The 144,179-nt window shown below is 40.0% G+C and overlaps 1 protein-coding gene across 1 annotated transcript; it reads left to right on the plus strand.

Moving 5' to 3' along the window:
• Nucleotides 1-37,088: 37,088 nt before the first annotated feature.
• On the plus strand, nt 37,089-94,890 carry ACTR3 (actin related protein 3). Its single transcript, XM_082659059.1, has 12 exons — nt 37,089-37,434; nt 58,543-58,598; nt 62,060-62,184; nt 67,136-67,246; nt 70,850-70,945; nt 72,396-72,503; nt 75,504-75,647; nt 77,898-78,071; nt 87,826-87,918; nt 88,125-88,250; nt 91,693-91,776; nt 93,660-94,890. The coding sequence occupies exons 1-12, from the start codon at nt 37,391-37,393 to the stop codon at nt 93,753-93,755; spliced, it is 1,257 nt and encodes a 418-aa protein (XP_082515185.1). The 5' UTR covers nt 37,089-37,390; the 3' UTR covers nt 93,756-94,890.
• The last annotated feature ends 49,289 nt before the right edge of the window (nt 94,891-144,179 follow it).

The following is a 144,179-nucleotide window of genomic DNA, read 5'->3' on the forward strand; positions in this document are numbered from 1 at the left end:
GGGACGTCCCCAGTTCAGTCATTTTAGTAAATTCCCAAAGATGTGCAACTATCACCACTCTCTAGGTCTAAAATGCTTTCATCACCCCCCAAAAATCCCATTAGCATCTACTCTATTCCCTATCTCTCCAGCCCCCTGGCTCTACCTTCTATTTCTATATCCTTACAAAAGGCATGTTTTAAGTCAGTTGAATTTTCCTCCTTGTTTCACTGAATAGTCCATCAGAAACAAACTTTCCATAAATGGAAAGTAGCTTTCAAATTTCTGTATAGAGAAATTATTTCTCAAATGTTTGCAGAGGGTAAAAATTAAAAGAAGGAAAAGAAACAGAGAAAGAAAAACAAAGAATAATTCTAGGATAACAACTGAAAATTGAGGAGGAAAACAATTTATTTGCAAGCAGACAACATAGCTTAAGATGTGAATAGTAACTTGATCAGGTTATTGAAGAGGGGGATATTTCCTTGGGTCTGATGGTCTTACTATTGTGTTAATCTTTTTTTTCTCCCCTAATATTTATTTATTTGGCTGTGTTGGGTCTTAGCTGTGGCACGCGAATCTTCTTTTTTTTGCGGTACGCGGGCCTCTCACTGCTGTGGCCTCTCCCGTTGCGGAGCACAGGCTCCGGACGCACAGGCTCAGCGGCCATGGCTCATGGGCCCAGCTGCTCCGCGGCATGTGGGATCCTCCCGGACCGGGGCACGAACCCGTGTCCCCCACATCGGCAGGCGGACTCTCAACCACTGCGCCACCAGGGAAGCCCACACGCGAATCCTCATTGCAGCATGTGGAATCTTTTTAGTTGCGGCATGCAAACTCTTAGTGTGCGGCATGTGGGATGTAGTTCCCTGACCAGGGATCAAACCCAGGCCCCTTGCATTGGGAGCGTGGAGTCTTAGCCACTGGCCCACCAGGGAAGTCCCTATTGTGTTAATCTTTAAAACTTTTTTTTTTAAATCAAAGCAGTATGTGTGCACATTTATATATTAAAAAAAAAATCAATGGTGCTGAAGAGCTTATTGCAAAAGGTAAGGATGCCCCGCTGCGACATCCCAGCCCTACCCCACCCTTTGCCTTCCACCCAACTTGGGAAGCAACCAAGTTTAACTTTTCAACAGCTACAGTTCTTTAATTCTTTTGGGTGGTTACTTCCCTACCCCTCAAATAATACAGTCATATTGCCACTTCTTTGTTTATCAGACAGACTTTCTGTGGACTTCCTTCCCATTCTGATACATGAGTACTTAGTTCACTTAGACCCTCCCCCCTCTCAGTATGAATGTCTCACTATTTTTAAGTCCTCTATTGTAATTTTAGGTAATGCACTTTAGTTCCTCTTTGTAATTTTCTTACTATATGCCCTTTTGTTTCTTGTTCCATTAACTATGACCTGTATCTCTCAACTCCCCACTTTGTATAGGGTCCCCTCCCCTTCCACTTCCAAAATGCTCTCACTGCTGTCTTCTGTAAGATTTCAATGCAAAGGTACCAGCACAACGGAATAAGGAGTTCAGCAGTAACTTCCCTGGTGGTCCAGTGGTTAAGACTTGGTGACTTCACTGCCATGTGCCCAGGTTCAATCCCCTGGTTGGGGAACTAAGATCCCACAAGCCGAGTGGCCAAAAAAAAAAAAAAGAAGAAGTTCAAACAACATAAAAAAAATTGTGAAATAGTTTGTGCACACAGACAATAATAGAGACTAGTATAGGAACACATATACATCCACCACTTGGTTTTATCAAATCTTAACATTATAACATATTTGCTCCCCTTAAAAAAAAGCATTGCCAATCCATTAAGGGCCTGTATACTAAGGACTGACTCTATTTCTCTTTGTTAGTGTTTATCATTACAACAAAACATCTCTCCTTAATTCAGTGTTTACCATTCTAATACATGATTTTATATTTTTGATGCATACATTGGCATCCCTATACATATAATATAAACATATTTACATATATTCATATATATTATATATCCATGTATTATATATCAGTGATGACATTTTTAAAGCAAAAAAACTGCTGGGGGGGCTTCCCTGGTGGTGCAGTGGTTAAGAAACCACCTTCCAGTGCAGGGGACACAGGTTCGATCCCTGGTCCGGGAAGATCCCACATGCCGCGGAGCAACTAAGCCCATGCAGCACAACTACTGAGCCTGCGCTCTAGAGCCCGAGCCACAACTACTGAGCCCATGCGCCACAACTACTGAAGCCCACGCACCTAGAGCCCGTGCTCTGCAACAAGAGAAGCCACCGCAATGAGACACCTGTGCACCACAAAGAGTAGCCCCCGCTAGCCGCAACTAGAGAAAGCCCGCACAGCAACGAAGACCCAACACAGCCAAAAATAAATAAATAAAATAAACTAAAAACAAAAAACTGCTGGGAACTGGGAAACACTAGCATTTTGAAATTCTCAGATTTGGGGGTAACTCGTACTGCAAAGCAAGCAAAATGTTCCAGGAGCATGACTCACAAGGCACACAGTATACCATAAAAGGGTAAAAAATAATAGCTTGGCGGCTTAAGAGGAACGACGGGATACACCAAAGCGAGAATCAGGAAGGTGATTTTTAATTTTGCACCAAGACTGGGCCATCCATGCAAAGAAATGAAGCGCTAAAGTTCAAGAGGACGTTTCCTGGCAGGTCTCCTCACTACACTCCCAGGGCTGTAGGAAGGAGAGTAACAGGGAATGTGAGGCAAGGCTGATTCTTAAGGTGCTTAACAGTACAGCTCACACTTCACAGAAATGAAAATTAAGGAGGAAGGAATGGGGATCTGCACATTGACCCATTTTCAGCCTCTATGGAAAAAAATCACCATTTATAGCTAGAATGTACTATAACAGAAGGAGCGTAAATAACACTTAAACACTTGAACACATGCCAGAAAAGCAGAAGCAAGAGTCACAAAAGAAAGTACAAGGCTCAATGGCATGAAGACATGAATGGAAGGACATTCATTTTTCTTTATAGCTAATAGACTTTAAATTTTTACAAGCAATTTTTTAAAGTCACCCATAATTTCCCTACTGTATGGTAATTTTTGTTTCTTCATATTCCTTCCCAATTTTATCCCCCCCATACATGCACAGTATATATACAATGCTTAACTCATTTTAATCGTTGTATAATACACAATTCAAAATGCCACTTTCAAAATTTAGCATGGGGGCTCCCCTGGTGGCGCAGTGGTTGAGAATCTGCCTGCCAATGCAGGGCACACGGGTTCGAGTCCTGGTCTGGGAAGATCCCACATGCTGCGTAGCAACTAGGCCCGTGAGCCATGGCCGCTGAGCCTGCGCGTCTGGAGCCTGTGCTCCGCAACAAGAAAGGCCGCGAAAGTGAGACGCCCCGCGCACCGCGATGAAGAGTGGCCTCCGCTCGCCGCAGCTAGAGAAAGCCCTCGCACAGAAACGAAGACCCAACACAGCCAAAAATCAATCAATAAATAAATTAATTAAAAAAATTAACATGTTTTCATCAACACACCATCAGTCATTAGACTTGTGTCTGCATCTGCTTCCTATTGTTTCCAGTTGCCTACTATTATAAATATGCTCTGACAAGCACAGTGGGTATTCTCAGCATAAACAGGGAGGGGATGCTGAGAAAAACTAGAAAATGAACATTTTTTTAAAGAAAAAAGGTAAATGTGGAAGATTTAGAAGTTACCTTTAGGAGCCAGTCGATTCAGCAGAATTGGGTTCCTGTTCTTGTACATTAATTACGTATGTTTTAGCAGGTATACAGTTCTGCTCAGGGAGGATTTTTAATTTTTTAAATTTACAAATGCAGAAAAAACCATAGATGATACTAAAAATATATAGGTACCCAGAATTAATCAATGTTCATTATATATATTTTAATTACAGGGATATTCCTAAAAAGTTGAAGTCTCTTTTGGACTCTTGTGCTGTCACACGGGTAGCCTCTTGACTGCAAGGAACAGTAAAGCAACTTAGTCCCAAAGCAGTTCACGTAAACGGTGATGAAGGACGGAGAGATGGGTGTGATCTATGCAGACAGACTACTCTTTAACGGGTGGCTGTTTCTAGCATAATTACAATAAGACTCCATGTTTGTATAATGCATTATAGTTTGTAAAGTGCTTTTGTGGCCTACATAATAGAGGGATGTGAGGTGAGCTTCAACCAAGGCTGCCCTACTCCCCAAGAATGGACATAAAATGATGAAGTAGCAGTAGCTAGGGAGGACGCTTACAGGAACTGCACAGTAAGTAGAGTTTTGGGTTCAGTTAAGGAATCTTTACTAGGTTACATTACTTCAAGCTCTCTTCCTATGAAAACGTGAGCGGGAACAATCCCTTCTCCTCGGATCAGTGTGACTCAGCGACAGCTCAAGGACAGGCAGCTGTAGACAGGTTGAAACGGAAAACTCCAGCAAATAGTCTATTAACAGAAAATGCTCTTAAGGGCAATCAAGAGAGGAGTGCAGGGCATAGAGCGTCTCCTCACAATCAAGACGGCAACAAGCTCCAAAGTACAAACCTGTTGGGAAGTTGCAGACCCGCATGGAGCTTTGAAAGGAACAACCAGGGCTGCATAATAAGACCACACAATACTGGGCCTCTCCAGGTATTTCTTGTAAGGGATCCTGGAGCACGTTGCTGGGTTACAGGCTGCAGGATGCTGGCAAACTATATGACAAGCATGGTGAAGAAACTATGGAGCAGAAATAAAGATGGAAGCCTTCAAAAGGAAAAAAGGAAGGTATTGGGGGGATTAATGTCACAAGAGGTATGTATATAATGCATACTGAACCCAGTTTCAGCTTATTTAGAAGAAATCATCTATGTAGAAGAAGCACAGCTTCAAGCATATTTTAATGCTTGAAATTCGCAAGAGAGGCAGGACCGAGAGTCACAAAAGAAAGCACAGTATTTATAATATATTCATGTACATACATATATACACAGACATGCACGCACGTATGCGTATATGCACATACACATTTGTGAAATAGAAATTTATGAATAAATTGAAAAGATTGTTAAGAAAAAAAAAGAATTAGTACGGACCAGAAATGTCAATAACCTCCATAATTTATTTCATTTTCACAAAATAACGGCTGGCTAGAACCAACATGGCGATTCTAATTAGCATCAGTATTACTCCTTGTGTGAAGCCTTCTCTTAGCTCCCTTTCCTCCCATTAGAGCTGATGACTTCCCCTCTATGACTCAGAGCACTTTTCATTTTGAGCCTTTTTTAGCATCAGTCACAATCATGACAGGTTGTATCATAGGTTTCATTTATTCTTCAAGTAGGCTTTGAAGGCCAGGATAAGGACCGTTTTCTACTCACCTTTATATCCTGGCATCCAGTGCAGTGTTTGGCCAATGTATGTACTCTATGCATGCTTGTTGAAACTGAGCCACTGTGTCACAGAGAGATCATTTGTCTTGTGGAAGCAAATTCTTCTGACCTTCCAGTCCAGTTCTCCCAGCTTGGTTCTCTCCTTGAGGCAAAGAAACAGCATCTATCAAGTTAAGTTCGTGGAGAGCTTCTGTTTGCTTTCTTCCAAAGGGGGATAAAGACCAAGACTTTTCCCCAGAGGCTAAGACACTAGTTCTTCGTATATGCTGTTAAAGGAAAAACGAAACAAAACAAAACAAAACAAAACTGTTGGAGACTTAAGACTGCGTGCTGAGCGGTAAAGCAGGGAACTTGACCCAGACAGAAGAACAGGTCTAGGAGCTCCTCAGGGATGAGGTTTAGGAAAAGAGAAAGGAAGTAGATCTTTTAAAGCAAAATCACTCAAACTGTTTCTGCCCCATATTAGGAAAGCAAAATGTCTTGAGAGATGCTGGTTGGCTGGTGATATCTGCGTCTGCTGTTGTGTAATTACGGGGTTGGCTGGCCTAGTCTTCTTTGGGAATACGGTATGCATTGGGGCCATTTTGGGATTATGGTGTGTAGATACCTCATGACCTGCCTGATGGGGACTATGGCATCCACTGGGGTGTCAGCAGATGCCCTGGTTTCAGCAGGCTTGGTGGACTGGTCAGAGTTTAGCAATGCACAAAATTACCCTGGGGATTGAGGGTGGCCTTCCCATCCCTACTTCTGTCAAGAAGATCAAACCCCAGTCCTTGTCACGTAAACTGTGGGTGACTCCACTTTTCAACAGTCTTCCTTCTCTGAAGTAAGGAGTAGAATGAACATTCATTCAATGCCTACTGTATGGCAGGAACTCTACTGTACTTAGAAACTTTACAAATGACATGAAGTGGATATCACCACTTTAAAGAGGATGCCACACAGCTATTAAGTGGTAAACCCAGAGTTCAAAGCCTGGTCTAGTCTGGCTCTAAAACTTTGGTCGATAGCCTCTGATGTCCTTCAACAGCATTAACAGGACACAGTGACTCTCACACTACCAGTGAATGACCTGGGCAGCTGGCTATGACACAGAGCCCCAGAGATCCACCCCAACCTGGACTTTAGTTTCTAGGTCTTAGAGGCCTTGTGTTACTTTGCTAAGTGAAAGACTAGAAATTTGGACCGTCGAGAGAACTGACCACAGCATAAAATGCTCTCTAGTTAGAAGGAAAGAGAAAACAAAAACTAAATGAAAACAGTGAAAGGCTGAGTATTTAGGGTATAAGAATCTAATTAACCATGTCTAATGTTTCATTGGTTTTTTTTTTTGCGGTACGTGGGCCTCTCACTGCTGTGGCCTCCCCCGTTGTGGAGCACAGGCTCCGGACACACAGGCTCAGCAGCCATGGCTCACGGGCCCAGCTGCTCCGTGGCATGTGGGATCCTCCAGGACCGGGGCACGAACCCGTGTCACCCACATCGGCAGGCGGACTCCCAACCACTGCACCACCAGGGAAGCCCTTTTATTGGTTTTGACGGTGGAAAAAGCAGTATGTAAAAACACATGATATAGAAAATGCCCTTTATGATACAATTCACTAAAATTCAAAAGAGACAATGCATCTGAAAGTGCTTTAAAAGCATAAAGTGCTATACAACTGTGAGGGATTACTTGTCCAAGAAAGCTTTTACAGGAGAAACTTGCAACATTGGTGTTTTTGCCTCTCCTCTAAGAACCAGAGCAGTTTTGAGAGTTGCTCTTCATTGAAGAAACAACTCATGCTTATTTCCCCAGCTTGGCAGGATCAGGTAGAGATCAATATTAGCCTTCAGGAGGGGAAACTCTCTAAGTCTATATAAGGCTCCACAATTGTACTCTGAACTGTGGCCAAGAAGATTGGTTAGCACTTTGTAAAGCATTTTTAGAAAAAAAATACATAGTGTGATAAAGCAGTATAATCTACAATAAACATTAATGGCATGCCTAGAGACTCTGTACAGTGAAATAATTTTACTAAAAAAAATCAATTTTTATTTGATGCCTTGTAAATATTCAACCTTTCATTTTAGTCCTTTCTGCCCTGTCAACCCCGCCCTCGACCCCTGCCCCTCAATCTCTTGTTCTTTCTTCTCTAGCCTTACATCTCTCATTGTACTTTGGAGAAATGGGATTTTACTACTCCTTTCTCCCAGAACTGTGCCTTCAGATTCTTCGAAGTGTCTGATCAAACACTTTCTCTCCGAGTTTGAGAGCACATGGCGCCTTCTTCCTTTAATTCTTCCTTTCTCCTTGTTCCCTATCCCTCTCCCCACTACCTTAGAACTTCAAGTTCCCACTACGATTTCAAATATAGAATATTTTGCTGTTCCTCCTACGAGGGAGCTTAAAATGCCTCTAATTACACCATTTCCCCTGTCTCTCTTCTCCTTTGCAATTTAGATGCAGCACAGCAGAACAGGCTGCCTGACTCCTCTCTGATCTGTCAGGTCATTTTGAAGGATTTCTGTCTTATGTGAGTCTTGCCTCAATAAGGGCCCAGCACCCCAGCTGTGTCTAAAAGAACTGCTTCACAGGCAAAGCCATAGGGCCACAGAGCTGCAGTCTCAAGAGGCTTTGCTGTTCAGCCAGTGCCAGGTTGCTCTTCAACTCTTGGTTGAAAAATAAATTTCAGTCTTATTTACCTAAAAAATTTCCTTCTATTTATAAGATTGCAAGTTCCTATTTCAATCTGGATGTGCCCACAGGTGAAAAGTAATATAATGGCTTAATTGCTTCCATTGGTCCAAAGTAGTCTTCTTTGAAGAGAATGGGGTCTGTGCAACTCTACTGGATAGTTCTTGGACATGCTCGAGTTTTTTTTTTTTTTTTTTTTTTAACATCTTTATTGGAGTATAATTGCTTCATCCTCAAGTTTGAGAACTACCTGAGAAGCTGTGGTAAGGAAAGAACAACAAATATATGTGGGAGGACAGTATTTTGAACATTAACTGATGTTCCCCTCTTTCCTATCTGTTCTTTCCTGTTATCTCTACCCCTCCCTGCACCCTCAACCTTCAGGCTACTAATTATTTTGCCTTTATTGCCTTAAGAAAAGAATGAAAGGAAACAGAGAGCTGATTCCTGATATTTTTGCATTTCAAAATAGACTTCAAAATCATAAGTAGGGAAGAGTTTAAGAGTCTATTGAAAGCAAAAATTAAGCTTTTGAAATATCAAAGCCAATGCCTTGAAAGGATTCGAGACTTTGTGTACAGTGTGTCAGAGTCAGACTTTTCTGTTTCTTGAGACTAGCAAGGGTCTGGATCCAGGGGAGCCAGTGAGGAAGCTAGTGGTGAGTAGACTTAGGGGTTTCAGAGAAAGTGGTCTGTGAGGTATACATCCTGCCAGAGAGCAGAGAGGGGCATGAGCCCCACAAGCTGAGGTAAAAGCAGTGAGATTCCAGAGTTCCCATCCCGTGCCAGCAAGGAAGGAATGACTGGGGAGAACCGGGGCAGCTGGGCCTGAGGCACCTCCCAGGCACAATTCTAGGGAAGTGGCGAGAAAAGAAAATCTTCCTTCTCTGTGTGTGTGTGTGTGTGTGTGTGTATGTGTGTGTGTGTGCGCGCCTGGTCTCTGTATCCTGATTTCCCCTTTTATTATTTTTTTTATTTAGTTTATTTTAATTAATTTATTTTTTTTGATGTACGCGGGCCTCTCACTGTTGTGGCCTCTCCCGTTGCGGAGCACAGGCTCCGGACGCGCAGGCTCAGCGGCCATGGCTCACGGGCCCATCCGCTCCGTGGCATGTGGGATCTTCCCGGACCGGGGCACGAACCCGTGTCCCCTGCATCGGCAGGCGGACTCTCAACCACTGCGCCACCAGGGAAACCCTCTATTTTTATTTTTTTAAAAATATTTATTTATTTAGCTACACCATGTCTTAGCTGCAGCATGCAGGATCTTCGTTGTGGCCTGCGGGATGTTCATTGCCACGTGCAGGATCTTTAGTTGTGATATGTGGGATCTTTTAGTTGTAGCATGTGGGATCTTGAGCTGTGGCATGCGGGGTCTTTAGTTGTGGCATGTGGGGTCTTTTAGTTGCAGCATGCAGGATCTTTAGCTGCGGCATGTGGGATCTAGTTCCCTGACTAGGGATTGAACCTGGGCCCCCTGCATTGGGAGTGCAGAGTTTTAGCCACTGGGCCACCAGGCAAGTCCCCAGACTTCCCCTTTTAATAAGAACACCAGTCATATTGGATTAGTGCCCATCCTGATGGTCTCATTTTAGTTTAATTACCTTTGTAAAGACCTTATCTCCAAATACAGTCACATTCTGAGGTACTGGGGGGTTAGGATGCTAACGTATCTTTTTGCAAAGGACATAATTCAACCCATAACAGGCCACTTACACAGATTAGCTCACTATCTCTTGCTGAACTCTTTTTTCCACTCCCACCGACCCATTTCTCTCCACCAAAGCCTTCTGGAAGAATCTGTAGTCAGGAAAACATCTGGTAATCTCATTTATACTGAGGCATGACTGGCCAAAATTGTCTTTGTCTATAAAGTACAATGGTCCAAAATGATATAAAGCAACAAAAAGAAATCGATAAAGTTTAGTATGTTGTCCCTCCTGGAAATATCTACATTTTAACAAATCACAAGGAATTATACTCATTCCTCTATAACAAAACATATAACATATATGTTATATACTGGAACATAAATCGTAGCAGTGCTTGGGATAATGAGTAAAAACTTGCTAAACAATACTTGGTTTTTATTATAATTCACATAAAAACTGCATTTTCTATTAATGGCAAAATAAGGTTGAATGCCATGCTGTTGATACAATGACACCCACTCATAATTGCCAAGTGAAGATTATTGTAGATTTCTTCTTTAATGCTAATAAGAAATATAAACACTCCTAAAGGAACTGCAAACTTGGTAGCTACTGCTATTTCATAAGTGGTTCAAAGGCTATGAAATTAGCAAGATATTTGAACCGCTCAAACCAACAATGGCTTTAAGTCCATCCCTTCCAAAATTGCACTTAGGAGCCATTTTTGCAGCCAATAAAAGCTTTAATTTTTTTTAACTCAAGAATGTGGGCTATGATAGCACAGCTATCATATTTAAAAAGCACTTAAACCAAACTGACACTAGGAACTAAAAAGATAGGAAAACTTGACTTTATATGTTGTACTCTAAAATACAGTCGATTCTCATTATTCGCAGTAGTTAAATTCTATAAAGTTGCTGTGAACACTGAATTAGCAAATACTGAATCACTGTTCCTATGGGGAATACAGGGTGAGGTTCCTGTGAGCCTCTGGTCACAACGTTTTTGTCAACTGAACCCATATCTTGTTCCATGTGTGTTTCTGTTTAAAGACACATTATTCAATGTATATTGTTGATTAACATTGAACTCACGGCCAACAACACTATAATTCGTGCCTGAAAGAAGCTTATCTAACACTTTATTTTCTCCGTAAGGCACATCATAGCCGTCTTATGCTTAGGAGTGGGAGACAGCACTGCAGCACTCTCCTTGGGGGCCATTTTAAATACCAAAATCTCCACAAAAAGCACAAAAATGTGAAAAACATAGCATCAGATAGACCACAAAGAGGACACTTGTTTATAGTATGAGACCTGAAACAAGAAGGCCAAGTGGCACCTTGTCTGACCTCACCTGGGAATGTGTATAATCAGCAACTCAAATTTTTGGCCCCTCTGCTCATCTCTGGGAATGACGATGAAAATGCCATGGATATTGATTTTGGGGCTGTAGGTAAGTTTTTAGCAGGTAGGAGAATTCACAAGTACAAAGCCATGAATAATGAGGTACTCTGACCTGGCTTCCATTGCCCATAAACCAAATAAATAAATAAGGTCCTATTTGCCTAACAAAATAGGTTATTTACATTTAAAGTTGATATTTGTAATGTGAGGCCTCGTAGAGTGCTGGCTAAGTGTAATTAATGTCGGAGCCTTTCTACTGATTGTGAGAGTGGCCTGGGGCATGCTGGATTTCTGTGGGCCTCAGCTTCTTGTTCACAAACTGATAGTCTTGGACTACAGATATATATACGTATATATAGATACGTATATATATACGTATATATATTTGTATTCATAGAAATACAGATATTTTAAAGCTATTTTTAGAACTCACACAGAAGAACACATATTTAAATGTGCTTAACATCAGGAAGATGTATAAAAAATAGTGTTCTGGACAGATGGAGGACAGGGATGTTATAGATGTTTTCTTTTTATGCCTTTTGGTTTTTGAACCATGAAAACATACTAGCTATTTAAAACATTAAGCAATAAAATTGAAGACGAAGAAAGAGAATAAGAATTAAACTTTAAGAAGAAAGAAGGAGGAGAAAAGAAAGAAGGAAGGAGGGATGTAGGGAGAAAAGAGAACTCCTGATAGGCATTTCATGTTCTGTATGGCAAGGGGTAGATATTACAAGCTCAGATTATACTATGACCATTAGGCCACAGGGTTTTATTTACATATCTTTTAATAAATCATGTGCTTATTAGGCATTTACTGAACACCAGGGACAGTGCTAGAATATTATTCTATTTAATTTTTTCCTTATGTCTGTGAAGTAGGTATTAAGTTGAATCATATGAAATTGTCAATACTCAATGATTTTTGACTTACAAAAATGTCAGTTTCATATGTTCAACCTAATGTTAACATCCCCATTTTAATGATGAGTAACCCAAGGTTCACAAACACTGAGTAACTGTCCAGTGGCACACACAGCTTGCAGAGAGACTCCTGATCTGAACCCAGATCTCCTGTTCCCACCGAGTAGCAGGTATACATTTCAGGCCACAAAAGTAAATGTACAAGAAATGTTTAACTTTCTTTATATATGTGTGACCTTAAATGCCACCAAATGGTAGAGATTTGACTGTAAAAACAAAAACAGAGATCGGATGATGCTTCTGCCAGCCCAAGAACACTGAAGATTGCCAGCAAGTCACCAGAAACTAGGAGAGAGGGCTGGAATGGATCCTTCCCTCAGAGTCCTCAGAAGGAAGCAACCTTGCCAACACCTTGATCTCAGACTTCTGGTCACCAGAACTGTGAGACATTTCTGTTGTTTAAGCCCCCTAGTTTGTGGTCCTTTGTTACAGCGGTGCCAGGAAGCTAACATACAGCCCATCACTGTTTGAAGAATAAAACTAGCCCTCCCCCCACCCCCTGTAGCTTCTAGTTCTGCTCCATTTCAACAAAACCAGAAAAGAATTTACTTAGAAGTGAGACACAATGAACTGAATCCTACCCAAGGTCATGAAACCACAGCTTCCACCTTTCCCAAAGCACAAAACTCTGATTTTGAAACCTGCCTTGAAGGATGGGTCACTCCAAGGCCATTTGGGCCACTGACAACTGTCCTGGACTCTTTCTTCCACACAAGTGTGACTGCTTTTGTGTCATGGAAAGATTAAATTAATGAGAGAGAGTTTCTGCGGGGAGAGCAGCAGAAGTCTCCATTGCCATTTGCCATTAACAGTGCTGAATGTATTTTGTTACCTATACTGGGTGCTGATTACATCTTGCTTTCTTTTGTGCAGGCAAATTTGCTTGGAATTAGTTTGGAGTCAGTGTGGGCATGGTCCTTCGTTCACTCTGTTCCATTCCCCATGGTTACTTTATTGATGGGAGATTATTAATGAAGATAAGAACGAAATGAATGTTCCTTTAAAAAAAATTAAATGACCTTGTTTCCATTTATATATTTCCAACAGCATGTTCATTAGCTATTTTGTATCTCTGCTGTGCATTTTGGGATGTGAGCCTCAAAATACCTGAGTTCTTCTGTGATGATGACCATCATTTGGTTCTTGGCCTAACAATTCCCCAAGTATTGTCTCTGGAGACCAGGCAGAAACCAGAGCCCAAGTGAGGTAGTTTGGTTGAGGGAACTTAATACGAGGAGCTGGTTACAAAGGTGTTGGACGGGCCAGAAAGCCAAACTGGGGAAGGAAGGGAACCTCAGTGAGAAGCAATAGCAGGAAGCCTCTGCCCTCCATCCCTAGGGTTGGAGAGACCAACAGACTGGCTGGATTAACAGAGGCCTAGAGCCACCGTCCCCGGATGGACCTAGAATGAGAATCACAGAGAGGCAGTCACTGTGGGAGAAGCCCCCTGAATCAGAAAAGGAGGAAAATAACCTTGGCTTCTCTTCTTCTTCTGCAAGTGTTCCTAATTTATCTTATCTTTCATTGTCCTAATTCCTTTTTGGCATGGTCAAGTGAGTCTAGGAAATGCAGTTGGCAGGAATCAGCTTCCTTCCAAACAGACAGAATAAGAGAATGGCAAGGAATGAATGGATTTGAGAGCAAGTAGGCAAATGAGCAGCACATTAAGCCCCTAGTGCAGTATGTTATGTTGGGCTTTGGGCAGCAAATGGTCAAAGCAGGTCAGAGAAGCCCAAACCAGAGATTGGGCAAAGCTAGTGAGGTATGACTGATATTGCATACAGAATACAGGGTCATAAAGAGGAGTTGCGCCAACAGAGGGGGACTATAGCACAATACATCATAAACTATCAGTAGAGACGTATAAAATAATCTCCTGGAGATCAGAGGAAACACAGTCATAGATTTTCATGATAATTAGGCCATATTATGGGGATAGAACATCAGCACACACAGGGTAGTAACAAGGGGTCAAACAGGCTTAGAGAGTTGCAGTTCATTATCTATATGTAGGAATCCATTCCAAATAACCAGTCTGAAAGGCAGATACTAGAATTCCAAATGGACTTTTCTTTTTGTCAATATCTTTGTCATTTTATATTTTCTGGTTGTCTGAAGTTAATTCCTACATCTGCTTGGAAACTGCACTTTGAAATCATTGATATTAGCTTGACTACTTGCCATTGCTTTCTCATGAGAGCAAATTATAAAGAAAAGTTGCACCTATTTGAGTTTTCTGTTGATTTCAAACTCTATAAGTAGGATGTTCCTGTTAGGCACTCAGAAGGCACTTATCTGCAGTGAGGAAGGCCAAGATAATGGGGGCTAAACAAAAAAGGAATCATCCAATCAATGAACAGAATGAAAGCTTAAACATAAAGAGTAATGTAACCAACAAGTTAAGTCTTGCATTTTCTGTCCCTGTATTATTTATCTTTCATGGGCTTGAGTAAAGCTTTTCTTATTTATGGTACCATACGAGAAAAAGATAAATAGATACTTTAAAGTGATCATACTACTCTACTTAAAAATAATCTCTCTGGATCCACAAATGCTTATTTGGATAACTGAAATGAAAATTGTTCCTTGTCTTTAATTAATTAGATTGAAAGTTTTAAAAATATTTTTTTTATTAACCAAGCTCTTTTTGGTGGAATCTAAATTAATATCCATAGGCGATGCCTGGTTCACTGATTACACAGGCACCTTGCAATAATTAATATCTGGAAGAAAGCAGTGTATTTTGCATACTCTTATTCATCAAAAAATGTGCATTTTGGAAAACAATAAAGGAAGCATGTACAATTTTAGAAATACTAGTTTATATGATCACACACACACACACACACACACGTGAGGCCCAAAGTCTATACAATGAGTCTGTTGTAGCTGTAATCTAGATAATTAATAAAATTCATTCACCCAGAAATGGAGGCATCAAACGTGTGCAGGCACAAGGCTAGGCTCTGAGAACATGTAGATACACATAATTCCTAGCTTCAGAAAGTTTATAAGCTAGAGAGAAAGTCTAAGAGGCTGCTATAGAAGCTATGAGAGGTGACTCTTGCCGGGGACCACAGGTGGCACAAAGCAGGGAGGTGTCCTTAGGCGAGGAGTCATCCACCAGTTTTCAACTTCAAGGTTTGCAAAGCTGAGGCTCTGGATCTTGGATAGCCCAGTCCCAAGCCTTGGCCTCCTGCCCATGGCAAGCTCCAGCCTGGCCTCCACCTTGAGCTAACATCACACTGCTGTACACACAGCCACGCCTCCTGCCTACCTCTCGCTCCCAAGGGCACCCTTTACAAACTTAATGCCCCCTCCCCCTCCCCCTCCCCCTCACTTCACGTCCCACATCAAACAGACTGTCTAGTGCTGCCCATTACGTTGTGCAGGTACCTGCCATTTCTTAATTCGTTCTTTCACAATGGTCTCCCATCGGGTCTCTCCATCTCCTGTTTTGATCTGCTCTACTGCAACTTTCCACTGGCAAAGAGCTATCTTTCTAAAACATGCTATTTTCTTTGCCAGTACCTCCTGATAGATCCCTGCTGTCCACACACAGTGGCTCTCAGACTTGGATGTGCCCCATTATCACGTTAGGGAACTTTTTTTCCAACAGATTCCTCTTGAACCAAAATTTCCGGAAGTGCAGCCTGGGCAATCTGTATTTTTAACAAGTTTTTCAGATGGCTCTTTACTGTCAGCCTGGTTCTAGTCGGGGGACCAGGGTTTTGGAACTGCAAGATGAAGTCCAAACCTAGCACACAAAGTCATTCACATTGACTCTTCCCCGGTACACACCCCATACCACGGCCACAGCTGTAATCCACTTCTGAAACTCTCAGGGTTCTCCTAAGCCTCTGTCACTGCACATGCTGTTCTCTCCAGAATTGCTTTTCACTCCTTTTCTACCCTGGAAAGCATTCCGTAAGCCTTCTTCTTTAAAGCTTTCCCTGATCTCTCAGCTGAGTGAGCTAAGGGTCCTCCTCTGCTTTTAAAAGCCCTGTGCAAATCACTGCTCATGGTGTACTTTATTGTTTTTTTAAATAAACATTTATTTATTTTTGGCTGCGTTGGGTCTTCGTTGCTGTGCGTGGGCTTTCTCTAGTTGTGGCGAGTGGGGGCTACTCTTCGTTGCACTGTGCACTTGCTTCTCACTGCGGTGGCTTCTCTTGTTGCACAGCATGGGCTCTAGGTGCGTGGGCTTCAGTAGTTGTGGCATGTGGGCTCAGTAGTTGTGGCTCGTGGGCTCTAGAGCACAGGTTCAGTAGTCGTGCCGCACAGGCTTAGTTGCTCCATGGCATGTGGGATCTTCCCCGACCAGGGATTGAACCTGTGTCCCCTGCATTGGCAGGTGGATTCTTAACCACTTTGCCACCAGGGAAGTCCTCATTGTGTACTTTAATTTTCACTTGTCTGTTTCCCTTCCTGTACTTGGACTTCTTCAAGGGGTGGGGCTGCAAATTACTCATCTCTTTAATCTTAGTGTCCAGCCTTGCTCCTGATTCATAACTGGCACATAACATAAATAAATGAATGGATGGATAAATGAATGAACAGAGTTCTAGTCACACTATGGTAGAAACTGGCTGTGTATAAACCATTATTCTTTATGAACTAAATAATTATATATCTTCCAAGAGAATACTGTTAAGTGAAGCTAGCAGAAGTTCTTCAGCATTTGAGATGAAATGGAAACCAAAATAAATGCTACTGCAAAAATATAATTGCTTTCCCAGTGCAGGATTGAGGGAATCATTAAACATTTAGATTAATGTATTGTTTGGCAGATGGCCAATGTTTTTATTTTTCATTTGCCTTTGTGTTCATTTATGGGCTGGCAAGATACACACACACATGCATCTTTTTTTTTTGCAAAGTGAAAAATATTTTTCAGTGTATTTCTATTTATTCTTTTAGTGTTGGTAGTATTTTTGTTTCAATGAATGTATCATAAACACCCAACCACTAAGCAAGAAATTAACATAGTTGTATCAGTTTATAATTTAATGTAAATAGAATTTTTAATGGACTTGGTTTGTTTTTGCTTAGGTTCATTACCTCTCTTTGGGTACTATACACTTATTTTTCCCTTTGTGACTCCTCCACTTTCTGTCCATGTGGTTCTTTTCGGTGGGACTGCTCAGGGGAGGGAGGCATGTGACCCAGGCTTGCCCAACTGGAGTCACGGTGAAGTGCTCAGGGAAGACACCTAATCCAAGGCAGCCAATGAGAGTTCGTGCCAGTTCCTTTGTCGGAACCACAGGGGAAGATGTACTCTCTGCACTGGGATTGATAAAGTATTAGAACATCAGCCATTTTTGCCGTGGAGTGAGTAAAGCTGCCCAAGAATGAAGCCAACACAGTGAGAAGCAAAGCCAAAAGAGAAAGAGAGGCAATTTCTGATGATATTTTGAGCCTTTGCTCAAAAGGACTGTAGACAGTTTACCCCTTGGGATTTATACTTATTTGAGCTCCACTCACTCTAAAGAAAAAAATTCCTTTTTATTCTTAAGCTGATTTGAGTTTGCGTTCTCTCATTTACTACCATAAGTGTCTTGACCATAAGACATTATGTCTAATTTTATAGCATCACTGAATTTGTTGTATTACAGAAGAATTGTGTGAATTTTCAATAAAGCTCTTCTCTTTTATGAATCTCTAGAGATATACTTAAGTAGAAGTAATTTACTAGTTTGTTGTGACATCTTAAATAAGTCACTTAATTCTCTGTACCCCAGTTTCCTCATTTGCTAAACTGGGGAGTTAATACTAAGTCCCCTCTTCAGAATTATTATTCTGTGGAAAAAACACTGACACTTTAGAGCAACTGACTGCTATTTAAGGATCATAATTCCCCAACCATAAATGCTGTTATGGCATATAGTAAGTGTCAGGGGCTGGGGGTAGGGGGTAGGGTGGAAAAGCAGGAGGAGAAAGTTTGATAAACTTCATTTTGGATAAACCCCAAACAGCCAAATAATTTATTGGGTTGGCCTACTCATTATTATTTATCATATTATCATTATTGGCTTCTTCTGTAATTGGGAGATGAGTTCCAGAAATGTGAGAACTGTCACAGGTTGTCAGATTTACCAAAGGATGAAAATAGATGTGTCAGAAAAAAAAATGTATTCATAATTCAGTTTCTTCTCATCAAATTGGAACCAAATGCACAGTTTTAGATGGAGAGGAGAAGCCTAAACATTCGTCAGATATGTGGTTTAAAGAGATGGCAATGCCTGAGACAGAAGTAGGAAAAAGTAATGACTATTTAAAAATCTGGGGCTTCCCTGGTGGCACAGTGGTTGAGAGTCCGCCTGCCGATGCAAGGGACACGGGTTCGTGCCCCGGTCCGGGAAGATCCCACATGCCGCGGAGCGGCTGGGCCCGTGAGCTATGGCCGCTGAGCGTGCGCGTCCGGAGCCTGTGCTCCGCAACGGGAGAGGCCACAACAGTGAGAGGCCAGCGTACCGCAAAAAAAAAAAAAAAAAAAAAAAAAAAAAAAATCTGGGCTGCTTTAAAACCAAAACCAGTTTTAATAAAAACCAACATGATATGTTAAACTAAATGTAATTACACACTGGGACACACTGTAACTTCAAAGAACTCAGAATGCATTTCTTTTTATCTTTCACTTAAAAAATAATCATGGTTCCATTTCCTGAAACACTTTTTTCTCCAACTGACGCATATGTTTGTTTACATGACTTCCTGTTCATTGACACCTAACAAAAGTCACTGCTACCTACAATGTGTTTGTGTTTTCTCTCTCAAATTTGTATTTTCTAATTTTAGGTGTTAATACTTAATGACCTGCTCCTAAGACACACTGAATTTGCTCAGACTGAATCATCCTAAAAGTTTTCTATGACTATGTTGTGACATTTGCATTGGATTTCCAATCTGGGTAACTTCTCAGCAATTTTCCTCCTACCTTATTGGATTTTTTTTTTAATTACAAAATTAATGTATATTCATTGTAATAAGACAGAAAATACAGAGTTATAACAAAAGTTATAATGAAAAAATTAATCTCTTTCCTTCAGTCTCATCTCTCTTAGGTCTCCATTGCTTCATGTGCAACCTTCCATGTAGCTTCTATGTTTATACCACATAGAAACATATATGTATATAGGGCCCACCCTTCCATCCTTTCCACCTCCCTTACTACTCCTTTTTTTCCCATAGTTTTCCAAATATTAGATCACACTACAAATCAAAGGTCACACAAATCGACGGCCCACAGTTGGGGAAAACATTTTGTTGGCAAAACGTTAAGGAAATTTAACATGAATGACCTGGACTCACATACCTACACAGTAAGAATATTATTGATGTTGCACAGGGCTTCCAATTTAACATGGTCCTTTCCATTCCCTATTATTCATACCTCCACTAATCTACCTTTTGATATTACTGGCCTAACATCTATAAGCATTTGAGTTTATATCCTCCTGATATTACTTAGCAACTTTTTGCATTTAACATTATGTCATGGTATTATCAATTAGAATTAACTTCAGCTGCATATAACCGAAAATGCCAAATTACAGTGGCTTAAACCCTAAGGGTTTCTTTTTCTCACACGTAAAATAAGTCTGGAAGTGTGTGGTCCACAGCTTACATGGTACTTCGGAGTCACAAGGGACCTGAGCTCCCCCTATTTTTCTCCTCCACCTTCCTTGGGACGTGGATTCTAGTTTCAAGGTCAGTTAATCATCCCTAATGGCTAAGGAGCTCTAGTCACTTGATCTGTGTTTCAGGCAGTAAAAAAAGTAGAGGGCAAAAACAAAATGGTCAGCCTCTCCTAAGTCAGCCCTTCTTTAAAGATATTTCCCAGAATTCCCACTCAGATACTGCCACTTAGATCTCATTGGCCATAACTTTGTCATACAGCCACACCTAGCTTCACATGAGGTGGAGAAATGTAGCCTTTTGGCTGGGCACACAGGCACCAGAGTAAAATCCAGGTACTGTTATTAAGGAGAAGATACAAATATCAGTCTTTGCTCCACGTTCCTGCAGGTTAAGACGGACACATGGAAGAGACCGTGAAGGCCCTCAATATCCAGGCTCTTCTTCTGACTTAAAAGAAACCTCAGATTTAACCTGGTCGCAGAGGCACCTGAACTGAAGGCTATGTTTCTAAATCTTCACATTTTAGAATATTTCTTCACGATCATAATCTTCTCTCCCTCCAACATCGGTACTTTTATTTTTTTAGGATTCACCAAATGGGATTCCTAGGACTAATGTCAACAAATTTTAAGCTTTAATAGATGCTGATGGTTAACTTTGTAGGAGGCTGTGACAATTCATTCTCAGGAACAGCGTTTAGTTGCATATCCATTTTCCTATACACTTCTCAGCGCTGGATATTTTTTTCTCCTTTTAAATGTTATGAATCATGGGTGAAAAATGATATCTGTCATTGTTTAATTTGTGGTTCCCTTACTACCAGGAATGAAAAGCCTCTTTTCCTATGTTAATTGCCCACTTAAATTTCTTCTGTAGGGAGTTTGTGTTAATACCCTTTGCCAATGTTTCTGTTGGACTGTTTGCCTTTTTCTTATCATTTTAACTAGGAGAGATGTTAATCTCTGTCATATGTGATGTAACCATTTTCTTCTAATCTCTAAATTCTAAAAAAATCTCTAGCCATTGGAAATTTGTTTATGTAACCAAATCTTTCCATGAATGGCGATGGGTTTCTACTTTTACTTAAGTCTCTCCCACCTTGAGCTAATACAAATATTTTCCTGAATTTTTTTCTTATTTTCTAATATACTTATAGTTTTTTTAAAAAAATAAATTTATTTATTTTGGCTGTGTTGGGTTTTTTTTAAACATTTTTATTGGAGTTTAATTGCTTTACAATGCTGTGTTAGTTCCTGCTTTATAACAAAGTTACACATATACAAATATCCTCATATCTCTTCCCTCTAGTGTCTCCCTCCCTCCCACCCTCTCTATCCCACCCTTCTATCTGGTCACCAAGCACTGAGCTGATCTCCGGCTGCTTGCCACTAGCTATCTATTTTACATGTGGTAGTGTTTATATGTCCGTATATACACTACCACTCTCTTACTTTGTCCCAGCTTACTCTTCCCCCTCCCCGTGTCCTCAAGTCCATTCTGTAGTAGGTCTGCATCTTATTCCCATCTTGCCCCTAGGTTCTTCATGACCATTTTTTGTTTTAGAGTCCACATATATGTGTTAGCATACGGTATTTGTTTTTCTCTTTCTGACTTACTTCACTCTGTATGACAGACTCTAGGTCCATCCACCTCACTACAAATAACTCAATTTCGTTTCTTTTTATGGCTGAGTAATATTCCATTGTATATATGTGCCACATCTTTTTTTTCTGTCATCTAATTATTCCCTTTATTTTATTTTATTTTTTTACATCTTTATTGGAATATAATTGCTTTACAATGGTGTGTTAGTTTTTGCTTTATAACAAAGTGAATCAGTTATACATATACATATGTTCCCATATCTCTTGCGTCTCCCTCTCTCCCACCCCTTTAGGTGGTCACAAAGCACGGAGCTGATCTCCCTGTGTTATGCGCTGCTTCCCACTAGCTATCTATTTTACGTTTGGTAGTGTATATATGTCCATGTCACTCTCACTTTGTCACAGCTTACCCTTCCCCCTCCCCATATCCCCAAGTCCATTCTCTAGTAGGTCTGTGTCTTTATTCCTGTCTTACCCCTAGGTTCTTCATGACCATTTTTTGTTTTAGAGTCCATATATACATGTTAGCATACGGTATTTGTCTTTCTCTTTCTGACTTACTTCACTCTGTATGACAGACTCTAGGTCCATCCACCTCATTACAAATAGCTCAATTTTGTTTCTTTTTCTGCTGAGTAATATTCCATTGTATATATGTGCCACAACTTCTTTATCCATTCAGCCGATGATGGACACTTAGGTTGTTTCCATCTCCGGGCTATTGTAAATAGAGCTGCAATGAACATTTTGGTACATGACTCTTTTTGAATTATGGTTTTCTCAGGGTATATGCCCAGTAGTGGGATTGCTGGGTCGTATGGTAGTTCTATTTTTAGCTTTTTAAGGAACCCCCATACTGTTCTCCATAGTGGCTGTATCAACTTACATTCCCACCAACAGTGTATGAGGGTTCCCCTTTCTCCACACCCTCTCCAGCATTTATTGTTTGTTATAGTTTTGTTTTTATTATTCGACTCATTCAGTCAACTATTTGTTGACCACTTATTATGTGCCAGGTCTTCTTCAAATTCTAGTGGGGATGCTTTCCAGTTAGGAAAGACAGACAATAATACAATGAACCAATAAAAAAGCGAGGCATTTCACCAGAGAATTAAAACATGGTGACACGGTAGAGTGAGGTGGGCTATTTCAGAATGAGTGGTCAGGAAAAGCTTCTCTGAGGAGATGGGATTCAAACTGACTCAGGAATAACTATTGCTCTGGGGAGAAGTCCAGGGAGAAGAGGCAGGTGGGAATGGCCTTGGGATGTGTGAAGGGCAGGACGGCTGATGTGGCTCATGCCTCAGGTTGAGGAGACATGCTGGAGAGGGAGGCAGGTACTGGCAGGCTTGGCAGGCCAACGAGGAGTTTGCATTTTATTCTACACTGAGGACTTGTAGTCCATCTGGACTTTGTTTTTATATGTAATAGGGTATGTGTGTGGGGAGTCTAACTTTTATTTTCTTTCACACTGAGAGTTATATTTTAAATAAACTATTCATCATTTTCAGGTGGTGGGGGGGGGACTAGGGTGATATCCCACAGACCCTCACCTCATTTCAAACACTGTACGAATATCATCATTATATGAAATATACATTCAATTGAAATTAAACACATAATGAATCTAATTTTTTTTGTTTTTGTTTTGTTCTGGCCACGCAGCAAGGCATGTGGGGTCCTAGTTCCCTGACCAGGGATCCAACCCATGCCCCCTGCAGTGGAAGCACAGAGTCTTAACCACTGGACCACCAGGGAAGTCCCCATGAGTATAATATTTTTATCCCAGGGATGTGACCATTCAATAAAATCCTTCTAGAACTACTTTTTAGAAACATGGTCAGGAAGTCATCTCAAAACCCAGTTTTAATACTTTATAGTCACACAAAACTTTTGATCAAAAACCATAGCCCTGGGCTTCCCTGGTGGCGCAGTGGTTAAGAATCCACCTGCCGAGGAGGGGGAAGATGGCAGAAGAGTAAGACGCGGAGATCACCTTCCTCCCCACAGATACACCAGAAATACATCTACACGTGGAACAACTCCTACAGAGCACCTACTGAACGCTGGCAGAAGACCTCAGACCTCCCAAAAGGCAAGAACCCCCCTCACCACCACCACCACCACCACCACGTACCTGGGTAGGGCAAAAGAAAAAAGAATAAACAAAGACAAAAGAATAGGGACGGGACCTGCACCAGTGGGAGGGAGCTGTGAAGGAGGAAAGGTTTCCACACACTAGGAGCCCCTTCGCGGGCGGAGACTGCGGGTGGCGGAGGTGGGGAGCTTCGGAGCCGCAGAGGAAGGCACAGCAACAGGGGTGCGGAGGGCAAAGCGGAGAGATTCCCGCACAGAGGATCAGGGCCAACCGGCACTCACCAGCCCGAGAGGCTAGTCTGCTCACCCGCCGGGGCAGGCGGGGCTGGGAGCTGAGGCTCGGGCTTTGGTCAGAGCGCCGGGAGAGGACTGGGGTTGGCGGCGTGAACACAGCCTGCAGGGGGTTAGTGCACCACGACTAGCGGGGAGGGAGTCCGGGAAAAGGACTGGAGCTGCCGAAGACACAAGAGACTTTTTCTTCCCTCTTTTGTTTCCTGGTGCACGAGGAGAGGGCATTAAGAGCGCTGCTTAAAGGAGCTCCAGAGACGGGCGCGAGCCCCGGCTAAAAGCACGGATCCCAGAGACGGGCATGAGACGCTAAGGCTGCTGCTGCCGCCACCAAGAAGCCTGTGTGCGAGCACAGGTCACTCTCCACATACCCCTTCTGGGGAGCCTGGGCAGCCCGCCACTGCCAGGGTTCCGGGATCCAGGGACAACTTCCCCCGGAGAATGCACGGCGCGCCTCAGGCTGGTGCAACGTCCCGCCGGCCTCTGCCGCCGCAGGCTCCCCCTGCTTCCGCACCCCTCCCTCCCCCGGGCCTGAGTGAGCCGGAGCCCCCGAGACAGCTGCTCCTTCAACCCCGTCCTGTCTGAGCGAAGAACAGACGCCCTCCGGCGACCTACACGCAGAGGCGGGGCCAAATCCAAAGCTGAGCCCCTGGGAGCTGTGAGAACAAAGAAGAGAAAGGGAAATCTCTCCCAGCAGCCTCAGGAGCAGCGGATTAAAGCTCCACAATCAACTTGATGTACCCTGCATCTGTGGAATACCTGAATAGACAATGAATTATCCCAAATTGAGGAGGCAGACTTTGAGAGCAAGATTTATGATTTTTTCCCCCTTTTCCTCTTTTTTGTGAGTGTGTATGTGTATGCTTCTGTGTGAGATCTTGTCTGTATAGCTTTGCTTTCACCATGTGTCCTAGGGTTCTATCTGTCCGGTTTTTTTTTCTTCCTTAAAAACATTCTTTTTCTTAATAATTATTTTTTATTTAATAACTTTATTTTACTTTATTTCATTTTATCCCCTTTCTTTCTTCCTTTCTTTCTTCCTTCTTTTCTTTCGTTCTTTCTTTCTTTTTCTTTCTCTCTCTCTCCCTCTCTGTCTCTCTGTCTCTCTGTCTCTGTCTCTCTCTCTCTCTCTCCCCTTCCCTCCCTCCCTCCCTCTCTCTCTCTCTCTCTCTTTCTTTCTACTTTTCCTCCCTTTTATTCTGAGCCGTGTGGATGAAAGGCTCTTGGTGCTCCAGCCAGGAGTCAGTGCTGTCCCCTTGAGGTGGGAGAGCCAACTTCAGGACACTGGTCCACAAGAGACCTCCCAACTGCACATAATATCAAACGGCGAAAATCACCCAGAGATCTCCATCTCAACACCAGTACGCAACTTCACTCAACGACTAGCAAGCTATAGTGCTGAACACCCTATGCCAAACAACTAGCAAGTCAGGAACACAGCCCCATCCATTAGCAGAGAGGCTGCCTAAAATCATAATAAGTCCACAGACACCCCAAAACACACCACCAGACATGGACCTGCCCACCAGAAAGACAAGATCCAGCCTCATCCACCAGAACACAGGCACTAGTCCCCTTCACCAGGAAGCCTACACAACCCACTGAACCAACTTTAGCCACTGGGGACAGACACCAAAAACAACGGGAACTACGAACCAGCAGCCTGCAAAAAGGAGACCTCAAACACAGTACGATAAGCAAAATGAGAAGACAGAAAACCACACAGCAGATGAAGGAGCAAGATAAAAACCCACCAGACGTGACAAATGAAGAAGAAATAGGCAGTCTGCCTGAAAAAGGATTCAGAATAATGATAGTAAAGATGATCCAAAATCTTAGAAATAGAATAGACAAAATGCAAGAAACATTTAAAAAGGACCTAGAAGAACTAAAGATGAAACAAGCAACGATGAACAACACAATAAGTGAAATGAAAAATACTCTAGATGGGATCAATAGCAGAATAACTGAGGCAGAAGAACGGAAAAGTGACCTGGAAGATAAAATAGTGGAAATAACTACTGCAGAGCAGAATAAAGAAAAAAGAATGAAAAGAACTGAGGACAGTGTCAGATACCTCTGGGACAACATTAAATGCACCAACACTCAAATTATAGGGGTTCCAGAAGAAGAAGAGAAAAAGAAAGGGACTGAGAAAATATTTGAAGAGATTATAGTTGAAAACTTTCCTAACATGGGAAAGGAAATAGTTAACCAAGTCCGGGAAGCACAGAGACTCCCATACAGGATAAATCCAAGGAGAAACACATTAATCAAACTATCAAAAATTAAATACAAAGAAAACATATTAAAAGCAGCAAGGGAAAAACAACAAATAACACACAAGGGAATCCCCATAAAGTTAACAGCTGATCTTTCAGCAGAAATTCTGCAAGCCAGAAGGGAGTGGCAGGACGTATTTAACGTGATGAAGGAGAAAAACCTGCAACCAAGATTACTCTACCCAGCAAGGATCTCATTCAGATTTGATGGAGAAATTAAAACCTTTAAAGAAAAGCAAAAGCTGAGAGAGTTCAGCACCACCAAACCAGCTTAACAACAAATGCTAAAGGAACTTCTCTAGGCAAAAAACACAAGAGAAGGAAAAGACCTACAATAACGAACCCAAAACAATTAAGAAAATGGGAATAGAAAACATACATATCAATAATTACCTTAAATGTAAATGGACTAAATGCTCCCACCAAAAGACACAGATTGGCTGAATGGATACAAAAATAAGACCCATATATATGCTGTCTACAAGAGACCCACACAGACTGAAAGTAAGGGGATGGAAAAAGATATTCCATGCAAATGGAAACCAAAAGAAAGCTGGAGTAGCAATTCTCATATCAGACAAAATAGACTTTAAAATAAAGACTATTAGAAGAGACAAAGAAGGACACTACATAATGATCAAGGGATCGATCCAAGAAGAAGATATAACAATTGTAAATATTTATGCATCCAACATAGGAGCACCTCAGTACATCAGGCAAATACTAACAGCCATAAAAATGGGAAATCGACAGTAACACATTCATAGTAGGGGACTTTAACACCCCACTTTCACCAATGGACAGATCATCCAAAATGAAAGTAAATAAGAAAACATAGCTTTAAATGATACATTCAACAAGATGGACTTAATTGATATTTATAGGACAGTCCATCGAAAAACAACAAAATACACATTTTTCTCAAGTGCTCATGGAACATTCTCCAGGATAGATCATATCTTGGGTCACAAATCAAGCCTTGGTAAATTTAAGAAAATTGAAATCGTATCAAGTATCTTTTCCGACCACAACACTATGAGACTAGATATCAATTACAAGGAAAGATCTGTAAAAAATACAAACACATGGAGGCTAAACAATACACTACTCAATAACGAAGTGATCACGGAAGAAATCAAAGAGGAAATAAAAAAATACCTAGAAACAAATGACAATGGAGACACGACGACCCAAAACCTATGGGATGCAGGAAAAGCAGTTCTGAGAGGGAAGTTTATAGCAATACAATCCTACCTTAAGAAACAGGAAACATCTCGAATAAACAACCTAACCTTGCACCTAAAGCAATTAGAGAAAGAAGAACAAAAAAACCTCAAAGATAGCAGAAGGAAAGAAATCATAAAAATCAGATCAGAAATAAATGAAAAAGAAATGAAGGAAACGACAGCAAAGATCAATAAAACCAAAAGCTGGTTCTTTGAGAAGATAAACAAAATTGATAAACCATTAGCCAGACTCATCAAGAAAAAAAGGGAGAAGACTCAAATCAACAGAATTAGAAATTAAAAAGGAGAAGTAACAATTGACAGTGCAGAAATACATAAGATCATGAGAGATGACTACAAGCAACTCTATGCCAATAAAATGGACAACCTGGAAGAAATGGACAAATTCTTAGAAATGCACAACCTGCCAAGATTGAATCAGGAAGAAATAGAAAATATGAACAGACCAATCACAAGCACTGAAATTGAAACTGTGATTAAAAATCTTCCAACAAACAAAAGCCCAGGACCAGATGGCTTCACAGGCGAATTCTATCAAACATTTAGAGAAGAGCTAACACCTATCCTTCTCAAACTGTTCCAAAATATAGCAGAGGGAGGAACACTCCCAAACTCATTCTATGAGGCCACCAACACCGTGATATCAAAACCAGACAAGGATGTCACAAAGAAAGAAAACTACAGGCCAATATCACTGATGAACATAGATGCAAAAATCCTCAACAAAATAGTAGCAAACAGAATCCAACAGCGCATTAAAAGGATCATGCAGCATGATCAAGTGGGGTTTATTCCAGGAATGCAGATTCTTCAATATACGCAAATCAATCCATGTGATAAACCACATTAACAAATTGAAGGAGAAAAACCATATGATCATCTCAATAGAAGTAAATGCTCCCACCAAAAGACACAGACTGGCTGAATGGATACAAAAACAATACCCATATATATGCTGTCTACAAGAGACCCACTTCAGACCTCGAGACACATACAGACTGAAAGTAAGGGGATGGAAAAGGATATTCCATGCAAATGGAAACCAAAAGAAAGCTGGAGTAGCAATTCTCATATCAGACAAAACAGACTTTAAAATAAAGACTATTAGAAGAGACAAAGAAGGACAGAACATAATGATCAAGGGATCGATCCAAGAAGATGATATAACAATTGTAAATATTTATGCACCCAACGTAGGAGCACCTCAATACATCAGGCAAATACTAACAGCCATAAAATGGGAAATAGACAGTAACACATTCATAGTTGGGGACTTTAACACCCCACTTTCACCAATGGACAGATCATCCAAAATGAAAATAAATAAGGAAACACAAGCTTTAAATGATACATTCAACAAGATGGGCTTAATTGATATTTATAGGACAGTCCATCGAAAAACAACAAAATACACATTTTTCTCAAGTGCTCATGGAACATTCTCCAGGATAGATCATATCTTGGGTCACAAATCAAGCCTTGGTAAATTTAAGAAAATTGAAATCGTATCAAGTATCTTTTCCGACCACAACGCTATGAGACTAGATATCAATTACAAGAAAGATCTGTAAAAAATACAAATACATGGAGGCTAAACAATACACTACTTAATAACGAAGTGATCACGGAAGAAATCAAAGAGGAAATAAAAAAATACCTAGAAACAAATGACAATGGAGACATGACAACCCTAAGCCTATGGGATGCAGCAAAAGCAGTTCTAAGAGGGAAGTTTATAGCAATACAATCCTACCTTAAGAAACAGGAAACATCTCGAATAAACAACCTAACCTTGCACCTAAAGCAATTAGAGAAAGAAGAACAAAAAAACCCCAAAGATAGCAGAAGGAAAGAAATCATAAAAATCAGATCAGAAATAAATGAAAAAGAAATGAAGGAAACGATAGCAAAGATCAATAAAACCAAAAGCTGGTTCTTTGAGAAGATAAACAAAATTGATAAACCATTAGCCAGACTCATCGAGAAAAAAAGGGAGAAGACTCAAATCAATAGAATTAGAAATGAAAAAGGAGAAGTAACAACTGACAGTGCAGAAATACAAAGGATCATGAGAGATGACTACAAGCACCTGTATGCCGATAAAATGGACAACCTGGAAGAAATGGACAAATTCTTAGAACTGCACAACGTGCCAAGACTGAATCAGGAAGAAATAGAAAATATGAACAGACCAATCAAAAGCACTGAAATTGAAACTGTGATTAAAAATCTTCCAACAAACAAAAGCCCAGGACCAGATGGCTTCACAGGTGAATTCTATCAAACATTTAGAGAAGAGCTAACGCCTATCCTTCTCAAACTCTTCCGAAGTATAGCAGAGGGAGGAACACGCTGAAACTCATTCTACGAGGACACCATCACCCTGATACCAAAACGAGACAAGGATGTCACAAAGAAAGAAAACTACAGGCCAATGTCACTGATGAATATAGATGCAAAAATCCTCAACAAAATAGTACAAAACAGAATCCAACAGCACATTAAAAGGATCATACACCATGATCAAGTAGGGTTTATTCCTGGAATGCAAGGATTCTTCAATATACACAAATCAATCAATGTGATACACCATATTAAGAAATTGAAGGAGGAAAACCATATGATCATCTCAATAGATGCAGAGAAAGCTTTCGACAAAACTCAACACCCATTTATGATAAAAACCTTGCAGAAAGTAGGCACAGAGGGAACTTTCCTCAACATAATAAAGGCCATATATGACAAACCCACAGGCAACATCATCCTCAATGGTGAAAAACTGAAAGCATTTCCACTAAGATCAGGAACAAGACAAGGTTGCCCACTCTCACCACTCTTATTCAACATAGTTTTGGAAGTTTTAGCCACAGCAATCAGAGAAGGAAAGGAAATAAAAAGAATCCAAATTGGAAAAGAAGTAAAGCTGTCACTGTTTGCAGATGACATGATACTATACATAGAGAATCCTAAAGATGCTACCAGAAAACTACTAGAGCTAATCAATGAATTTGGTAAAGTAGCAGGAGACAAAATTAATGCACAGAAATCTCTGGCATTCCTATACACTAATGATGAAAAACCTGAAAGTGAAATCAAGAAAACACTCCCATTTACCACTGCAACAAAAAGAATAAAACACCTAGGAATAAACCTACCTAAGGAGACAAAAGACCTGTATGCAGAAAATTATAAGACATTGATGAAAGGAATTAAAGATGATACAAATAGATGGAGAGATATACCATGTTCTTGGATTGGGAGAATCAACATTGTGAAAATGACTCTACTACCCAAAGCAATCTACAGATCCAATGCAATCCCTATCAAACTACCACTGGCATTTTTCACAGAACTAGAACAAAAAATTGCACAATTTGTATGGAAACACGAAAGACCCCGAATAGCCAAAGCAATCTTGAGAAAGAAAACCGGAGCTGGAGGAATCAGGCTCCCTGACTTCAGACTATACTACAAAGCTACAGTAATCCAGACAGTATGATACTGGCACAAAAACAGAAATATAGATCAATGGAACAGGATAGAAAGCCCAGAGACAATCCATGCACATATGGTCACCTTATCTTTGTTAAAGGAGGCAGGAATGTACAGTGGAGAAAAGACAGCCTCTTCAATAAGTGGTGCTGAGAAAACTGGACAGGTACATGTAAAAGTATGAGATTAGAACACTCCTTAACACCATACACAAAAATAAGCTAAAAATGGATTAAAGACCTAAATGTAAGGCCAGAAACTATCAAACTCTTAGAGGAAAACATAGGCAGGACACTCTATGACATAAATCACAGCAAGATCCTTTTTGACCCACCTCCTAGAGAAATGGAAATAAAAACAAAAATAAACAAATGGGACTTAATGAAACTTCAAAGCTTTTGCACAGCAAAGGAAACCATAAACAAGACGGAAAGACAACCCTCAGAATGGGAGAAAATATTTGCAAATGAAGCAACTGACAAAGGATTAATCTCCAAAATTTATAAGCAGCTCATGCAGCTCAATAACAAAAAATCAAACAACCCAATCCAAAAATGGGCAGAAGACCTAAATAGACATTTCTCCAAAGAAGATATACAGATTTCCAATAAACACATGAAAGAATGCTCAACATCATTAATCATTAGAGAAATGCAAATCAAAACTACAATGAGATATCATCTCACACCAGTCAGAATGGCCATCATCAAAAAATCTAGAAACAATAAATGCTGCAGAGGGGGTGGAGAAAAGGAACACTCTTGCACTGCTGGTGGGAATGTGAATTGGTACAGCCAATATGGAGAACAGTATGGAGGTTCCTTAAAAAACTACAAATAGAACTACCATATGACCCAGCAATCCCACTACTGGGCATATACCCTGAGAAAACCATAATTCAAAAGGACACATGTACCACAGTGTTCATTGCAGCACTATTTACAATAGCCAGGTCATGGAAGCAACCTAAGTGTCCATCATCGGATGAATGGATAAAGAAGACGTGGCACATATACACAATGGAATATTACTCAGCCAGGAAAAGAAATGAAATTGAGTTATTTGTAGTGTGGTGGATGGACCTCGAGTCTGTCATACAGAGTGAAGTAAGTCAGAAAGAGAAAGACAAATACCGTATGCTAACACATATATATGGAACATAAGAAAAAAAAATGTCATTAAGAACCTAGGGGTAAGACGGGAATAAAGACACAGACCTACTAGAGAATGGATTTGAGGACATGGGGAGGGGAAAGATAAGCTGTGACAAAGTGAGAGAGTGTCATGGACATATATACACTACCAAACGTAAAACAGATAGCTAGTGGGAAGCAGCCGTATTGCACAGGGAGATCAGCTTGGTGCTTTGTGATCACCTGGATGGCTGGGATAGGGAGGGTGGGAGTGAGGGAGACGCAAGAGGGAAGAGATATGGGAACATATGTATATGTACAACTGATATACTTTGTTATAAAGCAGAAACTAACACACCATTGTAAAGCAATTATACTCCAATAAAGATGTTAAAAAAAAAAAAAAAAAGAATCCACCTGCCAATGCAGGGGACACGGGTTCAGTCCCTGGTCTGGGAAGTTCCCACATGCCGTGGAGCAACTGAGCCCGTGCACCACAACTACTGAGCCTGCGCTCTAGAGCCCGCGAGCCACTACTACTGAAGCCCATGGACCTGGAGCCCGTGCTCCAGAACAAGAGAAGCCACCGCAATAAGAAGCCCGCACACCGCAACGAAGCGTAGCCCTCGCTCGCCGCAACTAGAGAAAGCCAGTGCGCAGCAACGAAGACCCAATGCAGCCAAAAATAAAAACAAATAAACAAATCAATTAATTTAAAAAGCAACCCACCATAGCCCTAGTTGATTGGCCATTTCATGCATTAGACTTGGCTCTGAAAAAATAATTTTGAGCCAATTGTAAAAATAAAACCTACCCACAAAGGGCCAAGATTTGTTACCAATGAAGATATTTAAAGGAATGTGCACCAGGCTCTGAAGGCAAGTTCAAAGGAAACCTTCCAAAAATATTTTGCATGATGATAGCGTTAAAAGAGTAAGCACACAGGCCCCAAGATAAATTTTGTGAAAAGGAGGACCAACTTTTGGATGTTTAGATCTGTATAAGTAATAAGTAAAAGAGTCATTACTTTATAATTCAACCATATTCCTCTTGATCTGTTCATAAAATCATTTTATAATTTGTAATATGCTTTTTTAAAAATTTAAGCTTTACAACAACCCTGTGGGTTAGGTATTCCTGCCATTTTTATAGATGAAGAAACAGATTAATTTAAAAAGCTCATACTCAAGTTTCTTGATTCCAAGTTCAGTGATCTCTCAACATACGAAGTTATCTAAGATTACACAACATGAGAAAGGAGAATCCACAGTTCACAGCCATCATTCCCTCTGACCACTAGGCTGCATGGACATCTTGACCATTTATCTATCTTGACCATTTATCTATCTGCTTTAATCAATGCTCTCTGTAGATTTGACTGGTCTGCCAACCTGCAAACAGTCACCCGTGCAGCAAGTACCTAAGCTGAGATAATAATGTTTAAAAACATAATAATGTTTAAAAAAATAATAATGTTTCCCACTTTAAAATAATGGAGATTGAGTGACATGTGAATTTCTTGGACATTTTAAGATTCAGAGACATGTGCTAAACTGGCCTTAAGACACAGGAATGACCTAGGAAATCTCATGGTAACTGGTAACCAGTGTATCAGTCAAAATTAAACAATGCTTGTGGCATTATAACTAAAGCGCCCTGAAAAGGGGTCAGAACTGGGTTTTGGTCTGGACTCCGTTCCCTAGTTTGCCTAAGATAATGGGAAAATCACTTAAACTTTCTGGTCTTCTGTATCACTTAGGGTTCTTAAATTTGATGCAAGTAATGGGAACTGATTGCTGCTAACTTAGGCAGAAGGGGATTTATTGGAAGGATACTGTAAGACACACAAATGCTTGAAAGGCTGGGAACTGGGCTTGGAAACTAACAAGAAGAAAGCACCTGGTTGACCTGAACTAAAAGGGAAATTAGGGTGCTACCAGGGAGTAATGGATTTAGGGCAGTGAAACAAACCCCACCCATCCACCACTGCTTTCCTTTCCACATCTTACAAGATCATCTCCAAGAGGGCTTCTAGTTCAGACATATTCTGCTTCTCTGTATTTGGAGAAGGATGGGCAGGAAGCAGGGGGTGCATATGCAAACACAGTGGTCAGAAATGCTTTGGACAGATGTGCCTCCAAAGTACAGACGCTGACAACGTGGCACGTAGGAAGGAGGAAGTAGAAGGGGTGTTGAGCAAGCAAAGCGCTGGGGCAGACGTTATGAGGAACCTCCACAAATGACACTTCTCATAAGTGCTGCAAGCTTCCAAACGCTTCTAACAGTCACAGCCTTATAGACGAAGGACAGTCCTGACTACGTGAAAGAAACTGTGGCAGGGTTCCTCACGCCTACGAAATGAGATACAGCACCTAGCACTGACATGAACTTCGTATTGGAATGTAATACACAAGTAAACATTAAACAGCCTCTCAAATCAAACGTTGAAAACTGACAGACTACAGGTCAGATACAGCCTTCAAAGAATTAGTTACCAACAGATACAAATACAGATTTCTGACTTTTCTTGAATAAAGGGAGGCTTTGGCAACACCAGGCCTACATTCCTGCATAGCAACAGTTTTCTACTGTCTTCTGTGGGCTCTCCGCGTTGCCATACCCTCCTCATAGCCCTCTTCACTTATAATGTTGCCTGCCTGGGCTGTGGGAGCATTCTAGTCTCTGAACACTGATGTAACTACTTCCATGACAACCCACCCAAGGCCAGCATTTGGACAGCCCTTGTGAGGATCTACCACTATGGGTTTCCCTGAGCGTGAGAACTTCCCTGAGTTCAAGTTCCTAACCTCTGTCCTCGGGACCCCTTAGGTAAGATCCCTTTAGTCCTGACTGACCATCTGTGATGCTGGAAACAACCATTTGCTCTACTGCAACCAAGCCACATCTCCCTCCTCTGTCAGAGCCAATCTTTAGGCATCTGGTCTCCCAAATGACCTTAAACACCTGATGGTGGAAAAGGCAGCAATGAATCCCCATATAGCATCTTCTACATGTAGGGAAAAACAAAACAACGCATCTGAACGAAGAATCACCTCTGTCTGTCTTCTTGTAAGACAATCTCTGAGGAAAGCCTCCCCTGAGGATTATTTGTTTATTTTCTGTGAGTAGCTGGGGATGTGCTGGGCACCAGTTGATGGTAATGATGATGACGCCCCTTAGTAAGTCTCCTTTGCACGTATCCAATCGCATCTGGATGCTACTCCTCACACGTTTCTATCCCTGAATGCCAGCATCACATATGATATATGACCATTCACTTCACTCTTTACTCTGTGGGATCCATTCCCTGCAAAGCAGCCAGAACACTTCCTTGCTTAAGTCTCTTTGATGGCTTTCAAATAGCTTTCAGGCTAAATTTTAAGACACTTAGATAAGTCCACAAATCCTTGCATCATTTGATTCTTCCTTCTCTCTCAGGTTTCATCTCCCATTCTGTCTTCCCTGGCTCACTTCACTTTGATCACTTGCGTCTTCTTTCAGTTTGTGGAAGAAGCCAAGCTCTTTCTCACCTCAGGGCCTTGACTCCTGCTGTTCCCACTTCGTGGAGGGCTCCCCTTCTTCCTCACCCTCTCCTCTATTTCCTACTATCCTCCAGGGCTCAGCTTTTAAATGCCACTTTGTCAGAGAAGCCTCCCCTACCTGCTACCTCCCTCCCATTCTCCCACTCCCCTCCATTTCTCAGAGCCCCCTGCTTTCTGACTTCTATTGCTCTTAACACAATTTGTATGTTTCCCCACTAAACCGTAAGCTCTACAGCACAGAGACCTTATCTATTTTATGCCTACGGAATATTTAGGGTCAGCAGAGTCCCTGTCATAATCGAGTGGGTGAGCAATCCTCATCTGCCAGATGAATGAAAAACCTATACCCCATCCCCCAGGCTGGTCTAAATCTTCTGGAGTAATTAGACATCCTTTCTGAGGAAAAATATTTCTATTTCAGTCACATATAAGCACATCCACATGGTTTATCAGAAGGTAAGCCTGGTGGAGAAAAAATCTATTCACTTTATAGTTTTCCCAGGTTGGGGGGCGGGCGGGTCCCAGACCATCCCCTGGGAACTCGGTAGAAATGCACATTACCAGGGCCCCCTCCACACCAAATCATCAAGAGAATTCACGGCCCAGCATTCTGTGCTTTAACAAGCCTTCCACGTAATTCTCATGCACACTTTGAGAAGTCTGAAAACCACTGTTCCAGGCTTTCCAGTTTTTAGCTTTTTTTTTTTAATTAAAATTTTTGGTCCTTAACCTTTGGTTTCATCCTGCAAAAGTAGAACAGTAGAATCTTAAACTACTCCAGAGGGAAATCTTTGTCATCGTCCAAAGCCGTCAAAGGTGTATTTGTGGGGCTTCCCTGGTGGCGCAGTGGTTGAGAGTCCGCCTGCCGATGCAGGGGACATGGGTTCGTGCCCCGGTCCGGGAGGATCCCACATGCCGCGGAGCGGCTAGGCCCGTGAGCCAGGGCTGCTGAGCCTGCGCGTCCGGAGGCTGTGCTCCGCAGCGGGAGAGGCCACAATAGTGAGAGGCCCGCGTACCGCAAAACAAACAAACAAACAAACAAAAAGGTGTATTTGTGTAGAGTATGTTACGTAGACCATATTCTCGGGAGGTGTGCCTTCCTCGTGGGCACAGACCTGCCCTCCGGAGGGCCTGCAATCTAAACAGTGTTGTAACGCTTGCAACACGCGAGGCTTTAACAACGCACAAGTGTAACCGAAAAAAAAAAAAGAACGCACAAAGGCAGAGGAGCCACGGTGCAAGCCTTTGTTCAACCCTCCACCGACTGCTCACCCTCGGTCTGATATCGCTCTTTTCCACGCGGAAAAGCAGCCCCTCAAGTTAGAAAAAAAGGATGTGTACCGCTGACAACGTTTTCCATTAGGCCGTTTTCCCCGGGGCACCGGAAAAGATATTCGCGGCTGCGATAGGCGGTCCCATCCCTCCCTCAACCAAGCACAGAAGTAACTGAAACTATCAGCCCCTTCCAGCTTCAGAAGGAGACTTGGAGGCGCGGGCCGACTTCCCCGCCCCTACCTGGACGAACACCCGAACTGGACTTCCTCACCGTCGGGACCGGAGCGGCGGCCGGAGGCGCACCTCACTGCGCATGCTCTCTCGCCCCGCCCGCCCGGAGCCAGAACGGGGAGCGCTCGCGGCCTGGGCCTGGCCTGGCCGGGGCGTCGGCACCGGCAGCCATCTTGGCTTCCCGGGGAAAGGCGGCGCGAGGGGAAGAAGTTGTAGGGTGGGGGCAGGAGCGAGAAGGAGGGGAGAGAGAGGGGGAGGAGGCCGCGGCGGGGCAGGGCGGGGACTGCCTGCCCGCCCGGGTTGCGGAAGTGGTAGCCGCTGACCGAACCTGCTGCTCTCTCGCTACTGCTTTGGCTTCCCGGCTACCCCGCGGACGGAGAGGGCGGCCTGGCCGTGGATGGTCAGATAGCCTCTACCTCTCGCCGCCCATCCCTGGCCCCAACCGGCACGGAGCAGACGGCGGCAGCGGCAGCAGCAGGCGAGGAGGAAGATGGCGGGACGGTTGCCGGCCTGTGTGGTGGACTGTGGCACGGGGTAAGGGGGCTGATGGGCGGGGGTGGGGAAACTGAGGCGGAGGGAGGAAAATGGCGGGGCCGGCAGGAGGCCGGGAGATGAACGGTGCCGCGAGTTGCCGCTGCCGGCTGTGTCCACCCCGGCTCCGCCGGCTGGCGAGGGGTGGGGCCCGGAGCTACGGCCTCCCTCGTCCCTCGCGCTTCACCCTCTGGGAGCCGGGCGGGTGCGAGGGGCCGAGAAGCCCCCGGGGAGCGGCCTCCTCCGCCCGACCCCTCCCAGCCCTTCCCCCATCGCGGTGGGCAGCGCCGCCCGCGGAGCTGCGGGGATGGTCGCCTTCCCGGGGCCCGCGGTCACGTTGGGGTGGTCGCGGAGCCCGGCGCGCCCGGCCCTCCTTTCCCCGCGTGCCGCCTCCTGCCCGTGGGTTTGGGCACCGCGGGGCATCGAGCGCGGGGACTGGCCTGGCAGAGGAGCGAGGAAGGAGAAGCGCTCCTGGTAGGTTTTGCAAGATAGCTGTGACAACACTCTGCCCGGGGTGTGGGTGGGGAAAGGGAAGAGTCGGACTCGGAAAATGGGAACCTAGAGCGGGTCTTTCATTTGACCACCCGCCTCCTCTTGCTTTTCGACCCCCGGTCTTTTCCATCTCCCACGACGTTCTTACCGGTCAACCAAGTCACAGTTTAATTTGAGAGAAAGATGTCATGTGTTACTTCTCTTGCCTCAAAAAAGTCCCCCAGTGAGCAAGCGCGCTGCAACTTCCTTAGTTTTGTCAAAGCCGCTTCCTGCTTTCAGTCTTTTATACCCTTATAAGGTAGTTTTTCGTTTCGAACCTGAACACATCTTATTAGAATTTTCAAAATTAAACAGTTTTCACATAGGCTGAGTTACTGGTGCTGGGTGTCAGTTTATGGGAACCTAAAAAAATGTATTTGTGTTCCACGGAGAGGGAGGAAGGGAAGCACCCAGGAGGCTTAATTTAAGTTGTATACGTTCATTCTGTGACGGTATCTTAAGGCGCGAGGAAGGTGATAGAGTTGTCAAGGGATGTGCTTGCTTTGCAAGGAGTTGTTTATCATAGATCTGCAGTGTAATTTACTCCAATACAGGATGGCGTGAAAGTGGTCGTTCCTTTTGTGTTAATAGGCATTTTAGAGAGTTGCAGCACATTTTATACTTACGTAGAAAATACTGCCAGTATTTTAATGTAGAGTGACTGCTTTACGTTGCAGTATCGGAAGTGTTTTCTTTTGTCCGTGTGTATAGCTTGCTGATATATTATTACTTCTCTCATTTCCCAAATACTCCACATTTTTTGTTTGGGGGGTTGTTGTGAGAAGTGGACTGCCAGCCTTTTCCCCCCGTTTTTACTATTCAGCAAACTATTGTTACTTAAAGGATGGTCTGCTCCTCGCTATTTGCTCTCTGTTAACATTTCTCTGTAATCTTCATGCTCATACCTTTATGCAAGTGTGGCAGTTTCCAAAATCCCAGCCGTGCATAGGGAAACAACCGATTTATTAATATGTTAATATAATAGTAATATAGGAAACACGAGCCTCGTTTAGCCTTGAAACTTCCATGTAGTTTTTTGATGGACAGCTAATTAAAGTTTTTTTCTTAATCCAATTTCATTTCCCTGAACCAGTATTTTTTTTTCCCCCTCCCTTCTTAGTCCAGCTGGTGAGTAGTTTTATGTGTAGGTTGAGTTTTAAAATTAGATTTGGCAGCCTGACTAACAAAGATTTTCAAGTATGTTTTGTTAAAGTGAAAAATATTGCTACATAATTAATATTCTATGCTTTAGTAATCATTGCCTTGTCAGTAAAATTAGTGTAGATAATTGTTGCCCTAATAAAGAACATGGTAACATCTTAAGTAGGGTGTTAACTCTTTCTCACTTTATTTTTTCCCTTTGGCAATAGTTTTGGTTATTTTTGAATTAGTGTGCTGGGTATTTCATTGAGGTTAACTATCCTTAAGTGACCTCTTTCTGATAGGGCAGCCTTGAATTTAAAACACAGACTGAGTGAGCAGGAGGTGTGGGGGACAGGGGTTCAGTCTATGCTTAGGATATTTTTGTTTTAATATAGCGGTTACTCTTACATTATTACATTAGTTTTATCTCACCGGCAGAGGTTGTTAGCTGGACACTCATGATTTAAATGGAACTGATTAGGATACTTCTCACTTCCTTTTACCATCTGTCAGTCTCTGAAATTCCACCTTTAGAGATCCGTTTATTTTGGTTTTCAGAAGGCATTTTGGTCTTTCCTGTTGCCCATTATGCAATCCTGGAAAGTTACACCTTCAACTTTATTAGCACTTAAAGGATAGCTCATTGAAATTGGGCCTGTGATAAGCATCTCTAAATAAGGCCTTAATAGAGAGTTTCATGTTCCAGAATACTGTACGAGCCGAGATGCAAATTGTGCACCTACAATTTGTGTGTTCCTTTGTGCTTTAGAGAATGCATTCATCAATCACAGTTAGCCACTTAATATAAGTGAAAAATTATAACTGGAATCAAGTTGCTCATTCCATTTCATAATGTAAGTTAGGCAAACGGTGACTGGAAAAAGTGGCCATCTATGAAATTTGGTGGTCTTAGGTAAGAAAAGCTGTAAGAGTTTCGATACATGAAGCTTAATCCCTAAATTTAAAATAGAGATCCTCCAGCAAAAGTCTTTTATTTCAACGTAAGATAAAGAATCACCGGCCCAGATCATAAAAGAGAGAACTCCTTTGAAAAGAATTTAGAAAAAAATACTTCTTTCATATTGATAACATGTCTACATACTTTTTTGGTGGGTGATCTGTATTGGAATAGTAATGTAGAATAAAATTTTGGGACAGAGAGTCTTATTGATAGAGCTGGTTGCTTAAGAACTAAGGTACAGACTCAAACGGGCTACCAGTGGTGAGGAAAATTTTTTTTTAAAGCAGTTTTTGAAACGTTGTAATACTTGTAAAGTTAAGATTATCCTAAATTATCTTGTGCATGTTTTCCCTCAGAATTCTTCAACATTCAAGCCATATAAAGGAACTCCTTATTTACTTTTATTATGTTGTAGCTTGTTTACAGAGCTTTGCATTGTGAAATTTCTTTTCCCTTTTACGTCTTTCCTCTTTTTTTCCCTAATAAATACTGTGCTGGTAAATTATTTTCATTGATTATAATAGCAGAGTTATTATAGGCTTATTGTAGAGCTCTTGGATATGTTCAGATCTACAATGAGTTAAGGAATTTCTCTGAGTTAAACTTCTTAGCAATCTTAAAATGTAAGGATAAATATTTTGTTGGAGTCAGCAGATGAGGAGCTTATATTATTCATCCTGTCGTCACATTCTAGCTGTTAGTACAGGTAGGATGATCTTGTTTGAGAGCAGTGGGGAAGAGCTGAGTGGGTGGGAGAAAATATAAGTGGGAAGTTAATGTTTCTTATGTGAATTTTGTGCATAATATGTAAAATACTATTTCTCCAGTTGTCTGCAAGGGCAGAAACATTCACAGTATCTATTTGTTACCAAAAAACATTCATTAAATGGGTCTTGTTTTTTTTTGCATGCTGTTTGCAGTAAGTATAGCACACTTGCTCCTGTTGAGAAGTTAGCTTCTTAGTCTTGCCTAAAATATCTTTCTCCTTTCCTTTCCTGCCAATCTCTTCCTGCCTGCCAATTTTGTGTTGGATATTGACTTTGGATTGGGTGTATATTGAATCTAATGAACTTTTAAGCCTTATTGTAAAAAAGTTCAGAAATTTTACTTTTAAGCACAGAAGGGAAAGATCCACTAGAGGAGGACCTGCTGGTCAGGCTTTTTATTTAACTTATTTAATCTTGTGACAGCTATTTTTACCTCATATTACAAGTGAGAAAATAGAATCAGAGAATTTAAATTACTCTTTTAAAGTCATGTAGGTGGGTTGTGAGAGTTGCTATTTGTATTTAAGGTTTTTTTTTTTTTTTTTTGTATTTAAGCCCTGTGTTCTTTCTGTTACACCATGGGCACTTCTTTTCAGACCTATGCACGTTGCTTTCTTTGTATTAGTGAGGGTAACTCTTTATTCTTTTTTTAAAAAAATTTATTTATTTTTGGCTGCGTTGGGTCTTTGTTGCTGCGCGTGGGCTTTCTCTAGTTGTGGCGAGCGGGGGGCTGCTCTTCGTTGCGGTGCGTGGGCTTCTCATTGCGGTGGCTTCTCTTGTTGTGGAGCACGGGCTCTAGGCGCGCGGGCTTCAGTAGTTGTGGCTCGCGGGCTCTAGGGCTCAGGCTCAGTAGTTGCGGTGCACAGGCTTAGTTGATCCGCGGCATGTGGGATCCTCCCGGACCAGAGCACGAACCCCTGTCCTCTGCATTGGCAGGCGGATTCCTTTTTCTTAAATTTATTTTATTTACTTATTATTTTTGGCTGCTTTGGGTCTTCGTTGCTGCGCGTGGGCCCTCCCTAGCTGCGGCGAGCTGGGGGCCGCTCCTCGCCGGGGTGCAAGGGCCTCTCATTGTGGCGGCCTCTCCCCTTGTGGAGCACCGGCTCCAGGCGTGCTGGCCTCAGCAGCCGTGGCACGCAGGCTCAGCAGTTGTGGCTCGCGGGCTCAGCAGCTGTGGTGCACTGGCCCAGCTGCCCTGCAGCATGTGGGATCCCCCAGGACCAGGGCTCGAACCCGCGTCCCCCGCGTTGGCAGGCGTACTCCCAGCCCCTGCGCCACCAGGGAAGCTGTGCCAGGCAGATTCTTAACCACTGCGCCACCAGGGAGGTCCTTCTTAGATGATTTTTAAGCAGTCCTCTCAGCACCTGTTATGCAGAAATTCTGAAATAGGGTGTTGGCAGTGGGAATGGAGCAGAAGAGATAAATTTGGGAAAGATTGCTTCTTTTGTTTGTACCTTTCTTCTGGCAGTTATATTGTTTTGTACGGTTTATTTAAGGTTAGCAAGGGCTTTGTAGTCAGCTGTTTTTGAGTTCAAGCTCTACCATTTACTAGCTGTATGACCTTGTACACTGCAAACTCTACAGGTCTTAATTTTGTAATTTGGAGATCATAGTATCTATCTTACGGGGGTTTTGTTTTTTGTTTTTTTGAGATAATGCATGAAGATGGTTCAGCACAGTGCTTGGTACATAGTAAGAGCTCAGTACAATGTAATTATTACTGTTATCAGTTAGCTCCCTTTTTTATTGAATTGAAAAGTCCTTAAGGAAAGGAACACATTGTCTTACGCTTATTTTCTTATTTCCTGTGGGCTTTGTCTTTGCTCAGTCAAAATGTTTTTGCTGATTTGAGAGATAGAGGTATAGCTAGGACTTGGCAGTTGTTTCTAGTATATCGTAAATAGCAATCAATGAAGATTTCCGATTCTGAGTTTGAGTGGGACAATAAGGAGTTGGTTTTAAGAATCTGAGTAAGATTGGAATTTGGATTGATCCATAATTGGAAATATTCTAAGGGGAAGTTAAAAATACAGGAGCTTCAGAAGTGAAGGTGGGGATTTGACAATAATTATTACCATTTTTAAATTGAAGCTAATAAAATGACAATTTAAAGAGAGAACAAAAAGACTGAACATTAATCTTCCTTAAAAAATCTTGGTTATGTGATCTGGCTTCTTGAGCATCACAAAGAGAAGAATGAGTGAGCACTGTGGCTTGAAGTGGTGAGTGATCTCATCCCACTTTTTAGGAGGCAAGTCCTTGGGAGAGTTTAGCTCACGGTAGGGCTGAATTTTCCTCCCAGTGTTCCTCCTTGTGCAGAATGCTCCCCCTCCAGCACGTGGAGACAGCTAAACGCTCCGACTAGGAGCAGAAGTCTGGGAGGGTTCAAATGTACCTTTAGGCAGTATGTTTTCTGAAATGAAATTCCCCTGTAATAAAAGCATTTCAATGCTCACCTGCAATTCTTTTGGAACTTGCAGCCTCTTTTATGACACTATGGATCTGTGATAGCCACTAGCATAAAGAGGTAAGAGCAAAATAATAACACTACATTAACAGGCTTTACAGCTTACCAAGCACTTATAAATTCATGAATTATTAAGTAATGGTGCAAGATAAGGTGATGTTATTGGATAAATATTTTAAATTTGGTTCTTCAAAATAGGATACTGATTAATACTGTTTTTTGTGTTGCTTGTTTTATATCTTTATGTGGGCCTTTATATCATAAAATGTATAAAAGGTACCTGCATAACTGATTAATACCAGAGCAGAAAGACAAATAGTATCTTAATTTTTCCAAAGGACTACTTTGTGGAATTTGAATAATTTTCTTTCAAAATTTTTTTCAAAACCCTTCCAAACTGTTCATTTAAACACAAGTCATTCTTGCATCCTCCTTGCAACCAGGAAGGGACCAGTCTTGAATTTGTGTGTCGCGTACGTTCTTTCCCTCCTTCTCCTCTTCCTCCCTACCCCTAACCCGTACCTCAGAGACCATTTTCTTCATCTGTTCTGGTGCTGAGCATTCCATCTATAAACATTGTCCTTGAAGGCTTCTTGCCCTTTGTGAAAATGCCATACTCTTGCGAAGGATGTCTTTAACACTTTTTCAGTTACAGGGTTTAGTGTGAATGAGGGGTTGCTACAAGGAGGGTGGAAGTCTTAAAAGGGGGAACTAGGATGCAAAATACCTTACAGTTTAGGGTTGGTTTGGAAACTGTAAAAATATAAACTATGTTTTTAGTATTGGTCTATGATAAAACCCAAGTGTTTGCTTAAAGTTTTAGAGTTTAGTATAATTAAAATACAGTGTGCTTTTCTGCTTATAAGCATTTAAAAGATTCGGTTACTTTGAGGCTATTAAAAATAGCGTTTAATGTGTATTTGTGACACACTTTAGAGAAGTGCCTAATTACTCACACAGAATTAATGGAACTCAAAAAGAATTTGAGAAATAATTTAATCCACTCTATTTACAAATTAAACAGAGGTCCAGGGTTGAGAAATGTCTTTCAGGAGTGTTTTTTAGGTGTCAGTTGACAGCATTCTTGAATTCTTTTATGTTTTCTTAGGAGTTCATGTTTATGAGTTATAGTAATTGAAATTTCTTCTTAATAGTCGAAGTAACATGTATGTTTTTTGTAGTTAAAGTAGTCTTGTTTGAGATGTGGTGCAACGCATGCATCAGAATTCTTTAGTGTTTCTGTTGTAATAAAAATGCGCAGTATAAGGCACAGATGAAAACCTGTGATTTTATGTTCCCCAACATAACGTTTGAGACCGTTTTCATAAAATTGATGATCTTTTCACAGAAATGTGCTTTTTTAATTGTTTTAGGCATTTAAATCTTAGATACATTTATTTTAGGTTTTGGATTTCAGTTATTTAAAGACTTATTACATGGAATGTTTACAAATCAGCCATTTCAAGGCCTTTTAAGAGTTTAACAGTTTCAGAAACCCTGCGAAGTGGGTTTGTACTGTTGTATAATTACCATTTTAAAGGTGAGGAAAGTGAGGTATGGTGAGCGTAAGTAACTTGCTTATGTAAATAGTTAAGTAGTAGATACAGAAATTGAGCCCTGAGGTAGTCTGACTCCAGGGCCCACTACTAGACTACTCCAACTTGGAATATTATTCAATAAGGGTGGTTAAATTGTTAAATCCAGTTTTTGAAGAGTGTTCAAATTTTAAGCTACATACTTAGAAAAATAAATTTCTACTTTTAGAACTGTTAATTTTTAACAAATATGAACTATATAGGGAGGTCTTTGTGACCAGTTCTTTGATTTTATTAACCTGAAACACATGTAAGTTAAATGACATAGAATTATTTATTTAGTCCTTTGAATATTATAAAGACATATTGTGTCTAGCATGGTAAAACTGACAATTGCTGGTTAATTCAGGACAGCTCAATTAAGGAAATGATGTTTAATTACACATAACTTTAAAATGAAGGTGTACATATTCATTAAGCTACAATTTGAACATAAATAATCGATGCATTAAAAAAGTCATTCCTCACTAATGATTGCATAAAATGTAGAGATGAAACAGTTGAACCTAAGAATAAAAATAACTTAAGAATATAGGACTATAAAAATAATTTTTATGTTAGACACAGAGGACTTAGTACACATTTGACATTTGACTCTGCAAATAATGAATATATAGATTAAAGGAAACACATGGTTATTAGAAAGTAGATTTTTTTTTTCTAAACGAGAATGAACAGAATTGTTATTTCTGGAGTATATGATGAAGTAGGATGCATTTTATTGAAAAAGCACACGTAAGAGCTTGTATGTTTCCTGTTTGAAGGTATTTCTTTTAAAACTTTGTTTCATAATGGTCAAAAAAGGTAGAGGTAACAGCAAAAGAGACTTTGGGGGGGCTTTTTTTCCTACCTTTTCTTGATGAATTTGTTATTTGTATAAAAGACTAGTTGAGAATTTTATTGCTTCCATAATGCCTTTCAAAGGGATGTTCCTTGCTTATTTAAGTTGCCTTACTGTCAGGGAAGTTATTTTAGAAATGAAACTTTGATTTTTTTAATAAAATGAAACTATTTAAAATTGAGAGCAAACTCTTGAGAAGTAGAAATGAGAGATGTAACTTGTGGTTATATGTGAGAAATTAGCTGCAAACAACAAAATAACTTTAGCTAACATAAGCAAAAAAAGGGATTGTTGAAGGGATATGATGTAGATCACAAAATTGATGAGAAGGCTGAAGAACCAGGTCCAGAAAAGCAGAGAAAAAGGAAGGTCAGGTATCAAGAGTCTGCTGCCAGTCATGCGGCAGAATGCTGCAACTAGACACTAGCAATACGAAGTCTAAACCATTTCATCATCTTTTGGTTATTCAGTCAAGATTGAAAGTTCTGACCGAGGCTCAGATTGGCTAGGCATAGATCATGTGATATATAGAAGCTGACAGGAGTGGGATGGGTCAGCGTCAGTTCCCTCCTTCTATTAAGTGATGTGAGGTTTTGCCTCCTGTGGGTCCCTCAGGATAGGAATGGTGATTCAATTCTGGCAGAAAAAATAGTGTTCACTGTAGGGGAAAAGATGAGTATGGAGAAGTCAGTTGCTCATTTTTCTTTATGTTGCCTTAAATTCCTTATTATTTCATTTTGATAACTGCATGATCCATTACTGACTAGCAATTTGAATTAAAACTTTTTCCAAAAAATTCAGCCTAAACGTGTTGAAAGAGCAGTTTTTCTTTTTTTTTATTTTAAGAATAATGGATGATGGTTTGAGTAGTATGGGATTTTTCATTAGAACAGAGGTATAATATTCTAGCAATTTGGCATTATGGAGTATTTTGGCAAACAGGACCTATTTGATAATGACAGGCTATTTTTTTAATTTTTTTTTTTTAAATTGTAACCCAGGAGTATAATTTAAAGAATTTGAGCTACACTTTTTTTTCCCAAGAGATAATGGGATGTGTATATATGTGTGTGTGTGTGTGTGTGTGTGTGTGCGTATAAGTATATATATACACACACACACATATATATAACTTGGAAGGGAGGAAATAGTTTATGCATTTCATTTGTTTATAGTTGGAGAAATTAGTCTTCAGTGAATAGTAAGCGTCATCTATGCAAGTGAATAAATACTTTTACAGGACTTTTGTTGTGGGGAACATAAAGATGAATAGGAAATGCTGCTTGCCTTTAGGAAGCTCACATGTACACAAGTGGTTATGACAGTATGGCAAATGCTCTGGTAGGTATAAAATGAAATTTTTTGGAATCATAGGTGAAGGAAAATTTACATTTTCTAGGGAGCATGAAAAAAAGATTTCCTGATAGAGTTAATAATTGAAGTAGGCCTTTAAGGATAAGTAAAATATTGGTAGGCAGAAATAAGACTAGTGTACCAGGTGAGAGAACAGTGGGAGGAAATAATGAGGTGGGAAGTGTAAAGGTAGAATTTGGGTGTGTTAGGTTTGATATAGTACAAGGAAGTAGTAATGTTTGAGATGGTACAGAGAAGTAGTGAAATGTTTGATATGATACGGGGAAATAGTGAAAGAGTCTGATATATGGAAGGTGCTCAGTAAGTGCTTCTTGGGTTGAATTAAAGTAGAAAGATGTTGGAGCTGGATTATGGAAGCCTGGAAGGCCTTGAATTCTATACTAACTTCGTTCATGTTGTAGGTAGTATGAAGCCACAATCTGTTATAAACCAGGTTTATGAGAATAGGAAGTATATTTGATGACTTCGTTACGGTGATTTATGATGATAAAAAAATAATAGCCGACAGTCATGTAGTGCATACTATGTGCCATACACTGTTCGTTTGGTTGCATTACATATATTAATTCATTTTATACCTAACCCTATGAGATAGTTACTGTTATTCTCTTTTACAGATGAAACTGTGACACAGAGTGTAAATTACTTGCCAGAGATCACATAGGTAGCATGATAAACTATACTGTTAGTTCTTTCTCTGATTTTATTGTGTATGTAATCGCTCATGCTTTAGGGAGACAGTACAAACCAGCATTGACTGGAGGCTGATAGATACTTAAGTTCAAATCTAGCTTTGCTATTTCTCCGAAGTGGTTTCTTCTCTGAGTTGCAGTTTCCCAATATGTAAAAAGAGATAGAACATCCAGGGTAATGATAAATATTAGAGATAATGTAAAGTGCATAGCAAAATAATTGGCATACAGTAAATAATGGTGGCTCTAGTTATTAAGGGTGTTGAAAATAATTAATTACTTATTTCACTATTACAGTGTTTTCAGTTCTGTGCTGAACACTGGTATGTGCAGAAAGTGATGGCATGGTTTTATACTTGAAGCTTACAGTTAAGTTACAGAGATGAAACTAATGTATGTGAAATAATTAAGGATGGCATTTATTTTATTTATTAAAATATCTTACAATTTTATTTGTCAGTAAAGCTGGGGAGAAAAGTCAATGGATAATTATAATAACCTAATTGAGGCAGAACATCTAATGGTCAAAGCATTCAAGAATGAATGTTGAGTCATCTCTTCAGGCAAAGAACCATGAAGAGCTGAGTGTTGGGTGAGGACAAGGGTGTTGAAAGAAGGTGATTATAAATACCAGCAATGTGACCTGCTGCACAAACCAGGACTGAAATAGTATTTTTTTTTTTCTGGTTATGTAGGCATTGCCAACATTTTTTTAAAATGAATTTTTATTGGTGTATAGTTGCTTTACAATGTTGTGTTAGTTTCTACTGTACAGCAAAATGAATTGGCTATACATATATCCTCTCTTTTTTGGATTTCCATCCCATTTAGGTCACCACAGAGCATTGAGTAGAGTTCCCTGTGCTAAAAGAGTAGGTTCTCATTAGTAAGGATGACATTTTAGTATTTAGTTGTTTGGGGAGATTAATAAGGGCTGTAGTAGGTGGAGGTTGGTTTATGAATTTGATCAAATCCTTGGAAAAGTATAAATAGGATATGATAGATGGAAGGGTAGGAAGACTTTGTCAGGGTAAGATGTGTAAGCTAAGTTGAAAGCTTTATGATGGCAGGCTGTCTTTTGTTCAGTCTCCAAGTTATGGCCTCATGCATAGTATTTAATAATGCCCAGCAAATATTTTATTGATGAAGGGAAGTCAGGAAGGAGTCTCAAAATATTTGAGGGAGGGATCAGTTAGGAGATTGCCCTACCGGGAATTGAGGTATTCCTATTGGGAGCTTTGGGACAGCAAGTATTTTATTTATTTATTATCCTGCCTTATTTCAGAAGGAGTTTAAATGGGGCACAGTTGTTTGGAATGATTTGATGGGCAGTTGATTTTGTAGATCATTAAGCAGAAGACTGATAAAAGTTAAATTTATGCAGTATTAGTCTGAGTCTAGTGTTTTATTTTATTTTGTTTTTAACAGCTCTATTGAAATATAATTCACATACTGTAAAATTTACCCTTTTAAAGTGTATAATTGAGTGATTTATAGTATATCACCAGGTTGTGCAACCATCTCCACAGTCAATTTTAGAACATTTTTATCACACCAAAAAGAAACTTCATACCCATTTGCAGAAACTCTCCATTCTCGTCACCGTCAACCCTTGGCAACCACTAATTTACTTTCTATCCTTGTGGATTTGCCTATTTGGCTATTTCATATAAATGGAGTTATACAACTTGTGGCCATTTGTGACTGGCTTCTGTCGTGGGACAAGTATTGACTGCTGAGGTCTACATGTTTCGTGGTGGACGCTTGGACTGGTTAGTAGCAAAGAGGTTGGGAAAACATCGCCAAGAGTCTTTGAAAGAATAATTATGGGAGTGGATAGAAGGAAAAAAAGGACTCTGGATAAAGGAAAATGATCTGGGGAAGGAAATGTTTACTGAATACTTAGTGAGTGCCATCCACTGTTATCTTAATTGTCGTGACTGCCTTGCAAATTTGGTTTTATTCCTTAGGAATAAAGTCTATAATCACAAGACAGTAAATGGTGGAACAAACATTTCACTCATGATTTTCTGATTCTGTGGTCCATGTTCTTTCCTCCCTAAGAGTGAAAAGGAATTATTAGATTTTAAGTTTTAGATCTGGAAGAACTGGGAGAATATTTCTGTTGACATTTAGGAATCCAGGTTCTTCCACTCAACAGTCTTGTCAGTCTTTTTGTGTTAAATAGTGACTTTCATGTAATGAGAAGAACATTGGAGGGAACTGGAAATGGAAATGCTTTTTAAAAAATTGCCAGTTATCTTTATAGCTAATTCCCTGTGAATTAGCCATTACATTCTTGTGCTAAAAGTTCCTCACACTACAAGTAGGAAGAAAACTATATAGCTAAGCTGAGAATTGAGATATCATGAAAGTTGGCATTGGGATTCATTTGTAGACCTCCGTTTTCACTTAAAATTTGAAAATTATATGCTTGTTATGTAAAAATCTCTATGTGTACTTTACTTTGTTTTTATAGTATGTTAGGGTGGAAGCTGGTCATTCATATTGAGATAAAATTCTTTCAACTTTAAATTAGTGGTTCTCAATACCAAGAAATTTTGGAAAATGGATTGTACTATTATTAAGGTTCTATCCACCCTAAAGTTCTAGGGTCTTATATTCATTTTGTTGTAAGGTTTAAAATTGTTGAAACATTGAAAGTTAAAACTCTACTGCTGTTTCTCCCTTAGGTAGTCTACAGAGTCACACACCATATTTAGCGTAATAGCTTTGGTACATATTTGTTCTTTTCTGGAATGATTTTTGTCCTAGCTTTTTATTCCAGTTCATTTTTGAAATGTAATTTTTATTTTTTAAAGATTCTGTTCTCATTTAGTGGTTCAATATCCGTAATGTATTGGGATCTTCAAGTAGTTTTTTGCTTGATAAGGTTTTTCAAAGCAAAAAGAAAAGTGAACCATTGTATTAAATAAAAAAGTATTCTGTCAAATCAACTACATGCTTTCAATAAATAAACATGAATTTGCAGAATTAAAAATAATATCCAACATGAGGGATGCTACTGCTTTTAACTGGTTTTACTACTTAAAAATATTCTTTCCAAAAATAATTTTCTTCCTTTTAGAAAGGTATACTGAATAATATAACATATACCCCTGTTTATCAGAATAATTACCTGGTAATGATTCATTTCTTTTTGTTTTTTAAGAATGAAACAACATTATAAACGGCTCTCCTCAAATCCACTTTCCCCCCTGCCCAGAGGCAGTTAGGACCACAATAAAGTAACCATTTCTTGTATAAAATTCTTTTTTTTTTTTTTTGCTGTTCATTTCTATCAATCCGAGCTTTCCCTCTCTCCTAACTTTATTACATTTCCACTGCTGTTCTTCTAATCACTTTGATAACTTCAAAAATGCTTTTGAATTCTCTCCTTTACTGTATTCCTTTCTCAAAGCAATTTCTAACTTTGCTGACCAAAACCAGCATTGTAGATCTTTTCTCATTGCTACCACAGTCCAGGGAGATTTTCTGTATATTTAACTTGCTTCCCTGGGCCACAAAGAAAAAATTTGGTTTAGTTTTTCAAAGTATTATATTGCCCTTATGAATTTCATAAACTTAGGATAGCTTTGCCTTTTTCATTTTATGGTCTCTTTTTAAAGACCACTTAGAAAATGACACTTTCTTATTTAAGTATAGGAAAGCATAAAGAAGTGAAGTAGATTAATGATTTCACTACCCGGATAACCCAATGACATGTTTTAAATTAAAGTAACATACATGCCTCTCTATGCATGAATTATCTCTGGAATACATAAGTGATTGCCTCTTGGGTTAGCAGTGGGGTGGCTAGGAGATAGGCCTGGTAGGGAAAATTACTTTAGTACTTTTTATGTGGTAGGGAAACTTACTTTAGTACTGCTTCTTGTTTTATTTGTTAAAATTTTTATCATGGGCTAATGTTACCTATTCAAAAATTCTTTTAAAAAATTGAGGTATTTACCTATTTACCTATTTACTTATAGGTAATTCTTCCTTCCTATCCCATCCTTCCTATCTCACCCCTCTAGGTCATCGCAAAAAAATTGAGGTATTTACCTATTTACCTATTACCTATTTACCTATACAAAAATTCTTTAAAAAATAATTTAGTGCATGGTTAGACCATTTAAGACAAGTGTTAATTTGAAAAACAAAATTCTCCCATCCTGCTGTCTGTAGATAATCAGAATTTACTATTTCTTGTTTAGACTTCCAGAAGACAAAGTGTATGTATATGCTAGCATTATATAATAGAATTATTCCTATGTAGTTTTATTTTTTCTCTACATATATATGTAAATTTTTGTTTACAATTGACATAAAAATATTTGATACGAAAGTATCAAGGTATTCACAAAATGTATTTTCCCTGTTTAGGACTAGATGTGAAAGTATTCTCGAGATATATCAAAGTAATAAAGTGTAGTGTAATTAATATTAAAAATAGACACACGTGTACATAGGCAGGAAAACACATACACACACACCATTTATTAAGGAACAGCAAGTTGGAAAGTATTAGGACTGTACTAATTTTGCCTGGGAATCATACTGTGGAAATCAGATGTGTTCCCAAAGGACTGATGAAAATGGAAGATTTGAAAAGGGCCTTTGAGGAAAAAAAGGATTAGGATAAAATAAAACAAGAGCAACAATGAAAAGAAGGATGGAGCATTTATATTTTGTAAGAGCTAGGATTTATGTTTTTTGTTCCTAAATATAATTATCAAGGCTTTATAAAAGTGATTCTTTCTACTTCAGACATAACAGAGTATATTGCAGGGGTTGAGGATTATGAAAGTGAATTGTGGGTACTTAGATGAGTCTGGGAAGGGAAATAGGGTAGTATTCCAACCAGTGAAATTCATTGAGGTGTTCTAAAAAGTAGAGCCTTGATTTTTGTACTATTAAACCATGCTTGACGTTAAACTGTTAATAGGCACATGTACGTTTAAGATTGTTATGTCTTCTTGATGAATTTATCCTTTTATTATTATAAAATTTCTCTTTATCTCTGGTGTTAACTCTTTTTCTTCAAGAAGTTTCATCTGATATCAATACAGCCACTTCAGAGTTACGTTTACTATTTGCCTTCCATCCATCTCTCTTCATTCTCCGTCTCTAAAGTGCATATCATGCAGACAATATATAGTTGGGGCTTTCTTCCTTTCTCTTTCTTCTGTCTCCCTTCCTTCCTCCCTTTTAATTGGAGACTGTAGTGTGTTACATTTAACGTAAAAATTGGTACAGTTGAATTTTGGTATACCGTCTTTTTTTTTTTTTTACTTAGAGTTAATAATTTAAAACTTTATGCAAAGTAGAAACCATGCATCTCTGTAGATCTGTTAACTCTCTTGACACTCCCTCTACCCTGCTGTCCTTGTATGCTATAGTATCATAGGTATTATATCTGCATATGTTATAACCCCACAAGGTAATTTGATTTTTGCTTTAAATAGTCAAAAGTGTGTTAAAAAATTAAGCAGAAAAAAGTCTCATTTACCTAGCTGTTTCCCATTTCTGATGTTCTTCATTAATACCACAGTTTCCCTCTGGTATCGTTTCCCCTCAGCCTGAAGAACTTTTTTTAGCTCAGGTTTGATGGCAGTGAGTTTTCTTTTCTTTTTTCCTTTTTTTTTTAATAGATCTTTATTGGAGTATAATTGCTTCACAATACCGTGTTAGATTCTGTTGCACAACAAAGCGAATCAGCCATATGCATACACGTGTCCCCATATCTCCTCCCTCTTGAGTCTCCCTCCCATCCTTCCTATCTCACCCCTCTAGGTCATCGCAAAGCACCAAGCTGATCTCTCTGTGCTGTGCTGCTGCTTTCCCGCCAGCCAACTGTTTTACATTTGGTAGTGTATATATGTCGATGCTACTCTCACTTCACCCTCCCGCCCCATGTCATCGAGTCCATTCTCTATGTCTACCTCTTTATTCCTGCCCTGCAACTAGGTTCATCAGTACCATTTATTTATTTTTAGATTCCATGTATGTAATCCTTTGTATTTCTGCAATGTCAGTTGTGATTTCTCCTTTTTCATTTCTAATTTTATTGATTTGCGTCCTCTCCCTTTTTTTCTTGATGAGTCTGGTTGAGGGTTTATCAATTTTGTTTATATTCTCAAAGAACCAGCTTTTAGTTTTATTGATCTTTGCTTTCTTCATTTCTATTTCATTTATTTCTGCTCTGACCTTTATGATTTCTTTTCTTCTACTGACTTTGGGTTTTCTTTGTTCTTCTTTCTCTAGTTGTTTTAAGTGTATGGTTAGATTGTTTATTTGAGATTTTTCTTGTTTCTTGAGGTGAGATTGAATTTCTATAAACTTCCGTCTTAGAACTGCTTTTGCTGCGTCCCATAGGTTTTGGGTCATCGTGTTTTCATTGTTATTTGTTTCTATGTAGTTTTTTATTTCTTCTTTGATTTTTTCAGTGATCTCTTGGTTATTTAGTAGTGCACTGTTTAGCCTCCATGTATTTGTGTTTTTTACAGTTTTTTTCCTGTAATTGATTTCCAGTCTCATAGCATTGTGGCCAGAAAAGATGCTTGATAGGATTTCAGTTTTCTTAAATTTTCCAAGGCTTGATTTGTGACCCAAGATGTGATCTATCCTGGAGAATGAGTTTTCTTTTATTTGAAAAATGTCTTTATTGCACTTTCATTTTTGAAGGATATTTTTGCTTTTAAAAGATTTCTGGGCTGACTATATTTGCACCTCCTTCAGACTTAAAAAATGTTATTCCACTGTCTTTTGGCCTCCATAGTTTCTCATAAGAAGGTGCTAGTAATTTGAATTTTTGTTTCCTGTTAATGAGCCATTTTTCTCCGGCTGCTTTCAAGATTTTTCTTTATCTTTGATTTTCAGTAGTTTGATTATGATGTGCCTAGGTATAGTTTTCTTTGGATTTATTCTGCATCTCTCTCTCTCCCTTCCTTCTGGAACCTATGTCACCTTTCAGATATTGTTCCCCAAGTCTCTGAGGGTCTATTCTTTTCACTTTGTGTCTCTCTTTTTAATTTTTTCCCCCCTCTTCTCAGACTGAATGAGTTTTACTGATCTGCCTTCAAGTTCACTGATTATTTCCTCTGTTCTGCTGTTTAGCTCATCCAGAGAATTTTTTATACCTGACATTGCATTTTTCAGTTCTGTAATTTTCATTTGTTCTTTTTAATAGTTTTAGAGTTTCTATGATATTTACTATTAGTCATTACTATTTCATTGTGATAGTCACAGCTGCTTTCAAGTCTTTATCTGATAATTCCAACACTGTGTCATTTCGTCTTCTGTTGAGTATCTTTTCCTTAGAGAATGGGTTACGTTTTCATGATTCTTCATAGATGGAATAATTTTGGTTTGTATGAATATGTCAAGCCTTGCTTATCTGTTTTCTTGATGAATATACACTGTGCTTCCAGTTTTCGGCCATTATGAATAATGCTCTTGTGAACAAATGTTTACACTTCTTTGTGGGGACATATTTTCTTTGGTATATACCTAGAATTAGAATTGCTGGGTCATATGGTAAGTGAATGTTTAAGTGTTTTCCAAAGTGGCTGTTTAATTTACAAGTGATTTTGATTATTTTCTATCATTCCAACTAGGAATGTATGAAATTTACCGCAGTGTACTTTTTTTTTTTTTTTGGTGGTATGCGGGCCTCTCACTGTTGTGGCCTCTCCCGTTGCGGAGCACAGGCTCCGGACACGCAGGCTCAGCAGCCATGGCTCACGGGCCTAGCTGCTCCGCGGCATGTAGGATCTTCCCAGACCGGGGCACACACCCGTGTCCCCTGCATTGGCAGGCGGACTCTCAACCACTGCGCCACCAGGGAAGCCCTCCTCAGTGTACTTTTAATTTGCTATGTTTTTCTTTTTTTACCCCACAGAGTTGAGCATCTTTTCATTTATAGCCATTTATATTTCTTTTTCTTTGAATGGTTATTGTCTTTTACCTTTCACTTACTTCTCTCCTTATTTCCCTCCCTTGTTGACATCACCTCCTAGATATCCTTTATATATTAAGGTGATTAACTCTGTCTCTGAGTGCAGCTAATTTTTCTCTTTTGGTCATTTTTCTTTTGGCTACTTTTGGTATGTTTTTGTGAAGAACTTTTAAATTTTCACGTAATTGGAGTATCAGTCTTTTTTTAATGTCTGGATTTTGAATTATAGTTACTAAGACTCCCCTGTTCCAGGGTTATAAAGAAGTTATCCTGCATTACCTTTTAAAGTTTTTGGTTTATTTCCCTACCCTGTTTTAATATTTCATCCATTTAGATTTATTTTGTTTTAACATGTACGATATGTACAGAATTTAATTATTTTCCCCAGTAGCTGTCAAGTTTACATAGCTGTTTAAGAAAATTGTTGTAAAATATACGCAACATAAAATTGACAGTTTTAACCATTTTTAAGTGTACAGTTTAGTGGCATTAAGTACATTCACAACTATAACCACCATTCTTCTTCAGAACTTTTTCATTTTCCCAAACTGAAACTCTGTACCCATAGAACAGTAACAACCATACCCCACCTCCATCCCTGGCAGCCACCATCCAGCTTCTGTCTCTGTGAATTTGACTATTTTGGGTACCTCATTTAAGTGGAATCATATAGTATTTGACCTTTTGTGATTGGCTTATTTCACTTAGGATGATGTCCTCAAGGTTCATTCATATTGTATGTAGTAGCATGTGTCAGAATTTCCTTCCTTTTGAAGGCTAACTAATATTCCATTGTATGTATATACCACATTTGTTTATCCATTCATTTGTCAGTGGACCTTTGCATTGCTTCCACCTTTTTGTCTATTATGCATAATGTTGCTGTGAACATTGGTGTACAAAAATCTGTTGAAGCCCCTGCTTTCTTTTTTTTTTTTTTTTGGTATATACCCAGAAATGGCATTGCTGGATTTTGTGGTAATTCTGTGATTAATTTTTTGAGGAATTGCCATATTGTTTTTTGTAGCAGCTGCACCATTTTACATTCCTATCAGCAGTGTGCAAGAGTTTCTCCGTATCCTCACTGATATTTTTGTTTGTTTTTGATGTTTTGGTAATAGCCATCCTAATGGATGTGAAGTGGTATCTCATTTTGGTTTTGATTTGAATTTTCTTAATTATTAATAATGTTGAGCATCTTTTCATGTGCTTGTTGGCCTTTTGTATATCTCCTTTGGAGAGATGTCTATTCAAGTCCTTTGCCTGTTTTAAAAACTGGGCTGTTTATTTTGTTGAGTTGTAGGAGTTCTTTATATATTCTGGATATTAACTCCTTATCAGATATATGATTTGTAACTGTTTTCTTCCATTTTGTGGGTTGCCTTTGCACACTATTGATAGTGTCCTTTGGTACCCAAAAGTTATTAATTTTGATGATGTTCAATTTATTGTTTATGGTTGTTGTTGCCTCCTTGTGTCATGTCCAAGAAATCCTTGCCAAATTTAATGTCATAAAGCTTTGTCCCCTATATTTTCCTCAAAGAGTTTTATAGTTTTAGATCTTATATGTAGGTCTTGATCCATTTTGAGTTAAATTTTGTATGTGGTATAAGATAAAAGTCCATGTTCATTAAATAATGGATATCCAGTTTTCCCAGCACCCTTTCTCGAAAAGACTATCCTTTCCCTGTTTGAATGGTTATGGCACCCTTGTCAAAAATTATTTGACCATATATGAGAGGATTTATTTCTGGGCTTTGTTCTGTTCCATTAGTCTGTGTGTCTCTATGTCAGTGCCATACAGCTTTTGTTACTGTAACTTTGTACTAAGTTTTAAAATCAGGAAGTGTGAGACCTCCAACTTTGTTTGAGATTGTTTTGGCTATTCATAGTCCCTTGAGATTCCATATGAATTTTAGGATGGATTTTCTCTTTCTCCCAAAAAAACATTGTTGGGACTTTGATAGCAATTGCATGGATCTGTAGTCAATTTGAGTAAGTAACTTCCAAATGTGAACGTTTGTCCCATGTCTGACTCCTGTACTAAATAATCCAATTATCCAAATGGCAGATTTAAGAAAAATCCAAGCTGTTTAATCCCATGTTTAAAGCTTAAGGGAAGGAAAAGTTATCAAAGTGTCTACTAGCTGTAGAAGGAAGAGTTTTTCTGAAGGTGCTACTGAACAATGAGGCCAAACCGAAACATCGGAGTTTGGAGCAGAGAAAGGTTTATTGCAGGGCCGTGTAAGGAGATGAGCAGCTTGTGTTTTACATGTTTTACCCCTACCCTTTACTTTTATACAAATATCACATAGTTGAACCATTGTTCTGTACCTTGCTTTTGTTCAGTGAACAATACGTTTTGGAGATTGTTCCATATCTGTACATAAGGAGCTTCTTCAATCTCTTTTTTAATAACTGCCTAATATTCTATAGTATAAACGAAGCATACTTAACTAGTTTGATGGCTGTTTATTTCCAGTCTTTTGCTATTATAAGCAAGATTGTCGCAAAAGTCCCTGTTATATGTTATTTTGTACATGTATGAATATCCCTGTAGGATCAATTTCTAGAAGTGCAGTTCCTGGTTAAAAGCTATGGGTATTTATAATTTTGATATAATTTTGAAAGCAGAGATGTTTAAATGAACTGAAACGATGGAATTTTGTATAGTATTTACCCAGAGTGGAATCTCACTTTATAACAAATGGAAATCTAAGAATTAAATTCATAATTGCTGAGATATTTGTGAAATCCTTATGAAATTCTTTGTTTTTCAGGTATACAAAACTAGGATATGCTGGAAATACGGAACCACAGTTTATCATCCCTTCCTGTAAGTATTTCTTTTAAGTCACAAATAAGCTGATTTAATATCTTTTAATAAAGTAAAATAAATAATCATTTTTGACACTCTGTAAGATTTAGTCCTTTAAAAACATGGTTTGCCAAGTTGTAAGCATGGCCTCATTTCTGTACCTCTGACCATTCATTTCAGATCTCTGTTTAGCTCTTCATTTACCAGATCTGCCAAATACCTTTTTAAAGACAAAAATGAATGAGCTGATAATTAAACAGTTTTCTGCTTTGAGGGTATTGCTGTTAATAATGTGTGTGTGTTACTATTAAGTAATGCATTCCCCATCACACGCCTACAAAGGCTATCCTTTGGTTTGTGGATGTGATTGTTTGCAGGACTCGTGCTTGTTGACATCCCTGACAAGAGCTCATGTTTCAAAATAAGGATGGCATCTCATCTTTAGAGATGTGGACTTCAGCTGTTTTCTGACATCTTATAACCATACTTACATTGTTTTTGTTTTATCTTATTTCTGTTAACTTCACTTTAGCTGACTGTCCACTTTCAATAGTTTGTCTTTCAGAAGTTTTTAAAAAATACTCTCACACTTGGTTTCTTAGCACTCATATTTGTTAGCCTGGGCTATGTATGTGTTCCTAGATGAACCTGTTTTGGGCTTCTGACTTTTAGACAATTCACCTTTTGTACATAATGTAGTAACATTTCTGAACCACCTGACCTATGCCAAGTTAAGACTTTAGCATATCAGATGATAAACCTTTTGAGCCATTCCTTGGTGATGCTAACTCCTAGACAGTTCTAGTATCACTAGTATTAGACGGTTTGAATATTTTTGTGTATTCTTATTAACTTATGCAAATAAGAAGGAAATGGAAAAATAAACATGCAGAGAATAGTGAAAGCAGCTTAGGATTCAAAATCTGTGAAGTTGAGAATGAGGTAGAAATTACTGGGCTTGCCCAAAGCTGCAGATCTTTAGTCTCAATTGGGTACTCATCAGACTTGAACAGGTTGATTGTTTTGTTGTTTATGTATAGTAAGAACAAAATTTAAAATGTGTGAAGTGTGTGTCAAAATTGTCTTTAAAGGGGGAGCTAGTACATATTTTCACTCTCTAGAAACAAACCTATTTGACTTTTGCACTTCTGATATACTTTTGGTGTACTACTTTAGGGATTATTATCTAATAATCTAATTCTTACCATCTGAGAATTTAGGCTGTTAACCTAAGTCTAATTCTTTAATGCCTGGAATAGATTTTAGGGGACAGTGTTGCTCATTCATAGGAATACAGTGGTCTTAATTTGTAGTACTGTTGTCTTTATGTTTTATTCATGCATATTTGTTATCTACACTGAGGGACAGATTTGCTTTTTTGTTTTGTTTTGTTTTTTTACTTTTGTCCCACATTTATATATAAACATATTGATAGTTTGTTGTTTAAGACTTTGACAACAAATATTGCCTCTATTGCTGACTAAAATAGAAGTACTTTTGTGGACTAGTACTTGACATTAGTTATATTTGAGTTTAGCATTATACCATTGTGTATTGGTTGTATTAGTTTCCCAAGGCTGCCGAGACAAAGTACCAAAAACCATGTGACTTGAAACAACAGAAACTTACAGTCCTGGAGAAGTCTGAAATCAAGGTGTCAGCAGGACCAAGATCTTGCTGACAGCTTTAGGGGAGAAATCTTCCTTGCCTCTTAAAGCTTCTGGTGTTTGCTGACGGTCCTTGATGTTCCTTGGCTTGTATATGCATCACTCCAGTCCCATGGCTGCCCTGTGTGTCTTCATATTGTTTTTCTTCTGTGTGTGGATATGTCCAAATTTCCTATTTTTATAAAAACACCAGTCATTGCATTATAGCCCATCCTGCTAACCTCACTTTAACTTGAAAGACCCTATTTCCAAATAAGGTCACATTCTGAGGTGCTAGAAGTTAGGACCTAAACATATCTTTCTGGCGGTACACAGTTCAACCCATAAAATGCTGATTTTGTAATCTCTTAATTTATAATCTTTTATAAAACATTATGATGTGATTAAACGTTTATTTCAGGAGATTACTGATATGTTAACTCTCATCCTTGTAAAGTTTGGTTTTGCTTATGCTCTTAAGTGGCTGTGTTCAGTCTTTGTTGGAAGCCCATATAATTTTGAACTTTTGAACCTTGGGTTCTCATCACCATTGTATCCTTTCTCTATTTCACCTTTCTGCCAAAATTTGCAGTTTTAGTTTTCATTGTCTTATGAGAAGCTGTGGCATGTTAAAAATCCATTTGTGTATGAAAGAAGGTTTTTGATTTTGGGTTTTTTTTTCACGCAGCCAGTCTTAATGCTGCAGGTGTAGTTTTATAATGAGCCAATATAATCACTGCCACTGATGAGCACGGATATTTGATCTGGAAAACCTGTGGATATGGTTCAAAGTTATTTTCATAATCTTTGTTTTTTAGGAAGTTTATAGTGAGCCATCTGATGTCTGTGTACATTGTAAATAAATTGCTAGAGAAGCTTTCTAACATTTAGAAGTAGATTGGATTTAGAATTTCCTTCAGTATTTTCTAGGTAGAAATTTATATCCTTGTTAAGGATATAAATTGTTATTAAATGAAAGTGTAACAGTTGGGTGCCACATCAGCTTATGTGCATGCAGATTTTTTCTTTGTTTTTAATTTTTGGCCGTACCGTGCATCATGCAGGATCTTAGTTCCCTGATCAGGGATGGAACCCAGATCCCCTTAAGTGGAAGCACAGACTCTTAACCACTGGACTGCCAGTGAAGTCCCCAGGCAGATATTTTTAATGAAGAACTGTTTAACTTGAAGGATTCAGAAATTTATAACTTAATTAAGAAATATACAAGTTTTAGGTCTAGAACTGTATGCTGGATTTCTGAAAGTATATAAGGAGATTGTTGTGGGTTTTACCTAAATGATTTGAAATTTCCTTTTGTATATGTGATTTAAGTTTATCAGGTCTTTATGCCAGCGTTATACCTAAATTACTAGCTCATAATAATGCAAATAGGATAGAAATATGAAGAAAGCTTTAAAAATAAATTCCCCGTGCAATTTTCCTACCTTTATAACTGTTTTTCAGTTTTTTCTTTTTGATTGTCCATCAAGCATAGGTTGACTTGGTGAAATTATAATTTTACTCAAATCAAAATAGATCTCACATAGTTTTTAAACACATAACTGAAACATTCCCACAGCAGTACTTCTTTGGGGGGGGGGTGCTTTTTACACTTGAGGCCTTGTCTCTGGGTGGAAGTTGAGTTTTTATTGTGTTAGATGAATTTTGTCTTTTTTGTTTTTAATGACCTTTTTGCTTTAATTTGACACTTTAAATATACTAGATCATGTTCTATTTAGTAACACTTTATTACGGAAGAAATACAAGTGAAAAATTTGTCTCACTTGAAAAAAATACAATTTTTGACATGTATAAATAACTTCTATTTTAAAGGTATTGCTATTAAGGAGTCAGCAAAAGTGGGTGATCAAGCTCAAAGGAGGGTGATGAAAGGTGTTGATGACCTAGACTTCTTCATTGGTGATGAAGCAATAGAAAAACCTACATATGCAACAAAGGTATATTTTTATGATTTGTATAAATATAAATAACATTCTCTTTCAAAAAATTAGTTTGTTCTATAATTGTGCCACTTGGAATTTCAGTCAATTACAAGCCTAATACCCTCAACCTCTTCACAATAGAAATTTCTTCTTCTCTGTGGCTCCTCCCAGCCTTGCTTTGACTGTACTGGTTTTTTTTCCACAAGAGGAAGATTTTAGCCCCTTCAGGTGAGCAGTATTTACTTTTTCCATCTCAGAATCATCAATGTGATTGGCTTTCTCTTGCCTCCACATCGCCACACCTCGAGATATTTCCCTCCCGTCTTTATTCAGACCCACACTTTCTGCCCTTTTGAAGCCTATGTCATCTGGAAGTGTCACTCTCTTTCCTCCTTTTTATCTTTTTCCCTTTCTTGTTTGTTCCATACCATTCTTCCTCCTTTTCCCTTATTATTGAGGTATAATTTATATACAGTAAAATAGGTAAGGCTTAGTTACACAGTTGAAAATTTTTTGTGACTGTAATCATAAAAGTTCAGGACATAGAACAAGTCTAGTAACCCAGATGCTTTCCTTGTGTCTGCTCCCATAGTCACTACCCAACCTGCACCAAAAGGGAAACACTATTCAAATTGACTTTACCTAATTTGCACATTTCTTCCTTGGTCCCTCTTTTCTTCCGTTTTAGTAATTTCATTAATAAACAGCTACCATGTGTAAACAACTTTACAAAGTGCTGAGATTAGATAAGAAAAATGGCTTTCCTGACTTCAAGTCTATTATAATTGGTGGAAAGGAAGCCATTGAAGAAATAATTATAAGTGGCTTGTAGTTATACAAATATTTGGCTCTTGGAGCTTAGAAACAAGACAGAACTGGGGATAAACATTTAGAAGGTATTAGTTACCTTTGGAAGGGGTAAGATTCCATAGGGATAGGCCTAGGACAGAGCCTGATCAACGCATCATTTAGGTTTGGATGGAGGAGGAAAGCCTACAAAGGAGACTGAGAAGGCGTAGTTAGAGAGACTGGGTAAACAGGAAGGAGAAATAAGAGTGTGGGATGCTGCGACCAAGTAAGCTAGAGCCCATAGGTTATTTGCTGTCTTTAGCTACAAGGATGTCATTTATAACCTTAATAAGAATAGTTTTAGAAGAGCAGTGAGGCTGGATTAAAGTAGATTGGATTATGAATGACAAGGAAGAAATGACAGTAATATTCAGTGAGGTGGAAGAGATGCTTAAATGCTAGTGTGAAAGAGTCATTAGAAAAAGAGATTAAAGTGACAGGAAAGTGGAGTATAATACAGGGCTCTTGACAAAGTTTAAAGGGATGGAATCCAGATGATCTAATTGATATATGGAGGATCTCTTACATTATAAAAAATGAAAAAGAAAAAAGAGGTAAGTATAGAATCAGTTTTATAGATTTGGTGAAGAAAAGTTGGATTCCTGACTGTTGGCTTCTGCTTTCTTTGTGAAATACATGGTGATGTTATCTCTGCTGCCCAGGAAATAGCGGGGAGAAAGTGAAATCTGAGTGATAGGGAGAATATTTAAAATCATCACTGTGGATAACAGAGTAGGGAAACAAAGGCTTGCCAGGTAAATTTAGGTCCATTTGGGAATAGCAGTTACGAATTCTTAGTTTTATCAACCAGTTCTGTGTGATTTGTGTGATCAGCATTCTGGGTATAGGCAAGTTTAGGGTAGGACTGTGCTGAGTTGGGTTTTGGTAGATGGAATGACAAGAGGAAGTATGAATAGTCAAAGTGATGGGGCCTAAAATCTAAACTGTGTGTGTGTGTGTGTTGTGAGGGGGATGGTTTTTGGCGAGGGAAGAATTACAACAACCAGTGGACTGCAAGTCTAATTGTGATCGCGAGAGATATAGTGAGGTGCTGGAGTATGCTAGAAGGATAAGAAATTGTGATCAGAGAGGGGTGTACTTGCATTTCAGGGATTTAGAGATGATAGTGATGATCTAAACTGTGGCCAAAATGGAAAAGACACCTTTGAATGTGATGAAGTCGGTGAGCTGAGAGGCCAGAGTTCCTCTGCATCGATTCTGTTCTTTTAAACATTTTCATGTCTTCCAAATGCAACAAACACACCCAAACGACAAAAATTCTTTCAATCCTACCTTCTTTCCTCAGCATTTTAGCTATTGTTTTATTTTCCTCTTTTAAAACCGAACTTCTTATTTGGTCTCATTATTTGATAAGCTCTTCGTTAAATCCAATTATCTGTAATAATTTTCATCCTTCTTGATTTGTCTTTCTTTCACAAGATTACTCTGCTGGATCTCTTTTTTTTTTTTTACGCTACGTGGGCCTCTCACTGCTGTGGCCTCTCCCATTGCGGAGCACAGGCTCCGGACGCGCAGGCTCAGCGGCCATGGCTCACGGGCCCAGCCGCTCCGCGGCATGTGGGATCTTCCCGGACTGGGGCACGAACCCGTGTCCCCTGCATCGGCAGGCGGACTCTCAACCATTGCGCCACCAGGGAATCCCTGGACTATTCTTTTTATTTATTACTTGTTTATTTTTTTCCCCTGCTGTCACTGGTTCTTTATCCTTTGCCTACTACTCAAATGTCAGTATTTCCCAGGTACTGTCCTTGATTCTCTTTTATTTCTTTATTAGAGACTTTCTCTAGGTGGTCTCATCCACACCTTCATCAACAACCACAGCCTACATCTCTACTTCCAATTCCTTGACCCCATTTCCAAGTACCTACTGTCACCTACCTACTACCTGGCTCTTGAGTTTAATATACACAAAACAAAATTTATTACATATACTCTACCCTTGCTTATTCCAAGATAAGACAAAACACAACTTTTGTGTCTTAATTAATAGATCCTTGCCATCCTGACTCTAGAGCTAGAAACCTAGTGATTATATCTTTGAGTTTTCCCTTGTAGTGACAGAAATCTTGAATCTGGCCTAGCGTTATTTACACCACAACTGGGGCTCTTTGTCTTTCTTCCTTGGTTCTTTTAAGATTCATTTCAGCTTTCCCAATGCTGCTATAATAATCTTATTAAAAATCAAAGCTATTCTTGTTTATACCTTGCTTGAAAATTTCTACTGATGATCTGTTTCTTATAGAATAAAACCCAAATACAAGGCAAGTAATAGTTTTTGAGAACCTGGTGCCCTTCATGTAGAACTGATCTGTCTACACCCCTTTCCCTAAAGGCACACGTGTTTTTCATCGATAACTGTTGTGTTTGTATATTATTGCGGTGTTTGTATATATTTGTTTCTATTCTCTATTTACCCCACCCCCTGAAAACAAAATTAACAAGGTTGCTCCTTTAAGACCCAGCTTAGATACGACCTCCTCAGTCATAGAGGAATAGGAGCCTTCCCATTTTCCCTCTGAAGCCAAGTTGATCATCTTGTCCTAGGTACTTTATTTCCTTAAAAACTTACAAGGTTATGTTTATATCTATTTCTTTCACTGGACAGCTCCTTATGGCAGGATGTTCATGTCCTTAGCATTTGTGCCAATGGTTATAGTAGGTGCACAATAATAAATGAGGAATAAATGAATAAATAACACTTAGAACATTAAAATATGTCAGTTCCAGTAATGTTATAAAATGAATGATGTAGTACATTTTTTCCTTCCCTAAAGCAAAGTGGGGACTAAAAGTTATTTTTTAAGTATAATGACTTAGAAAGTATCTAGAAGGCTATGGTGAAATGTGGATATTAGGAATTAATAGATTAAAGGTTTAATGATTGAGTAGAGAGGACTGTAGGATATTTATTTCACTAATGCATTCAGCCTTAAGTACTGGGTGTGTATTTGTACTATGTGCATGGAACTGTATTTTTTTGTTTATTTTTCTTTTGTATATTTTTTTAAGTTTTATGCCTACGTTTTTACTTTGCTTAAGTAAGTCTTCATATATTCAGAATACTAATCTTCAGTTACATGTGCTGTGAAACTATTTTATTGCAGAGATTCACAAACTTTCTCAGTGCCCTTAGTGTCTCAGTAAAATTTTTTACAGCATCACTTAGAAAGAAATTACTAACAGTTCTGTTTGTTAAGTAGCAACTTAGTAGCCACTTGAAAAAAATAAAACATATTTTTAATTGTTAAATAATCACAATTACCAGTAGGATGCATGTGCCTGTCGGGCACTTCACAGTTTCTGACACCTGGAATCAGATTGCACATCACCATCCTCATTTCTTATTGTACATGGGTTTTTTGGGGAGGTATTTAGTTTTCATCATAGCAACTGCTGGCAACCCAGCTTTTCAAAGAAGTGATATTACTTGAAGGGAATCTAGTATGATCTGATGTTGAAACTGAACTACTTTAAAATAGTAGGTATGCAGTGCCAAACTGATTCTGAGTATCACCAGATTTCCCTGGAAAATGTAAAATATTTGCAGTGTCTTTGAGAATTTGCTGTAGTACCCTGGGGCTCAGTTTTGGAATCATGGTTCCGTAACAAATACATATGACTTGTCTTATAAAATTTTGCTTGCTTGATTTATGGTTATTCTTGCTCTATACTTACCAACTGTGTTTTATATATTAGGCGCACAACAAATACTTGTGAAAGAGCTAATAAAGATTAAGCAAATTGTCATAACCTGTAATTTTCACAGGCTAAATTTTAATAGGTTACGTTTCCATTATTACAAAACTTTTAGCAATCTGGAAAGACCGGTACAATGACCTTCCATCTAGGTTGAACAGTTTTTAACATTTTAATATATTTGCATTGTGTTTTTTAATTGAAACATCTGAAAATATGTTGTAGAAATAATTTCTTTTATCTCTAAATAGTTAAATATGCATCTTCTAATGATCTGCGTGTCATTAGCACACCTAAGAAATGCTATCCTCATCTAATACTCACTAATGATCTGTTTTATTTTTGATTTTTTCTGATATTAGTAAAGATTTAATTCCTGTTTTATTTTTTGTTTTAATAGTGGCCAATCCGCCATGGTATAGTTGAAGATTGGGACTTGATGGAAAGGTTTATGGAGCAAGTGATCTTTAAATATTTAAGGGCGGAACCTGAAGACCATTATTTTCTTTTGGTAAGTACAAATTTTAAATTCTGTGAGGAAATTTTTTTTGTGTGTGTGTGGTACGTGGGCCTCTCACTGCTGTGGCCTCTCCCGTTGCGGAGCACAGGCTCTGGACGCGCAGGCTCAACGGCCATGGCTCACGGGCCCAGCTGCTTCGCAGCACGTGGGATCCTCCCAGACCAGGGCACGAACCCATGTCCCCTGCATCGGCAGGCGGACTCTCAACCACTGCGCCACCAGGGAAGCCCTGTGAGGAAATTTTTGAAGAAATTTAATGAGAATGTTTTCATCGCATCTGTACTCATAGGACATACGTTCTTGTTTATTAAATTGTCATGTATCTAAAAACTTTGTTATAAAGCTGTATCATCTTTAGTTTCTTTAACAGTAAGTTTCAGGGGAAAAAGTTGGAAACATGGCACTTTCTTTTTTAAAAAAATAACTGGTCTGATTATTATTTCATTTGTAATTCTTTGTAACGAACTACAATATAATTTAATTTTTAAACGTTTTTCTTTCTTTCTTTTTTTTTTTAACCAAAGCAATGCATGTTCATAATGTTAAAAAATCAAGTGCTATAATATCAGATTTAAATTAAAATTTTCCTTCCTCACCTCTCCCTAGCCTTGAACCCTTGATTCGCCCCGGGCAAACACTTTAAATTTTTAAAGAGTTTTTCTTGATAGTTATATCATGTATTTCTTGTATTTTTGTTTGTTTATTTATTGATGTTAATTTGTTTTGCTGAGTTGGGTCTTCGTTGCGGTGCATGGGCTTCTCATTGTCGTGGCGTCTCTTGTTGCGGAGCATGGGCTCTAGGTGCGCGGGCTTCAGTAGTTGTGGTACGTGGGCTCAGTAGTTGTGGCTTGCGGTCTCTAGAGCTCAGGGTCAGTAGTTGTGGCGCATGGGCTTAGTTGCTCCGCGGCATGGGGGATCATCCCAGACCAGGGTTCGAAGCCATGTCCCCTGCATTGGCAGGTGGATTCTTAACCACTGTGCCAGCAGGGAAGCCCGTATTTTTGTTTTTTTAAAATATTAGACAGTCTGTTAACTTCCTGCTAGGTAAGATGAGTATTTCGTTCTTTTCCTTTGATCCTCTCCTTAACACAAAATCCTTACCTTCTCCCTCTTTCTGTGACATAGTTTAATTTTGGGTTAAATTAATATTTTAATATTTTTAATATTTTATATTTTATTGTGATTGTGAATATTGTTTATGGTTGGACCATGAACATAAAATTGAAAAGAACCTTGCAGTGAATGCCCAATATACCCACAACCTAGAGTCAGCTATTAATTTTATTATAATTGTTTTAGGACATCTGTCTATTGGGTTATCCTTCTATCACTCCATCTTTTTTTTTTTTTTTTTTTTTAACGGTACGGGGGCCTCTCACTGTTGTGGCCTCTCCCGTTGCGGAGCACAGGCTCCGGACGCGCAGGCTCAGCGGCCATGGCTCACGGGCCGAGCCGCTCCGCAGCATGTGGGATCTTCCCAGACTGGGGCACGAACCCGTGTCCCCTGCATCGGCAGGCGGACTCTCAACCACTGCGCCACCAGGGAAGCCCCCATCTTATTTTTTTAATCACTTCAAAATGAGTTGCAGATGGAGTCATTTCACCCCTAAGTACTTTAGCATACATTATCATCAACTGGAGTTTATTATTGTTTACATTTTTTCTTTTATATAAAACTTACATTCTGTAAAATCACATATCTTAACCCTGCCATTTTATGGGTTTGACTGGGCATTGGCAGACTTTCTTTAAAGCTAGTTAGCAAATATTTTTGGCTTTGTGGACCATGTGGTCTCTTTTGCAGCTGCTTAATTAGCTCTGCTGTTGTCGTAGGAAGCAGCCATAGGCAATACTTAAATGAGTGGCTATGGCTGTGTTCCAATAAAATTCTGTTTACAGAAAGAAGTGGTGGACTAGATCTGGCCTTCAGGATGCATGATGTAGTTTGCTCATCCCCTGGGTTTGACAGATTTATACATCTGTGTAACCTAAACCCTTATCAAGATAACAGAGCTTTACTGTTAACCTGGAAACTTATCTCATGCCCTTTTCTAGTTAATCCCTGCCCCCATGCCCTGGAGGCAACCCTTATTCAGATTTTTTCCAGTACATACATGTTTTGCTTATATTTGAGTTTCATGTAGATGGAATTGTACAAGTTGTGCTCTTTGGTAAGACTTCACTCATCATAATCTTAAGATTCATCCATGTTGTTGCACATACAAGTAATTTGTTGCTTTTTGTTGGGTTGTATTCCATTGTATGCCTCCGTGTCCATTTTCCTGTTGATAATCACCTGAGCTGTTCCAAGTTTTTGACTACTGTGAATATTTTTGGGGTACTGTGAACATTCTTAAACAAGTCTTTTTGTGGACATGTTTTTATTTTTCTTGTGTAAATACCTAGATGTGGAATTGCTGTGTCACAGGATAGATGCATGATTGATTTTATAAGAAACTTTCAGAACTTTTTCCAAGGGATTGTAGCTTTTTGCACACCCACCAACTATGTGTTAGTGATCTGGTTACGTATCCAGATCCAGCATTTGATGTGTCAGTCTTCTTAATTTTAGCCATTCTGGTTGGGTGGGTAAACTTTCTCATTTTGGTTTTAATTTGCATTTTTCTGATGACTGATGTTGTTGAGTACTTTTTCATGTGCTTATTAGCTATTTGTATATTTTCCTTGTGAGGTCTTCTGATTATATTTTATTTCATTTTGTATAGAATTTCTGCTTTTCTTGGAGTTTATAATTTAACTGCCTTGGTTTTTAGTTTGCTTAATTTTATATGTAACTCTTACTGAATTATCTTCAAACTATTGAACATAGTCCAAAACCCTCCTAAGTAAGTTTAAACACATCAAGTAGTTTAGAAGTTAAAGGTTTTACATATGGAAAAAGTCTAATCCTCGTTAATTTTCTAAAAAAAATTTTATAGTGTCTTTTAAAGTTAAAAAAAAAGATTTTATTTGTAATGAATTTAAGTTTTATCTGTCTTTCCTTTTGCAATTTATGTTCATTAAATTTAAGAAATCATTCCTTACCTCAAGGTCAAAAAGATAATTCTTCTGTATTTCTTAAGTTTAAACTTTTGCCCTTCAAGTTAAAATATTTGAGATAACAAAAAGGATTCGATAGTCAAATCAGATTAATAAGAATGATGTCTTATGTAGTTTCAGGCTTTGGTAATATAAAATGATTTAGGTATTCCTGAGGCATAAGTGAAACATGAAGTCCAGGATTTTGAGGGCTGTTCCTTAGGTCCTTTCTTGCCTCATTGGGATGTGTTCTGGCCCAGACTTAACCCGCAGGTTTCTAAGTGACATGATGTATGCAGTCACATAACTTAAACTGAAGAAACATCTTAAACTGTGTAAACATTTCCGTTTTATACTCTAGCAGTTATATAAACATACAGATCTGCTTGAGTTCTCTACTGGTTTTTTTTGGTCTGTGTGTCTTTTTTTGTACCTCTGAGTTTAATGACCTTTAAATACAATGTTTAAAATACATTATTTCTCACATAAAAATTATCTATGAATTTATCAAAATAATTTTATCTTGCATACTTAAAATCTTATTCAATTTAATAGACTGAACCTCCACTGAATACTCCAGAAAACAGGGAATATACTGCTGAAATAATGTTTGAGTCCTTCAATGTTCCAGGCTTGTACATTGCTGTACAGGTAAGTAAGCAAGTTTATAAGTCAAAATAAGCTTGACTCTTTAAATTTTAATCTGGTTTAATTCACTCTTAAAATATATGTATATTTTTCTTAACCTCAAAGCGTATCATAGTTCTCTCCTGAACTGATAATTTAGAAATTGTATTAGAGGAATGGAGCTATTTAGTTAGTAAAAGGGAAATGTTAAAGGAAGTAAGTTAATGGTTTTTGGATAAATCAAGACCTTTTATAGAACAGAAATAAGGGAACTGATAGTTATTGAGAATTTACTCTGTCAAGAATTTTCTGTACACATTTACCCTTGTAACATTCACTTTGTCCTTTTTTTGTAGTCTGTTTTGAAAGACTTACCATTACATATATTTGACCACTGCCTCCTTTGTGCCCCTCTGTATTCTGTGTATCACAAATCCCCATAGTATTTTATTGCATTTAATTTGTGTATATATCTGTATGGAACAGCTTCTCTCCCATCCCTCAGGATCAGAGCTTACTTCTTACTTGTTTTTTAACATAGCAAATGTGATACCTGGCATATCACAAATGCTTAAAAAGTATATAAATTACTGTGTAGTTTTGTTAGCCCACAGTTATTATGGTGTGATCCTGTGTTAAAATAGGAGGATGGCCTAGTTACCTTTCTAGGTCCCTTTCAGCTATTATATTGCAAGTAGGTAAAATAAAGCCAGCTTAGTTCTGATTTTAATTAATTAGTTATTTATCTTGTTCGAGGCTTGGATTTGTATGAAATTTAGGTAATTTTTAAAAAAATGAACTAGCTTCATTAATTTCTTAATTTGCAAACTCTTTTAATAGAAAAAATTATACTTTATTGCCTATGCCAAGATTTTTTATAGAAATACATTATTTCATCAACTTTGCTTTCCTCATTAAATCATAGTATTTGGAAGTGTGTAGTGGCCTTTTCTGGTTAAATAGCTTGTTACATATTCCTAAATGCATGTTGCACTTAGAAAATTTAGAGCTAATCTTATGAGTGATACTTAGTATAGCCATCTATGTACTGAATAACTGATGATTGGTAGTTGCGTGCTTCTCTACCTTACTTTGTGGTATGTTACAGGCTAGGCTATATATATAAACATAGTTTTAAGCCCTGTACTGTATTATCTCATGTTAGTCTTCCATATGTTAGTACCATACTATCTCATGTTAGTCTTCCACATTTTGGGGGGGTATAAGAGGAAAACGGCCCCCACTAAAATATCGAAAATTTGTAACCATGCCCCTAAAGACTACTATAAGCCTGTAAGTTGTCTTAATAATATGTAGGTTGTGAACAATTTTATTGTATAATATAAATTAATTTTGTGTATTCTCTTTCCAAAGATACTACATTTAAAATTGCATAAAGTACTCCAGTAAAAAAATTTTTTCTAATAACTCTTTGTTTTTATTTTTTTGCCTATCATATTTCTTCTTGTTCAAGGCTGTTCTTGCCTTAGCTGCGTCGTGGACCTCCAGACAAGTAGGAGAACGGACGTTGACCGGTACGGTAATAGACAGTGGAGATGGTGTCACTCATGTCATCCCTGTGGTAAGGATAGTTTAAAATTACTGAACAGGATATCAGATAACACCTGGAAAAGTTAAATTATATGAATTATTGCCACCTTTTAAAAACTTTATTGACCATTGTTCAGCTGTAGCTGTGTTTTGCTCAAATTATTATTAGAACTTTGTAAACAAATTCCAGATTTTTTTTTTGCTCTAGGTTGTTAAAAATAATTAGAAAATTATTAGAAATAGTTTCTAATTCATAATTAGGAAATGATGAATTAGAGTATCTGGAATGGAAATAGGCCCTTCTTGTCTTAAATGTGGAACTCAGTTTTCCAGTTTGGATGTGTCTGTTTGTATGTTAGCCAGTTGATAGTTTTTCTTATCCTTAATTAACAGATTGTGTACTGGTCATAGGTTATCTACTAAATAGCAGTTAGTCGAAAGTACATGACCATTAATGACTTCTGGGGAATTACGTTTTTGAATTAAAAAGCTCAAGTTGTGATTGTGCTTCATGGTTTGGATTTAATCAAGCATGTTAAGAAAAATGCATCAGATTGGATTATTTGTGAGAGATAGCATTTTTCTGCCAAAGCCTTTCTGCTTCCAATTTTTAATGACAAATTAGATTTTTTATTGTGTCTAATAGATCAAAATGACTACTTGAATTCATTCTGATTATTATTGGGTGCATATATGTAGAAAGGTTTATCTTTTAAAGTAATTTTTATGTTATATTGAATAACATGTAAGGAATGAAATTATTTAGAACTTTATTTTTTCATTATTCTTATTCCTCTTTTTAATGCATCAGGCAACCTCTGTTGAAGATTACATCCTCCAAGTGACTACTTTTGGATTAGATGTCAAAATTTATTCTTCTGATGTCATAATAGTAATAATTGCCTTTCTTAAAAAAAATAAAAACTTTCTTGTGATATAATTCACACACCATACAATTCACTCATTTAGAGTGTACCATTCAGTGTTTCATTGTATATTCATAAAGTGCATCCATTACCAGAGTCAATTTTAAAACATTTTTATCACTCTAAAAAGAAACCCTGTATCTTTTAGCATTCACTGTCCCCCCGTAACTTTAGCCCCTGGCAACCACTAGTCTACTTTCTGTCTCTGTAGATTTGCCTGTTCTGGATATTTTATATAAATGGAGTCACTCTTTTTTTCTTCTTTTTAAAACATTTGTCACCAGGTTTTTGTTTTTGTTTGTTTGTTTTTATTTTTGTCTGTGTTGGGTCCTCGTTGCTGTGTTCGGGCTTTCTCTAGTTGCGGCGAGCGGGGGCTACTCTTTGTTGCGGTGCATGGGCTTCCCATTGACGTGTCTTGACGTGTCTTCTCTTGCTGTGGAGCACCGGCTCTAGGTGCGTGGGCTTCAGTAGTTGTGGCTCACGGGCTCTAGAGCGCAGGCTCAGTAGTTGTGGCACCCTGGCTTAGTTGCTCCGCAGCATGTGGGATCTTCCCAGACCAGGGCTCAAACCCATGTCCCCTGCATTGGCAGGTGGATTCCTAACCACTGCACCACCAGGGAAGTCCTAGAGTCACTCTTTTGTGACTGTCCTCTTTCACATAGCCCAGTGTTTCAAGATTTATCCATGTTGTAGCATGTATAGTACTTCATTTCTTATTATTGCCAAATAATACTTCATTGTATGGATATTCTACATTTTATTTTATTGCCATTGGGGGATATTTTAAAATCTTGGAAATTAGGATGTGTCCAACATTTTGATGGCTTTTTATAATTTAGTTGGCGTATTTTTCTTTCTTAGTGCTACATATTCTTTTCCCTTTTTTTTCCAAAATGGGACAATAATAGTGACCTATGTCATAAAACTGTTTTGAGGATTAAATAATGCATATATGTATGTTGTTTAGAGATACATAAAGATTCTTAAAATGTTCATTTAAAATTCTCATTTAAGCCTCAAGATCTATGCTGTAGATTATATTATCCTTTGAGGACTTCAGTTTACTCATTTATAAAATGCAAATAACTGAGTTGCTTAAGATCACCAAATCATAGGTCATGGGGCTGGGATCTGAACTTGTTCTTCCTGACCAAAGTCTTTTCTTAACATCTGCACAATTACGCAGTAATATTATTATCTTGATAATTAATATTAGAATAGGTAATTTGCAAAAAGGAGTTACCAACTTGGAAAAGAAAGAGTTTTAGTAAGAATATTAAGAATTGGGTATTCCTGTGATTTTCCTGCCTTCTTTTGAATTAATGGACTGTTTTTTATAATTTCAGTTTATCTTTTTTTATTGACTTACTAGCTATGCTATATATTTCTTTGTTATTGTCATTTATTTTTTGGTGGTTTTTGCTCTAGGGCTCATATTAAACATCTCTAATTTATTACAGTCTAACTACAAATAATATTTTACCATTTCATAAACAAGAATGTTATGTTGTTAATGAAATTTAATTTTGCTACATTATTTTTGTACTTCCGAGTTGTATTAGTAAGTTTATGAATTCATTCTGCAGAATTAAATTATTTGGAATTATGATGGTACATGGACTGCCTCAGGCTTGTGAAGTTGGTACCTACTTCATTAGGAAAATGATAGCCAGCTTGTGGGTTAATGATAAAATTTCTTACAATGCAATCTAAATTTTTTGCTGAAATTATAGAAGATTTAAAACTAATATCCTATTTGAAGTCTGTTATCTAAAACCTTTAATACTTCTGAAACTCACTATTTCTTTGTTGTTGAGTCATTTCAGTCTTGGTTGTAAACTCTTATCAGGAGAATAAATCTAAGCTTTGTTCATAAGTTTTGTTCATTCTTGTTCATAATATCTGTACAGTATTATAAATTCTATGCTAAGTTAACTGTGAGGAATACAGTTGAGGAATAAAGACTAGAAGAATTCTCCTGGGATAAAGCAATACTTAAGGATACAAATACAGTAATCTGAGAAATTGGTCTTTAATGATTAATTTAGGTGATACTGATTTTTGAAAACGTTGAAAGTAAATTTGACACTTTCTTTTTCATCTAGGCTGAAGGGTATGTGATTGGCAGCTGTATTAAGCACATTCCAATCGCAGGACGAGATATAACATATTTTATTCAGCAATTGCTGAGAGACCGAGAAGTAGGAATTCCTCCAGAGCAGTCCTTGGAAACTGCTAAGGCAGTAAAGGTAAAAAAAAAAGTTAAGAATATAATTTACTTAAAAATTAAAATCACGTTATAATATGAACATGAAAAATTCTTAAGTCAAGAACAGTAGTTTAAAAAAAACTTTCGTTAACCAGTTACAAACCACTACTCTTATTAATTACATGTATTTTTCTCTGTATTTCTTGTAGGAAATTTTGGGAGATTATCAACCCTTTGCTTGCTCTCACCACATTTCACATTTGAGAGGACTAACATACAAGAACATTTATACCAACTGACTTCAACATACATTTTTGTGATTATTCTCTTTAGTAAAAATAAATGTAGCATGCCTTAGAGGTACTGTGGGTTCTGTTCCAGACCACTGCAATAAAGCGAATATCGCAGTAAAGCGAGTCACACAAAGTTTTTAGTTTCCCAGTGCATTTAAAAGTTACATTTACACTATACTGTAGTCTATTAAGTGGCAATAGCATCATGTCTATAAAAAAATGTACATACCTTAATTAAAAAATACTTGTTGCTAAAAGATGCTAACCGTCATCTGATAATGCAGAGATACCAGAAAATTTCAGTTTGTAAAAAACACATTATTGGTGAAGCACAGTAAAACGGGGTATGCCTGTAATTAGTTCACTTCAGAGTCCTCACATCTCAATTTTCGCTGACTTCTTTATTTTTAATTCTAGCAGTTTTCTGTTACAACAGAATTTTTGATGTCATTGATTCATTTGGCTGTAGAATAGAGGCAATGGTTGGCTCAAGTGATATGGCCTATAGACGAAAAATGTGAAGGCTGTGTAAGGTATTTTAATAATTTGTATGCTACACCAGGGCTCCATGCAAAATACCAAAACATTTAACATAGCTTTTTTAATTTATCATTTGTCAGCATACCTAAAAAATTTCATTGAGTCTCACATATGTTTTAAATATGTCAAAGCAAAACTTCCCAGGTAAAAATAACTCCATATATTTGACGGTCTTTGCATGATTATAGTGTTTTCCTTGCTTATCAAAGAATAGGAATGAAAATGAATTTACTGCTTCCTAGGTAGTAAAGGAATTTGTAAATGGTTGCAAAAAGTCACCTCAGGTAGGTGGCATCAAAATTAAATATGTAAAAAATTAATATGAACACTACTGTTTCAACATCTTTGAGAAATCTCTGGAGTTTAAAAATTAACAAAAACACCAAGGATTTGTTCTAGAGCATACTAGTGCTCAGTATTAATGTCTTTTAAGGATCATCATTTCCATGTAATTCCTACTTCCAAGATTTGGAGAAAGAAGACCTAATATGACATACTCAAATTATCTTCTGTTTTCCAGTATTCTTTCCCATTATGTGTGTTGATTATCAGTAATAATATTTGTACCTATCTTGGATAGAATCATTGATGTATACAAATATGTGAAATGTGTTTTCCTTCAAAAAAAAAAAAAAATAGACTGGCTAATCAGGAGTCCACAAATTGCAGATAGAAAGTTATAACATGTTTGAACTGCATTTTTGATGAAAACTTTTACTAAGGATGTATATCCAAATATGCAGTGATTCAGCCTTGCAGGTGATATAGTAAAAAAAGAATAGTTTATATTTTCAGTTTTTTTTCTTTTGCTCACTTAGCCCATAATCTTTTGTTCCAGATAGGTATTAAAGATCTATATATGTAAAAAAAAAAAAAAAAAAAAAAAATTTTTAACTGAAGTTTAGTTGCTGTATAATATTATATGTTATAGGTGTACAATACAGTGATTCACAATTTTTAAAGGTTGTATTTCATTTAAAATATTGACTGTATTCCCCATGTCGTACAATATATCCTTGAAGCTTATTTTATACCTAATAACTTGTACCTCTTACTATATTAATTTGTGTGGTTATATCAACTATTTATTCTCCAGTTCTTTGTGTATTTTTTTTCTTTTTTCTAAAATATGAACTCCTTTAATTATTGAAACAGCATAAAATTTTGGATGACATTAATGAGTACTTTCATGAAATAGCACTGAAATATTAGAAATTGGCTCTTTAGTTTAAGTCTTATTCTCTTCATTTGTGAAACCTTCAGTTATGTATAGGAGATGAGCTGTTTATTTTTACTACACATACGATAACATCCTAACATAAAATTTTCTTCAGCTAAATTTGCTAATTTTATTTTCTGAAGATGTTTTTTCATTTGATTTTAGTTTACTGAAAATATGCCATTCTGTTTTGCTTTTCCTAAAGCAAGAGGAAAAAATTACTCATTTCTTTTTCTAGGAGCGCTATAGTTATGTCTGTCCAGATTTAGTAAAAGAATTTAACAAGTATGATACAGATGGATCAAAGTGGATTAAACAGTATACTGGAATCAATGCTATCTCAAAGAAAGAATTTTCCATTGATGTTGGATATGAGAGATTCTTGGGACCTGAAATATTTTTTCATCCAGAGGTAAGTTTTTTTTTTTAGATGGAATTGTTTTGAAATATTCAGCAGAAAATATCAGTCAACTATATCAGAGGAGTTAATCTCAGGAACTTTCTTTTGTATACTAAAATACTATAGTGAGTCATATTTTTCAAGAAAAAAATTGCCTTTGTGTTAAAACTGGGTAAACAGTTACTATATTTCATACATTTAGAAAAATGAAACTTTTATCTAATATTTGTGACTTACTTGGAGTCATGGAGGGTGGGGAGCCCTTAAATTCATGGTCATTTAAATAAAATATTTTAGGAGATGTTCTAGAACTCTCTCCTCCTCCTCCCATATAAAATAACCATTATACAAAGAACCCTCAATTGACTATCATAACAAAATATTTAACTATTAGCAAAATAGTCTTCTCTCTTTATGAAGTGTTAGCAACATACAGGCTATATTAAATTAATGAAATATGAGCTTTTAATAATGAAAAATTCTTCTAGTAAGTTAGTATAAGAACTTTTTGTATTAGAATTAGTAACATTAAATGCCTATTCTGCTTATTCAGCAGTAAGAATAGTTTGTTTAATATTGTTTACTCAGTCAGCAAGTGGTAAGTGAATACAGTTTTCATGATCTCAGTTTAAGCATTGTGTATTTAAGATGAAAAATTATTTATCTTGCTCTAATCAAGCTGAAAGAATGAGAGATGAATATCTAAAAAGTGGTATAGTTGCTTAATGAATGCATGTATCTGGTGAGGGCATGGGAAGAAAGCATCTAAGTCTGCTTGGGAGAATAAGGGAAACTTCTTAGAGGAGATAACAGTTGAACTGAGAAAGGATGAATGGGTATTTCTCAGGCAGGTATGTTAGGGGAGTACATTTCTGGCAGAGAACTATATATATATACATATATATATATATGTATATATATATAAAAGCTGGGTAGAGGTCTGGGGTGTAAGAGAGCTAGATAATAAAGTACAAAGGAAGAGAGTGGTAGGAGATGGATCCAGATAGGTGTTAATGAGAAGCTAAAATGCTATGCAAAGGAGTTTACTGGATTCTGTGCTTGTGCAGAAATGTTCAGCATGGAAATGACACAGATCTATATATGGTATGGGAAAGGTCACTGGTTGCACTGGGTTGGATAGATAGGAACAGAATGAATTGTGTTGGAAACAGGTGAGTTTATTGCAGTTTCCCAGATGAAAAAAAGTCAGTAGGTCAGTGAGAATGAGAAAGGAGGTGAGAGTAAGAATAGAATCGACATGATTTACTGATTGCTTTGATGTGAGGGGAGTAAGAATATGAAGAATCTGTGATGATTCCCAGGTTTGTAATTTGAGCAACTCAATGTTTTGCCATCACTGAAGTTAGGAAAACGGAAGGATAAGATAGATAAGGTAGAATGAGGTGAGTTTACTATGCATCTTCAAAAAAGTTTGAAAATGAACACTTGGGTTCTAAGGGTTTTGAACTGGGGCATGTGTCCTGGAGTGAGGATAGATGTCAAGTCATCACCATAAATGGTGCAAAGAAGGAGACTGGCCAGGCAGAGAATGTGGAGTGGGAAGGATGGGGCCTTAGTGCACACTAACACTTCATAGACAGGCAGAGTAAGAGAAGCCTGCAGAGGATACTGAAACACACAGAAAGGAAGGAGACAAGCCAAGGGATTGTGGTGCTGACATTGAGAGAAGTGAATGTTTCAGGGAGGGAGGAGGTTAAATAGTGCCAGTTGGTACAGTGAGGTGATAGAGGAAATCTGAGAAATACCCATGGGTTTTTAGCATCCAGATTAGTGGTGATCCTAGAGGAGCAATTTCAATGGAATGGTGTGATAGAGGCAGTGTGTCGCATCAGTGAGAGGTAAAGGTCTGGGAATTGTCAGTTGTGGGCATCGTGAGAGGCGGCTATAAAGGAAGAGCTTAGTGGCTACAGGGAACTGGTAAGAAGTCAGTTGTAAGAAGGCTGAGGTTAGTTTTATTTTTAAGAGGGGTTACTCTAGGGACAGGAAAGGGGTTAAGTATGGGTGCAGGAAAATGTGGAGCTGGAAAGGGTTAGAGGAGCAGGCAGATGGCTGAAGAAGTTTATCATCATAGTTCATAGCTTTAATTATTTTTCATGAACTGGAATCAAGCTCTTGTGTTGGAGAAGGGATCAGACAGAAGGTTGAGGGCTGGGAGAGAATAGTGACTTGGAATCACTCTTGAGAATTGAGAAGGTGACTGTATTATTAGTCGTGGGGCACCACTGAAATTAGATACTCAGAGCTTGTAGTCATAGAATGGTGTTGTCCCCGCCCCCTGCCCCACCCCACCAGGCAGTATTGGGAAAGGAGCAAAGGGCTTTGCCAAGGCAAGAGGTTAAAGTGGTGCAGCTCAGAGAAGAGAGGGAATCCGGAAGGCTGAATTACTTACAGATAGTGAGGGATACCGGCAAGGGTTGGAGGTCATGATGAATTGGCATATAGTTGGAAACGGGGAGCAAAGGAGTGAGCGCCAGAAGGATAGGGCACTGTTGTCAGACAAGTGTAAAGGAGTTTTCAGATTTTAGACAGCACATTTGCTTTGCAGTTCTTTAAATTAAAAAGGATATGTGCGCATGGTTTTAAAAGTCAGATAACACTGACAGTGATGTGCAGAGCAGCCACTAGCTCTTACGTAGCCATTACTCTTGGTAATTACTTCCAGATTTCAAAATACAGTGCTTATACTGCTGTTTCTTGATATATCAATGTAAGTAGTTTATCTACTAACCTCCTTTTAGTTGATTTTGTTTCTAGAGCCTCTTTTCTCTTAGCCTGTCTGTCATGTTATTGGCTGTTATGTTAAATCAATAGTATGACAGTATTTATAATATCATACCCGTGAATGTTGTTTGTTTTTGAGGTAGTAATGTAATGTGATTTTTTTTCTCTTAAAATTTAGTTTTTCCTAAATTTTTGCCTCATTTCTTCATTTATGTCATTTTGTTTGTTCGTATATTCTTTCTTTCATTTATTCATGGACATTGTAGTTAACTACCTGGTTATACGAGGTCTGGAAAGGAACCTGGGGGTGTCACTATTCCACGTAGAGAATTTTAACAATTTCTTTCTTTATTTTACACCTAGTATTTTTTTTAATTGAAGTATAGTTGATTTACAATATCGTGTTAGTTTCAAGTGTACAGCACAGTGATTCAGTTATTTATATATATATATGTATATATATATTCTTTTTTCAGATTCTTTTCCCTTATAGGTTATTACAAAATATTGAGTAGTTCCCTGTGCTATATAGTAGGCCCTTGTTGGTTCTCTATAATAATTTCTTTCCTTATGTAGTTTCTTATACCTTCAATTTCTGGCAATTTTGAAGGTGCTACAGGGTGCTCTGGAAACACTTAGGATGTAAAGTCCCTTTTCTGTCTTCCAAACAGGGTTGGATTATTTTATTGTTTCCTTATCTCCTTTTTTCATCCTTGAGCATTTAAGTTTCCTTGTACTTTCCCTCTGTCATTGTATTGGGGATTCCAGAGGATGGAGAGAGAGAACCACATGTAGCTGGAAATCAGGGCAGATTTTCCAGTGGGGCCATGTATATGTGAGTGGCTGAAGTAGAAGTGGATTTAAGATCACTTGAGTTAAGGAACATCAGTTGTTTTGAAGTTGAAATGTTGGAGAGAGATGTTAAAACCCTAAGTTGAGGACAGGAATTAGAGTATCATGGAAGATTCTGAACCAGAGTCTTAGATGAATGGGATCCACAAGATAGATAATAGCATGGAAGATAGGAGATACCCTGGGTTTCAAAAGAAGAAGCTTTGAGTGAAATACTCTTTACAGATATCTTTAGCTAACATCTTGACTGTCTTAAAAACCTTGAAACATTAGATATGTAAATAAAATGTGTTTTGGTTGTGTCATATTGCTTAGAAAAGGGATAGTTGTCTGGGTGAAAATATATCTTGCTGTTTAAGGTTTCATATATATTTTTTTTTATTAATTTAAGTAATCTTTATTGTTTGATATACGAAGTTTTCTTCATTGTTTTTTAAAACTTTGAAACATCTTTTCGTCTCCATAGCTTTTTTCTCTTTGAAATTTCTTCTGTGAGAAATCTGTTTTCTTTTCTCTTTCTTAAAGTTAAAAAAAAATTAGTTATGTATATGCACATTGTTTTAAAGTCCTAGTTGTTTAAATTCTAGCAAAAAGTAGGAGTGCCCTGTATATATTTCCCCATTTTTCTTCTAGAGGTATACTCTTATTAGTTGATTCTTTTGGTGATTGCATCCATAGCTGCAAATAGCTTTGGTTATATTGCAACTTCAAGTTTTTTCAGTTTTAGATATTTTTCTGTCAACTTCTAGCTAGCTATGGAAGAGGAGGATTGCCTTTTCTTTTCTCCCTTTGTCTCCACCACAAACAGTACCTTTTCATAATCTTTTGTCCCAATAGTTAGATTGTAACTTCAGTTAGGTAAAAATCCAGTGCTTATATGTTGGTGAACACAAATTTTATTTAGATGTGAGCCATGTAGTTTACCATGAAATATTTTCCTGTCTAGTATTTTGTTTTCCCACAGAGTCATTAATAAGTTGTCTACTTAGTTTTAAAATAATTGTCATTAATTCACTTTGAATCTGTCTTTTCAGCATACTCAGATGCATAGGGTTTTTTCATCAGTTTAATTTTCCAGAGCATCTGATATGTCCCAATCCGAACTTGTTTCCTTCTGCACCTGATAGAGAGTTCACCATCATTCTGGGGATTCCCTTTGCCTCTCTCTTGTGTTAGAGTTAGATCCCTCTTTCCTCTGTCCTGTGTCTTTCCCTTTCTTACTGTCTACTTCTTTACTTTGGTGGGGATCATCTGCCAGTAGAGTCCCTGATAAAAAGGGTACATGGGAAGTGAAAACTTTAAGACCTTGCATGTCTGAAAATGTATTCGTTTTATCTTCACACTTGTTTGGTAGTTTGGGTGTAGAATTCTAGATTGGAAATTATTTTCCTTCAGCATTTTGAAGCTACTGCTTGGTTGCTTTCATTATAACTTGAAGTGAGAAACTGCTCTGATTTCTAAACCTTGTATAGGACCTTTTCTTGTAGATCTTTGCTTTGTTCCTTAGCATTCTGCGGTGATATTTTTCTCTTCTCTTTGCGCTTTTGTTCTGATCTCTAGATGATTTCTCCAACTTTGCCTTCTGAACCCTCTATTGAATTTTTTATTTCTGGTAACATACTTAATTTTCAAGAACTTCCCCTACCTCTGCTTTTGATACTCCTTTTTTATGCTACCGTGTACTTGTTTCATGGTTGCATATCTTTTGACTCTCTGAGGATACTAGTCAGAGGTTGTTTTTTTTTTTTTTTAAGTTTTCTTCTTTCTGCTTTCTTCCAAGTTGCCTTTCTCTTTGTTTTGGTACCTATATTTTACATGCTAGAGACTCCAGGGGATCACTCATTTAGGAGGGGGATGCTCAGCCTGTTGGAAATCTAAGCTTTGTGAGTAGGACTTGTTGACTATGGCTTTTTCTTTGGAGGATAGCCCTATGTGTGTTTCTTCAGATCATTTCGGGTAATCCAGTTCCCAGAGGAGACTCCTGCCTAGAGAGTAAAGGTTGGCAGCCAAACTGAGGAAGAGGGTTGGTATTTATGTGTTAGCAGTAGGCTGCATGAATACCTTCACTTAAAATCCTGCTGCTTTCATTCCTTTCAGTTGTGTGTAGAGTCCTGTCACTCTGCTTTATTCCGTTGAGAGTATAGGCTAACCAGTTTTCTCCTTGGATGATGAGGAGGCATTTGATAGACTTCTTTGGAGGGGATCTGGGGCTTTAACTGCTCCTCAGAGAGGCTTTCTGCCAGCCTTCCTCCCTGCCCTCCTTCTAACTTAATTTCAGCTCTGGCAGGTACAGCTAGTTCTTTGGGGGATTTGTGATACAGCTTGATTCGTGGCTTTTCCTACCGATGACTTATTAAGTGTTTTAGGGGGAGTGCATGGTCTTATCCATCTGCTTTTCAGATTCTGTTTTACCAAATATTGTTGCTGTTTCTTCCTGTTCTGTTCTCTCCATACTTTGGGGATTATGCCTTAAAAAATTCTCTATATTGGTGCTTTTAATAGAGAAAGAGCAAGATTAGATATGTGTGTGTTCAGTTCACCACGTTTTCCAAGAACAGACCTGTTTTTTGTATCGTATGAACTGTGTCACTTCCCAAGTTAATTTTAAGATTCTTCTGTAATTTTAGATATTTCTGTCATTTGAAGGATTTGCTCAGTTTTTGGTTTTGTTTTGTTTTGGTTAGATGAAAGTGTGGGCATTTGAGCTTGATTGAACACTGAAGATAAAATGTGTGAAAGAATAAGGGGATATTTATTATTGAACTGCTAAATTTATCATAAATAGTAGAAAGAACTGTTTTTAGAAGGAATGGGTTTAGCACTTCATTTTTTTTTAAAAAAGGAAATTAAAATTTTTTTGACAAACCTCTTTGGGCTGCTGTGCTTTAGTTGGGTACATTCCCTATAAATTTTTCAGAAGAGAAAAAAGGTATTTCTTCCTTGATAGCTACTTGCAGTAATACTAAGACCTGATCAAGGAGCAGTTAAGCAGGTCTAATCCTTTTGCTGCAAGTGAAAGAAAAGTCCTATAGATATTAATAGGGACCCTAAGTTGAGCCTATTAGTATTAAAGTATCGAATAAATCTCCAACACTTTATTGTTAATTTATTCTTTTTTCCTAAATTTATTTAAGAAATATTCATTGCTTGCTTCTCTACTGTATATTATTCTACTTGTTCTCACCTGGGGTTCTGCAGCACAGTAGTCTGTGAACTTTTTCAAAGGATATTTTCAAATCAGACTCCATTTCTTCCTAAATCAGGAATTCTGTGGGTAGATCCCAGGGTATGTGAATACTTAAAGGTTTATAAATATTTTCTTTTGTATATTCCTGATTAAAAATTACTGTGAGGAGGACATACAGGTACATAGCACAGGAATGAATGACCCTATCCCTGCCTTTTGCTAGCTCATGGTATAGCAGACAAACTGTCTTAAAGGTAGAAAAATAATTACAGGAAGGTTAATCTCATGTGCATGTGTGTGTGTATACATTATTGTTTTAGGTAAATACTGAAGAAATGGCTAACAAAGAACCACAAAGAGAATTTGAAAGTTTTATATCAACAAGTTGATAAGATAACATTTTCAGGATTCCAGTTCTGCTCATTCCAGTTAACCATCAGCTAAGCCAGTCCCTGCCTGTAACCTGAGCTTGCCTATAAATGGCATAGGAAGGCAGCCAAGTTGAGCTATATTTTCCCATTTTTCCACAGAGTACAATACAGACCACCTCTGACAGATAAAACATTCCCTAATCTGTAGGTTGGGTTCTTGAGACTCAGTATGAGCCACATTTTTATACCCACTGTATATCCCTGTTAGGGTTTCTTAACACTCATCAGCATGTTTCAGAAAATCAGATTTTGACTGCCAGTTTCTTTTCTCTTACTGTGGTAGTAGAGGTCAGTAGAACCTTTGTTAGTGGTATTTTACTTTATGTAAACTAAAATATTTTCTGTCATTATGCTTCATTACTCAGGTAACATTAAATCTCTCCATTGCGTGCCCACCCTCTAAATAACTTAAAACTAATTTAAAAAATTGTAAAAACCTGACACATGCCTGATAATTATCAGTCAAGTTATGGAATCAGTTTAATGAACAAAGGAATGTTGTCTCTCCCATTAAGACAACCTAATTCTAAAAATGAGAGGCCAAGAGAGGTTGTTGGCAGCTCATTTTCTAGACAATATTTTAAATTGTGTTCATTTTAATAAAGTACACCTATTTATTTTTGACAAATTAGAGCTAGATTCTGACCTTTTATTTTAATCTAGGAAAAATCCCTTCTAGCATTTCCTTTCCAATTTTAACGACATGGCAACTTACACATATTTTTGAAAAATTTTGGTAAAATGAGATCTTTGTTTCGGAATACAAGTTAAATTCTGAGATCCAGCATTTGAAAACTTCTTTATGTTTTTCTTTTTTGTGGTTCCTCTCAGGAAATATACAGCCTGATGTAGGAGGGCTATAGGCATGCATATAAAAATAAATGATGGGTAAAAAGGAAGCTTTCCCTAATATTGTTTCTCCTTGTATCAGACCTCTTTGTTATATATAAAAATTAAATTTAAAATTATTTATTATCTTTAACCTCATTCCATTTCTGTAATAGTTTAAATTGTCAAACAACTTTCCATCTCAAGCCTACCCATCTAATCAGTCTGTTAAAAAAAATATTCTGAAAAGTGTATTGTATAACGCACATGTACTTAACCACCCCCAAATAAACACATAACTAATATTTTAACATTTTTCATATATTTTTTAAGTGAAATTAACTACAGAAAGAATACCTTCCTCAGACCCTTTCCTTTCTCTACTTCCTTTTCATCCTTTCTTCCTCCTGAGGTAATCACAGTCATGAATTTAGTGTGTTTCCAGTCTGTGTTTTTAAATGTACATGTATCCATAAGAAAAATATATTTTAAAAAATTTGCATATATGGAATCATTCAAGTTTAAAAAAATGCGTGTCACTATTTGGAAATTGTTTATTTTGACTATGAGTATATCATCCTGTGAATAATACAGTTCATTCTTGTTATTCACAGTAGATGTTATATAAAGTTGCTGTAAACACTGAATTAGTGAATGCTGAGCCACTGCTCCTAAGGGAAATGCAGAGTTAGGGTCCTGTGAGGCTCAGACTACAACATTTTTGTCACTGAAACACGTAACCTTGTTTTATGTGTGTTTCTGTTTAAAGACACATTTTAAAATAGATATTATTGATTTATTAACATTGAGCTCAGGGTCAACAGCACTATATAATTCGTGCCTAAATGAAACTTATCTAACACTGTATTTTCTCCATAAGGCACATCACGGCCTTCTTGTGCTTTAGGAGCAGCAGACAGTACTTCACACTATCCTTGGGGGTCATTTTTAAACAGCAAAATCACCGACAAAAATGGGAAAACTGTGGCACTAAGAGATCATGAAAAGGAGACTTACTTGTAGTATAAAAGCTGAAACAAGAAGGCAGAGCGTTGCCTGGTTCCACCTGAGCTGTGAATGTGAATGTCAGCTCCAGTTTTCGCAGCTCTGCACATGCGCATGTCCATGTGAAAGCATCGCAGATACAGATTTCAGGGTTACAAATAACTTCAGCGAGTAGGCAAATTTGCAGATAACCAAATCCATGAATAATGAGGATTGATGGCACAGCATTTTATTTATATCATACCCTGCTGGTGGACTTCTGGGTTGTTTTTACTCTTAGAAGCAAAGCTGCTATAATTTTATGCCTTTATGTAATAGCACATGTGTGGGAGTTTCTTTGGGGTTTGTTATAAGAAGTGGAGTTAGTAGTGGTACATTTTAAATTTTATTAGATGTTGCCAAATTGTTCTCCAGAGTGTTTATATCAATGTATATTCTCATTAGCATTGTAAAGTGTTGCACAGATTTTTGCCAGCTCATAGTATGTTTGGCTTTACATGTTTGCTATTCTGGTGGTTATGAAATGGTATATATGATCATTATTTTAATTTGATTTCTTCTGAAATCTCTGATTTCAGTGTCTTTAATTTGAATCAGAGACCAGAATTTATGGTTTTTAGAAGTCCTTTTATTTTTGAACTGAAAGCTTTCTTAATTTTTTATTGTGATATTTAAGTCAGTAGTGGTCTAATCTCTGTCATATGTCCAATTTACTTTTCAGTTTGCTAATCCAGACTTTACTCAGCCTATCTCAGAAGTTGTAGATGAAGTAATTCAGAATTGTCCTATTGATGTCAGACGTCCTCTCTACAAGGTCAGTATTTACAGCAAAATTGTTATTCTAGGTCATACTTTTTAAAAACTTCTTTGTTTTCTCTCTTGGTGAATGTAAATTTTAAAACACCTCTCTTCAAAGGGGTATAATAGGATTTTAGTACCGTTTCTTCTATCTTTAAAATTTTTTCTTCTTTCTCTTACATAAAAGTTGTATTTATTTATTTATTTTGTCCACTAATACAGAATATTGTCCTCTCTGGAGGTTCAACCATGTTCAGGGACTTCGGACGTCGCTTGCAAAGAGATTTGAAAAGAACTGTAGATGCCAGGCTGAAATTAAGTGAGGAATTGAGTGGTGGTAGATTGAAGGTTGGTTTTCTCAGTTATTGGTGGGAGGGTTGAGGGTGCCTTGATTATTATATTGGGAATGCAAAATGTCTGCCAACTTTCTTTTATTTAGAAAGATAAGAGGAACCTGAGGTATTCTAATGGAAAGTGGTTAATTTTATAGATTCATATTCATGATATTCTCGGTCATTCCATTCCTCTAGGATATTACCTACATTTCTGGAAAATATTCTTGGTTATAGCCACGAGAGAGATTTTTTTGATATCTGTCTCAAACAGATAATTTATATATAGTAGATTCCTTGCATATTCCAGCAATAATATTCTTTATGGGTCCACAAAATTTTAAATACCTTTTACAGCAGGACAGCAAAGCAGAGTTGAGAGAGAGAGGCGGTTGTGTGGTCAAGCCTGCTTTCACAGACTCTAGCCTCTCCCATACAGCCTCATTAGTGTGAAATCAAATTGGTGGTTCAGCAAAACAACCTTTCTGTTACGTGTCCTGTAATTTTGGGCTTGCTGGCAAAAGGTCAGAATTAGCCTTAAATTCTCAGATGACTGCTGTATGTATTTATAAGACAGAATTTCAGTAAATTTTGTTTCATTTTCGTTAAATGTGGGATATTGAAGGAAAACATTGATTCAGAGGGCATGTTGCTAAGTAAAACACATTTTATTCAACTTGGAAAACTACCAAGAATGAGGGCTTCATCTGAGACTACCGCAGTCACTCAAAATTACTTAAACGTAAACTACAACACTCTTGTATTGCTGCTTGTTGAGAAACTGCATGACAGCTGACTGTTTTCAGCCCCTAAATTTTGATTATCTTAAACTTATCCCTTGGAGTACAGTAAAAAGTACTTGTTTAGTTTGTAATGACTCATTACAGATACATGAAATGACAAAAGAAATGCTGTTTTTGAAAACAATATTTCAGTAAAGTAAAAATGTTTAAAATATTTTTAAGCCTGTATATTTCTAAATAAGAAATGAGAGGGCTTCCCTGGTGGCGCAGTGGTTGAGAGTCCGCCTGCCGTTGCAGGGGACACGGGTTCATGCCCCGGTCCGGGAGGATCCCACATGCCGTGGAGCAGCTGGGCCCGTGAGCCATGGCCGCTGAGCCTGCACATCCGGAGCCTGTGCTCTGCAATGGGAGAGGCAGGAAAAACCTGTATACTAGAGTACTCTGCCTCCTTCCCTTTTATTTTACTCAGTAGTCATTTTTATAGATCTTCATAACATCTTTATGTATTTGTATTTAAATCTGGCTTTATTTCTTGTCAATCCAATTTTAAATGGCAGCCAAACAGCTTTTTTTTTAAACAAAAAAAGCCAGATCTTTTTATGACATTTAAGTTTTAAAATTTTTTATTTTGACATAATTTCATGCTTTAAAAAACTTGGCAAAATCTAGTAGAAGATTCCTATACGTTGTTCTCCTAGATTCCCCAAATTTTAGCATTTTATACTAGTTTTATTATTCTGTTTTTATAAATATATGTCTATATGCAAATACACACATATACCTTTTTCTGAACTATTTGAGAATGAATTGCAGATATGATGGCCCATTACTCCTAAATATTCTATTGTGTATTTCTTAAAAATAGACCATTACAGTTATCAACAAAATTAACCTTGATACACAATATTTTATCTAGTTATAGACCTGATTCAAATTTCTCCTATTATTGTTCTTTATAGAAAAAGGAAAAAAATACATTTATTTTATTTTTTCCTGGTCTAAGATTCAATCCAGGATCACATGTTTGAATTAGGTATCATTTCCCTTTAATCTGGAAAAAGTACTCGTGTTTTTTATCTTTTATAACCTTAATATTTTTGAAGAGTACAAGCAACTTATTTTGCAGAATCTATCTCAGTTTGGGGTTGTCTGATGTTTTGTTAATGATTAGGTTCAGATTTTGCATTTTTGGCAGTAATACCGCAGAAGTGATGTTGTATTCTTTTTAGTGCATTGTATCACTAGACACATGATATGATTTGTCCCATATGCTAACTTTGATCACCTGGTTAAGTGTCTGTCCGGTTCCTCTATTATAAAGTTATTTTTTCCTTTATATTTAATAAGAATCTTATGGGGAGATACTTTCAGACTATGTAACTATCCTGATTTTCATCCAACTCTCACCCACTGGTTTTAATATCCATTTTTCTTTCCTAAAATAGTTATTACTGTGGTAGCGGCCAAATGGTATTTTGCAAATTCTGTCATTTCTTCTATGTTTTATAGTCTCACTTTACTGGAAGGAAGAGTATTTCCTTCCACCTCGTTCATTCATTCATTAAGTTATATCTATGAACTCCTGATTTCTCAGTTATTCTATACGCTGTATCATTAATATCAGTGTGATATAATATCAACATATCATTATACAATTATTAATTTTGATGCTCAAATTTTCTCAGACTTGGCCAGTAGGAATCATTCAGAGGTGGTTTTTATTCCTTTTGTTGTGGCCCCAGTATTCTTCAGGTACTTCCTTATTTTCTGGAACAGCAACATATTGCAGGTTCATCTTGTACTTTCTCTTCTCCAGTCTTGTAATCAGCCATTTTGTTTCAATGCACCCTTGTTCCTTTTAGTGGAGAATGCTATTAAGAAACAAAGTTTTATGCTATACATAAAATAGCTAAGCAAAAAGATTTACTGTATAGCATGGGGAACTATATTCAATATCTTATAATAACCTCTGATGTAAAATAATCTGAAAAAATATATATGAATCACTTTGCTGTACACCTGAAACTAACACAATATTGTAAATCAACTATACTTCAATTAAAAAAAAAACAACCACCAAGAATTGGACACTAGGTATATTCATTGCTACTGAGGGGTCACTGCTTCTAGGCCTTTTTGGCAGTCAGAGCTAGGATACGTGTGAGTATCCATCTATATCTAGTTGGCTCTATTTATATAAATTAAAAACTATGGATTCATACTGATAACGCAAGTTCCAGAACACCATAAGGTTCATTCTAGCCTTCTACCTTCCTATATTTGTAATGTTCTTCCCAGACAGTGAGAAACCTGGCTTCTGTTTTCTATAATACATTTGTTTGTGCTCAATCCTGGAATACATATATCGTAGTTTCAGAATTATTAATCCGTACCACTGTGAGAAATAGACCCGCTAACTGGAGTTCAGTGTTTGCTTAGTTTTTATCTTAAGCCTGAGGACATAGCCATAATATTGTGTTCACAGGTTACCTGGGTTAGTTCCTTTCCCTCACTGCAGTGTGGTTATGTTTTTAGAAAAATAATAAAATTAGCTTAATTTGTTTTTGTTGTATTCTGTTTTGCCATGTGTACCCCTCCCCCTGCATCTTTTAAAGTTTTATTTACTTATTTTTGAGTATGTACATCTAAGGTTAAATGATACAGAAATTGTTGTATGAATTTACCATTGAACTGATCTTACTATGTCTCTTATAGCCAAAACCTATTGATGTACAAGTCATTACACACCACATGCAGCGATATGCAGTTTGGTTTGGAGGATCCATGCTGGCTTCCACAGTAAGTGAGATGAAGCTTACTTTAAAATTTGATTTTTTTTTTTAAGATAAAAGAATTTATCAGTACTTACACAATTTAAAAGAACAAGAGGAATTTCTTAAATTTTTATATAATATTGTTCAGGGAAGTGATTGAATAGAAATGTACACAGTATTTTAAAAAGTGGAATTCATTTGGATTTATTTTCTTTTTGTTTGTTTTTTTAGAGTGAGCCTTTAAAGTTTTAAAATTTATCTGTAGGGAAAAATTTTTTAACCCTGTGGTAATACAGATATCAGAAGGTCATTGTTTTTTCTGTGCAAATATTTAAAAGCATTAAGAGTTACGTTTCATCACACAGGAAGTATGATGTTCTAAACTGAATAAAGGGAATTACTAAGATCCCTCTCCCCAAACCAAAACATCTTAAAACCCCTTTAAAAGATATTTTAACATTGTTAGCCTACTAAATAATGGTGCTTTATCCTGTAGTACACAGAGTATTAAACAAAATGTAAGAACTTTTATCTGAATTATTGAAAACTATACAACCTTGGATTGAAAACCATTTAAAAATAAGAGGTAAAAGTTATCTTCTTCCTTAATTTGAATTGTCTTCAGTTGTGCCGTATAAGCTAGTTGAGTGTGTAATTTTGCCCTTTGAGAACCCTCCTGCACTGTTGGTGGGAATGTAAATTGATACAGCCACTATGGAGAACAGTATGGAGGTTCCTTAAAAAACTAAAAATAGAACTACCATGTGACCCAGCAATCCCACTACTGGGCATATACCCTGAGAAAACCATAATTCAAAAGGACACATGTACCACAGTGTTCATTGCAGCACTATTTACAATAGCCAGGTCATGGAAGCAACCTAAATGTCCACTGAAAGATGAGTGGATAAAGAAGATGTGGCACATATATACCATGGAATATTACTCAGCCACAAAAGGAACAAAACTGAGTTATTTGTAATGAGGTGGATGGACCTAGAGTCTGTCATACAGAGCAAAATAAGTCAGAAAATAGAAAAACAAATACCAGATGCTAACGCACATATATGGAATATAAAAAAGATGGTACTGATGAACCTAGTGGCAAAGCAGGAATAAAGATGCAAAAGTAGAGAAGAGACTTGAGGACACAGAGGGGGAAGGGGAAGGTGGGATGAAGTGAGAGAGTAGCATTGACATACACACTCCCAAATGTAAAATAGATAGCTAGTGCGAAGCTGCTGCATAGCACAGGGAGCAGTTCAATGCTTTGTGACCACCTAGAGTGATGGGATAGGGAGGGTGGGAGGGAGGCTCAAGAGGAAGGGGATATGGGGATATATGTATATGTATAGCTGATTCACTTTGTTATACAGCAGCAACTAACACAACATTGTAAATCAGTTATACTCCAATAAAGATATAAAAAGAAAAAAAACTTTGCCCTTTGAGAAATGAGATAACAGAGCATGGAACAGTCTGTCCATACCAGACCGTGAGTGAGGAAAACAGGTTAATCTAGAAGTTTTTGTAGCATGACTAGGAGTAGTTTATCTGTAATTTAGATTAATGCTGCTGCTTTTCTTGATTCACTGTACAATGTGGGAAAGCCTCAACAGAATGGTCTGAGCATTTGAGATTCAACCTTCCATTCCTCAGAATTTCAAAATCCCAGGAGAAACAGGTGTTGAGGAGGGGGATGGAGGGACTCGAGTTAAATGCTCCTTTTCAGTTTTGGTTATAGACTTAAAGCTGATTTTGAGTCATGGTTGCTAGAATTTCTAAGCTTTGTTCAAGTACCATGAATGGACTAATAATAAACATTTAAGATTTAACAAATCTATTTTAAAGCATGTGGAAAAGTGGTAAATTTTTGACCTTTACAAAAATATATGCTTTTATTTGCAGCCTGAGTTCTACCAAGTATGCCACACCAAAAAGGATTATGAAGAAATTGGACCTAGCATTTGTCGTCACAATCCAGTGTTTGGAGTCATGTCGTAAAATTGGCTTCATAGTTATTGGGGTTAGGGAGGTGGGGAAGAAATAATCTTTCTGATTACCTGTTTTGTCTGGATGGCTGGTTTTGAGGTTGTAAACCTGACTTGAAATAATAAGACCAAACATAATTATACAGGAATATTTTAATAAGTATATCAACATGCGAATGTAGAGGAGAGCCAAAATGATTAAGTGTTTTTCTTTAGATTGAATATTTGAATCTTAACGTGTAACAAAAAGAAGTGGGTTTTAGTTCTTTCTGTGCCCTGCTATTTTGTATATTATTGAATTATCCAAGATTTGATGGGATTCATCGGTATGTAGATAGCTCTATAATGCTTGAATTGTACACTCTGAAGTGTGCAATGCAAGAGCTTGTTTATATTTCATACTTTTTATACTTTGAGGAAAAAAAGTCAAAGAAAAACTAGTATTTGAGGGAAAAAAATGACCAAGTAAAGGATAAATACAAAAAATAGCCTGTGAGACTTGGCATACACACACACTCATGGGATTCCAGTTATTAGGAAGTGCTTCCGTACCCTATGCCCCCCAGTGGTTTTCTTTGCAAGTGCTTTTGGAACTAAGAAGCTAGTATCTTGGATTAACTGATGCCTGCTAGTGCTTTCTGATTACTTGCATTCTGTTTCTCGCTTTAAAGGAAAAGTAAAGACAAGACTGTTGGACCAGTATTCCAGTTCTGCAGTGTCATTTCTTATTAAAAAATGAATAATTTGATTACCCAAATTGGTATATTTAAAGCCTAACACCATTCTAATAAAGGCACAAATTTCTTTTTAATACTTGTTTCAAGCTCTTTTAATCTCTTTATAAGTTAACTAATAAATCTATTTTCTTCAAACCTCTGCAGTAGTTCTTGAAAAATCACAACAGTTGGTTAGCAAGCTGACTTTTTTATGTGCTCTAAACAAATAATTGTGAACTTTTAATATGTTGAGTGCTTTCATTTTGATAACTGGATCTCCATTTGATATTTTCATTTGTATAACTCATTTGCAGTCTGAAAGTTTTTTTAGTGCCAGTCCCTGACATATCATGGAAAGTTAATTTTCATTGCATTTTAAAATATCTGGATCATGAAGAACAAGTGATGAAAATAAATTAAAACTGAATTACCTTTTCTGTTTTTTTTTAGAAGCAGTGTCATTCTACTTTGTGTTTATATATTTACATACTTTTTTATTTCTGTTGAGATAGGATTCATTGAAATCTCTATAATGTATATGGTAGAAAATTTCTTATGAACTTGAAATTTTATGTTATTTATAGAAGACTAAAATGGGAGATGTTTTATAGGATTTTAGAACTTAAGCAGTAATACCAGTGAACACTTGAACTTCATTATCCGTGAAAATAACACACAGGGTTAATATATATACCTCTGTCCAAAAGTTGAACAATTTAATTGTTTTTGTTGTTTGTTTTTAATATAAAGATAGAATTGGGGAGTAAACATTAGTTTTTATTTAGAGTGAATCTGGACATTTAAAATTATATTAATCATTTATGTGACTCTTAACCCTTTGAGTGGGGGAGTCAAGAACATACTGTGTGTCTTGTAGTGGTGATAGTATCAGGGTCACAGGTCTTCTTTTACTTGAAAAAGTATTTCATGAATGTTGTAAAAAAAAAAAAAAAAAACTGTTCAAACAGTACCAAAGAGTACATAGTGAAAGTAGATTTCTTTCCTACACTAGCCTGTCTCATTTTCTCATCATTACACTGTTAGAATGTCTTACGTGTCCTTGTAATTTTCTGTGCATATAGAAATGACTATAGCTCCCTTATTTAACACAAATAGGAGCTTACTATATATGCTGTTTTGCACTTTGTTTTTCCAAAGATCTTTTTTTTTTTCTTTTTGCGGTACACGGGCCTCTCACTGTTGTGGCCTCTCTCGTTGCGGAGCACAGGCTCTGGACGTGCAGGCTCAGCGGTCATGGCTCACGGGCCTAGCCGCTCCGCGGCGTGTGGGATCTTCCCGGACTGGGGCACGAACCCGTGTCCCCTGCATCGGCAGTCGGACTCTCAACCACTGCGCCACCAGGGAAGCCTTCAAAGATCTTTTGATACAGAACTAAATTGATAAGCATTGAAGAATTCATCCTCCTGGCCCAACAAAGTATTAGTATTGTCATAAACGTCTTTTCCATCTAGGATGGTTGAATAGTAAATAAGCAAGCTTGAAAGACATGTTTACAAAGCTGCAGATTACAGTCTCATGCATACTTTAATAAAGATGTTCTTAACTATTTGATATGCAAATGTGAAGGTCAGAAATTTTGCTTTAAGCTTAAACTTATTTGGGGAAACAAGAAGATTCTAAACTTTTCCTGTATGTTTCCTGATGTATAATATGATAGAAACAGTGCTATTTATTTCTTTACATCTCTCCTGTCATTATATATCATTTCCTTTATATATAGCACCTTTGGTTATATATGTGTAGAGGTTGGCCAAGTGAATTAAAATCTGTAACACCGATTTGATGTCAGACTGCATGAGCGTGCTACATTGGAAGAACACTAGACTGAGGGCCTGAGGTGGAAATTTTTATTCTGGTTCTACAAATTGATAATACAATTCCTCCAGCTTTTTTTGTTGTTATTGTTAAAACATGAAAAATATATTTGTATAATCATGGACATATTGTTTGAACTTTCTGGACCTTAATTCAATTTATAATATAAACGTAGTAGTGTTATCTGGATTTAACAGTGCAGTTTTTATGAGCTGTGAGAATATAACCTAGCCTTTTCAATTAATTCATGTGTGGTAGTAAAGATGTCATCGAAGGTCTCCTTTCTAATAGGCAGGGCTTTGATCAATTGGGAAATATTAATGGACAGAAGTAAAATAGATGGTGGCTATCTAACCTGATGCCTACTCTTTAGTGAGTGCAGCTTCACCCTTAAACATTAGTAAATGGTGTAGACTGCCAGTTATCGCCCTCTTCATTCGGGTCCCTCAATACAATTCTTTGGTTTGTTTTCAAAGCTACTTTAACAGATGGAAATAAATTGTTCCTGCAGTTTCTAGAAATATCTTCAGAAATAATAAAATGAACTATAGGGATAATAGGCTATTATGTTCTTTATTCTTTCCTTAATTTCTAGAGAAGTCCTAGAGAATATATCTATATAAATAGAAACTTTATTCTTTCAGATAACCCTAAAGGCGGTACCAGAGTACTTGTAACAATATTGAGGAAATTATTTGTCATGTAAAAAGCTTATTTGTATCATTGTAGAGAGTGCTGTTGTTTCTTTAAATGCTGGACTGATCTGTCAGTAATAAAGTCCAGTGTATTCTGATTTTCTTGCCAGCCCAGCTCTGACTCCTGTGACCCTGTACTCCCTGTTGTTTTGTAATTCATCATCAATAGACGAGTACCTTGGATAGCCCTATGCAGTCCCATCTTTTAACTGTTAGCATCCAGAATCCCAGCTTAGGTTAAATGGGCACTAAATATATTAGCTAACATACTTACAAACCAAAATATGTGCAAACTCTAAGGGTGAAACATTCTCCCATTCATATTGGAATCCTGTGTTTTAGAACATATTTCTGTGTAATACCACTTAGTCTGTATAGTTGACCAAGGACAGAGTTGTTAGCGAGAAATTATAAAGAACTTTCACAGCAAGTTCTGAAAATAAGTACTTTATTTTTGTAATTAGGTCCATACCACACCTAAATTGACCTTAAGCAAGAATGTCTAGATTCTGCTTGTGAGTATGGAAAGTTTTTTTTTTTTTTTTTGTGGTACGCGGGCCTCTCACTGTTGTGGCCTCTCCCGTTGCGGAGCACAGGCTCCATAAGCGCAGGCTCAGCGGCCATGGCTCATGAGCCCAGCCGCTCCGCGGCACGCGGGATCCTCCCGGACCGGGCACGAACGCGCGTCCCCTGCATCGGCAGGCGGACTCTCAACCACCGCGCCACCAGGGAAGCCCTGTGAGTATGGAAAGTTTTTAGCCTTCAGTGGAAAAGGATTTCGGTTACTCATTGTTAATAACTCCTTAATACTGTAACATGTTCATGCCTCTTCCACATAATTTGTTTTTCAGCATACCGGAACTTTCGTTATAACCTGCTTGGTCCTGATAAAATCTTAACAAAAACAAGTTAAAATATGTGGTTGTCTTTGGTATTCTCCATGCTATAACCCAGTTTAATTGATGCATTTGGGACCTGGAGTTGAAATAACACCTACTGGAATTCAGAATTGCATTAACATTGCTCCAGTGGTCACAGGAACAGAAAAAAAAAGAAAAATAGAATGAATGATTTAGAAAAAAATGGCAACTTGGGGGGGAAAAAACCCTGAAAGAAGAAAATAAGGAAATTAAGAAGAAGAAAGGTATTTTTCTGTCATTTTGATTTAGCAAATAATTATTCTTTACTGTTTTCCAGTGTTTCTTCACTTTTGGTGACTTTTATATATTACATTAAAACTGAGATGCTGAGTCAAAATAGTTTCAGTTTTATTCAAACACTACAACTCATTTATACTACCTATATAGTGCATCAAGTCTGGGGCTTCTAATCCCAGAGGCGTTTCTTGACTACATACTATGGTTCAAGCACTGCATGAAGATGAATAAAACGTTATGTCCTGAGCTTAGACGCTAATGCATTAGTAAGGATGCTCTCAGAGGAATGAGGAATATTTTGCCCAGAGTTTTAGGAGACATCATCCTAGCTTAGAATTTCTTTTCATAAAGATGGTGGTGGTGGTAGTACTGGTTTTTAGGAAAAAATAACTCAGCTAGGTAAAGGTGAAAGTTATAAAGTGTGGCTACGGTTTAAAATTATTATTTTGTGTGCGCCTGAAATTCTTTATTTTTGATGTTACCCAATAATAGTCAAAGTAATTGCACAGTAGGGTCTGTCTTATTCATTTGATATTTTTAGTGCCTTACATATTTCCTGGCACATTGTAGTGGTTAGGTAAATGTGTTCGATAGATGAGTGAATAAAATCCATTTTTCACTTTGAAATTAAAACTTTGAATTACTTGAGTATACAACTTTTTTCCTTTAAAATTATATCATAAAACTAAGGCTAAATTTTTGCCTTAAAAATAAAACAGTGACATTTTACATAAAACAGTGGGGAATTATTTAAGTGATCGTAAATTTTCTGAAGTAGGTCTTCAATAATTCCTTAACTAGGTCTTTGATCATTTTGAAATCTCCATGGTGTAAATAAATGGCCAGTGTCTCTAAATCATAGCATTGTACAAGGCTAATTGAAATGCCCTGAAATGTTTTGTAACATTCAATGTCAACGGTAGAAACACTACTGATTCCTAGCTCTGGTTTTTTATTGATCAATTTTGATTCTTTTGTCCAAATCCCATTTTAAACCAATTAATTTAGAGGTGATGACTTCAAAATTGCCTCCATTTTCAATGAATAAGAGTCAGTGTTGTGGTAGATTGTTAATCTCTTGGAGGTTTATTAGAAAGTTGATACTGGAATTAGCACCATACATTCTTTCTCCTATTGGACGTACATGGTATCTTTCCCAAGCAAATGCTTAAGAATCCACTGTTTAGAGGGTTGGGCAATAAGAAAATCGGAGACTTGTGTTTTGGTGCCATAATGCTTAGCTGGGATGTCATGTACAGTCATGAGATGATGGAAGTACTTCACGGGGCAGTTTCTACTGAAATACTACTGGTCTTTCCTGAGACCTTGAAAGAAGGATAAGATTTTGGTAGATGGAGAATAGGTGGGGAAGATGTTTTGGTTATGGAAGCAATGGCCTGTGTGACAGTTAGTAGTTGGGGAGGGTCAGCATGTTGTGAATGTGGACAGGTTTGAAGAGTGGGGCGTAAGATGGGAAGATGTTTGCCACCCTCAGACATTGAGAGACTTGAAAATTGATGCCTTTAAGGTTGAGATCACACACGCACACAATTGACATCAGTAACATTGTGGAATCCTCAGAGTTTGGTCTAGTTCAGCTCACATTTTACAGATGAGGGAACACACTATGTGAGGCCGCTTAAGTACCTAGTGGCTGAATAGGACTCGGTGATGATTGTTTTTATGTTTTGTTTATACTGAACAGCATATGGTTTATTAATTTTTGTTTTTCAGAATTTACTTGGCAGCTTGCTTAGCCTCTCAGACCCATCCTGTTGGGAGAGCTTATACCAGCATTATTGTGCTAGATGCCGCTGACGAGAGGGAGGTATCAAATGACCTAAATATGTGTCTACCAAGTTATGCATGATGCCCATAGTTACCAGGCTGAAGGGCTGAATGAATAGCAAGAGCCTAACACTCAGCAAGTCTATTCGAGGCTGAATTGGACGTTATGAGGCAATGATGTTTAAAAAGAAAGAAAGTAAAGGACACTTCATATACAGAACAACCATTGGAACCTTAAACTGTCCTGATCTAGGCCAAGTGGCATATTTGAGCTCTTACACATTTTGGCCATGTGCCTCTAAATTCGTGCTAAATTTATGTACCATATTTCCGCTCTCACTGATGCTGAAATTTAAATTTGTCAGTGATGTAACTGGATTTTTGCGAATTAGAAAGTACCTCAACGGGTTTTAAAAACTGGGAAAGCGTTTTTAGGCTACAAGTAAAAGTGAAGTTTGTGATAGTGTTATGAAATACAATTCTTGGCATGTGGGAAGTCCTCAAATATTTCTTGAAGAATGATCTGGATCAAAAAGGACTTGTGGAAATGGTATTTTTGATCCTGCCACTGTTTTGATTCAGTAATTAAAAAGAATACTTATGGTGCAGGCAGGGTGATGTCTGTTTTAAAAATAGGCCACATATGTGGCACAAATTAAAATTCTATTTACACATCCATTTATAGCTGTCTTTAACTACATCCCTTGCAAGATAGGCCATTGAAAAAGTGGTTCAACCCTTAATATGTACGTGTATTTTAATAACTTCAAGATCAAGGATCTGCTAATGAGCTCACGTTTGGATTACATTTGATTTGTATGTCAATTCACCTGCCACTGATACATCTCAAAAGAAGTACGTTTATTTGATCTGAGCAGTACTGTCTTTTCCTCTTTCTTCACCTTTATAAAATGGAAGTTGCAACTCTGGACATTATTCCTTAGGGCACTGGAAGGATGCATTAAATGATTTTAAGTACTCTTCCCCCCCATCCCCCCACCCCCACAAGGAGAAAAATACGGCTTCTTAAACCCCAAGTAGAAGACTGTGTTCAATCGTTAGCATTTTAGTATTCTTGAAATTGAAGTAACTAACTTGCTTTTGACCTATTTCACAAAGAAGACAAATGACTTTTTCAGACACTTAACAAGAGATGGAAGGAGTGGGGTGGCTTTTGAGTTTAGTCTTTCAGTCCATCCCCTAGGTTTCTCTCTTTTCTCCATTCATAAATGAATATATTTCAATTAGATTGCTGCTATCAAGAACAATTTGGATCTGGGTTATAGGAACAACACATTTCACTTTCCCATTTAAAGGATGCCATCCTCAGCAATATACCTTTGACTTCAGTAAAAACGAAATGTTCCTTAGGCTGTTTCAGTAATGCACAGTGTGATTTATTCTGCAGTATGGGTTTGTTAACATTCTCTATGCTAAATACTGTTCAAGATGCAGGAGCATTATAGCAAAACAGAAATGGTGTTCTTTTCTGAGACTTTAAGGGTAGGCTTTGTACAGTTTCTCTTTAGTGATGTAGATCATTGGAAAGATGCCAAGTTAATTGCAAAGTCGACAAAGAAGATCAGTGTCATCTCAAGTTACAAAGACATGATTTGATAATTGTCTTTAATTCATGCAGATTTGCGACACCCATCAACTTAAGTTCCACATTTGTCTAAGGTTTATAAAGGGTAAATGAAGGTTTCTTACCCAGAAAAAAGTTCAGAACTACGTCCATTTTGCAACATGTGATCAAGAGCTCCTTGAATGGTGTGTTTTACATATCAAACTGAACCTTAGCTGACAGCATGGATTGGTTTGTATTTCTTTGTATTTTAGCATAGAATTAACCATAGGTGTCCTGATCCTGAGATACTTGAGCTTTGGCTTCGGAGAGGATTGTGTTTTCGGTTTTATATTCCAGAGTATATTTATTCAGGATATATATACCCTCTTCTGTTCTATAATTTAAATTGGTTATTTCCCACAGAAAATCTCAACTTTTTTTTTTTTTTTTTACGGTATGCGGGCCTCTCACTGTTGTGGCCTCTCCCGTTGCAGAGCACAGGCTCCGGACGCGCAGGCTCAGAGGCCACGGCTCACGGGCCCAGCCGCTCCGCGGCATGTGGGATCTTCCCGGACCGGGGCACGAACCCGTGTCCCCTGCATCGGCAGGCGGACTCTCAACCACTGCGCCACCAGGGAAGCCCCTCAACTTTTTTTTTTTTTAACTGACCGAAGTCATGAAATTATAACAAGAATCGAGAATTTATGGTGTTCTGAGACCAGGGCTTGTGTGCCCTGCGTCACCTACGTTTTTGGCTAGATCATTTCCCATTTCCAAGCAGCTTTCCTGCTTGGGCCCTTTATATTCTTAAAATGAGCAACAATAGCAGGAGGAAGTGATGAAAGTTCTTTAAGTAAGTGGCCTTGGGCCATTTTAGCCTAAGTAGCAAAGAAATGAACTGAAGTTATACTTTATCAAAGAAGCAAGCATTTTTATTTCCTCTATGTGCTGTTACATTGTCCTAGAGCTGCCTCATAAAACCTGCCAAGTGGACTCAAATAGCCCAAGCCTAGAGCTAACAAAGAGTCACCTTTAAGAATGTCCCCCTCCCCCTCCCCTCTTATCCTTGGGTAGGATTAGACAGAAAGAAAAGGCTGATTACTGTTCCCATTCATAAAAGGAGCAAGATCTGAAAGATGCCAGCTTGAAAGTATAGAATTCACATGAGCAGGATTTACACACAAGGCTAATCCGAGTCATAGCTGCCTGTTTCCTTTGAGAGTTCCTTTTGTAGGTGCAACTTTGCTGAATGGATTCGTACTGAAATCCCGTTAAATGATTGTTTCTTCCAGCTGAGGAAGAATGGCCGGCCTTCAGTTTTGCAAGTGGGGAGGTCTTTGGGTTGTTGAAGAGCTCCCTGACCTACCGCTTGCCTCGACCCAATCTTCGTTTTGCTTGGGCTTGGTGTGCCATTTTGATGAACTTGAAATATTGCTATTTCTTTTTTTTTTTGCGGTACGCGGGCCTCTCACTGTTGGGGCCTCTCACGCTGCGGAGCGCAGGCTCAGCGGCCGTGGCTCACGGGCCCAGCCGCTCCGCGGCATGTGGGATCTTCCTGGACCGGGGCACGAACCCGCGTCCCCTGCATCGGCAGGCGGACTCTCAACCACTGTGCCACCAGGGAAGCCCCGCTATTTCTTGATAATCAAATTCAGTTCAAAGAATATTTTTGAGCCTCCATCATGTAGGAGGCACTGTGCTAGGGCCTTGGTGGGGATACAGGGCACTCACTTCGCAGTTACAGCTTAACTTGGAGACAGCCCTGAACGTTACTAACGAAATGCAGCACAGTGTGTGTTTCAGGTTGTAATGGGGGCCGAGAAAGCAAAAATTAGCTCAGACTGAGAAAATATAAATCTGCATTGCCCTTCATGAGGCACCGATAAAGCCAGCTGCAGAGTTAACAGGAAACAGTATTTCTCCCATGGACATGCTGCAGCCATAATGTGTCATAACAACTCTCTTCAAGTGACTGCTGCTTTCTTACTCACTGAGAAACTGTTTTCTAAATATCATAGACTATCAGAAATTTTGCTATTTGAAATTATATCAGTAAGATGAAATATCCCCCTTTTATGTAATTCACTTTGATACAAAAGTTGCCTTGGCTTGCAAATGAGGGACAGAGCTTCAAATAAGGGTTTGGGAACACAGCACTGAACATATCAACTTTCGTTTCCAAGGATACAGAACCCTAGGTCCAATTTGTTGTTCAAACCTGATGTTCAGGCCTTTACACAGCACCCTGCCTTGCTCTGAGCCTATCACAATGTTGATTTATTTAAATTTCACCCTTCCACCCAAATTGGTAATTTCCGCATTTCCTCCATGTGCAGTACATGTGCAGGTACTTTCATAGCAATGGATATTGTCAGACTATTGACTTTGTCAGACTATTGGTTTGCTTCTGGAAGACTTAGGCTGATTGGGCTAGGACAGATGTCCACTTCGACAATTCTCAATTTAGCATTAAATCTATGTGTAATGTATTTACATAATACATATGTTGCATATATCCATGTATCCTGTTTTTTCACTTTTAATGGTTTTGTGTGTAGATAATTTTTCTTCCACAAAGTAATATCTCTTCCTGGAGGGTGGCGTCTGTGCTTAAAATTCCATCTGATTTTTTTTTTTTCAGTGTCTTGACCAGCATTGTGCATGCAGTAGATGTTCGATAAACACTTTCCACAAAGAAGCTTCACATCTTAGCTGTTTCTTTGAGACTTTCTCCAAGTTTGAAACCTAACAGACTGTGGTATCCTCTTCCTCACAATTCTACCTCTGCTTAATAAAGTGCAAGTTACCCAGGCAATGAGGCGCGGTGCAGTTGAAGCTTTTTACAGCTCCATCTGTCTGCAGTCACATAAATGTCAGTGGATAGATGTATTTGTCATAATGTGCAGTAAGTGCAAGTAAGCCCCCCATTAGTAGTCTCACTAGAGATAAAATAGATTGACAGGAACTCAGAGGTGATAAACTGTCAGATTGCACTCTAAGGAAATACAGCATGTCATTGGTAGCTGAAAATGTGCAGAAGTAAACGCACGATTCCTCACTCCAACCTGATTTGTTTTCAAACCTTTGCGTATTTACTTTTGTTCATCCACCACTTTGGTTGAAATAAACCATTAATTAAAAACAGCTCAGGAAAACCACTGATGACGTTAATAGATCTCAACACAGCAGCAGCAAAACAGTCTCAATTCACCGAACTGCCTTCCAGGCGGGCCTTGCCCTTTCTGTAGAGGATGGTGGAGAAGCAAGTCTCTGGCTCTCAGGGGCTGCTGGGGGATCGATGTCGCTGATCATCTTATGCCTAAAGTAATGCTTTTCCTTGAAACTTAGGTATGCAGGGATTCATAAAAACAGCAGAAATAGGAAGTAACAGAGAAAGCCTTTTGAGTAACCAGGAAGGATTTGGTAAAAGCCCACACGCTGCGTAATCCGTGCTCTTTCCTCATGGTTGTGCCCCTTAGTTCATGTTTGCCTGACACGCGGTCCTGAAAGCTCTCTGTTCCAGTGTTTGCTCCCTAATGAATGTCAGTATATTAGATTCTGAGCTAGTGACAAGGGACTTACCTGTGTTCCTGTCCTCACATTCCTCTGGATGTACTAAATGGTTTGATTAAGCCCGATCACTTCAGTGATGAACACTGGAACGGTTTTATTTTTCTCCACAGAACGCGCGTGAAGGAAGCCAGGGAGAGTCAGTCGCAATGTGTGTTGTTATGTTCCTCAGGATCCGCTGTTTTGTGGTCTGGTTGTGTTATTAAAATTGCAGTCTCAAGTCATTTCAAAACCCCTGTCCTTTACCTCAGCTCAGATTGGCCGGGGCTGCCCCAGCAACTTGACGCTAAGACGTCCATGCGCCTTCCACGTTGCCAAAGCAGACATCCAACTGGAGGATACGATGCAGACATCTCCAAACATCAGGAAACATTCTCTTAGAGCCGGTCCCCCAGCCTGGCTGAGAGTCTGGGGACAAACTGAACACGTCCCTTTCTCTTTGCGAAGGAGAGAGAGAAGCCACGTTCTCAAGAAGAAAACTGAGGTGGTAACCCGCTCCCCGTCTCCAGCTGTCTTTATCCCGTCTTCGTCCCCGCCAGGCTGACAACCAGTGCTTTACAGACCACTGTCTTCTGCGGCTCCTGATGGAGTTTCCCATAATGCTGAACCAAATGATGCTGAGATGCTGAACCAAACATCTCCAGGATGCTGTTCTTCCTGGCTGGCTCTCTGTCTACACTGAGTCCCCAGTCCTGCCGTCCCCAGTATCACTCCAGGAGTGGGTTTCATTTTCAGGACCACATGTGTTGCCGGAGATGCTCTGCCCTGTCGTGAGCTCATTTTCTGATATTTGGCAGGAAGAATCTACACACGTCAGCAAGGCCTGAATGCACCGTGTATGTGAAAGATAATGAACATTCCCAGTCATGATCCTAAGCCTTGGTTTTGATCATTTTTCCACAGAAAGATTCAATTCTGTTCAATAAATATTAAAAAATAGTTGAAAAAAGAAAGTGTTTAAAGGAGTATATTTTTTGCTACCTGGAAAACGTTGACAACTAGTTAAAAATATAACTACCAGTTATATATATTACTACCAGTAATATAACTACTATAATTCCCTGGCAGTCTAGTGGTTAGGACTCTGTGCTTTCACTGCTGAGGGCACAGGTTCAATCCCTGGTTGGGGAACTAAGATCCTGCAAGCTGTGCAGTGTGGCCAAATTAAAAAAAAAAAAAAAATACAAAACAAAATAAAAAACTACTATCTGTTGAACACCTACTCTGTGCTAGGCAGTGTTTTCGATACTTCACACTTAATCCCATGAATTGGGCATCACTAGGTCCATTTACAGAGGAGAAAAATGAAGCTGAGTACGGATGAAAGACTTGACCAAGGCAGAATCCATTTGGATACGTGTAACAGAAAAATCCAACTCAAATGGATTAACTAAATAAATAAGAACGTAATCTTGTATTGAAGCAGTCTATAGGTAGGTTACTCCAGGATTGATTAATCTGATAATCCACTGACCTCATCAGGGACCCTGTTTTCCCTATCTTTCTGCCGTGCCAGTCTCAGCACGGGAGGCTCTGTGTTTGGGCTGTCTCTTCCCATGGTTGACAGTGAATGGTTGCTTTTTCAGGTCTCCTGTCCGGACATAATCACGTCCAGCAGCAGAAGAGACTTCTCTTCCTGGATGATCTTTTTTAAGAAAACGGGCAATTTCCTACACGCCTCCCAGAAGAGTTCTCCTTACGTCTCCACGGTCAGAATTACAACATATGTCCATGCTAAATTGAGTGGATTTCAGTGTCTGGCTTAGTGAGAGCAAGTGGAAGAGTGTATCTTACTGAGATAAATCGGCTGCTTGGAATGAGTGTGTGTGCACGTGTTGGATTGTGGGATACACAGCTCCCCTCAGAGCAGAGCAGGGATTCATCCCAAAGCCTGGGCTTGTCTCACGCATTCCCCAAACTCACATGTGCATAAACGTTTACTGTGTGTGGCTATTATGAAAAATGTGACTGGAACAGATCCCAATGTTTGAGAGATTTACAGTTGTGATTATATTTGGGTTAGGTAAGTATTAACATGTGTTCACTTTCTCTGAATATTGGCCAAATGGTGTGTGGAGCAACTATGGTCTTGAAGAGTGTGACGTCCTAGCAACAGGACAACTTAGCTCCTCTGACCGGTGTTTTAGTCTCTTCTTACATAGCATCCCTTTCACTCTCTCCTGACGGAGGAGTAGTTGTGGCTAATGAGTTTGGGAAGGCAGACAGATTGAAGAGGCCCTTGAATTTCAGGCCAACGGATATAGACTTTTGTTTTCTCTAAGGAATATGGAGTCATTGAAGACTTCAGCCAGAAAATGACCCCCAACTGTGATTTAGGAAGATTAATTTATCAGAGTGGATGGGAAGAATTGATTGAGAGAAAAATCCGAGGTCTTTCCCTTTGTAGGAGGTATGACTCTCAGTCCATCAAGTCTAGTGTACACGAAACACCCATTTCTTTCTTTCTTTCAGGTTGAGTTTTCTGATAGGGATAATAGGAAATTCAGTCTCTATCGTTGTTTGGCACTCCTGCCTTCCCAAGGACGCTCTCAAATCTCGAAACTTAATGAGGTACCTGAGAGGCTTGGGAAGGACCCCTACCCTCCACTCCATCATGGCTGCACTGACATCTGTAAAGTTGAGTGGCCTCCTGTGGTGTAGGGTATGGGAAGCTTTCCTAAGTCTAGGATCCTTGGAGTCCAAGGTCCAGGTTCCCTGAAGACCACACAGCCCTCTCCTCTGAGTGGTGTTTCCTCTTCAGGGTGCTACCATCAGAAGTACTCGGGTAACTCCTCCCATCACCCTTTCCCAACCTCTGACCTCTTTTTAAATTTTATTTATTTATTTTTGGCTGCACCGGCTCTTCGTTGCTGCGCGCGGGCTTTCTCTAGTTGCGGCGAGCGGGGGCTACTCTTTGTTATGGTGCGTGGGCTTCATTGCGGTGGCTTCTCTTGTTGTGGAGCACGGGTTTTAGGTGCGTGGGCTTCAGTAGTTGTGGTACGTGGGCTCAGTAGTTGTGGCACATGGGCTCACTTGCCCCGCAGCATGTGGGATCTTCCCGGACCAGGGCTCGAACCCGTGTCCCCTGCATTGGCAGACGGATTCTTAACCACTGCGCCCTCTGACGTCTTATTAAACTTTGCAATCAGTGGAATTTGTAGACTTCATGTGTAGAGTTTGATGCGTTTGGATAAATGGAATAGCCATATAACCACAGCCCAACCAAGATCCAGAACATTCCTCTCACTCAAGAAAGCTCCCTTTTGCCCCCTTCCTCTCAATCCTCCCCCCTACCCCAAGGCAGCCACTCTACTGAGTGCTGTGCCTATCAATTAGTGCACATGTTCTAGAATTTACTATAAATAGAATCCTTCGGCTTTCACTCAACATTGTATATATGAGACTCCTCCACACGGTTGTGTATATCAATGTTCATTTTTGGTGCTTAGTATTACCTTTATATTGTTGCATAGTTTTCCACTTCTTTTATTTTTGTAAGTCTTTCCCTGTCTCTCCTCCTCTTTCCTTAAAAGCATCTCCTTTGTCCCCTTGTTGCCCTCAAAGGCAATAAGTGCGCTTTCTCCAATAAAAGCCAGAAAGGATTTTATGAGAGGCAAGGATGCACCAGGTGTTCAGCTGTCTTCATGGAATGGAGGAGGGAAATGACAACATGAAAACACACAAATTAATCTCAGGAAGTTAGCCCACCACTTAATTCTCCAGAAGAGAGAAAGTGCAGGCCTGAGTTAGCGTGGAGTGTGCGAACAGGGTCAAGAGAGTGGGTATGAGAAAGCTGGTTCAGAGCGGCTGTCGATAGAGTTCAGTGCATCCTGAGACCCAGGCAGAGGTGTAGGAAAGACCGTGCTGGGCCTGGGTCGGGGTGAGGAGGGATGTTGGGGCCGACAGCAGAAACAGGAATAGAGCAGGTTTAGGCTGGAAAGTGATGAGTTCACTTTGGTACCTGTCGATTGTGAGGGGTGTATGGAAGGGAACAACGGAAATGTCCATGAGGCAGGTGGAAACAGAGATCTCTAGGTCAGTAGCACCTTCAGAACTGAAGATGAAGATCAAGAGTTATGGACAAAGAGGTGAATGCTGAAACCTTGAAAAAGGAAAGTTAAAGGAGAGAGACAAAGGCAAGGACAGGGCTTTGGAGAATGCCACGCAGGGGGCTCGAGGAGGAAGAGGAGTCTGAGGAGGAAGGAGTGGTGGTCACGGTATTAGCATGAGAGTCGCGGAGAGTGCAGTGTCTTGGGCATCAGGAGGCAGAGGACATTAAGGAAATCGCTGGCAGGAATGCCAAAAGCTGTAGAGTTGACCAAGACGAAGGCTGAAGAAAAGGTCATTACATTTCCCAACTGGAAGATCACTGGTGGCTTTTGAGGGATCAACCTCAGAAGAGAAACGGGAATTGCAGCAGGTTGCAAGGTGTTGTGGCATAGGAGAGGGTCCCGAGACAGACCTAATGATTCTTTTTTTTTTTTTGTGCTACGCGGGCCTCTCACTGCTGTGGCCTCTCCCGTTGCGAGCACAGGCTCTGGACGCGCAGGCTCAGCGGCCATGGCTCACGGGCCCAGCCGCTCCGCGGCATGTGGGATCCTCCTGGACCGGGGCACGAACCCGTGTCCCCTGCATCGGCAGGCGGACTCTCAACCACTGCGCCACCAGGGAAGCCCAGACCTAATGATTCTTAACAGCTTTTTTCAAGAAGTGTGCACCTAAAGGAGTGAAAAAGGGTTCCGTGTAGCAGAGTGGTGGAAGGAGGGGAGAGAGGACAGGTTGGGTGGGCTTGTTTATCCCAGGAAGTGGGGAGCATGCCCAAGGGCTGGGCGAAGGAGGCATGGTGAGAGAGTCGTTTAGTGGTTTCTGATTCAAGTTCCCAGAAGAGGTAAGAGCTGGTGGGATGGAAAGTGAGACGGGGCAGGTTAACCCTGGAAAAGTGATGGGTCAGTCCTCTTCTTGGAAAGAGAGGAGAGGATGGGTGGGACACTCCTGGCTGAGGACGGCACAGCCCCAGCTCCAGTGGCTCGTCCTCAGCATAACATGGCTCCTTCAGGGATTTTTTGTTCTATTTACTCTGAACGTGTGAAGTTGATAAAACATCCCGCTTAGGGTTCAGGAGGTTGGATATCAGCACAGCATATAGAGGAGGCCTCTCCCAACTGCCCAAGGCCAGACGGTAGCGATCAGTCTCCCAAGAGTCAGTCTGTAGCCCCTCTATCGTGTTGTGGCAGAGATCGCAGCAAACCCTAGGTTAGGGACCACACCATGATGTGTTAACAAGAGACACTGGCACAAGACCTTTGATCAGATTAATCAGGGATGCAATTACCCGGCACTACCAACTGAGATTAGCATTGGCTATAGAGGTTGGCAAGATGAACCTGGGAAATGCCAGACTTTGAATTCAGGTGACCTTCTGGTTTGTATTCATTTTCAGAATTGTATCTGCAGCATAAAAGGGGCTCTCAGAAGACTGGATGGGCTTCACAATGAATGTGATGCTGTGAGTGTACAGTTCCCTCAGGCCAGAGTGCTTCTCTACTCCTCCTCTACCACCAGTTGGTGGTACAGTGAGGCAGTGATGCTGTGATAATTTTACCCGACCCCAGGATCCTGGTTGTGTTCTGGAGGGTTGAAGTTGCCAGAAATCTAGCTAGGTCTTAAAAGGGATACATATTTTTTTAAACCCTAGCAAATGGGGACTTCCCTGGTGGTTCAGTGGTTAAGACCCCATGCTTCCACTGCAGGGGGTACAGGTTTGATCCCTGGTCAGGGAACTAATATCCCACCTGCCGAGTGATGCAGCAAAACAACAACAACAACAACAATAACAGCAACAAAACCCCCCCCCAAACTAGCCAGTATGGCCAGTCAACAGGCCCAAATATACACAGATTGAAATATATGTAAGTATTTTTTTTTTTTTTTTTTTTTTTTGCGGTACGCGGGCCTCTCACTGTTGTGGCCTCTCCCGTTGCGGAGCACAGGCTCTGGACACGCAGGCTCAGCGGCCATGGCTCACGGGCGCAGCTGCTCGCGGCATGTGGGATCCTCCCGGACCGGGGCACGAACCCGTGTCCCCTGCGTCGGCAGGCGGACCCCCAACCACTGCGCCACCAGGGAAGCCCTGTAAGTATATTTTTGACCTTCTTGGCAGAGGCTAGTGGTCCAAGGCTGCTCCACTCATACACATTGTGGTGGCTTCCTTATCTGATAGTACAGATTTTATCATTGATGCTTCTGGAAAAAAAATGGCATTTCCCACCTCCCTTACCCACACATGTGGATCTTACAACTTCTTGTCAATTCCTTCTGTTACCGGTGCCTAACCTTAAACTACTTGTGGTGGGTGCCACAGGCATTAACCTATGGAAGGATAAACGATGTATCTAGGAGGCCATCTTTCTGGAAGATGTCTGTACTCAAGGACACTAGTTTTTCTGAATGTTTAGACGACAGCTCCTAAAATTCTATCAGTGCCCACAGAGTGGGGAGAGCTCAGAAACCGGAGGCTGTAACAGTGTGTCTCCAGCGGCTTCCACCTCCCTCCTCCCTCCCACCATGGTCCCGGTCGTTTTTTTTATGTGAACTCCCTCTGCCTGGGGGTGAATGCGCCCGCACGTGGAGCCCCAGCAAGATGTGCTCCAGGCCTCTGGGAACTTGCCTTGTGAAGGATGGTGGCAAATTAAACTGGCAACTGAAAAAAGTCAGAGCATTTCCAGGCCCTCTGCTGGGGGAGTGATTCCGGAGGGGAAGAGGCAGGGAAAATGGCCAAAGACATTGGATGGCCAAAGACAGCTGGAAAATGGCCAAAGACATTGGGCGCTCAGCATCAGTCTGGCCAATGAACACTTCCTGAACCCCTATGAAGAAGAAGCTGCTCCAGATGCTACGGGCAAACACAGAATCACAGAGACCAAACTTCGTCCTCTATCTGGTAAGTCTGAGAGCACATGTAGGGGCGCAGGGACAATTCTAGGTTGGGCAGAAGGAGGAACGAAGGCTTCTGTAAGGGTGAACCGAAAATTGTAGCCACCATACAGTAAGATGGTAATGTGTGTGGACAGGGTAGGTCTCGAATGACATGAAGAGGAGGAGAGAAACAAAATTCTGGGGCTGGAAGGGACACTTGGCAATCCCCTCAGTTTAAGGGTGGGGAAACCGAAGCCCCTCTTCAGTAGGATAAAGTGGTTTGTTCAAGGTCAAGGTCACTCAGTTATTTGGTACTCAGTGACTAATAGTACTACTACTAGTAGAATAATACCATAAATAATAGTACTAATAATACTGTATTATGAATGAGAGTGGTAATAACAGTACTAACAGTGCTACTAATAGCTGACATTATAGAGCACTTACTGTGTACCAGCCACTATTCTAAATGCTTTCGGTGTATTATCTAATCGAATACTCACAGCTGGGTACGTTGCTTTCACCTCCATTTCACAGATGGAAAAACAGAGACAGAAGAGTCCAAGTAGCCTGCCCAAAGCCATGGAGCCAGAAAGTGTTGGAACTGAGATTCACCCTATAGGCAGTCGGGCTCCAGATCATGTGCGCTTCATTTCTGAGCTACACAGCCCCTCAGGCCTCTGAATTCTGGTCCAGTGCCCCTTGGACTGAGCACGTAGGGTACTGAAGAGACACTGAGCAAGGGAGTGACGTGACAAAAGTGATATTTAAAGTTGATTCGTGTGGCTTCAGTGGTCGAGGTGGACTAGGGAAGAAATGGAGAAGGGAGACCAAGTAAAAGATTGTCTAGATACGGGTGAAATGAACATCTGGACCACAGCAGGAATAGAGAAGATTGCATTGGACAGGAATGATCAGTTAGCCATCACTCACCTCCTAGTACAAATCAGCCTGTTGCTTATCCTCTTAGAAAACAAAACTCTGACCTGTAGAAGGAGGGATTGGAGAGAAGGAAGAAAACCAAAAAAGGGGAGAAATAGTACAGTAAAGAGAAGGGGCAAAGGGGCAAAAGTAAAAATGGAACAAATGGTGGTGGTTTCCCCCATATTTCTTACATACAGGTCCTGGTCTTTTGGGGATGGTTTAATGTACTTTGGGTAAACGCCTGTGTCAATTTGTCATTACGCGAGGGTAAGAAAGAATAGAACGAGAAAGATGCTGTCTCCTAGCGGGAATGAGACCTTAACAAGGGAATAAACACCACGTTAGGAGCCCAGCTAGTTGTCAGGGATTGGGGATGCCCTCAGGGAAGGACTTGCTGCCCCCTTGCTGGGAGGCCTGTAGCAGACAGCCTACAGCAGTAGAGGGCCTCCCTGCCCCAGGGCTTGCCTTTGCTAGGCGACCCACACCTAGTGACCGACAGATATGTGGGTATAAAGGCTGGGACGTCTTCGCCCAATGTGGGTAACCCCAACAGGCCGTCTACACTGCAGAGCTTCCCGTGGGGACGGCGGAGGCTGGTCTTTGGCCGCATCGCAGCTCAGTTCTTCATCCTGTCTCTTTCCCTTCCCGCCGCCTGCCCACCAAACTGCAGGGTCGCTTCCTGGGGAACCCAGGGGCCATCAGGGAAGCCTCTGGCTGCCCCATCTGCCACCCACTGCAGCGTGACTGCTGTGTTGGGGAGTGGGTGTCTCCTTCCTCCGTCACCAAGCACTTCCTCCCCGAAACTGTCTGCACCCTGGACGATGATCGGAGAAAACCTGCTCTTCGGGCGGGCAGAGGTGTAGCCACCTCCCTTGCTAGAACCTTCAGACAGGCCCGAGCAGGATGGTTTATCTCGTTGTGGATCACAGGTGTTATATAGAGCGTGGAGTCCCTCAGAATTTTTTCCATTAGAAGTGATTTTTTATTTCTGTGAACTCCTCCGACTCCCCCAGGTGACCTCAGAGGTCTGGCAGCTCGGGCTTCAGGATCTACTGACAGATCTTCAGAGAGACAGAGAGAGAAAGAGAGTGTGTGTGTGTGTGTGTGTGTGTGTGTGTGTGTGTCTGTGTGTATCTGTGTGTGTGTCTGTTTCTGTGTATGTGTGTGTGTGAGTCTGTGTGTGTGTACGCGTGTGTGTCTGTGTATGTGTCTGTGTCTGTGTGTATGTGTCTGTGTCTGTGCGCGTGTGTGTGTGTCTGTGTGTTTGTGTCTGTGTCTGTGTGTGTCTGTGTGTGTGTCTGTGTATGTGTCTGTGTGTCTGTGTGTGTCTGTGTCTGTGTGTGTGTATGTGTGTGTATGTGTCTGTGTGTTTGTGTATGTGTGTGTGTGTGTGTGTCTTAATTATAAGTAACCACAGAATCTGCTCCAGTAGAAAAAGGGGAATTCCCTGGTAGACACAGCGAGGCTCATGAAGTCCGAGGGCCAGCGTGCAACCCGGGACACGGAATGCTCCAGAGCACAGACAGGAGGGTCTCTGCAGCTGGCTGTTCTCTGGTCTGGGGTCTGCTCCTGGCCGGCCAGCCTTGGTTGCTTTCCTGTGTACGTGGTAGCAGCAGTCGCCCCTCAGTACCAGAGTCCACCTCACTGCAGATCTAGCTGCAACAGTTCATGGTTTCTGAATACCGATTCCAAATCCCAAATGCCAGGAAGGCAAGAATCTGGCTGCCCAGCTTGAGTGAGATGGCCATCCCAGCTCAACCAACTGCAGCCGGGGACTGGTGGCCAAGCATGCTGGGACCCCCATCTTCATTAGGGGCGCAGAGTCTCAGAGGAAGGGACCGTGGTAAGCTGGGGAGAGGACCCCTCCACAGCAGGATTAACCACATGTGCGAATCTGTCCATGGAGAGTTGGACTTGACAAGCAACAGGCTTTCGAATGAGGGATGACTAGATTTCTCAAAATACAATTCTCAGAGATGAATGTCCATGATAAAGACAAGCAGAATTATACTTTAGAGGAACAGAATAGACACTGAATAGCTATTTGATTTACAGTCGTCCCCCCCTTATCCACAGGGGATACGTTCTAAGACCCCCAGTGGATGCCTGAAACCATGAATAGTACCAAATCCTACATGTACTATGTTTTTCCTATACATACATACCTGTGATAAAGTTTAGTTTATAAATTAGACACAGTAAAAGATGAACAATAACTAATAATAAAATAGAACAATCATAACAATATACTGAAATAGGACTTCCCTGGTGGTTCAGTGGTTAAGAATCTGCCTGCCAATGCAGGGGACACGGGTTCAAGCCCTGGTCCGGGAAGATCCCACACGCCGTGGAGCAACTAAGCCCATGAGCCACAACTACTGAACCTGCGCTCTACAGCCCGTGAGTCACAACTACTGAGCCTGTATGCCGCAACTACTGAAGCCCACACGCCTAGAGCTCGTGCTCTGCAAGAAGTGAAGCCACTGCAATGAGAAGCCCGTACACCTCAACGGGAAGAGTAGCCCCTGGTTGCTGCAACTAGCTAAAGCCCGTGAGCAGCAACGAAGACCCAATGCAGCCAAATAAATAAATAAATAAAATAACAATATACTGTAATAGAAGTCATGTGAATGGGTCTCTCTCAAGGTATCTTATTGTACAAACTGAATGCCTTTTCTGTCTTAACTAAGCACTTACCACGTGCTGTGGTCGTAAGTAACTTCTGCAGTTTGAGGTGCACCAGCAAAATTAGCAGGGACTCCTTTTTCCTTCTTCACAATGTCACGGATAGATTTGTTCTTACTGTAGATCTTAGCAACCTCAGCATATGATTTTTTTTCTCTCTCTCTTCTCATTACATCCAGAGCTTTCCCCGTTTCACTTAAAGGGAGCACTTTCTTTGGTTGGCATCCGAATTGCCAGCACCACCGCTCTTGTGCATTGGGGTCATCATTCAGTAAAATAAGGGTGACGAACACAAGCCCGGAAGCATCCCAGCTGTTGATCTGACACCAGTCGGCTCCTAAGTGACCAATAGGCGGCTGCGCCCAACAAAGCGCTGATTCGCATCCGGGCGGGATTTAAAACCGCGCGAGATTTCATCATGCTGCTCAGAATGGCGCGCTCTTTAAAAGGTATGAACTTATGAATTTTTTTCTGGAATTCGCTAATTAATATTTTCAGACCGTGGTTGACCGTGGGTAACCGAAACCGCAGAGAGCCAAACCGCAGGTAAGGGGACGGCTGTCCTTGTAAACGGGACAAAGGAGGCCAGGAAACAGACCCTGTTAGATGCTTCTGACTGGTTCTGAGAATAGCTGTATGTGGAGTCCAATATTTAAGGGAAAGAGCCTGTATCTGGATGTTGAGCTCTCGCTCAGTCTCGGAGTACTATTTCCATGTGCATTCTGTCGGGCGAGCTGCTCTCAGGTGCTCCTTTTCAAGCACAGGACGTGAGCAGTTTCCGCAATATCCACCAGATGGTACCTTCCTACCAGAAATTCGGTTTCAGGCTGTGGAACTTCACGTTGCTTTTCCGCCCCGCAGACGAGCTGCAGAAATCAGACGCCTGCCCGGCTGCAGTCAAAACGCAGAAAGCCGGAAAGAATGAATCCCCGGGGGAGTGGGGTAGGCTAGCCTACAATATTTTTATTTCCGAGAATATGGAACAGAAGTCGAGTGTCCTTTTTGTGGTGGGGCAGCGGCTGGCCGAGTGTGGACCAGAGTCATAGAGAAGGCCACGTGTGAGGGGAGGACTGCGGGGTGAGCCCCCCCAAGAGGACCTGGCTATCCGAGTCCTCCCTCGGTGATGCCTCTGTGGTATCCCACCAGTTGCTAAACGCCAGTTGCTGCTGGCGTTTCTCTGACATTATAACCAGTAGCCCTCTTTTAAAAAAAAAAAAAAAAAAAAAGCCTTTGTTGGAGAGACTTCTTGGTTGTTCAACACTTTGGATTCTAAGACCTGAGCTGTAATCCCCACCCGCAGGGTTGTTTAGCATCCCTGGACTGGGGAAGGTCATGACGTTTACTGCAGGGTGACGGTCGTGTTCTGGTTTGCCTGGTACTTTCCTGCTTTTAGCACTGAGAGCAAAGCAAACCCAGATGGCCGGTCATCCTGGGTGACAGAAATGTACACCCTGGGGACAACACTAGACCTTCACACACGTTCAGTGAGCTGGGCGGCTGAGTGGGGCAGTGGGATAGTCTTTTCAAATTATGAGTCACTTTACTGCTGGTGTTTTCTTAGTAGACCCCCTTTGCCCCGTTTAGCCAGTGAGATGCATGTCAGGAAGTCCAAAGCTCTGCAGAAAAAAAAAAAAAGAACCAAGGAGCTAGGGTAAAAATAACTTTATCACATACCATTTAAATCACCTCTAGAAACTCACCCAAGCTCAAATGTATGTTGTCTATGTCACACTTGGCCAAATATTTTCTATTGAAAAAATTGATGTCACTACAAAATATGAAAGCATCCTTAAATGTTAAAAAAAAAAAAAAAAAGTGTAGGCCTTCCCAGATAGACTTGGGAGCATAGGTAGTAAATAGACACAAGGGTCCCAGGTTGGGGAGAGAGAAGGCAGTGCTGGGGGTGAAAAGAGACGGGGTGCTGGTGGGTCTGAGCCCAGGGAGGCCACGTTGCTCTCATCCACCTTCAGCCAAGTTCCCAGGGAAGGGCTGGGCTTATGGGACCTCGGGGTGAGGACCTGAGCCCCTGGGGGGAACACAGGAAGGGTGGGAGGGTCTCAGAGCAGAGAGGGCTGTCCCCTAGCCCCACAGCAGAGGGCCAGAAAGACCCAGGTGCCTTCGAGAGGCATAGAACCAGCAGGGGAGATCCGTGGGTTGGAGGGCACCTCTCAGACAGTGCACTGAATTGCATAGTGTCTCTTCCAAATTCACGTCCACCTGGAACCTCAGAATGTGACCTGATTTGGCAGTGGGGTCTTGCTGATATCCTCAAGTTAGGACGAGGTCATACTGGATTAGGGTGGGCCCTAATCCAATAGTTTACTGTCCTTAGAAGTAGAGGAACATTTGGACAAGAGCTGCACACGCAGAGAGAAGACAGCCACACGAAGGTGGAGGCAGACATGGAGGGATGCAGCCACAAGCCAGGGAACACCAAGAATTGCCAGTGACCACCAGAAGCGAGGAAGAAGCAGGGAAGGATTCTTTCCTAGAGCCTTTGGAAGGAGCATGGCTCTGCGGACACCTCAATTTCAGATTTCCAGCTTCCAGAACCGGGAGAGGATAAATTTCCATTATTTAAAGCCACCCAGGTTGGGGTTCTCTGTTTCGGCAGCCCCAGCAAACTCATCCTGCCAGGAGTGGTGATGGTGGACGAGCAGTCAGCGTGGGTCACACGTGAGGGGCAGGTGGAGTGAGAGAGGCCCCTGTACACGCCAGCACTGAGGGCTGGGTGGGCCCGACTTGGCCCAGAACGTTTGCAGCCAGAGTCCTGAACTATAGGACATGACACTTCCCACATCAGGGAGAATGAGGCTTGGAACAGAAATTGAATAAGAAAAAGGTAAAACTTACTTTAAAACTTTTTTTTTTTTTTTTTTACTGCTTGTGTTTGTAAACTAAAATGTAATACCGATTGCACACCCATTCTCTTATTTAAATCTCTGAAAAGTAAGGCCCATTATCCACATTTGATAGTCAAGGAGCTGAGCTTAGAGCGTCAACTGAGACTGCCGAGGGGTCTGTTGTGGCCCTGGGGTTCAGGCCCACCTCTGCCTGTCTGCCGAGCCTTCCTGCCTTTCCTTATCATTTCCCTGTTTTCCTGCTAGTTGCCTGATATTTTGACCAAACTGAACCGGACCCTGTGCCCTACACACAACCCCGTACTTTCTGCTCGAGCCCTCGGATCAGGCTGTATCTTTGTTGAATAGGTCCTTCCTTTCTTGTTTCCTGTCAAAACCCTACCCTTCATTCCAGGCCCAGATCATGAAGCTTTTCCAAGTCTCCCAAACCAGCCGTCATCTCGTTTCAATTCTGGCAATCGTTTTGGGGCATCTTTGCAGGCAGCCTCCCTGCATTTCACATTCCTTTGTGTGCCTATGGTGCCCGTGGCAGGTCTCAGCGCAGACCTGCGGATTTGTTGGGTGCAATCATTGCTAAAAGTAGTGCAGTACCGTATTCCACGTGCACTGTGGCCAGCACCTCTTGGCGTGAGTCCGAAGCAGGCCTTTATGATTTGGGAAGTCACCTCTTGCCCTGGCTGCGCTGATCCTGTGGATGGAAGGCTCTCTGTTATCAGGAACAGAATAGCGTAGGCACTTACGGGTTTGACCTGTGACTTCCCAGAAAGGTGAGTGAAGAAGAATGAGCATTTGGGACCTTCTGTCTGAGAACCTGGTCTACTTGCTCTGGGGGTAGCCCTTCTGGCCTCCTTGATAAAGCAGATTGGGATCGTCAAGCCCCTTTTTCAGCACCTCACTGACTGGGTTTCATCTCACAGCTTCCTCTGCTGATGCCTGAACTCCTTGAACTGGCTGCACTCATCTGCGTTCCGGAATCAGATCAGAAGGCCGGTTTTTCTGGGCGAGAAAAGGAGTGATTTAAATGTTCCCTGAGCTGCTGATGGCAGATTCTTTCCTGAGAATGGGTTTCAACTAGGAGGTGGAGGTTGGGCAGGGAGAGAGCAGAGGGCCCTGAGCTGACCCGCTGACCAGGGCCTGCTGGGCAGGAAGGAAGCAGCAATGGGTGGTGGGAAAGAAGGCTGGGGACCCAAAGGTGAGCTTTATTTCTACCCCCTTTTTTGTCCTGGGCCCTGTCTGATTCTACGCGAATGGATCTTTGACTTTTGATTTCAGAAACCCAAAAAGTAATTTTCTAAAATCATTTGTGAACACCAGAAAGTTGCCATTATTTATTGGATTAAATAGGAATGTTTACAATAAAAAATAACCCTCTGCCACATATAGTTGCCATCATTTCATAAAAGAAAGGTTTTAATGATAAAACATGTACTGGGAAAGACAATCTCAGAACAAAGCGTATTCCTTTAAATTGGATAAATAGTTTTATAGGCAAAAAAATGATTACCTCTCTCTGTCTCCCTTTGCTGTGGGCCCAGGAAACTGTTGGCAGAGGCTGGCATCCTGGCACCAACTGTTTTTTGAGAATCACATCCACCCCGGTTCTGAAACCCAACCAGTTTGTAGTTCAAGACACCATGCCTCCCCCTGGTGGTCAAAAGGAGTAGCTGTAGCAGCTGAAGGGCTCTCACAATATATTTAGGGCCGTGTCCTGTTGATTGTGTTCTTATACTTATTTCACCCACCATGCACTAAGGGTGGGACTACGTAGGGTAGGGCCACATGAAGATGAAGAGAGCCAGGCCCCTACTATCAAGGAGATTTTCCATGACACTGACGTTTCAGACAAAAGTTAGCGAAAATGTTTGGATTTGTGTGTCGAAACATCAACTCCCCAGCAAGGTGGTTTTACTTCATCTCTGGGTCCAGAGGCCCAGGGTAGTCACAGACACCTCTGTGGTGGCATGCAATCGATCTGTCAGCATCCGAGCAGTCCTGTGAGCTAGGGCCCATTGGCCACCTGGTGCTTTATCTCCATCTCTGCCCGGAAGCCTAGGCCCACAGGTGCTGAAGAAGCTGGAAAGAAACAGCACAGACAAAAAGTGGCCGTGCTGTTTCCCACAGGACATTCCTGCTCCCACCTCCTCGGTGTCTAAATCCTGCTTATCAGGCCATCCCCAGGTCAGGCAAGCCTACCTTTCCCACGAAGTCCTTCCATGCCTCCTCCAAACCCACAGTGACTCCTGTGCCCTCAGGACTACTCACTACCATCATTTTCTCTTATTTTATTTTTCAAGTAGGCAGGAGATTTCTTGATGGCTGAGGCTGTGTTTTATCAGTTTTCTCTCCATCTCTGCTTCTCAAATGACATCCCAGAGCTTTCAATTTTCTCTTTTGTTATGCAGAGGAGCTGCCGACTTCCTTTCAAATATTAGAGCTGCACTTAAGCCTAATCAAAATATTTTGTCATCAAAAATGAGAAATTAAGTCAATTTAGGCCATTTGGCTGTAACCAAAAAATCCCCAAGTCTCTATGGCTTAAATTAAGTTTTTTCTTCGTAATTCTACATGGCCCATGTAGGTCACTTGGGGGTAGGGTTACCTGAATTAACAAAGAAAAATACCCAGTTAAATTTGAATTTCAAATGATCAATCTCTTTTTGTTTAGTATGTCTCCAAAAATGCATACTAAAAGTTATTATTTTAATTATTTGAAATTCAAATTGAACTGTACATCCTGTATTTTATCTGGCAACTCCACTTGGGGGTTACCTGTTGAGGTTCTTCTGTTGCCCTGGTGATATCTCAGTCTTGGCTTCCTTATTACATGAGGAAGACGTTGGCAGGACATTGGGAAGGATGAGAGGATGGAAAGGGTGGTACCCACAGCTCATTCTAGAAAGCAGAACTGAGGTTCAGGTATTGAGTAGATTAAAGATGGCTGCAGCTTCTTTGCTATTCATCCCCTTGAATGTGGAGCAGCCTTAGTGGTCCAACAGAACCACTAGACCAATAGAATGTGGCCGAAGTGACACTGTATAACTTCCAGGGCTTGGTTAGAAGAAGGCTTGAAGTTCCCACCTTGGTCTCTCGGAACACTACCTCAAAGCCCCAGCTTACTTTGTAAGAAGTCTGACTACCTTGAGGCCACCATGTTGGCATAGTTACGTGTAGCTGCTCCAGCTGACAGTCCAGCTGAGCCCAGCCTTTCAGCCATTCACACCAAGGCCCCCCAACTATGAGTGAAGCTATCTTGGATCCTCCAGTTCAGCCTAAATATCACACCATCTAAGTATCACAGCCTGATCTCAGTTGATGCTATGTGGAACTGAAACATCCCCCAGCTAAACTTGGCCTGAATTCCTGACCCATAAAATCACAACATATAATATGGAAATTGTCTTAAAGCCACTAAGCTAGTGAAACAGATAATGTACACTTAACACTCACTCCTAGGTGCCTGAGTTCCTTTTCTCTTTACCCAGATCCTTCATACTGCATGCCCGGATGCTATAACCAGATTTCACCAGTGAGGAGGTGTGGTTAGCCTGGGGTCTCCACCTTCAACAGAGATGCTCCAGATAAACTCTTCTTTCAAGCAGAGTTTGAGCTACACCGCAGGTACAAGTTTCTTGTCAGCTTAAATCCAACAAGTAATCAGTCCAGTGTTGAGTGAGCATCTCCATGGGGAGGGAACTGTGCTGGATGGTGATGGAAGAGGACCCTCACTGTATATATCGTGTGAAACAGCTCACTGTGGTTTAACAAGTGCACTCATATACTTAATTAATTTGTTTCTTACCATTAGCTTATGAAGCAAATATTATTTTATTACACAGACAAGTAAATCAAAACCAGGTCACACAAGCAGTAAGTGCCGGAGATGGGATTTGAACTTAGGCTTATCCACCAATTATTTTCCACAATGTGAAAGCCTTAAAAGACAGATGCAAACCTTCATTTTACAAATGAGAAGATTGAGGACCAGTAAGAAGATAATATCACTGCTGTGCTTTATTACTAACCATGAATCTCTGGCTGGGAACACTCCAGTCTGGCCCTAAAGGCTCTCTGGAGTGTAGACCAAAGCTGTGTCGAGTGAGTGTCTTCAGAACTGTTGCTTTAGGGGGGATAATGGAGGAGATGGTATCTGCACCGCCCTTTCTTGTATGTTCCCAGGGAACACGAGCCCTTGGTCGTTCTGTTTAGCTCCCGGCTGGGGTGTGTGGGAGCTATCACTTGGCTGATGAACAGTTCATGGGTCCAAAGTGCTGGAGTGGTAGCGTGAGCTCTTCTCTGGAGAGAACATCCTCCCATGAAACCATCCATCCCTGTGGTCCAGGATGGGTCACAGAGACAGTTTCGTCTTTGCTCCAGAGCATGGAAAAGTAGAGGAACAGTGAATTGGTGGGGCTGTTTGTGGATCGTAAGTCACTCAAAAGACCATCCCTGGCTTGTTCTGGATGTCTCGGTCTGCCAGGGTGGCCATATCCAAGTCAGCATCCATCAGCAGCTGGGGACACAAACTGTGTACAAATAGAGAGGGATCCTGTGTGACTTGGACAGGAAGTCCAAGTGGAGTCAGGCACTCTAAGTTGAAGTCTCTCTGGAGATTAAGTATTTATGAAGTGCTTTGTACCCGCAAAGTGAATTTCAATCATTTATCATCTAAAAACACAGTATCACTGTAACATACAAGTATTTGTGTCATGGCTGATGACCCAAACTTGAACTCCTGCCTGTAAAAAGGGGGACATTGTCATGCACTTGGGATCTATTTTTAATGCTATTGTGAAGGAAGATCAGGAATTTTAGAAACAAATATACGAGTCTTGATCCAGACCCATCATTGCCATGCAAACCTGTAATTCTCTTGTGTGTCACTTCTGAAAACTCTGGCTCTCCTGTGGGCAGGCAGCAGTAAAAGGTGGATCCTTCTAGATGAATCCCTAGTAACTTTTTCCTCTGTATTCCACAACAAGGTGATTTGCCTTTGTGTAGCCCTTTGTGTTCGAGATGACCAGATGACTGGGATGATGGTGATTTTGAATATGTGTATGGCTGAGAAGACCACACCAATTAGTTTTCATCTAGAGATTAAGGTGGACACTGCTTTGCCTTGTGGCAGTTGAAGCTGTTTGCAAAACCAGGGGCTGATTGTGGCTCTTTCTGAGATTACCAAGAAGACTCCAAGAAGCTGTGGCTACATTTTTTTTTTTCCCTCTGACTGTTCAAATGATCCCATTTACAAAAGACTTTTCTCCTTAATCTAGCTAATCTCTCTAATTGTCTAAAACCCTACTTTGCTTTTTAGTTATAATTATTGACCATAGGGTCTAAAAGGAATTTTATAGACCATCGGGTTCAGCCCTCTTATTTTACTCATGAAAAAACTGAGAATCGAAAAGGTTGAAAGGAAGACGAGAATCCAAGTTTTCCAAGTCTTCCTTCCACTCTGTATTTCAGAATCTTGTGCTGTTGGATGTAATTAAATGTGTTCCCCCAGCTCCACTGAATGGTTTTTACCTTGGACTTTTCTACATTCCACAGCGTGCCTTGTATAGGGTTCATCCATAGCACAGCCATTTGGCAGTTGACTGGTAATGGCTGCCAGGAGACCTGTATTGAGGAGTCAGTCAGGCTGGCCCTCTGTCACTGGTCAAGTTTCTCTCCAAATGTGACCTCTACCAAGAGGACTTGACCACCCCAGCTAAAGTACCTTTCCTCCTCCCTCTTCTCAGCCACTCCATCTCCTTTCCTTGCTTAATTGTCTTCCTCTCACCTCTCATTATCTGAAATACCCTTTCTTGTGTATTGCCTTCTTCTCCCAGTAGAATATAAGCTCCAGTAGGGCAGGGACTATGTTTACATTGTTCACTGCAGTGTCTGCTGTGCCAGTTAGAGTGCTGACATGTAGGAAACACCCAGTAAATATCTGTGGAAGGGATGACCAAGTGCCGTAATTGATTAGTGATGTCTGCCACGGGCAGTGGATGTCAGTGCTAAGCTTTTGTCATCACAGGATTGGTTGTTAATAGCCAACCAATTCTGGATGCAAAACTGGTTTCCTGGGCTTCCCTGGTGGCACAGTGGTTGAGAATCTGCCTGCCAATGCAGGGGACACAGGTTCGAGCCCTGGTCTGGGAAGATCCCACGTGCACAGAGCAACTAGGCCCGTGAGCCACAACTACTGTGCCTGCATGTCTGGAGCCTGTGCTCCACAACAAGAGAGGCCGCAATAGTGAGAGGCCCGGGCCTCCGCTTGCTGCAACTAGAGAAAGCCCTCGCGCAGAAACGAAGACCCAGCACAGCCAAAAATAAATAAATTAATTAATTAAAAAAAAAACTGTTTTCCTTCTGACATTCAGCTTGATTCTAGTCCGTCTCCTGATGACCAGTTATTAGGTACTCTGGAAATAGGAATTTATCTTAATCACTAATTAAGAATTTAAAAGGAGAAGGCACATTTTCTGCTGTTATCCCCTTTTCTCAAAAGTATAATAGTGTCATATTCATCATGGAGCATCTATGACGTAGCACAATTCCTCACACAATAAATATTCACTGACCGTTGTGTTTTTTCAATGTCATTTTTTTTAGTGAGGTTTTTTTTTTTTTAATTTATTCATGGCTGTGTCGGGTCTTCGTTGCTGCACGCAGGCTTTCTCTAGTTGCCGCGAGCGGGGGCTACTCTTCGTTGTGGTGCACGGGCTTCTTATTGCAGTGGCTTCTCTTGTCGTGGAGCATGGGCTCTAGGCAGGCAGGCTTCAGTAGTTGTGGCATCCGGGTTCAGTAGTTGTGGCTCGTGGGCTCTAGAGCTCTGGCTTAGTAGTTGTGGCGCATGGGCTTTGTTGCTCCGTGGCATGTGAGATCTTCCCGGACCAGTGCTCGAAGCCATGTCCCCTGCATTGGCAGGCAGATTCTTAACCACTGTGCCACCAGGGAAGCCATTCAATGTCATTTTGAAGGGATTCCCAACTTTCCTGCTGATCTAGAATAGCTGCACCAGAGACACACTACATAGTACACAGTACACAGTGCACATTGGTGTGACTGATTGAGACCCAGGTGTGTAAAGCCATGAGCAAAGTTCAGGTAAATATCCAAATTAAACTGTCCTAAAGTAGGGTGAGCAGCATTCATCACCTTATCACTGAGTACTGGCTTTTCTCATCCATCCCCTCCTGGAAGTCAGCATCTGAAATTGGCTCGTGTGAGGAAGGAGAGATTTGAGAAAAATAAAAGACCAAAGAGAGAGTTAGTGCTTAAATATATTTGGAATTCATCTCTGTTTCTTTTAATCTCTTTTTAAAGAATGGTGGTAAATATGGAAACATTTATAGCAGGTAGAGGTTTTTGGAAGTTGGCTCCTTTTTAACCCAATCCATACTGTTGTTTCATGTGAAAAACAAGATAGGAAGCAGTGCCCTGGTAAATCTGATTTAATATTTCCTAGGACTCTGAGGTTGTATACCATATACTCTCCTAAATCTGGTGGCGTCAGTATGACCTGACATTTAATTAATTGCATAGACTATTTAAAATTAAAATAGCAACAGGCTCAGAGTTCTTTTCAAGCTTTAATACACTCTCCTTTTAAAAATATATTTTTCATAAATTACTCTGCTGTCTGGCAGGCCATCACATTCTTCAGTTTCTGTAATAAAAGGGGAATGGTGCTATGGGGGTGGGGAATGGTGCTATGGGGGCGTGAAATGTGAAACACAGAGGAGAACACCTTGGTTAAACATGAGCGGACAGTAATCAAGTCCGTTAATCAAAGTGCCTCTTAAATCTCTGCGAGTTGAAAACTGTAGCATCCAGGGATAGATTAAAGAGGAAATATAAATTGGCAGAAGAGCTTGCCTGGGCAGGTCCCATCTCAGAGTCTCTGATTAACAGAGTGTTGCTTTCAGTGGGATTTGTTTTCCCTGGGTTATCTTTTGAAGTTTATTTTATAAAAAACAGTGGGTCTGAGCTGCAGTGTCTCCTTCTCACAGCTGTGGAAAAATCACCAAATCAAATTGTAGAGAATCTTGCAAAGCTGTTCCGGCCAACATCTCACATCTTTCCAACATCAGATTACCCTGACTCTCCTGACGCCCATGTAACACAAATAACTCCTGTAGCCTTTTTATTCCCTCAATTCCAGTGTTCCACATCCAAGGCCACAAGGATTCCTCAGCACTTCTGAAGGGTATTTTAATCTTAGTGGTCATTGGTGCCATTTAGTCATTCTTTGGTTTGCTCATTATTTTATTCATCAACTCATTCAAAAATATTTCTTGATCATTTATGTCTAAGCCCAAAATCGCATGTGAGAAGAAAGGCGAAAAGACCCCATGACTATTTTCTGGGTGCTCACAATACAGTGGCGAGAGAGGTCAGCATTTAGTACAAAATACGGCAGGGTCTGGCTACCCTGAGGCTCTCCGAGGAACAACGGGGGGCAAGTAGAAAGGAGCCCGGAAATCTCGGCGGGTTGCGCAGGGGAGGGTTCCCAGGGAAGTTCTCAGGTAGGAGAGGAGCTGGGAGGTTGGGAACAGGAAGCAAGGTGTGAGTGAACACGCGTGCAAGGGAGTGGAGGTGACAGAACGTGGCTTGCTCAGAAACAGCAAGTGCAGCAAGAGTGATCGAGACCGAAGCGTGGAGGTGTGGGCAGCAGGCAGGAGCCAGGTCCTAGAGGATCCTATGCCAGGGGATAAGGGGAAGCCATCCCAGGATTTTCAGTGGGTGAAATGCACTAGATCTGCATGTTGCAAAGACCGTTCCGATTTGAGTGATGGAGAAACCTAGAAGCTGAGCCCTAACCTGGGAGAGAAATGGCTAGAGCATGGGCTGCTAAGAGGAGTGGAAAAAGGAAATTTGGCATATGTTCTAGAAATCTCCAGGGCTAATGTGAATTAGGCCACGTCTGGTGAGAAGGACGATGTTGACTTGTTCCAAGGTTGCTTTTACTTTGATTTGCTCGTGAAACCTCAAGAAGGCAGCTGATATGCCATTTGTGACTTGAGGACGAAGGAAGGTCTCCCACGGCTCCCCTTGTTTCTAGAGATGTCCCATAGTTTGCATGTTTTGGCAGTCCACTTAGTGAGATGTCTGCCAGCTCAGAGAGGCCAAGGGCCGGGGGTTTCATGGCCCTGACACATCAGCACCTGGGACCACTGCTAGTTCCACACGAGGCGAGTCACACCTTCACGCTAAGGTCTGAATTCTGGGTCTTAAGATCCTGGATTGAGCAATTTCCCCCTTTTCCTATGTGTTTTGTTTTTCTTTATCCTAAAGTGAGATTGGAGAAGGGTAGAAACTTCAGGACATTTGAGTTTGAGCCATTCGTGGGACTCAGGGAAGATTTGGGTCTGGGGTCAGAGTTTGGGTCATATTTGAGATTTAAAAAAAAGACGGGGTGGAAAGCACCGAGGCATGGGAATGATGGAGAATGTGTAGGGCATCAGGACAGAGCCTGGAAAACATTCGTATTTAATGAGAAGAGGAGTGTTATGGACTGAATGTTTGTGTCCCCCCGGCCCCCCAAATTTGTGTGTTGAAAGCCTGACTCTCACTGTGCTGGTATTTAAAGATGGGGCCTTTGGGAATCAATTGTTGTTAGATGAGGCCACGAGGGTGGGCTCCTCATGATGGCGTTAAGTGGCCTTGTATGAAGAGACAGAGCTCTCCCCCCGGCCCCCGAGCGCACGCACCAAGAAAAGGCCATGGAAGACACGCAGAGAAGGCGCCGTCTGCAAGCCAGGAAGAGCACTTTCGCCAGGCGCTGAATCCGCCTGCATCTTTCTTGGACATCCCACCTCCAGAACTGTGAGAAATAAACTTCTGCTGTGTAAGCCACCCAGTCTGGAGTTTTGTTATGACAGCCCAGGCTAAGACAAGGAGCCAAAGAAGAAGAATAAAAACGCTGATGAGACAGCTAAAGGGAGAAGCTTGGGGTAGTAGCTTCATGGAGGTTAAAGGATTAGACAGATTTAGGAAGGAAGAAATGGTCCTCCAGCTGTGTCTAGAGAGATCCAAATCGGAGGTGTCTACTGGGCTCTATCAGTTGATTTTAGGCTTAAAGGCTTGTGTTGTCGTCCATGTGTGCATTATGGGTGGCTCTTTCTGGTGGGATAAACTGATTAAGAACCACTGTAAAGCGTATTTCCTATTTGATTGTGCCCATTCTGATCACTGACAAAGTTTTGATTAAAATTCTATGGTTTTTTTCTTTCATATTGCAATGGTAGCAGCTATTCGTTATACGAAAAACAGAAAATTTAGATTAGGATAAAAAAAACGAAACAAATATTTAAAAGTCTTCCATATTATTATTATCTAGAGAAACTGATTTTTTTTTTTTTTTTTTTTTTGCGGTACGCGGGCCTCTCACTGCCGCGGCGTCTCCCACCGCGGAGCACAGGCCACGGCCCACGGGCCCAGCCGCTCCGCGGCATGTGGGATCTTCCCAGACTGGGGCACGAACCCGCGTCCCCCACATCGGCAGGCGGACTCCCAACCACTGCGCCACCAGGGAAACCCGAGAAACTGCTTTTAAAATTTCATTTTGGTATTTATGTTCTTCCTCTCTCTCTCCATGTATAGTAGATGTATATATGTGTACATATATGTATCATATAAATACAATGGGATCATATTATTTTGTGACCTGCTTTTTTCAACCTAGTGAACTCATTCGAGGCCAATAAATATTTCTGCACGGAATAATTTTTTGGATGGCTCTAACCTATCTCGTACTGTTGGACATTTAGGTTGCTATTATAAATGATAATGTAATGACTGTCCTTATAGCCCCAAATTCATTCACATTCTTAATTAGTTCCTTTGGTTAACTTCCTTAAAGTAGAATTTTAGGGTCAAAAAGTGTTCACACTTTAAAGAAAGTACAGGAGTGTCCACACGTTTGTATGCTACATGTATGAAATATCAAGAAATATTCTTTAAGTCAGAATTGGTTGAGCGTGACTAATTCCTCACCATTTTTTTGGGAGACCCATATACAGTTTACCGTGCACATTTATATAAATGTAATCTAAAAGATTTACAGCAAATTCTGATGCCAACTTTTAGTTCTTTCACACCAAGGAAGTAGCTGGAGCCCATAAGCAGTGGGAACAAGAGAGCAGTCTCTTTTAGACTATTTTGGCTATTTCTCTACTTATCCACATACTGCAGTGATTTGTGCTAAATTCTTAGTATTTACTTGTGTACTTGTCCAAAGTTCTGTCTCGAGGCATTGAATTTTTCTTAACTAATTTCTATGGAAGATTTTTACTGCTTGCTAGGTGCCTGCTTTTCTACTGATGAGAAGTGGCTCTGTGAGGTATGTCCTCTGCCTTTCTGGGTAGAAGTTCTGTGCTCTGTGTGGTGATAAGAAGTTTGGGGGACCATGGTGGTCAAGGAGCATTTTAAATCTGTTCTGTTGGGAAGCGTTCCATGTATGTGGCAGACGGAGGTGAAGATGGATCCTTCTTGTGCCGTATTACAGTGATTTCCCACAGAGAGCTCACCACACGTGTAACCACTTCATGTGTTCACGCAGTGACCACCTATCGAGGATCCACCATGTGCCGGGCGCCGCTTGCGGGCAAAACAGACAATACTTCTGTCCACGTGGAGCTTCCATTCTTGTAGGGGATTCAGACAGAAAGTGTATAAGAAGTAATCAAGATAACATCACATAATTTTATTTTATTGAAGTATAGTTGGTTTACAGTATTGTGTTAGTTTCAGGTGTATAACAATGATTCAACTTTTTTGCAGATTATATTCCATTAAAAATTATTATAAGCTATTGGGTATAATTAATTCCCTGTGCTCTACAGTAAACCCTTTTTTTTTTGTATAGTAGATTGTGTCTGTTATACAGTAAACCCTTTTTTGTATAATAGATTGTATCTGTTAATCCCATGCTCCTAATTTGTCCCTCCCACCATCCCTCTCCTCTTTGCATATCACACAGTTTTAAATGTCATGGTGACCATAGAACTGACTGATGCAGTAAGTGTAGCAGAGGTTACGGTGGTGGGAACACATCATTGGGTTGGGTGAACAGGTGATGCTTGAGTTGAAGGTTGGATAAGGAGAAGGGGCCGGCTTTGGGAAGATCTGACAGCAGGGTGTTTAATGGAGAAGAACAGAAGTGCAAAACTCCCTCAGGGGACCAATTTGGGTGTGTTTCAGTCACAGAAAGAGGACCAGGTTGGCTGGGGCAGAGTCAGTGCACAGAGGGTGGTCAGAGATGAGCTGAAGGGGCAGGTGGAGAGAGATGACATGGAGACTTTGGGGTCATGTTAAGGAAACTGGATGCTTTCAAAGCATGATGAGATACTTCACTGTGTTTAGGCAGGAGAGTGGCATGTCTGTTTTACATTTGTAAAAGATTGTAGGAAGTGAATCAGAGAAGGGAATTCTGTCGAAGCGAAGGGAGTAGAGAGCTCTCTTGTCATGGAATAAACAAGGGATTCCTAGGAAGAGTGAATACTAAACTGTGTTGAATTCTTCTGAGAGGATGAGTAAGATGAGGACAGAAAAACATCTTTTGAATTTAGCAAGATGGAGGCCATCGAGGACCTGGACAAGAGAAGCTTCATGGCAGAGATCAGGATGGAGAACTGATTGGAGTGGGTTGAACAGACAAAGGTGCCCTGGGAAGAGACTGAAATGGAGCAGCTCTGGGCTTGCAGATGACCACACAGCTAAGGATAGAAGTAAGGCAAAGAGATAAAAAGGGGATCAAGGGACACTCTACATACTGAGCGGGGTTACCTCTAGCCCCCTTGCCTTTCCCAGCAACCAGAATGCGGGCAGCCATACCTAAGAGTGCAGGCTAGGAGGTATCTAGCCTGCACTAGACTTCTGCCTGGAGACACCGACTAGGGTGAGATAAAAGAACTCCTGACGCTGACATTTGAGGAGCCACAACAAAGGAGTCTGGTCCCCACTCTCTGACTGTACAGTGTGCTCACCAGTTAGCACACTGCACCCACACACAAATAGTTTCCAGTCATGAGTGCCTCACTTTTAAACAAGAACAAAAAGCCAGTGAAAAACATATATTTAAAATAACCCTCTACGATGAAAGAGAAGAAAGTGAACAAACTGGGGGACGGGAGGGAAGGAGAAAAGAAACCAGAGAAAGCAGACAATTGGAGGTCAGACCAACACTAAAAAAGAACCCTGTAATTAATATCTTCAGAGGCATAAGAGAAGATTTTATGTTCATGGAAGAGAATAGGGTACTATAAAAAGGAACATTTAGAGAGAAAAGATAGAAGGTTGGAAATTTACATAAACATACTACAGTATATAAAGTAGATAACTAGTAAGAACCTACTGTATAGCACAGGGAACTCTTCTCAATACTCTGTAATGACCTATGTGGGAAAAGAATCTAAAAAAGAGTGGACATATGTATATGTATAACTGATTGACTTTGCTAACACAACAGAAACTAACAGCAGAAACTACACAACATTGTAAATCAACTATACTCCAGTAAAAATTAATTTAAAAATATGCTAGAGAGATTGGTATTAAAGTTAAGGAAATCTTTCTGATTGTAAAACATGACAACAACGAAAAGAGAAAAAAGTTAAAAATTGATATGCTATGGTAAAATTAAAATTGAAAGAAAAAGGAAGCTCAACTGTTGGTCAACTCAAGATTTAAAATTATAAGAAAACAGAAAATGAAATGAAATGCTCACTAGTAAATAAAATGAAAAAAAGCATATTTATTGACATAGAACAATAGTTATAATTAAGTGAAAATGCACATTAAAGAATGTTGTTTTTTAAAAAAATATATTTATGCAAAACAAAGTATAGAGGATGTATATCAAAATAAGCATATGAATGGATTGTGAGATTACGGGTTGTGTTAGTTAGGACAGGCTGAACTGTTGTAACAAATAGACCCCAGCGGCCAATGGCTCAAATATTTTTAAGCAGCTTTATTAAATATAATTCATATACAATACTGTTATTTAAAATGTACGATTCAACCTTTTTTAGTGTATTCACAGATAGGTACACCATCACCATAGTAAGTTTTAAGCATTTTCATCTCCTCAAAAAGTAACCCCAGACTCTTTGGCTATCACCCTTCTATCCCCCCATTGCTGAGCTCCCAACCATAAGCAACCACCTATCTGCTTTCTGACTCTGTAGATTTCCCTATCCTGGACCCTTCATGTGAATGAAATAATGGCATTTGTGGTCTTTTGTGACTGCCTTCTTTTCCTTCGCATAATGTTTTTGAGGTTTGTTCATGTTGTGGAATTCATCAGCACTTCATTCCCTTTTATGGCTGAATAATATTCCATCGTGTGGCTAAACCACATTTTGTTAATCAGTTTGTCATTTGATGGATGTTTGGGTTGTTTCTAACTTTGCCTATTATAATGTTGCTATAAACATTCATGTATAAGTTTTCATGTGGACGTATGTTTTAACTTCTCTTGGGTATATACCTAGGAGTAGAGTTGGTGGGTTATACTGTAACTCTATATTTGATTATTTGAGGAATTGCCAGATTGTTTACCAAAGTGGCTGCACCATTTTAAATTCCCACCAGCTTTGTATGAAGGTCCCATTTTCTCCACTTCCTAACCAACACTTGTTGTTATATGACATTTGATTATAGTTATCCTATGGGTGTGAATAGGTATCTTATTGGGATTTTGATTTGCATTTCCCTGATGACTAGTGATGCCACGTATCTTTGCAAGTTCTTACTGGCCATTTGCCTATCCGCCTTGGGAAAACGCTTATTCAGAGCCTTTGCCTATTTGTAAACTGAGTTTTTGTCTTTTTACTGTTGAATTCTTTATAAGTAAAAGTTCTTTATATATTCTAGATACAAGTCCCTTATCAGATATATGATTTGAAAATATTTTCTCCCATTCTGTGGATTGTCTTTTTTATTTTCTTGATGGTGTCCTTTGAAGCACAAAAGGTTTTAATTTAATTTATTTCTTTGGCTGTGTCAGGTCTTCGGTGCGGCATGTGGGATCTTTGTTGTGGTGTGCAGGCTCTTCATTGCAGCGCGCAGCCTTCTTTCTAGTTCTGGTTTTCTCTCTCTAGCTGTGGTGTGGGAGCTCCAGAGCATGTGGGCTCTGCAGTTTGTGGCACGCGGACTCTCTCGTTGAGGCGCACAGGCTCAGTAGTTGTGATGCGTGGGCTCGGTAGTTGTGGTGCACGGGCTTAGTTGCCCCACGGCATGTGGGGTCTTTGTTCCCTGATCAGGGATCAAACCCGCATCCCCTGCGTTGGAAGGCAGATTCTTTACCACTGGACCACGAGGGAAGTCCCAAAAAGGTTTTAATTTTGATGAAGTCCAGTTTGTCTATTTCTTCTCTTTTTGCTTGTGCTTTTGGTGTCACATCTAAGAATCCTTTGCCAAATTTCAAGTCATGAAGGTTTAACTCTATGTTTTCTTCTAAGAGTTTTATAGTTTTACTTCTTACATTTTTGTCTTCGATTCATTTTTTGTTTGTTTTGAATATGGTGTGAGGTAAAGTTTTAGTTTAATTCTTTTGAATGTGGCTAATCAGTTGTCCCACTGCCATTTGTTGAAACGACTATTCTTTCTCCCTTGAATGCTGTTGACACTCTTGTGGAAAATTTGTTGACCATTGATGTGTGGATTTACTTCTGGACTCTGATTCTATTCCATTCATTTAAATGCCCATCGATACGTTAGTAGCACTTCTTTTATTTTTTTTTTTTGGTATGCGGGCCTCTCACTGTTGCGGCCTCTCCCATTGCGGAGGACAGGCTCCGGACGCGCAGGCTCAGTGGCCATGGCTCACGGGCCTAGCCGCTCCGCGGCATGTGGGATCTTCCTGGACCGAGGCACGAACCCGTGTCCCCTGCATCGGCAGGCGGACTCTCAACCACTGCGCCACCAGGGAAGCCCAAGTACCACTTTTTGATTAACATTGCTTTGTGGTAATTATCAAACTGGAAAGTGTGACTCCGCCCATTTGTCCTCCTTTCTCTGGATTGTATTGGCTATTCTGGGTCCCTTGCAATTCAATATGGATTTAGAATTGGCTTGTCAGTTTCTACAAAGAAGTCAGCTAGGATTCTGAATAGATATTGCTTTGAATCTGCAGATCAGTTTGGGGATTATTACCATTTTAATATTGTTTTCTGATCCATAAACATGGCATATTTATCCATTTGTTTAGCTCTTCTTTAATTTCTTTTGATAATGTTTTGTAGCTTTCAGCACATAAATTTTGTACTTCTTTGTTAATTTATTTGTAAGTATTTTATTCTTTTTAATGCTATTGTGAATTGAATTGTTTTCATAAATTTATTTTTGGATAATTTATTGCCAGTGTATAAAATACAATTGATTTTTGTGTAACTTATCTTGTATCCTATAACTTTGCCAAACTCATTTATTTATTAGTTTTACTAGGCTTTTGTTGGATTCATTAGAATTTTCTATGTACAAGGTCATGTCATCTGTGAATAGAGATAATTTTACTTCTTTTTTACAATCTGGTTTCCTTTTATTTCTTTTTCTTCACTAATTGCTACTTACAAACTGAATATTTGTGTCTCCCTAAAATTTATATATTTAAATCCTAATCCCCAATGTGATGGTATTTGGAGGTGTGGCCTTTCATAGGTGATCAAGTTATGAGGGCAGAGCCCTCCTGAATGGAATTAGTGCCCTTATAGAACAGGCTGTAGAGAGATCCCTTGAACTTTTTGCTGTGTGAGGACACAATGAAAAGACTGGTCTATGAACCAGGAAGCTGTGCTCACCAGACAGTCTGTTGGCTCCATAATCTTGGACTTCCCAACCTTCTGAACTGTGAAAAATAAATATTTGTTGTTTAAGTCACCCAGTCTGTGGTATTTTTTTAAATAACATCTCAAATGGACTAATTGCCCTGGCTAGAACATCAGTACAAGGTTGAATAGAAGTGGGCAAGAATGGACATCCTTGTCTTGTTCCTGATCTCAGCAGGAAAACTTTCAGTCTTTCACCAGCAAGTAGGAAGTTAGCTCTGGTATCTTCATAGGTGCCCTTTATCAGGTTGAGGATATTCCCTTCTGTTCTTAGCTTGTTGTCTGTTTTTATCCTGAAAGAGTGTTGGATTTCGTCAACTGCTTTTTCTGTGTCTTTGAGATGATCATGACATTTTTGTTTTTATCTATATATGATGTATTACATTAATTGATTTTCCAGTGTTAAACCAACCTTGCATCCCTGGGGTAAATTCCACTTGGTCATAGCTTTTATATATTACAGGAAGAGGAAAGAGCATAGAGGAGTATACATGGGGGTTTTGTGGCCCATGCCAATAAGTAGAACATATTACTACCATTCACATTAGTGAGAAGAAACGATGTGTCTCACTCACCAATGGAATGTAAGTGTTCCCCTGAACTGCAAGGGGTGCTGGGAAATGCAGTTTACCATGTGCTTAGCAGTTTCCCCACATGGATACTTTTTCTCATCCTTTTTTTTTTTGCGGTACGCAGGCCTCTCTCTGCTGCGGCCTCTCCCGTTGCGGAGCACAGGCTCCGGATGCGCAGGCTCAGCGGCCATGGCTCACGGGCCCAGCCGCTCTGCGGCATGTGGGATCTTCCCGGACCAGGGCACGAACCTGTGTCCCCTGCATCGGCAGGCGGACTCTCAACCACTGCGCCACCAGGGAAGCCCTCATCCTTTTTTTTTAAATTGAGTATAGTGAAATGATTCAGTTATACATATACATATACATATACACATTCTTTTTCATATTATTTTCCATTATGGGTTATCACAGGACATTGAATATAGTTCCCTGTGCTATACAGTAGGACCTTGTTGTTTATCCATCCTCTATATAATAGTTTGCATCTGCTCATCCCAACCTCCCTGTCTATCCCTCTCCCTCCCCTCCTCCCCCTTGGCAACCACAAGCCTGTTCTTTATTTCTGTGAGTCTGTTTCTGTTTCATAGACAGGTTCATTTGTGTCATATTTTAGATTCCACATATAAGTGATACCATATGGTATTTGTCTCTCTTTCTGACTGACTTCACTTAGTATGGTCATTTCTAGGTCTATCCGCCACATGGATACTTTTAATTTTCTCAGAGCTTATCTGTATTTTCTAACTTCCCACAATGAATTTATATTTATAACACCATATAAATATAAATTTAATTAAAAATAGAGACTAGGCAATGAAAAAGTAGAGATAGAATGTATATGAACAATTCTTTCTGAGAAGTTTTGCTGGTGCCACTTCTGGAGGAGGGGACTAGGTTAAGAGAAATATGGAGATTATTGTTAAATATGGAGATTCTAGCATATTCTTGCAAGCTGAGAATTATTCAAGAGGGAGGAAAGAATTGATAATGAGCTTTTGAGTTGGCTGCCCTTAAAACCTTTATGGACTCTCTTTCTTACTAGAGAAAGGAGAAAGAAGAAAAGGAAAAAAAGTGGAAAAATGGTCACCCATTCTATTTCCACTCACTTGGGATTTCAAAGCTTTTTCTGAAAGACTTGTAAGCAGAAAAAAACAGTGTTTATTGAGCTTGACAATGTTAACAAATTGTGAAAATTTTAAAAGTAATTATTGTTGTTTTTCTAAAAAAATTCCTTTGATATGCTAATAGTTTTAATTAGGGTCACTAACTACAGAAACTTAGGTTGCAAAGAATGCCAGAACAACACACTGATGTGCAGAGTGTGAGCAGATTGCTATTTACCAACGAACTTTATGACACAAAAATGAGACCATCATGCAATGGGGCTACTCTCACTAACTTTCATGGAACTAGCTCCAATATCAGACAATCTTCTGAAAAATTTCATAAGTAATGAAAAGGAGGTCCTATGGGAATCTATTCAAAGTAAAGGGTTAGTTTTCACTGAGACAGTGGGATCAGTTTCAGGGAGGAAGTGGCATTTGAGCAAATTCTGGAAGGCCAGTAGGATTTTGACAGGGTACTTGGAGAGAAGACATTATGGGCTGGGAGTGACCATATGGCTGGAAAGCAGAAGACGGGTTTTGGGAGGAACTAGGAATTGGCTTGACTGTGGCCGGTGAACATGAAGAGAGGGTCAGGAGAAGGTAAGTCCAGGGAGGGTGGTGACCGGCACAGCATGGAGGGTCTTGAATGCCAGCTTAAGGCACTGTGCTTTCTGCTCTGAGTACTGACCAGTGTTTGGAAAAACTTACCTACTAATAGCGTGGAGAGGGAGGTGAGGAGGGGAAAAATACTGGAAGCAGATTAGAAGGAGGTGACTGCCACCCATGGTTTGTTCAGGAGGTAATGGAGACGTTGTCTACAGTTGACACAGAAAGATGTCGGGGAGATATTGAGACTCCCCTGGAGTGTGAGGAAGAGATTTTGCAACTTCCAGAGGGAACAGAGTGGTGATCACAGGTCCGAGGGACTCTTTGATCCTTCCCTACATGGGGAACAGAGAAAGTTTGAGGCAGATGCCATTTTAAGAGCCAACCTGTGGATTCTCTTTCCAAAGAGCACGTTTGCAAACTCTCAAGGGAAACCAATCCTTCATGCTGTTAAAGTTTCACAAGTTGTGGCATAGATTGTTCTTCAAATGCCAAATCTACCAAAGGACAAATCACCAAGAGGCACCCTGAGGTTTGCAGCATATGGCTCTGTATGTAGCATTGGACGTACTGAGCTCTGTCCCCTCTAAGGCTGGATGCTGCAGCCCTGCCCCATCCAGTCACCTAACTCTCACCTGGAAAAGTCCTCTTCTTTAGTGGAATTAAGTCACAAAGGTCCTCACAGGCAAACACGCCTGCTCTGGCTGGCTGATCCTGGGCGTTTTGCTCCAGGCACTTCCCTCTGTGAATGTGTTGTTGGCAACCTCACTCTCCCGGTCGCCCAATCCTTTGTTCATTTATCACGTTGTATTCATGTAGCAAGTCTTCACTGAGCACTTTCAGGCTGTCTGCTTCCCTGACTGCACAGACATGGCCTTGGTGGTGAAGACAGGCAAACAGACTGGGAACTGTAAAACTCTGTGAAGAGTGCTCTGCTGCAGGGGTAGGGGGATACACAAAGTGCCAAGGGAACACAAGGGAGGCGTGTCAGAAGTGCTTCCAGAAGTTAGTGACCCGCAGAGAACTTCAGTCATCTTGGATGAATTCCTCTCTCATACTCCAATCCCCACACATAATCATCAATAAATTCTGTTGGGGCTTCCCTGGTGGCGCAGTGGTTGAGAGTCCGCCTGCCGATGCAGGGGACACGGGTTCGTGCCCCGGTCTGGGAGGATCCCACATGCTGCGGAGCAGCTGGGCCCATGAGCCATGGCCGCTGAGCCTGCGCGTCCGGAGCCTGTGCTCCGCAACGGGAGAGGCCACAACAGTGAGAGGCCCACGTACCGCAAAATAAAAATTAAATTAAAAATAAATAAATAAATAAATTCTGTTGATTTTCCCCTATAATCTCTGTCAGGTCAGTTCTTTCCTTTCTACTACCTTCTCATAAAGGAACTTTCACAATAGCTTCCCTGGAAGGCAGGTGCTTAGAGGAGCCAGGCAGGCCTGGACCTTCCAGCTATGTGGCCTTGAGCAAGTTATTAAACCTCTCTTGGTCTCAGTCTCTTCAACTAAAGAATGGGGACAGCAAAGCCTCCCTCATAGATATATGATGAAGAACCAATAAGATAATACTTTAAGAACACCCCCAGGCCTGGCATTTAACAGATAACCATTCCAGTCTCTTCCCTGTGCGTGCAATGTCTTCCTTTGTTTAATATACTCTGCCCACAACTGCTGAATTTATCTTCCCCTAGCTTTAATGTTATCTCTCCTTTGCTTGAAAACTTTCAGATTCCCATAGTCTATAGAATAAAGTCTGAATCAGTCAGGAAAGAGGCACACACCCTAAGGAATGAGGGAAGAGAGTGTAAGGAAGGAGAAAGACTCCATGAGCACAGGACAGGGACCCAGATAATGCAGGCCGCTGGGCACCTGGAAGGTTCCCTGAAGAAGTGATCTCTGAGCTGCGGTGTTTTTTTTGTTTTTTTTGTTTTTGGCCGCTTGGCCTGTGGGATCTGAGTTCCCCGACCAGGGATCGAACCCACACCCCCTACATTGGAAGTGTGGAGTCTTAACCACTGGACCGCCAGGGAAGTCCCCCTTTTTTTTTTCCTGAGCTGTGATCTGGATGAAAGGAGTTTACTAGGTCAAAAGAGGGGCAGAGGAGGTGGCAGGTGGGAAGAACATTCCAGGGAGGCTGGAGTGCTGGGAGCAGGCAAGAGGTAGGGGATGTGAGCCAGGGGCCTGCCCAGGACACAGAGCCTGGCAGGCCAAGAGTTTGTGGAATAATTTCCATGTATGAGCCAACGGGAGCCATGGGAAAGTTTTAAGCTCTATTAGTTTAGACATCAATTTCTCTTGTTAAGAAGGACAATCTCTGTATTCTTTATAGTAAACATCAAAGGTGCTCAAGAAATTTGACTGATGAAGTGGATGCAATTGTAATTGTAGAAACAGCGGAAAAGAAATCTGAGAGGTGAATTTCCTGATTGTTTGGGTGAGAGTTCATTGAGACTGCGGCGCGATTCGCCAGGCACAGAGTGTCTGAGGGCTGCTGCTGAGATGGAGTTTGAGTTGATCCTGCTCTCCAGGAACATGCAGCTGTGACTAAAATACCCTGCATTTCCCCAGAGTAAGAAAACTCACGCTATCCCAGAGACCCAGACAAAGGGGAATTAGCTCGCTTGCACGGGAGCTTGGGGACCGGAAAGCTGATGGAGGCTTTGCCGGTTCTTGGGTCTCTATGGAAACGGGCATATTCTGGGGAAGTTTTTTTCTTGGGAAGAAGAAGAGTGTTGGCTGCTTCCTTTCCTCTGGACACGCTCAGATGCAAGAGCATGAAGCAGCTGTCTCCAGGTTCACTGCAGACATGGGGCCATTCTACTGTTTCTGCCTTCTCACTCCAGTCCGCCCTCCTGTAGCGCTCACTGGAGCTCTAGTACCCGGTGTATCCAGCTGTCCCACAAAGAGTGAGGGCTCAGCAACGGGAGACACAAGCCACAAAACCAAGAGCCATGTGCCTAGTTCATCCTTGGATCTCCAGGCCTAGGATAACATCTTCCACAGAGTGAATGTTCAACCATTTGTAGCAAAAAGAGGTGTGAAAAATGGAAAGGAACGATAGCCAAGTTCCCAGGTGGCCCTCTTCCTTAGAGTTGAGAAGCAAAAACACATAGCTCAGGCCTCTCAAATTCTATGCGCATACAATTGACTAGAGTTCTTGTTCTGATTTAGTAACTTTGGGGTGCAACCAGAAGTTCTGCATTTCTAACAGGCTCCCAGGTGATGCTCCCTTGGATCAGCCATTGGGTAGCAAGGAAGTAGATGGAAGAGCTGACTACACAGTCAAATTCTGAGAAAGGGCAAAAATCACTTATAACATTTTATAGGTTAGTAGCCTGCCTAACTCACCCACAAGGTAAATGTGCAAGCTCAGGTTCACATGCATAAGGTTCAGTGTATTTTTGGAATATTCATTTTATCTATGTCTGTGAGAATATATGGACATACAAACCAACCATATATGTACTGAAATTCATCTCCACACCCAACAGATTAGTGGTCAATTCAATAGCAATTCATAGCATATAATTCCAAGTGATTTTTAATTATTTCAGAATCATTAAATAGCTGTAGTTATTTTCTTTTTTCTTTTTTGTCATATTTTCATTCATTCAACAGGCATTTGTGGAATACTTACCATAAAGCCTCTGTCTGGGCATTGGAAGGCACTCTTTCCGTTCTCCTTGAGCTCCTGGTCTGGTGGGTGAGACAGAGATGAAACAAATAATGACAGTATAGTGTGATGAATTGTCCATTCTGTCCAACAGAAATATAACGTGAGCCACAAATGTGTTTTAAAATTTTCTGGTAGCCACATTAAAAAAGTAGAAACAAACAGGTGTAATTAACATTAATCACACATTTTGTTCAACCCAGTATATCCAAACTAGTTTCATGTAATCAGTATGAAAAGGTATTAGTGAGGTAGTTTACATTTTTTTTCCTGTTGAGTCATCAAAATCTGGCATGTACTGTATTTGCCCTGACACCGCATCGCAAGTTGGACCAGCCACATTTCAAGCGCTCCATAGCCACCTGCGGCTGACGACATTGGCTGGACAGCGCGCGTCTCCACCATGGGGTGTCCAGCACCTTCGCTGGAGGCTAAAACCCCCAGCATCACACCCCCGCTGAGGGTCTGTGAACACATCACCCAATGTCTCCTAACTCTGCTTTCCTCTGGGGCTGTTTTGAGGATTTAAAGAATGAATAACACGTAATATGTCTATCAAGACCTATGACCTGTTTTTATTTTTTTCTCTTTTCCCCTAAATACACTAACTAACCTTTGGAATCCTCACTTAGTAAGAAAAACCAGAATTAATTTGATCAGTTTTGCTACCGTCATTCACACGTAGTTGCAGATTGGGAATTTGTCTTAATGGAGAAGGGCTGGTGTATATATATGGTGCTCACTATTTGTCGACCACTCAGAAGTCATTCCTAGGGAATTCCCTGGAGGTCCAGTGGTTAGGACTTCACGCTTTCACTGCCAAGGGCCTGGGTTCGATCCCTGGTCGGGGAACTAGGAACTAAGATCCCACGAGCCGCGTGGCGTGACCAAGAAAAAGAAAAAAGTCATTCCTAGACCCCTTTCTCCTGATAGGCTTTTGCTGTTGCTCTAGGGGCCAGAGTACCACGTAAATACTTGCTAGTAGAGGCCTTGCAAACCAGTTCTGTCCCATTCATTCTTTCATGCTTCCATGTGTTACTCAACAGCTAATATGCGCCAGGCTCTGTTCTAGTCACTGGGGGAGACAGATAAAAAAAAGATAAATAGGTAAATATGTTAGATAATGCTATGCAAAAACAGGAAAATAAAACATGGAAGGGAATGGGGGAAGGGAAGTTGGACTTATGAATAGTGTGGTCAGGGAAGTTCTCTCCACAAAGTGGAAACATGAGCAAAGGTTGCAGGAGGTTGGGGAGCCAACTGTATAGTTATAGAGGGAACAACATGCTAGGCAGAGGGAACAGCAGGTGCAAAGGCCCCAAGGTGGGGAAGCCTGACCTTATTAAAATAGTAGGAGCCAGTGTGGCTGGAGCAGAGTGGGCAAAGATTGTGCAGTGGGGGGAGGTCAGAGAGGGAAGGAGATGGCCAGATCATGTGGGCTTCTCAGCTCCTCTGAGGAGTTTGGAATTTACTCTGGAGTGTGTGGGGAAGCTACTGGAGTTCAGGGCAGAGCTGTGGTGTGATCTGATTTTCACTTGAATGTGCTCCTTCTGTGTTATATGGAGAAAACACAGAAGGGGGCAAGGGGAAGAAGGTGGGAGTGAAACTAGAACGTAATGGGGGTGATAAGACGGTAGCTTGGACCAAGGGTGGTAGTGGAGGTACGTGGACGCCAGCTGGAGGCTTCTGGAAAAGGTTGTGATTTTCTAATTAAAAGAGCCAGACTGTGCAGAAGCGGTCCTTCCCCTTGGACTCTTCTTCGTGGATGTGACGACTTGATTTGCAGCAGTCATTTGTGGTTAAAAAACATCCTGAGACGTCGGCCTGGGGCTTTGTCGATTCCCTGAACCAGGGCCAGTGATCGGCCATCTCCAGGTTTCTTGTGTTTTGTGACTCAACAAAGCTCTGCTGCCTGCAGCTGCTGTGTGTTCAGCGACACGGCGCCCCCGATGACGCCCTCCCTCTCCACAAGGACCCCAGGGGCCTGCAAGGCCAGACTCTGAGCTGCTCCGGAGAAGCAAAGGGCCCCTGTGTGACGATCTGAAATGTGTTCTCTCCTAATCCCCGTTCATCTGAGCTAATCTCCAAATGGACAACATAATCAATTCAAGTAATAAATATGGCTTATTAAAAGGGCTGAATAAGTGACTGGAAGCAATTCCCCAAACTGTTTTCCATTGAATAATTGAAATTATGCAAGGGCATGGAAAATTTTCAACAAATAAAATGTCGGAAAAATCTATTAAAGATATGTCTGCATATCTTTGAAAAAATTATTTGTTTGAAAAAGCCCAACTCAGCAATAAAAAATAAATTGCATTTCCATTCTTGCTGTTGCTCCCTTTGGGAAAGAGCCTATTACTACCACTTCGTGGACAGATGGAACCAGCACATTTCCGACTAAATGGCTCTCCAGGTTATAGCCATGAGGTTGAGATGACAGGATGATTCTACACTGAAAAAGAAAGGAGAAAAAAATTCCCTGACTTCATGTTGCTCAGATAATGTATCTGCTGTTTGGTTTCATCTGTGGAGGTTTTTGGAGTCTAAGTTTTCCATCTGTGACTCTGAGTGACAGACAGCTGTACTCTGAAATTTTGGAGTTTGTTAGGACCATTTAGACCAGCCCTGTGGGAATCAAAAGTATGCTGGAATCCCTCTTTCTATTTTCATCTTATCCAGAGCAGAAGGGCTCAGAGGAGATGGCACCTCCAAAAAATAAGCTAGAAAGTTGACCAAGGGGTGTCATTTTTTTTTTTGGCTGCGATGGGTCTTCGTTGCTGCTTGCGGGCTTTCTCTAGTTGTGGTGAGCGGGGCTACTCTTCATTGCGGCGCATGGGCTTCTCATTGCAGTGGCTTCTCATTGTGGAGCACAGACTCTAGGCGTGTGGGCTTCAGTAGTTGTGGCGCATGGGCTCAGTAGTTGCGCCTTGCGGGCTCTAG

Source organism: Grampus griseus (assembly GCF_964374135.1).
Source record: "Grampus griseus genome assembly, chromosome: 7".
In the NCBI taxonomy this organism is placed as follows: Eukaryota; Metazoa; Chordata; class Mammalia; order Artiodactyla; family Delphinidae; genus Grampus; species Grampus griseus.

Coding starts and splice junctions, on each gene's coding strand:
- ACTR3 (XM_082659059.1), top strand. CDS start 37,391: ATGGCGGGACGGTTGCCGGCCTGTGTGGTGGACTGTGGCACGGG. Junction 75,648..77,897: donor AAACTGCTAAGGCAGTAAAG/GTAAAAAAAAAA, acceptor TTCTTTTTCTAG/GAGCGCTATAGTTATGTCTG. Junction 91,777..93,659: donor GATCCATGCTGGCTTCCACA/GTAAGTGAGATG, acceptor TTTTATTTGCAG/CCTGAGTTCTACCAAGTATG.